Consider the following 142,087-nt stretch of genomic DNA (forward strand, 5'->3'; position numbering starts at 1 on the left):
AACTGCTTATTAAGTTGCGTACTAATTGCAAGGATCTTTCTTCTATTTGATTCTTATTAATATTTATTTAAGGTGGCTTACTACAGTTTTTGTACTGTGCAATTCTTTGATATGCGCGCGCGCTGCCCGAAGCACGCGAAAGCATCACGCATGAGGAAAATCACGCGAGCTTGCTGAGGAAATCGCGTGAGCACAAAAACAAAATAACGGCTCTCGGAAAAATTTCCTGGTATTACCGGTCGGTTTCAGAGGTGTGTTTACAGTAGCTAGATCGTGTTTGGGCTTGATAACTGAAAAAACGTGTTGTGTAATGGTTGCCGTTCCTTAACAGCCTTAAAGCCTTTGCAGAGTTGTGATTTTGCGCCAAATGTTTGAACACGACGGCAGCATGCACTCATCAGTTGGAGCGCAGGCGCACGCTGGTCAACCCGGGTTTTTCCAGAGCAAGCATGCGCAATGGTCTTCTCACCGTAGGTCGCAATAATTATTTTTTCTCGCTTAATTCTCCAAATCTAGCCGTACAACCTATGTTCAAATTTTTGCTGTTGACAGAAAACACTAAAACGGAAACGTGAACATTTTTTAAAGAAAATCTGTCAGAATTTTTTTTAGGAATTTTCAAATAAGGCAAAGTTTCCCAATTTTGTCATTTGCCAAATTTCTCCCGGACAAAATTTTGTGTTCTTTCCTGTGAATACTCATTTTTGTGCACTTTCCAAATCCTGAAATTTTCAAGTGGGGTCCTAAGGCTAGATTTAAAGCCAGACAACTCTAAAAGGTGTAGTTTCCAGGCCACCACTGAGACTTATTCTTTTGTATTTAACACTTTTTGAGCATTCGAAATTTAATTTCTAACTCAAAATTATCTCTATTGTATTTATTGTACTAGAAAAAATGTCCAAGGAAGTTCCTCTTGGCGTTTTTCTTAAGTTCGATTTAAGGCCTTCTTTCACTCCAGAAAACTGTAGTAAGCCACCTTAACTACTTACAAGTATAAGGGACAAATGATCAGTGAGACAATCTGGCATGATGGACAATGAAACAAGCTGTACTTAATACCTTAATAGGCATCTTCATCAGCATCTCTTCAGCTCCTCTTGTGAGAACTTTCCAAGGTGCATGGATCTTGATGTAAGCTGTTTTTCCATTACTGGAATTCTGAGTTTTCATGTACAACAAAATTCACTTGTAAGCAATTGTAACTATTAATAATAATTATTATTAATGTTAATATTAATTCACTTTAACATGATCCTTCCTTTTCATGTACAGCGTGTATGATTACATGATTATATTTTACAAGTTCAATACTGTACCTCAATTCCCTCAGCTTCCAGCTCAAGTTTAGCTTTTTCCAGATTAGCTTCAAACTCTCTCCGTTTTTCTTCTCTTTTCTGTTGCCAATCCTGGTCTTTATTGGCGTCAACTTCATAGGCAAGAATGTAATCTAGCAACAAATGAAATTCATTTTAAAATTAATTAAAGCTTCACAACATAATTGTAAAACCCAGTTAATGGAGCATGACGCTCTTGAGCTCAGTTGTTACTGTGTCAACAGTTAGCATTACGTAATGCAAATTGGTCACGGATGTACTTTTACTCTCCTTGTACAATACCTATTCTTCTAGCATGTTGCAATACCGTCTGTTACATTTATATCCTTTGTTTTGTATGGCTAAAAGGTATAAATACCTCTATTCATGTCTCGTTCAGCGCTTCGTGAATCTCTTGTATTCGATAGTACTTTACTTGCCATTGGCATAGTCCTAGACATATGTCTAACTATAAAAGGTCTAGTAAAAGTCCGAGTATCACTCGCTTGCTGTATTACCTACTGTAAGGTCTACCTTTAGTGTCTCTATTTTGTAATTCCCACCCTTCCCTCCTTTTGGAGGTTTGGTTGTTGTTTTTTCCAATAAATCTGGGTTCACTTCTCAGATTCGCGTTCGGTTAAGTCTCGCAGCAACTTCCCCAAGCTTTGTGTTTTTAGGCTATTTTTAGCTCTATAACCCTGAAGCTCATTATGCTTTTATCCAGCGCATGCCGGCGGAGTCGGCTCGTAGCACTGCGGAATATTAGGCTTGAGCTGGTTTTAAAAAATGCCAATACTCTTTGCACTATGCTGGCCGGAGGTTTCAGTTCGTAGTGCCATGGAGAGTTAGGCTATTAGATTGTTTTAGTTTTGGACCTGCCTACAACTTGTCCGATCCAGTGCTGGTCATTAATACAGTTTGATAGCGCTGGGGAGATAAGTAAGGCTTTATGGTCATGCTATGGGAGTCGTCTGTCACGCCAATCACGGAGCGGTGTTCCCCCTTTACGCCAAACATCACGTTGTTATTATTTGCCTGTCGAGATCTCTAGTTAACTTTATGGTAATAGGAACTGTGACATTAAATTTTATTTTGAGAAATTATAAATTACAATTATTCAACACTTGGGGAGTGGGACCTCCCATATGAAAACGACATGAGTGATGAATTATCATAACTTACATGACTGTATGGTATAGAGAAAAATTAATTTGTGGATTTGTACCACTTGGGGGTGATTAGAGTTATGGTAATTTAACTTTTAGGGAATTAAGCTTCAGGAAAAGCCTATGCAGCAAGACTGCAAGGTGATACAGGTAATTTATTTATAACTTTACCAAACTCAGCAATCCACTACAGCATATAAATCAAAGAGGCACACTAAATTCTGGTACTTTCTTGCATCCTATGGTACCACCAATTGTGAAATTACAAGATTTGCAGATGCCCATACTACCTTTCGTTCTTATCGCGTAAGCTTGTGGCTTCAACATCGAACATCATCAATAAATAACAGCTGCATGTATACAGAAATGCTGAGGGTAACAATACAATAGCCTTGAACAAGTGCATGTCGTATTACTAGGGATGCTTTCCATTTGGCCAAAAAATTCCAGAAATTCTGGGTGAGAAATCAACAGACAGAAATTGCTGCTTTTTGCTGGAAACTAACCCTATGCGTCCCATTGCCAATGGTCCTATAACTAGCAAATGAATATAATGCTTAATAAAGGTTAGTAGACAAAAAAGTACACTTACCAATTCGCCTTTTCCCATCTCGAAAGAAAAGAGTATTAGAATGATTTTTATTCTGTAAAAATAAAATGAAATATAACATTTTATTGAGCTTAACTTTTTTAACCTTTTCAACAGTTACTGGCAGAAGCGATGACAATGGTGGCAAAGGCAATCATGATGATGATGATGATGATGATGATGCAACTTTATTTGATATGCGTCTGTCATGTGCTTATAAATGCATGCCAAATAAAGGTTATAATTATAGTTGTGTTTCTTAAACTTGTGATCTATGGACCAAATGACCGTTTTTATACTAGAGGATGCATTATCCATCTGGACAAACTTGGGCAAACATTTGTTGTTCATCTGGTTATTCGTTTCTAGTATAAAGATGGGCACAAGATGCATTATCCATCTGGGTGAACTATTTTCTGTTGTTCATCATTTAAGACAAAACAATGGAGGATAGTTTGTCCAGATGCATAATGCGTCTTGTGCCCTGGCATCTTTATACTACAGGCAAAGAACCAGATGAACAGCAAATGTTTGTCCAAGTTCATCCAGACAGATAATGCGTCCTCTAGTACAAAAACAGCCAATGTTGTACAAATATTCATTAAATAAGAGCCAGCAATCTTCACTTTCTTTTGGTGTTTCTTGCTTTCCATTTTTTCCCTATATTGTTGACATCTACTCAGAGTGCAACTGAGAGTCAGCCAAGAACCAAAGAGCAACCTAGTAGCTTGCATGAACACATTTTTAAAGGGGCATTGTTACATATATTTTATTGTATTTGTTCAAAAATGCTCATTACAAATGTTTGACAATTCAAAGAACCTTTTCTCCAAAACAAATTTGTTCTTAGAGCACTACCTAGGAGGAAAATTAAGTGACTTTGAATTCTACAAGGAAGAACAAACTATAAACAGTTAAATTTAGTGATTTCTTCAAAATATACAGAGAGAAAGTTCTTTAAAAAATTTGTTGTTCAGTAATCCATTTCCACCCCGGTCATCAACAGCCACAGATGATAAATATTAGCTTTACGCACTAGTAGTGTTATTGTTAACAAAACACAACCATTATATTAACAAATTTTCCATTGATACAAATACATTTAAATTTTTAGATGTTCAAAGTGATGCTAAAAATAGGTGATGCTGTGCACCCTTTTTAAAGGAACAGTTTAACATTTGGATTGGTCTCAAATGCATTCACCAAGAGACTGAATTTACCAGAGATTTATAGTAACTAAATACTATAATTTCGCTTTTACATGTATGTGACCACTTATTTGATGAAGTCCTTCATAAATAAATATAATACGTTTCAATAATTTTTGCTTTCAAAAAAAGTACTTGTATGCTCATTGCAGTTGATTTCTTTAAAGTTGTTTAAATACATTAAGACGAAAGGAAAAGAAAATTAAAATTTTATATATTTCACTTGAAAAAATGCGTATTTCATTTAATCCTTTAAAAAAGTTTAAAATTCCCATAAAGTTCTGGCCATTGCAGCTTAACTTCCCACTTGCTAGCAACCCCGTTTTTGTTTTTCCTTAATATGATTTACATGTAGCACCAAGCTATAATTTGTCGTCATGATTCAACGGAGAAGAGAATTTTTTAAACAAGAAATGAAGCTGCTTTGTTAATGTGAACACACTAATTGTTATAGACTACATTTTGTAACTTTGACAAGTCAAGTTGAGCTTAAAAATTATTCATTTTTGGCTGCTCCCAGTAGAATCATAACCATGAATCAGGTTTTAAACCCAGGGACTTTGAAAACAACAAAAACAGCTGGAATTAAATTGCCCTTCCAGAATATGGCCAAAACATGACTTAAGAAGAAGCTTACAATACAAAAAAAAGTACCTAGTTATTAAATGTTTCAATTTATATTATTTTTTTGTTTCAGTCTTACAAATCTTGGAAGATTGTACTTCTTGCTTTTCCCCATCCGTTGACAGTGTTGCATATTAATTTCAGTCAAATTTCTTATTGTTAGGCTTCTATCCAGCCAAACAGATCAATAATTGGTTGTTGCTTTGTAGGTGGTAAGTATTTTATGCATATGTATGTAGTGACCGCAAATACTTATTAGTAATCTAAACTTTAAAATGCCTGCCAGTAGTTTTACAACAAAAAAGCCGATCTCCTGTCGCGTAGGTAACAATAAATTAAAACTTTTACACAAAATTCAACCAATTAGAACCCCTCTAAATGTTAAACAAGACGGGAATGGAGATTTGACAGGATGGTCACTTCGTGCCATTAAAAGACAAGTAAAATTAAAAGTTCTAAGGTTTTTAAAATCCTACTTGCCAAATTCATCCTTACTTCATGCTACATATTTGAAGGATAAGCGAACTGACCAAAGATTAAATAAATTCATCATATTAACAAGTAATACTAAACAAAGAAAATACACCAAATTTTGCTTCAGAAAATATGGCTTCAAGAAGACCCAATATTTCTGTAAAGATGACTGGATCCACTACATGTAACTAGTACTCTCAATACTTCTGTCACTGACTCTATCTTTGCATATTTAATATACCTTTATATTTACACAGTTAAGAGAACAGAAGTGCTACTATTAATAGTATTCTAATGTGCTTCATAAGCAAAAGTCTTCTATCATTCAGAGCAAAATAAGTTATAAGTTAAATGAAAAAAAGATACTACAAGTAAGTGAAAAGCCCAAAATGATCACATACACATGTAACTTGTAATAGATGTGCATACTCTTTCAAACAAAATAAAAATTAATTATACACCACAACTAAAAAACTACCAAGCAGCTGTTTTCTAGAACTTGGGAAATGGAGATTTCATGCATCAGAGCAATTTAATTTCAGTTTTAATTTTGTAGACTTTAAATGACAGCTTAATAATAGCTCCAATTCAAGGAACACAAGGCGTGCACACACAAAATGTTTTCACTTTTAATGCAAATTTTCTAAGAAGAACAGGTGACACTGGAGCAGATAATCTAACTGACATTTAGTGTTCTTTTCTAAAACCAGTTCTGCATAGATCAATCCACCCACAGAAATTTATTTAAAATAAACATTATTTAGAAAATAAATGTTGATCAAAGCCAAGTTCTCACAAATTCATAAAAATTTAGAAGTGTCTAAAAAAAATTAAAAAATAATATATTTACTACAAAAAATTTTAAAGTTCCACCACAAGCCTTTGGAAGTGGCCCACACGGCCAGAGCTTAACCTAGTTTCTGTAGTGCAAAACAACTACATATTGGAATATTGCTACTCCCTATAGAAAAGATGCTAGTCCATCACAAGGTAACCCCTAGCAACTGGTATCTTGCTGGTACCCAAATATACACCTGTGTGAAGATAGACGACGTAGAGCAAAGTTTCTGGTCTGAGAAAACAACACAGTAATGAAGAGACTAACCTAGCCTCGAACCACCGACCCTGTGATTTTCTGATTGAAAGTGTGATGTGCTGACCACTATGCCACCTCTCCTCTACCAGTTTTCCATAACTCTAGATCTACCCACCCACATTAATTTGCTTAAAATAAACATTAATCAGAAAATTCAACTGCACTGTACATGATAAAAGTCACTTTACATTTACGAAAACCAAGTTAAAAGTGTCAAAAAAATTTTTTTTTTCATGTAAGCTGGTGAGGACATTGCTTTGTGAATCTGGTCCCAGAACTGCAAATAACTACAAACTAAACTTCTAATTAATGAGGGCAAAGCCCGAATCAACTATCATGCATAGAAATTGAGAGCGAATTGAGAACAGCAGAAGAAGAGCAGAATGGGCAATTGTCGTTCTGAATCTGGAGCTGAACATTGGAGCGATTCTGAATAGCTACTGGCTGGTGTGATGGCTCTTCTCCGGAGACGAATCCACTCAAAATGTTTGACATGTTCTCCTTCTGGTGGAAGGATTCCCTTGCATTGTACGATTCAATCAATCTGATTTGTGGCCTGTCACTGCCTTGATATGTTTTGCCTCGCTATCTGATAACACGGTTACTGCTGTAGCTCTCATACAGCGGTTGGTGAGATGTGGAGTAATTCAATACCACACAGTTGAATCATTCTCAGTAATGAATTTTCCTGACTGTTCCCTCGGTCGCTGGAACAGGCAGTCCAATTTGGGATTGAGATGCTTGAGGAAATTCTCAATTGTTTTCACTGGGCAGGGATTGGAATTGATTACTTCAAACATCTTTCCATCGGATTCATCTGTTGAATCTTTGAGTCTGCCTTGGTGGTTTTCAGTGGACATCAGAGCACCCCTTTGGAACTCATCATACCATCTTCCTTAGGGAGTAGTCTCCAGAACCAGCATCTCTTTGGTAAGTTTTCTTTGATTTTCTAGTCCTCTTGTTCCAAAGTTAAGGGTCAAGTAGAAGTCCAAGCCATTCAGAGTAGTTGCCAGGATCGTTTCCGTTAGTGTCGTCAAGCTAACCGCTTGTGAACAATTCTTGCATTTATTCACTGGTTATCGGGAAACAGTGAGTTCTGTTTCCCCTCAACCCTCCATGTTCACCGAAGCGAAGCCAAGAGGAACATTGAGGTTCTCAGGGAAACAAAACTCACTGATATCATGGAGCCAGTCCTTAAGTGTTTTGCTATACCTCCCAACTCAAAATAGAACAAATTATATACAGGTACATTGTACGTTACAAATCCTAACTGCAAATAAAAAAAAAATCTAAGTATCATAAATGTTAAAACTTTGAGTGAAAATCAGGAATACACCTTTTTTTAAATTAGTTTTACTTATAAGTTAAATTCATAGTAACTTGACAATTGCACCAGAGGTAAAAGACACGCCATCATTTCTAAGGGTAGTTTGATGTGCAAAAAAGGCATTTTGTACATTTGTACCAAGTTTTCAAGGTGCATGACCTGATCACGTGTGAGTCGAAATTTCAAGTTGTAGTTTCCCTAGGGAGTTAGTGAGTTTTGACCCATGGCACGTGACACGTTCTCCCCCAATCGGAAAACATATTTGAGTTGGGAGGTATGACAATAATATTTTGACACCAATAATTGGTTGTTAGTAATTATTTCTTAGCTATATATAAGCTTAATATTATTTTTTGTAATGGGGGACTACTTTGTAAAAGCCCGTAAGGGTTTCTTTTGTCCCTCTACCTTATATCATGGGAAATAAACAATGAGAAATCAACAATGAGAAATGAGACCGAATTGGCTGAGACTTAGTTTAGCCATTAGAAAGTAAGTTAGATAAGCGCAGAAACGAAGAAATCAACTTATTTTTAATTTGTTAGGTACCGCGGGCATTTGGACACGATACACTTAACTATAAAATTGAGCGAAAAAACTGAACGACGTTTCGGCGTCATCCTGCTACCATTATCAAGTAAAGAATGCAACAGAAAAGACTCCATTCGCGCGAAACTATTTGTCTAACGGACATAACTCTCATTTTATGACACCTTCTGAATACACCGAAACGTCATTCCGTTTTTTCGCTCATTTTTATCGTTAACTGTCTCTCTAAATTTAATCTTATTACGAGATCATGATACACTTTGATTGAATTTCCTAGTATAGCGTGCTCTTCGATCGACTAAGTGCTCAAAAAGTTCATTAAATTTGCACCGCTTTTCGATAAAGACCATTTTTCAAAGAGAACACTTAATACGAAACCATAAAAACAAAACAAAACAAAACAAAACAATGCAACCTACAAACCTTTGTCGGGTTGACTTGAAGTCGATGAGATGAATCGCTCTGAGAAATTTGATCGTAAGGAGTTATTGGCGGCACAGGACTCTCTCTATCGTCTAGTTTAACACCCGATGTCGTAGCTGTATCTTGGTCTTTTTGGCTGGCAATCGGTTCAAAACCCACAGGAGGAAGATTATCGCCATTTTGATCTCCGTGGTGATGGTATGAAGGAGCCGTCGGTTGGGCTGGTGGGCCAGCGAAGGTGTTGTAGTCATTCGTCGTGCTAGGGTGATAAATGTCTCGTGATGGCGGAGGAGGATATCCAGGCCTGTTATCATGAGGTGGATAAGGTGGTTGATGCATTTCAAAGCCTATGGGCTGAACACTGGGCTGAAAACCCACATATGGGCCTGGCGGTGGCCCGTAGCCCGCCATCTTGTTTATAAACTGATTTCAATTTCGGTGAAATCCGGGAATTTCCGGAAACCGATCGGCTGAAGTACGGTGACAGTCGGAAACAGTCAACTCACAAAATGTTTGAACGGTGTAGGAATATAACGCAGCATTTCAACACCACGAAAAAATTGTACACGTTATAAAAATCAACACGTATTTCTGCGTGGTATAATGTCTACATGCATTTGATGCAATTTTATGCGTAATAATTTCTATAGCAACTAGCCTGCGAGCAAGCTCTATACTATACTATAGCAACATGCTCTGTTCACAACTGACAAAACAACCAAGTCCAACAACAGAAGGCCGAGCAGTCTAACTGTACTAGTCATACCAATTACAAAAGTATTTAAATAGTGACTGTTTAATGAATGGATCCAGGGATGGAAGGCTTTCCGTCCTGGCCCTTTCGACCGACCCTGAGAGAGAGATAGATGACTTGTGACTCAGCAGTTGCTAGAAATCATAAACGTGTCTTAAAATAACGATGCTGTAAAATAGTGTAATTTTACTTAACAATGACGTAATTTGAGGTGCATAAAATTAACGCGAATATTTTTTTAACTCTGCGTTTTAAATAACATGCATCGCTAATTTTCTGTAATGAAGAAGTTGTTCAAGTCCGCTGTGTAGGGGTAGACAGGGATCGGAGGGGGACAGGGTGGGGTGGTGGGTTCCTATACAAAAGTGACAAGACATAAAGATCGTCTAAGCTATTTCATGTAAGATGTAGCCTGTGAATAGTCTTCGTAGTAGGAATAGGGTTACATTGGAAGAAAAATCGGCGAATGGAGCAACTGTGAACCCTGTCCCTTCTCTTCTGCTCCTGAGTCTCTCTACGCGTTGGCGAATGGACTTTTCGTGCAGAACAAACCTCAATTGTGCGGCAACCTGCCGTTTAGGGTGTTCGGAAACCTAAAAAATTACTGACTCCCTCTTTTATCAGGAGTTCGCCTCGAGCTATATTTCAATATATTGTTAAGCAAAGTCAAAATTCTAAAATCTACCTCGGAACGCCTACTGCAACCCCAACCCCCCGCCGCCCCTACCCCGCTCCGGCAAGTCAATTTTCTTGAGTTCAGTTAACTCAGCCACCTCTTTTACGGTGCGTCTCAAAAATCTTGAATAAGACACCTACAGATTTTAAAGCATCTTCAAAAAACTTTGAGTCATGGGCAGTTATCAATTAACCAATTATGTATCCATCGTTATGCAGTTATTAACCATTTATAGAAGAACGTTCATTTTGCTGTAACAAACGCCTTGATGAAGGGTTTTTAGCCTTAATTTAAGAAGTCCGTGACGGTTTTCTAAAGTCTCTGACCGTCACATGCTTTACCAACAACCGCGTTTTCTTTTTTGTCTTTCTAAATGTCAAGCTGTTTAATTCCCTTGTGCATTGGAAACCATTTTAAAAATGAATATTCACATATCCACATAATCTTCATTTCTGAACGGGCATGTAGGCACGGACCGTGTGGTTTTGTTATTCGGCTGAGGCACCGTCATTAAAACAGCTCATACCCGTCAATGTTTTGTGGCAATGAGCCGATATGTTAAACTCAATAGTTTCGGAAACGTAAACAGTCAATTAGAAATACAATACAAACTGCTTTTCATTAAAACTAGTATTCAGCTAAGCACCAAACAATATAATATAGCAGAACTCAGTAAAGGAAAACACAACAGCTCTCTATAATACTCTCGATTTAATTCAAGTAAAATTAATTATACGAACCTTACATCGGAAGCTCTCGCCATTTTCCGCCTCTCTGTGGTGATCGTACGCGGATGTTTCGAACGGTGTGGCTGGTGCCGCGAAGGTGCTGTAGTCATTCTTTGTAGGGTGATAAATGTCTCGAAGAGGAGGCAGAGGGTACCCAGGTCTGTTATCATGAGGTGGATAAGCTGGTTGATGCATTTCAAAGCCTATGGGCTGAACACGGGTCTGAAAACCCGTGTAAGGGCCTGGCGGTGACCCGTAATTACCCGCCATCTTGCATCTAGTGTGCAAAAGTTCGTTTCCGCAGGCTCCCTAGGGACATATTAAAGAGTAAAATAGGGAAAGAAGGGAAAGAAGAGAGTTCAGTGAGTGGGCACGGGGGAGGACTTTTCTCAAACCATGTACAGTGGAACCCCGCTCTACGGACACCCGCTTAATACGGACACCCGGATATTACGGACAGTTTCGTTTGTCCTAACAAAAAGCTCATAAAGTTTCTCTAAAATTGTACCGGCTTAATGCGGACACCGGTTAATACGGGCAACCGCCGGACACTTTCTCTGTGTCCCGAGTGACAAACTCTCATACATCGTCAACCCCGCTTTGCGGAAACTGGTTATCTGCGCACTGTCTATCTCATTGTCACAATTATGTGTAGTCCTTACTCACTATGTGCCGTATGTGTCAGTTTACTTCCTTGACATTTTGCCGCAATAAATTGCTTGCAGTCTTGTCCTCTTTGACGCCCTTTGCTTGCCCCTATCATCATCAGCCTCCGCTGGGAGGCTAATGCTAAAAGTCTCTGTTTTAGTCTTTGTATCGATGAAACATGTGTCCGTTACGTTTTTCCATGTTTTTCTGAGAGCCCGGTTAATACGGACACCCGGATAAGACGGACACTTTGCCGTGTCCCCTTGGTGTCCGTATTAACCGGGTTTCACTGTAATAGACTAGCGCAGATCCCACGTAACAGCGCCTCCATCGATCTTTTCTTTTTCCCTAAACTTATAGCCGGATACTCATGATTGTTTCCATAATAGGCAAGGCACTTAATTTCTATGACTTAACAGTCTATAAAACTGATAACAAAAAAAGGTGTCAGTTCTTGCACAGGGAGCATTACCTTCCTTCTTCGTGGCCGCTATAACCATAATTAACTGCTGCCACAAAATTCTTAAAGAAAAGGGTGTGAAGGATACTTTTCATCCCAGTTCGTGGCAAGGACGCGCTTAGCCTGTGGACAGACTCGACCCAAGTAGGCTATAGGGCCGGCGAAGAGTTAAACAAGCAAGCCGTTGTTCTTCGCCCTATACTCGACTTGAGAGCCTGTTCACAAGGCTAGGCCACACGACAACAAGCTACTTTTAAAAAAAAGTCATTACCCTGCGTAGCGGATGAAATCAGGTAGGGGAGAAGCGAGAAAAAGTGAGAAAAGGAGGCACTGGGGAGAGACGAAAGAAAAGAGGGTGCGCAGGTAGGTAAGTGGGTCTTGCAATTTTGCTAGTTTGCTTTTTCGCGATAAATTTTTTGCAGTGAAAGTCAGAGGTTAATCTAAATCTTTCAATTCCCTAACCTACGAACAAGTTCTTCCTTTCAGTAGAAATGCTATTTCAAATACAAAAATGGGATTGAACAGCAAAGGTTAATCTTCCTCTGCTAAATAGAGGGTAGTATTCATCCTCGGAAACAAACTGAGGGTACATCATCGAGACAAAGTAACGGTGAAACCAAAAATCATCCTTCCTTACCTATGGTTTGCGACAATGAGTATGTGCAGCTCAAACACATAATTAACGGCAAACTCTGAACTAGAGTGGTATGGGCGCTATAAGAAAAGGCCGGGGAAAGGGACGAATCGAACAAATCAGAAGCTTTTAGACACGAACAGTACGTATTGACATTTTTCCGGCTATTTTTTCCTGTTACTTTTGGGCCGTTTGTCAGCTTTGTCTCGATTTCAAATCATTGTAGTCAACCTGTATCGCTCACGTTCCGCCTTAAGCTGAAGATTTACTCTTGTTAAATTTTGGCCGCGGCTTTATATCACGACAAAAAACACCAAAATTAGCACCACGCATTGATGCTGATGCATTGCAGAGCCATTGCGCTTAAGAAAACCAATAAAAGAGCTACTTGCTTTATAAAAATACGCACCCCGGTATATTTTGTCAAGAAGTCGATTCTCCTGTTGAAAAGTAGCAACTTTATTTGTACTGAACACGAAAACAGTCAGTACAACATAAAAAAAACAAAACAGTTTCCAGTTTACAAGAAGGTCGTGCATACACAATCCTTGAAATACTCTAAACACGAATGTAGAGTGTCTCGATAATTATAAATGGTCTGAAAGACAAACAGCCTTAACATGACAACATTTAGGTAAATAGTTCAGTGATAAATCTCCAATGGCAGAACTGAACCACTATTAAGCTAAGTAAAATCGTTTGTTTACAGCTGAATCGCGTAGTTGGGATACAATTTAACTTATAATTAGGGTTAGATTTAAACAAGGATCTCGGACGTTATATACAAACATTTTAATGTTATTGATGGATACATACACTATTCTATGACTTAATTTATTTCTGCATTTTATTGCACAAACGTACCGGTACTTTTTTTATAATTACTTCTTAAGCACTTTTTGTAACTTACGTATACTTTATTGACACTATTCTATAAGTAATTTATTTATTTTATCGCGCATTAGTTTATATCTATATAGATGCTTGCGCGTTACAAATTTTTACATTATTTTGTATTATCTTTACTATCGTTACAAATACTAACATGGTGCCTTTTGCAAAAGCACTTTGGTGCAGTTGTTAGCGCGAATCCCTCGAAGGCTGGTCTCTGTTTGCTGTCGTGTTCTTTTCCTAGACAAGAAATTTTTACTCACACTGCCTCAACAGCCTTTCTATCCACCAAGGTAACTGGGTACCGGGTAACCGCTAGAGAAAGCTGCCAAAATGCTGGGGTAAATCTGCGATGGACTAGCACCCCATCAAGGGAGAGTACAGTAGTAACGCTCTTAGTCGCTTCATGCAACAGAAAGCGAACCACGACGCTGGTCGTGAACAGCAATCAGCCTTGTTCACTCCCTTACTTAAACACCTAACATTACAATAACAGTAACTCAGATTAGCCTTGTGAGGCGAGAAACTTAAAGATTAGTAAAACCCTGTAAAGAGCGCATTGACACGGATGGGTTCATTAAGGTAAACAGCCCATTGACCATCACCATAGTTACGGGCCACGCCCTGTGTTACTTTGTATTCCTCGTAACTGTGATTGGTTAATTCTAGTCTAATGAGGTCACGCAAGTCATAACGTCCTTGGACCGGTGTTACGTCACTTCTCCGGGACAGCGTGATGTGCGCAGTGTCTCCCTTGCCAATGGTTGGCATGATTGCCAAATCGTTGTATGACACAGGAATGAAGCTAGTTTCTGACCCCTGAGACAGACATCTCAAGGCTTCCTGGAAAATAAGATACATGAATATACCTTTTAAATAATGGGAAAATCAAAAATCAGGTTAGAGCACTTTGATTTGACCCTCAATACTAATGCTTTTCAGGGAAAATGAAACTATCAGGAGAGAAACAACTCCAGCTGCAATCAGGCAGATTGGGACTTGAACACAGGACCTTCTTCTGTTTGTATAGAAAAACCGGTGACAATTTTCCGCCAATAGAACGGTTTAATTCTCGAACCTTTCCATTTGTATGGAAAAAAACAGTTGTTCCGTTTGGGAAATCAAATGGAACAGTTCTTTCCAAGGGTAATTTTGGGAACTAAACCGCGTATTTCTCATCAAGGGGCATGGTACGTGAGTGTGATGAAACAAATGGTTCAGTGATATTCTGGTCATTTCGCCGATAAAAACCAGAAAAGAGGAAAACGTCTGAAGTTATTCCTTTTTTTTCCGAAAATTTCCAGTGGGAAGGACTGTTCCATTTACTGTCCCACCGGAACGGCCGTTTTTTCCATTCAAATGAAAGTGCTCCAGAATTCAAACTTGTCCGATGCCATGACTACACGTTCACACTGCCTGCTATGCTCCAAATTTATGTATAAGTTCTATCACGTGAAAACTCTTGTGTTCAGGAGTGACTAGTGGTTGGACATGATCAGTGTTCCGTTAGTCTCTATATTAAGTTGGAGGGTACATTTACAGGTCCTTGTATACAGCTGTTTCGACAAAGGTTGCCCAAAAAGAGCTTGAAAGCGTACGCGACAATGCCGAAAGGTAGTCTGGGAAATACCCAATAAATTTCAATAAAAGCTCAGAATCCATATTTCCCGCCATATCAAGTGTTCACTGTACGGTCGAGGCATTTTAGATTCTGAGCTTTATTGAAATTTATTGGGTATTTCCCAGACTACCTTTCGGCATTGTTGCGTACGCTTTTGCGCTTTTTTTGGACAACCTTTGTCAAAACAGCTGTATATCAGAGATATTCACTTACAAGGTGAAGTATTGTATTGACATCGCAACTCCCTTCTTCTAAATCCAACGAATCAAGATTATTCCAAAGTGTAATCTGTTGTGAATTAAGTTTGACTCTGGCTGTGACAGTTCTAGGTGTGATTGTCCAGGCAATTATCACCAGGGTGGTCACTGACCCTAGGGCATCTTGAACAGCAGGTGATGCGACATAGTTATTCGCTCTGCTTTGCTGGGCTTTCCCTCTTTTGTTGAAGAATGCAGTCATGTGGAGATGGTCGTGTGGACGTTCCAGGCAAGACAGTGATGACAACATTGTTTCACTGGAAGTTTGCAAGGAGACTGAGCATCCTAAAAAAGACAACAACATTGTGTTTGTAAGGTTTGATCCTCTATTGAACAATTAAGCAACACCAACACTTAATTCAGACACGTGAATTTATGCATCAAAACTGACAGTGTAATAATTCTAGGGACCGTTCATTTTTATGAGATGGTGGGAGGGGGGGTGGGATTTGGGGAAGCGTCATTTGGAAATTGTATGACCGGTCCCTTACAGTTTTCTCTGCCAGGTGCTACAGACACTGAGTTTTCAACATGATTTGCCAGTCACTGTGTGCTAGATTTACTCATCGTGGTTCCTGTCAAAGCAACTAAAAAAGCATTGCAACAAGCCCAGCCTGCCATCATTGGGAGCTGCCATGACCTCATGCAACTTACAGAAGTGTAGTTATAAATTTGCAGGGTTCTGACCTTGAAGCTGTGGCCTGGAAGGGTATTGTTTTCAGAGTTTTTGTCTTGATCATGTTATCAATTTCACCACTTTTTGTGTCAAACACCCAATCTTTTTGGAATTGGTTTGAGTTTATCACAAGACCACGAATGTCTTAAATTGACAAAACTTTAGGACACTTTCCAAACCAATCTGCCAACATCTATCCTGGCAGATGAAACACTCAAACACCATGCACTTCTGACTAGTCTAAAAAATAAATCATTAAAAGTAAACTTGCCATGCTCATCTTGCACACTGTTGTTACCATGAACATCTTTGAATGAAGGGATTTTTGTACAGCACTCATTCAAAACTCCAAACAATCCGTCTTTCAAAGCCTTAGAACTGTTTTCTGAGAGAAACCATCCATAATAAACAGCAATTATTTGTTCAAACTCGGCCAACAGCTCCCCCAGAACTTCCTCTGAGACTTTATGATGGTTCCTCAAGGCCAAATCAGAAATATTATATTTCCAGCTGGTCTTTGGTTCCACTAATACCACATAGTAGCCAGCACTGCGAGCTATATCAACATAATCATACAGCAACGTCTTCTTGATATTCATGTTATCTGTGAAAAAAAAAACACCAACTTTTTAATCATATAATGATAGTCTTTCTTTCCAAACTTGGATTCTGGATGTGCTAAAGGGTGTATAATCAGTCTCTCATTTACAAGAAAACTATGTGTTAATTAATGACACAAAAAGTTTCTCCACAAATATGCCCCATCCTTCCTTAGGATACGGTCAAATGTTTTTGTTGTTGTTTTGTTTTTTTGTTTTCATCTACACTGTATTTATTGCAGTATTTTTTATTTTCCCAATTCAGAGCTCTCTATCTACCTGTACTTATCCAATTACCTATCTACAGGTCTACTTAGGGCGCTTTCCATTTTTCAGAACTGGCCGGCGAGTGCGATCCCCGGGGTGGGGGGGGGGGGGGGGCTACTCCCATAATTTTTAGCCGGGGGTGTGCCGCTGGAACTCTGAGAACCTTAACCTATACTAGACAATGTTAATCTTTATTTTGCAACCCTATTCTAGACTAAACGCCGAAAATCCCTACCCAGCTATCCCAGACCTATTTCCGATTTTTAAATGTCATTTTAATATCGGGAAACTCTCTGACTAAATTCTTCAAGCAACTGATTAGTTTCACAGAAAATGATACCCTATTCTAGACCACAACTCTCTGATTTCTATACCCTATTCGAGAGTAAACTCGCTGAAAACCATACCCTTCACAGCGGCACATACCTATATAGCTCATATATGGGAGTACCCCCCCCGCCCCCGTTCGATCATTTTGCAAACGGAATACACCAATTTAAAAAGGCAGTTATGTTTTATACTGTATGCCCCTCACCTGTTTTGATTGCTTCAAAATGTTGCACACTACTCTCAGAATGTGCCATTTTGAAGAATTTGAAGAATCAGTCCCTCAAATTGGTGCACCCCATTTACGGACTTACCAGTCTGGCCCCAGTTGTTCAAAGGCCGGATAACTTTATCCGCTGGATAAGGCACTCTTCAGCGTCTAAAATATACTTCACGTTAAATGTTGTCCAAGGTTTTTGTACACCCCCCAACTGAGCTCTGGTTAGAGTGTGCATATTCGCTTGTGCACGAGGAAATACTGAAATCTTTGCACAGATTGAAACTGTCGGATAGTGACTTATCCACTGGATAAAGTTATCCGGCTTTTGAACAACTGGGGCCTGGATGGCCAGTTCTGACAGATGGAAAGCACCTACCTGACTGCCTGTCTGCTTGATAGTTTGTGTGACCCTGCCTGTCTGTCTGTCTGTCTGCCATTCTAGGTATCAAACTATGGCACAATGGTGGGAATCAAGTGTTCTCACCACTGTGCCATCTCTTTTCCCAACTCAATTTGATACAGTACCTATAATAACAACAGGTGTTCCATTTTGGCAGGCCTGCTTTGCTTTTTCTTGGCACATCATGTGCTGTCTTGTTTCACACTCCTCCACATCTCGGAAATCATCTACTGAACACTTCACAGCCAGGTCACCATAAACTTGTTTTATTTGCTGAGCAACTACTGATTTTCCACTTCCTGGCAATCCTCGCATTATAAACACGACTTTAGAGTTCATGATGAACTTGATGCAGTGATCCTCTGTCAAAAATGGGAAGTTCTGAGTTTCTAAATTATCCCCTTCATCCTCATTCTGAAAGAAATTTTAGAAAATCTATATTAAGTTTGGTGCATCTTAAATTGCTACTGTGTCCAGGAGGCAAAGGGGTGATATATTCATCCTGGTTAAGGGGTGTAAATTTCCCAGTTAAACACCCCAGGTATTCTATACTGTACTCACTGGTTCCAAATCTGTTTAGTTCTGGACTAGGGTATAGTTTTGGACCATTTTGGTCTGCAACATTACCTGAAATAGGATACAGATATTTTTCTTAAATTTCTCTGACACAGGTGTGTTAATTTGGTATTACAGTGCTAAGCTCAATTTCTGCCACTCTGCTGGGTCTGGAACTTCCTCCCCTTTCAGGGCCAAAGTGCGTGTTCGTTTCCCCAAACAGCAGCTGGCTATTATTATGCATTTTTATGTTCTTTTGGCTGGGAAAATAAGGCCTCAGTGGCTTAATATTTTAACATTCTCATTACATTTTCAGTGTGCCTGTTCATAAATGGTTATGGAAAACTCTTCAGAAAACAAGCACATTTAATTGGCCAAACGCACCCCTAACACAGTAACACAGTTAACACTAAACTTGCATGAAAATCCCCAAAAATGTGACTCTGAAAAACTACTCACTCACATGATAATCTTTCGCATAACTATGCACACAACACTTCAAATTCAAAATGTCTCTGAGCGAGTGCAGGCGCGCTCTATTCATGCATCACACCATGGGTGGATGCCATTGAAAATAGAGGCCTAAAGTGTGACATCACAAATATTTGAATTTTCAACATTATTGGTCAGGATTTATTAACTAATGATGTTTGAAAAGAGCACGCCTCCATACAAATTCGTCTAATTTTGCCTCAGTTCCAAACATTCAAAACTGCACGACTAGGCAAAATTAGAAGGCTTTGTCTGGAAACATCATAGCATAAAAGTGCCAATTTTTCACCCACAAATTACAAAAAGATTCTGATTTTTGGCAAGTAGGCATTTTTTCATCACTCTCTTTCAGAATATCTCAGCAAATCTCATAATTTCATAAATTTAGTTTTAGTGACATCAATCATCACTTTAGGTCTCAATAACATGGAGGGGGTGGGGGTGGGGGGTAAATTATATTAAGCATGGAGAAGTGGACAAAACCGCAGGGGAAAGCCTTATATTCCCAGATATTACATGTTACTGGGATATTATTAGGTGGGGAATCCAGTGGCCAAGAAACAAACAACAAGTTCAAGTTTACTTTTTCCCACTATAAATGAAAATATTAAATGATAAAATAAAGGTGGGAAGGAAGCCCATGAAAAACCATAAGGCTTTTAAACAATGGGCTCCCTCTATTACGTATTATTCACAGTTTAATGTACAGTAGAATAATGACAAAATCAATGGTAAAGTAAAAATAGAACAGAGCTAAGACGTTACTTAAAATTACCTATATGTTTAAAGCATGATAAGGCTAAAAAGAAGTGAAAATCGAAAAAGTGAAAAAAAAATTATAGGTTTACATTAAGAGGAACCCTTTCAGTTTCGAAGTAAAAGAGACAATACTTGTTGCACTTTGAATTTCAGAGCTATAATAAATTTTTTGCCCTAAATTCTTCTAAGAAAATTAAAGAATTTAGCAAAAGGGCAACAAATTTTAAAATTGTATCTTTTGGGTAGCCAGAACCAGACTCGGGTGACCATGGCGCTGGGTTTTGATTCTTGATTGCTGATGATTTGTTTTGTGATTTTGACTTCCAACGTCGACAACAATTTTCATTTCTCTGAACCCTGACAACCCACCCTAATTTTGATATAAGCTTCAGCGAATGCCGTACCCGGAAGAGAAGCGGAAATGAAAGTGAGAACCTTATGAAATGTTTTAGAGTTATCCACCTGATTTAGAAACCACAGATTTAAAACTTTGTTCACTACTGCTCACATCGGTGGAAAAATCAAGATTAGCTGGACCATAATTTAAGCCCTGAGCTTAAACTGTCACTGTATATTAGCATCTTTGATATTTCTCTCCCCAATCAAAAACAATGATAAATATAGCTACACAACATACCTTTTTTCGGCGATACTTTCTGGTTGTAAGCACATAGATTGCTACAGATGCAAAAGAAACAGTAAGGCCGATACCTAAACCAACTGCAAAACGTCGGGAATTCATAGTTTTACCGACAATTCTGCAGAACATTCACCCGTCATTGTTTGTTGGTTGGCAGAGCAGGGCCAGCCTCGTTCCCAGGGTCCCATCTCTTCCGGTTCCTCACCAAGAGCCGAAGGACTATGGGTACGCGATTGGTTCCTGGTCACGTGACTGCAGACGATAAACTTCTCCCCAGTGGGATCGGCGTACACTCGCTCTCGTTTTTTTTTTTTATTTATTAATTTGTTCCTAAGATCCGAACAGAGATTTTCAAGCGGGCACGAAAACAAGAGAAATGCGAGAGATCATTCAGCGGTGTGCAAAAATCATATATATTAAAGTATTAAAGAGTTTCACGACTGTGTAAAACATTTATTAATGCAGTCTAGCCTTTCGTAAACGTACACCCTTGGGGCCAGAAAAAGGGCCCACTTAAGAGAGGTGTCCGGTTCAATGTAGGAGATTAAAAATGCAGTGTTTGTATGTAGCTGAGAACATGGCCAAGTGTCCGCTTACGAGAGGTGTCCGCCTACGGGAGGTGTCCGTTAGCAGAGGTTCGACTGTGCCAAACGTTATGAGGAGCCATAATCAGGGATGGAGACCGTAACGAAATGCCATTTTGACGTGTGGGCTTGTACCCACGTGTTGTACCAAAAAATCTATTTTTAGAAAAAATTGCGCCATACACGCGTGCGCGCACGCGTTTTTATGGCCAAGATCCCGCCTGGAGAAATTGAAATTTTTTTCTACCCGTTCAAAATGGTGTACAAATTTTAAAATTCTGCCAGGGAATTTCTCCTCAGTACCCACATTTAAGGAATTAGACTCTCACAACGAAAAGGTAATAAGAAGCAGTAAGCTTTTCGGCAAAAAGAAGTAATCGAGAAATTCACTAATTCTGACCGATGTTGAAAAATTTGGCACTGATCTGTGAACAAAATCTGCTCAATTCGACAGCTTTTAGCTTAAGCTACGTAATTTCTGCCAATAAACTGAATTCTTTTTAACCTTTCGCTCGGTAATCCCTAACTTGTTTAACCATTACCTGTTTACCAGGCACTCAGCATTAATGTAGTAAGCCTATGTCATGAGTGATTGCCTTTCTCACTGTCTTGTTGCCGAATGCCCAATCACAATTGTATGACAAAAGGCATGAAACAACGAAATCGGATTCGGACAAGTGAACTGTGCAACGTGCTAATTATTGTTAGTTGGTTGAGCAAAACATGCCAGTTTGTATGGTAGATTGCATTATGAATTTTTATCCTGGGAGTGACGTCTTACGTGATGGTACCCCATGCAGGAATAGGAATGTTTGAATAAAGGTTGGATAAGTGTGTGCCTTTCTCACTGTCTTGTTACGGAATGTCCAATCACAAGTACACGACAAGAGGCATGAAACAACGGAAGCGGATTCGGACAAGTGAACTGTGCAACGTGCTAATTATTGTTCATTGGTTGAGCAAATCGGTTTCTATTGTAGATTGCATAATGAATTTTTATCACCGTGAGTGCGTGCCTGCCCAATCACAAGACAAAAGGTATGAAACAACGCAATCGGATTCGGACAAGTGAACTATGTAACGTGCTAATTACTATTCTTTGGTTGAGCAAAATAGTTGGTATTGTAGATTGCTTTTATCACAGTATAAAGGAAAGTGAGCCACACGGTACACGAATGCGTTTGATGTTGTTCACTGTCTAATGAAAGAGCCGGCTAAGTTCAAGTCCATGGCTTCATGACATATGTGCACCACTTCAGAGATAAGGAGTCTTGCAGGTTCGTTCCTCTTTAATTTGGATTCTTACTTCTCCTAAGTTTGAGTTTTACGCTGGCAATTGACCCACGTGGCTGGAGTTGTCGCTCCACACGACAAACTGATCGCTGGATATTTAGTCGCAGTAATATTCTTTGCAGTAGACGAATGTCGCACGGTTAAGTCAAACTTGCTTCTGTTTGATGCCTTTCGTTCATGATCTGTGGATTTGTAAATAATTTCTAAATTTCGTCGAGGCCTTACACAAATATCGCTTGCCTGGTTTCGTTGTTCCGTCTTCTATGACTCTTTAACAGTTTATTACACATATTTTTATTTTGGAAATGAGCACTGCGTGAAGTGCTTTGGAATATTTTTGCAGTTTTAGCGCTATATAAATTTGATTTATTATTTTTTGTTGTAACTGAGATGATGTTAAATGTCTAAAAAAAAGTTAAGATCACCGTTGTGCGACATTTCACATCGACATCATAGTTTAAACTATTATCTTTCTTGCTTTCTAACCAGTTTGAAGGTAACAGAGAAAAGAGTCTTACCTGATAGATGGAACCTGTAGACGCAACGTTTGGTGGAATGTTTTCTATTCTAGGAGGTAAGGTAGTCTGTTCTGGTCATGTTTTTGGACAAAATTGCACGTTTGTTTTTTGCATGATACATTTACTCAAATCTGATTCAACCATATATCCTTATCTCTGTACCGCTTTCGTGAGCATACTGCGTGAAAACTGAGTATTACAAGCACTCGAAATTCAGTTAAAAGAGTGGCTAAATCACTCCTCGATTTACTGGCTCTGTGATAAATCCGATTCCCTCCTCATTTTGAGTGCCACTGTTGCGATTACATGTATCATTATCATAACTAAATACTTCTTGCAAGTGTTGGAAATTAAGTTTATGGAATGGCTTAATCCATTCTCTATTTTTAATCTGTAATAATTCTGTTTGGTTAAGAAATCATTGAATTTGTGTATATGTTTTTGTTCAGGTCATTAACTAGGAGAAGTTTGAAAGACACAAGCCAAATGAAGAACGGAAAGCACAAGAATGTTCAAGCTCTGTGACACCTCCGTCGGCTAGTTCAGATAAGTACAAACGCCTTTTTCATTCAGTATGAAGTACACCGTACTTAGCCGGAGTTAGGCCAAATTATAAGTTGCAGGAACAAAGCTACCTCAAATTAAAGTTGCGGATGCATGCCCCTTGTACGCGGTTACTAGCTTGCGTTTGAGTCTGGGTTAGGCTTTTGTTTATACTGAATTTAATTAAAGTTTTGATTGTGCCTCGGTTAAGACCAATAAAATTAAAAACTTGGCTGCCGGGGCTACCATATATTACATTTTTGTAGGTATGTAACTTAAATGTTCGCATATTTTGTCGGAGGTCGGTACGATTTCTCCAGGAATTTTTTGAAAGCAGAAAAAAAACAAAACAAAAACAGGGAGAATAATTTATTATAATAAACTGCTAATGCAGAATAATCAGATTTCAATAGGCTAATTGTGCTTTTCTGTAGCTCCAAATTTACGGAACTGAGCTTTTAATTTCAAATAAATTTAAAGCCGGTTATCGGAATAAAAGAGTGAAACTTGTTAATACAATGTCTGCATCATTGTATTGTCATTTTTTTTATAGTTTTTGTTTAATTTGTGGTTTTCTGATAGATTATCTCCAAAATCAGATTCTGTCATGTGGTTAAAATAGTTCTAATTATATATAACGGAATCTGTTTCCTTTCGAGGTTTTTTTTCGCACACAAATGTTCACTTTTGATGCTTAGCATGAACTTTTTATCTCTCGTAATTTTTCTTTTACAAACCATATTAAATTGAGAATGTAAATTCTTTCCAAGTAAAATAGATTTAACTTGGTATCTGTATTTGGCCGTACTTTGTACCAGTAACCTGCATGTCAAACTGCTTAGTTTTTCCGTTATTATATTCGCTTAGTCGGTCGAATTGTTAGTCATGATTTTTCATACCCTAGTGTTTATACAGAGAAAAGTAACTGTTTATAATATCAAACAGTTGAATGCAGCGTATATTATCTTCTAAGGGTAGTTTGGCTTGATCAGAGAGTTTTTCTTTTCTATAATTATGTCACGGTATAACCACATAATGAAGATTTCCTAGAAGATGTTGCCACCATTTTTAACAAAGCAAATTGTAAATAAGCAAAAAAGGACATTTCCCTGTATAGGTTGATTGCATTGCCGCCATGTTGGTGCCCAAACAAAAGAAAATTTGCTCACATAGTTTGCTTAAAATGGAAGTTAACTCTCGGAGGAGAAAAGTCTTATTGTTCCTAACCACCAACATGGACGCCATTACGTAGCGTGTAATCAACCTATAGATTTCCTAGTTTGTGGATATAATAGTTAGGGCTATTGAAAGAGTGCTTTGGCACAGATAATTGAGATAAACGTTCGTTGCAAATTGTTAGAATTCCAGGAAAAAGCGTCACTTTTAAATGATGTTAATTAGAAACCTTTGTCCCACGCTAAAATTTGTCGAGTTTAGGTATTTTATAAGAGAGACTTAAACAATTATTTGGCGCCAAAAATTACTGCAACGCCTAATCATAGAATGCCTTCAGAGCGCCGCTTTAAGGATGTTGTATAAATACTAAAACTTTCTCGCAGAAAAGCTAAAATGCAATCAAACTGTACATCTAAGAAATGTTAAGACCTGCGTGAAGCCCTTAAGCTGTTTATTGAAATTCCAAAGCATTCTACAATGTTCTAAAATGTACGTTACCTACTCTATTCCCTATATTCCCTACATTTACTGAATGAATGGCTTTGCTTTTTAAGGTGCATGGCCCCTTTCTTATATGTTTTTAAACTTTCTAAACAGTCGTATCTGAACATGTTTTTTTCTATAACAAAATTAAACGGGGTCACCGGGCCCGTGTTTGAGTTGTAACCACTTACAATTAAAACATTGGGTTGGTTCGACTGTTACTATGTTAACCTATATTATTTCGAGAAAATGACCATAACTTGCTCAGCAATGTCAATGCATTTGTTTGAGGTGTGCATTGTTGTATCATGCATTTGAAAAAGAGTGGTATTAATGATCCGTCAAACTATAAGTACTGGAAAGTGATGGAAACTGGTGCCAGCCACCTTAAAGAATGTTTTGGATTCAAAGCAAACTTTAAACAAAAATCATCGGGCCAATAAAAAGAAACACGAGTCTAATGAAGACTGTTTAGTTAGGAAAAATATAGGAATGGTACGATGAAGTGGACGTACAGAATAAAGTTTTTAATCCGAGCTGTGTTATTGTTAGTGTTCTAATTTCATATCGCAGCAAAGACGTAAGTGTTGAAGTCGTAAACAGTCGTTTGTAAATGTTAGTAAGTTCTATATGTTTGTAAGAGAACAAGGACAGAGTGTACCTTAAAATTTAAATGGCTGTTATATACGATGGACTTCTGTTTATATCTATCGTACAAGAAGGGTATCAGAAAAGCTTTCTTCGTTTGGTATATAAATTGTCTTGGGATTGTAAACTGATAAGCGAAGAATTGAATTAATCAGGTTTGTTTTGGGCAATCCCATCGACATCCTGGACTTAACGCTGTGTAAATGTTTATGACAGAGGTAAATATTTAACAATTATCCTGACCATTCGCAGAGTATATTTGTAATATTTTAAGCGCTCATTTGAATATTTTGGGCGACAATTAATCATTATGTTTACTGTATCCTCCTTTTGTTACCGTTTAAAGACTAGTATTATTTCTGTAGAAGAAATACTCCCAGAGTTATGAACTGTTCTGAACATTTTGTTTTGGACTGGTGTAATTCATTCGCCATTCGCAACGAATATATTTAAATCATTGCAAACACGGAGGAATGAATTTCAAATATTTTTATCCGAGCGGCCAAATTGTACGCGCGATCCTTATCGTACGCATTTCAAGCTTTTAACACAGATATATTAAAAGTTTCCACAGTACAAATATTTTCAGAGAGCTTAATTTTTTCATCCACAAGTATTTTATGCTCTCGAACGTCATCGGAATTCAGCACTGTGATCTTGCACGATCAACAAGAACTAGCTGGTTCAAAACATTTTCGGCTGCCGAAAAATTAGCAAAAACTAGGTCTCCTGAGACGTATTTAAGTCATGCCTCCCCCTTAGCGCAAGGGTTACTTTTTTCAATAGTTTTTACCTCTATTTGATTATGGGGATATAATCTGGGGTCATAGGGAGGTAATGCCTCTTTGATGTCTGAGCTACAAGTGTTGGAAAATAAGGCTGCTCGCCTTATATTAGATCTTCCTGCCCATTCATCTGCATCTGAAGCGCTAAAGACACTTGGATGGAAGCCCTTAGTAAGCCACACGGTTCCAATCTTATTTAATGGCGATTTTCACGGTTATGATAGCACGTCTATAAAAAATATCTGCAAATCGACTGCCAATAGAAAATGGGGCCACTGGTCATCAATTAAGTTTAGTTCAGAAATCTGGAACAGATTAGATCCCGCGATAAGGGAAGCAGAGTCGCTGACTGCTTTTAAACGTGGACTGTCAAAAGCCATTTTATAATCCATTTATAGTTCTACTTTTAACTCTGGTATATATATTTTTTCATTACCTGTTTCTTGTTTCTATAATTTAGGTTTTTATTTCTTCTTGTAATTTTTTAAAGCACCCTCACAAAACCACTTGTGAAAGTGCACCCTGTTTATAAAGATTACTATTATTGTTATTAAGAACAGAGGCAAACAATGGAAAGAGTTACCGTGTAGCATGAAAATTTTGCGGGTTCTAATTTTTGCGGATTTTGCGGATTGACCCCGATCCGCAAAAATTAGTTCCCGCAGAAATAAACACCGGCAAAATAAAACGCCGCAAAAATTAACTCCCTCTAGTCAAATTAAAAACTCCACTTTTAATAGATCTGCGCCACTGGGGCGATATACATTGGACTTATAAACAGACCAACCATGCTCTATTGGCGCTTCTGCGGCGGCCTGCACAGAAGTTATTTCAACACTTGAAACTAACTGAACAAGAGTGTTTATATCATCGGCTGAGTCTGCCTCATTGTGTTACTGTAGGGCAAAGTTTTGCATTTTAGCAGACCTCTCCCAGTTAGGTCTCAAAGTTGTATACTTGCTACATCTTTCACTCGAAAGCCCCTCTGTATGCCTAGAAAGGTTTCAGCTACGGTAATTCAAACATTCATACGGTTGTGCATCTTAGGCCAGATAGGCTTTTTGTTTTGTTTTGATGTTGTTCAGTCCCTTTACGCAGTAAGGTACTCCAGTGATATGTCTCTAATATGTAAGTAGAGTGAACTGTGACTCAACATACCGTACAATAAAAGTTAAAAATATTAAGGTTTCTTCCACTTAAATGCTCTGCTATTTGAACAGAGCATCGCAAAAATTAGTTCCCAGCAAAACTTTTAGTCATCGCGAACCGCAAATATTTGTTCCCGCAGACCACAAAAACTCGCCGGTCCGCAAAATAAAACTCCCGCAAAATTTTCTTTCTACACGGTAGTGAGCATTTCGACCTATTGAAACCTTAACTATATTAACTAGCTAATTTAGTTTTCAACCCTGTTAACGCATCTCTTTTCGATGGCCATTGAATTTTTTTACGTTAAACTTCTTTTTCCTTCTGGTCAATTATTGTTTTAATTTTCATTTTTTCCTAGTTGATTGTATCCGTTTTTGTTTTTAACTCGTTCATTGTACATGCGCAATGAATGAGTTTTAGCATTTGGGGGCTCGGTGATCGATTTAATCGGAATTTACTCAAATCATAAATCATTCATTGGTCTACGTATTATATACGTTATTACATGGAATTTTCGCGACACCTTAATTTCGCGATTTTACGAAAATTCAGTTGCGTTTTGACTAACTTTAGTTTCGCGTTTTTATCAATGTTTTTTATCATGTCCCTAAATTTAAGGCATCTACAAAGACCGTTGAAGCAATTAAAAGGTTAAGCAACTAGTGGAACAGCACTACAAGGAGCCAGTAAATGGACAGTTTGAGGATTGTACAAAAGAAGTGCTACCTGGAGTGGAGACGGAAAGCAATAGTGATGAAGAGGACCAGAACATTACCACAGAATAGTTCAAAATGATTGTTATGAACGTATGTATAATGGTAATAAAGTCGCTTTTTTAATTATTGACATAATGTGCGTCACTTGATTTTCGCGTCATGTTATTTTCGCGACATTTAATTTTCGCGTCAATTAAATTTCAAAACTTGCGAAATTAAAGTGTCGCGAAAATTTCATGTAATAAGGTATACATTATAAGTCGCCAACAATACAAAAGAGCAAGGACCAAATATGAATGCAACGAATAAATTATTGTAGAAAGAAAACAGTGTGTGTTGTCTGCTAAATGCTTTCATTTTATACACTGCTAATACACAACTACTAATTCTTTTTCAGGACAGGTATTTCATTCGACATGCGGAGCTGTGCATTTATCAAAGTTTAAACATGTCAGGGGCTTACTGTATTTTGTAAAGCAAAACGAAACGAATTGATGAATAAACCTGTAAAATTGAAGATAAAAGCACCAGAACAGTCAAATTTGTTCGTGTGTGATGAGGTAAAAGAGGAATAAAACACCAAAAGTGCAGAGTTTCTAAATAAGAAGATCTGTACTTTGCAAAACGAACCTGTTTTGTTTAGACATTCGATTGCTGAACAAAACATGGTTAGCCAGGAAGTCCGAAGTGCTCCTTTTCGAAAATTACATACCTGCATTTTGCGAAATGAGCTCAGCGTTGACCGCAACGGTATTTAACATGTTCGTTTACATTTGTTTACACATGTGAGGGGCTGTGTACTGTATTTTGTGAAGCGAAATGAAACGAAATAATGAATAAACCTGTCAGTAAAATTGAAGATAAAAGCACCAGCAGTCAAATTTCTTTGTGTGTGATGACGGAGGTAAGAGAGGAATAAAACGCCAGAAGTGCAGAGTTTCTAAATAACATCTGTGCTTTGCAAAACGAACCTGTTTTGTTTAGACATTCGATTGCTGAACAAAACATGGTCAGCTAGGAAGTCCGAAGTGCTCCTTTCGAAAATTACATACCTGCATTTTGCGAAATGAGCTCAGCGTTGACCATACCAGTATTTCATGTTCGTTTACATTTGTAAACGCTTTTGTTCAACATTCTTCGCTGCAATGATGACTTTTGAACGAAAAATAGGGAGCCTAGAGGTCCGAAGTGCCGCGTTTCGCAAACTACAGATCTGTACTTTACGAAACTAGTACTTGGTAAAACCCCACAATAATTAACTTTTTGTTTACATTCGTAAACGCTTTTCGTATTCCAGGAAGTCTTGGAGGTACGAAGTGCTCCATCTCGCAAATTACAGATCTGTATTTTGCAAAACGAGCTCTTGGTAGACCGTAACGATTTTTAACGTTTTGTTAACATTCGTAAACCCTTTTCGTAAATATTCCTCGTCGCAATGATGTTTTCTGAACAAAAAGTAGTGAGCCAAGGGACCGAAGTAAGCTCCGTTCCGCAAATTTTCGAAAAGAGCTCTGCCAAGACCGTGACGGTGTTTAAGCTGTTTGTTTACATCAGTAAACGTCTCTTTTCTTAAGTATTCTTCGCCGCAATGGTGATTTCTTAACAAAAATCCGTAATGCTCCCTTTCGCAAATTAAAAATCTCTATCTTGCGAAACGAGTTCCCTTGGTAGAAACTTGTTTACTCGCATTCGTAAACGCTTTTCTTAAATATTCCAACGATAATTTCTGAACAAAAGATGATGAGTCAAAGGGTCGGAAGAAATTAACAAAAATAGCCTAAATAACACTCGACCGCCGAAAAAGAGGATAGTGGGCATTTTGAGAATCTCAATTCGATTAACTGCACAAGCTCTCGAAAGATTTAAACCGAAGAGCGAAAATCACTCATGGATTTTTAAACACTGGAATGGAGAACGGAAGATTAAGGGTAATGTTATTCTCAGTATGGTATACAATGCGGCAAAATAATACCTCTCAGACTCGAAAAGAACAGAATAAAATAACACAAGTTACCCCTCCGGGAAAAAAAAACCTATTCAACATTGTCCAACAAAAAGGAAACCCAACCCGTTAAACGGACGGCTCGAGCGATTTTTCTATACTTCATTCACGAACAACAGCTACACACACTAAAAAAAAGTCGCAGAACATAATCTCTTGGGACAAAATCCAAAATCTCTTTTTATTCACATGCCTATTATAAATAAAAATCAAAACATCTGGCACAGTGCTAAGATTTTACCTGTTTTATAAACCAGATTTATGACTACGCCGAACAATTGTTAAAGGTAACTCTTAAATAGTACATGGGCCACTTATACAAACAGCAGAAAAGTGTAACGGGATCTTTCTGTAGACCCTAAAGAAAGTAGGTGTAGTCTAAACGAAATATTGGGCAATAATATTATTTTAGTTGTCCGGTCAGCCTTGAATTTCAATATTAATAAACGTAAGCAAAAGATATATAATAAAAAATAAACAAACAGAAGCCACAAGATCTTCATTCAAGAAAACACAGGTATGTGAGACTGGGGGGTTGAGTGTACCAAGTGTGTAGACTGGGGGGTTGAGTGTACCAAGTGTGTAGACTGGGAGGTTGAGTGTACCAAGTGTGTAGACTGGTCTCCCGGGTCGTCGGGGGCAGGGTGGGGTTCCCCCACCCAGCCCCCTCCGCGCTGGCCGCGGGACGGTGGGTCGTCGACTCATCACGACATAAACATGATAGAGACCAATCCGAGAATTATCAAAATGTAGCAACTGTGAACCGTGAACAGCTGTTTTGAGGTAGTTGGCTCTTGTCAGCACGGTGTAGCACGGCAAAAAGTAGAACACCAACGCGAGTGGAGTGTTGTACCAAATACAGCCACCCAACGTAACCGCGCTGGCTGGGTGGCAGAGGGAGGTTGGGGGCAGGGTGGCCAAGGTGCTCATACAGCCGCCAGGTTTATTAGAAATACGTCTTCTAAGAGAAATCTTTATTATCATTTAGCATTGTTTTATTACATTTAGGGTCTGGTTTACAGTTTCAAATTTTTTATCGATCAAATCATGTTTTGATCAATGGCAATGTCTTAGACTTCTGATTTCGTATTTCTTGTTTACGCCAACAATCCCGCACAAGCATCCTTAGAAGTTCGATGTAATCACAGTGCAAAATCTGCATCCTTTGCTTTCATTCTGGTTTCATACAAACCTCGTGACTCCCAAAAACACTGAGAAACAAGGAAACAAAACACAAAAGATTTTGATGGAGAAACTCGAAAAAAAAATTCCGAGTTCTTCTGACAGAAGGCGAACGTATGACGATTCCTATTGGGAAAACTAAGATTTTCTTTTCCTGAGTACGCCTGTGTTACTGAATGAAAGAAAAAACCTCTATGATTTATTTACCAGGCTAAAAATTTAACATCACATTTCTTTCAAGAAAGATTTTGTAGATGGCTGTAGACCAATCGGGCTAACAATTAGCCAGTTAGCTTGAACGTTTAGTTGTTGACACGAGTGTAACAAAGTAACACAAGATCTGTTATACAAGTGGCGTAGAGAGGTGCAGTTCCCGTCAAAAAACTCTTATTTGTGTTTCACGTTTGCGTTGCTTTTGCTTACTACGCTCTGTAATTGGTAAGTAAAAATCGCGCCACTTACTTGATCAATCTATCTATCAATCAATCAATCAATCAATCAATCAATCAATCAATCAATCAATCCAATCGTGACTTGTTCGCAAGCCTTTTTGCGCGCTTGGCACCTGTTTTATGTATTTGCTTTCAATCCTGATTGGATCATTGCCCTCTTTACATCTTTACATCTGTTGCGATTGTTAGAATTAATACTTTGGCTTTGGTTTTATGTCATTCAATTGAAAACCGTTATTTGACGGTAGCTTTATACTTACACAGCTGAAATGAACATATTAATGTGATCAAATGCGCATAACAAATAAAATTAGAAAGTTCACATAAAGCCACCAAAGCTATAGTTAAAACTATATAATTTAACAACAACAGCGAACAATCGACAACATAGAAAAATGACTGACCCTTTTTGCAGGCACTCTAGGCCTTCTTTACACGGTCCACAGTCTGGTTTCTCTCCTACCCAAATCTTGCGATACAAAATGGCGGCACACTGGTGGTACTCGTCCAGCATTGGTTTGCAGATTGGTAAGTGAGTGTTGATGGTTGGTTCCAACACACAGCATGCGTCTTTACAATCAGTATCTTTCTCGCAAAATGTGCCTAAAATCAGGGAAAATTGCAACATTATTTTTTTTAAATAACTTAAATAGATCAGTCAAAACATTAATTCACGTCACGGAAAATATTGATATGAGGTTATTTTTCATCGCTTTTGGCTCACATGATGAAAGTGTATTGTTGGTTGTACCATAATGTGATCAATTTTATGTTGATGGGGACGATTTCAGTGAAGCATGGATGCTACGAGTACAAGATACTACGATATCAAGTAACATCACAATGCACCACTGGCTCAGCAGAGGACCTGTGAGGAAACAGTTTCTAGTCTTTTTTAATGAAAATGGTAATCCACCAATCACATGATACGTTGCGTGAGATATAGCAACGCATAAAAGTCAGCATCATTACCAGACACCGCGATGTTTCAGCTGTTTACATCAAACAATTTTACCTGGAAATCAAACGGTTCAGAAATAGTGCTCTACCTCTGGAGGGCTTTTTATGTTCGTGTTGGAAACGCGGAAATTTATGTTCTCCTATCAGAGAGAGTCGCGCAAAATTGCAAACGATACAGCGACGATAAGCCTCGTTCCTTCCAGCTTGTATAATGAATTTGGAACAATCCGTAGCATTACGGCTTTCCTTTAAATGATTAGCAGCTGAGCCAAAAAGCATACGGGCGCAGAATTAAGGTCGCGCTATGCTTGTGTCAATTACTGTCAACGTAACTACATCGTGAGGAAAACAATAAGGTAGCTTTATCAGTTTAGGATTATTCAGCAGTGTTACCTGGGTCTCCTTTGGCCGACTTTTTCTCGCATCTTCCAAAAGTGCAAACGAATTCTTTACAGCACTGGTCGTTATTATTGCAGGCTACGTTGAGTTTATGACATTTCTCACAGTAAAGTACATTGCAGTACGTTCCCTCTTTACACGGCTTCTTTTCAGAACACTCGGCCTGGTAATATCCTGGGGCTATCATCTGTGAATAAATGAAACACAGTTGAAATTCTTTGGGATGACAACCACTCGTAGGTAAAACAGTGGCGGATCCAGACCTTCTGGTAAGGTGGAGACCCGCTCCGGGGGGCTCCCATACAAAAGTGACGGGGGTGATCGTCGGAAATTTTGAAAAGAATCCCTACAAGGCATCATAATTTTGTTTTGCTTTGTGGGCGTGGTACTGATACGAACAATTTTTTACTCCTAATAGGCATCAAATCAGTTGACTGACATTTACTTCATCTCATATTTTTCAGCTCAATACCCAAAAAGGTACCAGAAAACCTCGGACGGAACCTATTTTTCAGCACCCTAGGGGTTACGTACCATGCAAACCACGAATTTCAACCCCTAAAAGGTACGATCACCCCCGTCACATTTATATGGGAGTTCCCCCGGGATGGGGGCCCGCTCTTGAACACGACTAACTTCTCTTCGGAAAACGAAATATCTTGGGGCCTCGACCCTAAGGGGCTCGGTTTTGGTTTGGACCCCAGGCCCCTTCCCTAAATTCGCCTCTGGTAATTGCCTCTCTCTTATGAATAAATATGAATGACATTGATTGTATAGAATGAACAGATCGCCTTTGAACCTTGAAAGTGAGCTGATGCATGTCTTGGACTTTAACCAGATTGAGTAGTCCTTTCTCTGTCTATACACAATCCTTTTATAGATTGGGCAAGGCCTTAAGTTATACTGTATTTACTATGACTAACACTTCATTACAAGAGACGCCGCATGTGTATAAGGAATGCCCTGACTTTCACGTTTAACTCCACTGCACTACTCATTAGAAACCACAATGAGGAGGTAATGCCCCAGTTTCGCCGTGAAAGAAATGAAACGACGCCTGGGTAGGTCGGGAGGCAGCTTTTCTGGGTCACCATTTCAAGCTATACGGCGAGTCCTTGGGTTCCTCCCTTTTCTGTCAGGCCAAGAAGCGCTAGCGCAAGAAAATCTCCCCCCACTTAGTTTACAGACTTACTTGTCTCTTTCGAAGCTCTTGTTTTAACCTCGTGTTCTGAAATCCTGTTTGTATAATTTTACTCTTGGATAGTTTCTTTATCAACCTTTTGCTAGCTCCAGTGAGTTTGTAATGTGTTTGGTCGCCTGAGTTGGCAGCGTGTTTGGTCATCCCAGCGTTGATTACATGCCTTTCTTTATTGTTCACCGTCCCTAACTCGGGTAATTTTCCGACACCGGAGTCTTTCTTTGAACTTGCCACATTTGAGACGGAATTGGATTCACCACAGTATAAAACATGGAGCTGAAATAAACATCTAAACAATAACAAGTAAAACTTCAGTTTTCTCCTCAACATGACTACGTCCTCGCACCCATTAACCACATGTACACAAGCAGAGAGCACTCATCATTTTCAGTCCCTTTGTAATCTCTTTGTCGAACTATATAACTTATAACTTCTTCATTCAAATTTCAAAAGTAAGTTGCTTTGATTTCAAGCATCTTCAACCAAAATATTTTTGCGTGAAGTGTTTTTTAAGCTATTAATAATTAAAGGTCCGACTGGTTTGTTATTCACCAGAACGGCGTGAAAAACATCGTTGCTACACACCGTTCATTTGCGACTACCAGACCACCAGCTGATGTATTCATTACTGCCACTACTGTGTGAATCTAAAGCCGTGAAGAGGTTTGTGAAACTTGTAAAGAGAAAACAGAATACTACTTGTGAAGCTCTCAATGGAAACTTTCAGACTTCGATTTCATCGCCATTTTTTTTTTACAAATCGTAGATGTTTTTCAACCAAGTCTTGGTTTTTGTATTTAAATAATTGTCCATTCAGTCTGCCAGTGTTATAGGTAACCAAATAAATGTTTCCCTTGAGTAATGAAATAACTGCACACGTTGTTCAAAAGCGAATACTAAGTTAGTTGCTTAAACAATAAACAACAACAGTTACTAATAAGATTTTGCTGTCTGTTGTCATATATTGTTTTGTCCTCGCTTGGCAGCCGTCGTTGATGTCGTCGTCGTGGAGAAAATAAAAATTCAAAATATAGGAGAGATAAGTGGGGATAACAAATAATTTCAAGTAAATTTTAGCTTAATGGATCCAAGATTGACTCAACTTCTATCTAACCACATGACACAAACACAAGGGGAAAACCTGATTGGGCTGTGAACAAGCCCCTTCGTCATATATGGCGCGCGAAAATAGGCGAACGAAGCAAGCCGGGTGTGAACTGGTAGAATTTGACAGTTTGAACGAATCCGAGCTAGCTATGCGGAGTTTAATAGATTAGTAACCAGTTTCCCAACAATTTAGCGACGGGCCACCCGGTGTGGATAAAGAGAGTCAACTGGTAGAAGCAGGTGGGTGGTTAAGTTTTTTTTTTAATTTTCTTTTCCGTTTTTCCAGCATGTTTTGTAGTATTGTAATTTTTATTTTCCATTATGTTCTCGTGCTCGTCTTGTCTTGCCTCGACTAGTTTTGTGGCTATTTGCGGGACAAGCAACTTATATCTGAAGTTGTAAAATAAGTTGTTGTTTTTGTTATACAGTATACCTCTTAGTAACCAAGTTCAACAGTACGGACCGAGAAAACGAAGTCACTAAGATATTTAATATTATATCTCTGAGGTTAATCGGGCGCGCGGAAACAAACTCTTTTCGAATTTAGCGGGCCGTACAGTGGAAGGTGTATATTAATGGATCGGAGGGTTCGTGACTTGTCAGTCGACCTAGCGGTTTATAGAACTAAATGAAGGTAAGGTGTGCAAGCCCCGGGGCGGAAGAGGGGGGGGGGGGGGGTAGGGGGGTTGAGGGAAAGGGCCTCCCCAGAATGCATTGCGGCCGAACTGGCCAGGATTTCACTACTCTTCTATCCGTTCAATGTCAATCGATTAACGGGTAAATGGATTGCAACTTGAAACTGAAAATTAGGCCAATATTTTTAAGTTGAACATTTGAGACATGAAAAAATCGCTTAAAACCCTATCTTCTCATTGTTCTGGTAAACGCACTTTTGTACGAATCAAGGCACTTGGTTTTAATTTCGCACAGATTTGACGCATCTCCATCAATTCCCCACAATCCTTTTCGATGCTTAAACTGCAGCATCTGTAATGTTGGCATGTTATCATTTTGAAGACTTTGCACGCACACCATGTTAGACTTTCTAAGTTTATTCAGTTGATGGACAGCCACTTGTCTCAGGTTTGTCACTCGCCAAAAGTAAATCACGGGGTTCATAAACGAGTTTATGTAGACAACACATTCTGCAACGATTAAAATTGAAGATATGGCATGTTTGGGAATCGCAACCTCGGCAGAAAACTGCAGCAAGCTCAGAAAACGTGCCAGCGGTAAATAGCATAGAACGAACGCTCCCGCAAATGTAGGACTCAGTTTTCAGAGATTTCATGTATCGCGACATTTGCCAAGCCTAGGAGTTCTATCCCGGCAAGGAACCGGTTCTTGTACATGGTGAAATTCCCTGGCTTGGTCATTAATTTGAACATGATGTTGTCGAACGACTCGCGTGATCTTGTAATCTGAGAACCACGCATTGATTCCGATTAAAAAAAAAAGGAAGATCGGAAGAACGGAAAGCACAGTTCTGACTTTAATGCTCCGAATGTAAGCCAAATTAAACGGCGCTAAGATTGCGCACAAAATCCAGAAAACAGCCACAGCACAAACAACACGCCGCGGTGACGATTTCTTTGTGGCGAAGGAGAGCCTGAATACAACGCGATGGGAGCCGATCGATGGGCTCCTGTTTGTGCGGGCCATATTTTAAAAAGTGAGTCGGTTGTAGTTTTAGTTTCGGTGTTGTTAACCCTCTCTGAGAACTAAAGTGAATTTCTCATACAAAGACTATACATCGACATCACATTCATGTTATCAATTAATGGGCTTGGGGTCTGTGAAAAATGACAAAAATGGACCAATACTTCAGTGATACTTGTCAGCAAACTTTTAATTTATTTAAAAAAAGGTCCATTTTGGTAAAAACGGACTTGAGATGGGCTGACGAGACATTTTATTACCCTGCTAGCAGAGATTTCTCGTATCGTTTCTGTTTTTTGTTATATTTCCGTCAATTGTGCCTTTCTTCCGCGGTGAAAGGAACAGACATGCAATTTTATGTTTCTGTGACGAAGGTCCGGTTCCCGTGTATCTTGCACTAGGAAGAGAGAGGTCTGGTAACCAAAGTACGTGTGCAACGAGAAGAAAACAATAATCAGTTTCGTGGCTGGTGAATTTACCTTGAAATATTTCGGTATTCTTTGTATAAACGTCTCTCATCAATCGCTCAGCCTGCACCTACTGAGAGAAGAGAAATGGCTGGCGAAAATTCGTCTCAAGAGATGAACAACTTTGTGGATGACAGAGAGAGTCTTATTCGGCATGATGACGATGGAGAGGTAAATATTTAGCGGCGGCCATGTTGAATGTACCACAATGAACTCTGCATCTCGTTAAAGCGGATACCCTCCGTACAGCTCTGCCTGTTTAGTTTAGAGAGTTTTCCGCCATAAAGAGAGTTTAGTTACAAAGAAACAAGTAAATTAGGCCGGTACCAGCCATCCTATTGAGTCTGTTGAAGAAGTTGCATTCGTGTCGGCCAGCTTCCGTATCTTTTAGCTCGACTTTGGCTATGATCTTTTATTGTAAGCTTACTATTATACCTCCCAACTTTTTCTGAGTCAAATGCGTGAGATTTTTGTCTCGTCATGACCAGGATTTCCGAAAACGTCCGAGCCACTTCCGAAGATTTCCGACGATTTTCCGAACGTTACCGAAAATGTCAGAAGATATTCCGACGACCTTTGAACACTGGTGATTCGGGACAGATTGTAGACTTTTGAAAGCTTTTGGAATTGCTATAAAGAGCGAAGAGATAATATAGCAAATCTGAAAGGAAATTAAGTTTTTTAAGAACAACTCGTCCGGATTTGAGTCAGGCGTGAGAAATTGTCCTCGATGCGTGAGATCGATGTCTTTAGTCTGCAGGCGTGAGACTCACGCATTATGCGTGAGAGTTGGCAGGTATATACTATTTATTCTTGGCTTGTCAGAACTATGGCTCAATAAGTCTTTTTCCGAGTATGGCTGGGTCACTGACAATAAATGCATCGATCTATAATTTTATTCAGGCTTAAAACATCACATTTCTTTCACTTAAGCTTGATATACAATGTTGAAGCAATATATCTTGCTTAGTTTAAAATATACCTAACAGTGTGCAGGATGTTTGTCACATGAACCTAGTCATACAAACTGTCTGCAACATGTAAGTGCCCGTTTTCAACTGTACATGTAGCTTAATTATACGTGCTTCAAATCTTTGATTACCGACGTGCACGTGTATAGTAAGCCTAACACAATCCAGCCAAAACAAAATCTGCTACATGTACAACAACGACTAAAACACCTTTTTTATGTGTAGCTTCAAATCTTTAATTTACTTAAGTAGTATACATGTATAGTAAGCCCAGGGGGGGGGGGGGAGGGTAAGTTGTAACAAGTTGTGTGGGGGGCTAGGGGGGTGTGCTGCTGGGACTCTGAAACCCTGGTTACCCTAAACCAGACCTACTAGTTCAGCTGCATTTTGCAGCCGTAAACTAGACTAAAGACCAAATGTCCCTACCCTATCCCAGTCAAAACAAAATCTGCTACATGTACAACAACAACTAAAACACCTTTTTTAAGTGTAGCTTCAAATCTTTGATTTACGTGGTACACATGTATAGTAAACCCGGGTTGAGGAGGGGGGTGGGGGAGTTCAAGTTGTAACAATTTGTAGATAGGTGTGTGCTGCTGGGACTCTGAAATCCTTACCCCTTACGACCCCACAAGCTTTCAGCTTTTATATACATCGTGTAGACATAAAGGCAACCTACCTACCTACCTACCTACCTACCTACCTACCCCTAAACCAGACCAAGTTCAGCTACATTTTGCAAGCCTATACTGCACTAAAGACCACAAATCGCTACCCTATTCGAGACTCGCTATTTTCCAGAAACTCGTTCACTATCACGGTCCAGCCAAAACAAAATCTGCTACATGTACAACAAGAACTGATAAGATCTACATGTAATGATGGCTTAAATCTTACAACTTAGTTTTGAGAGGGAGTTGTTTTTGAGAGATTCCAAGTATAATGATTAAGCTGGAAAGCCTGTAAAGCACAAGACTTAGTAATAAACTGTCTTTGATTACTACAGTTGATTAGCTATGTTCTTATGATTATAAACATAATCCAATTTAAGATTTTCTTCCTTTAAATTTCTTGGTAGTTTCTAGAAACACTTTAAATAAGTGTAAAATAGAAATCAGAACAGGTTTTAGAACATGTCAAAACATTAATTTTTGGTAACAAGTAACATTTATTGTGCATCATAAGTGCTAACTAAAAATAATTTTTAATTGCTTTTTTACAGATTCTCTCATCAGTAGGTAGGCATCACAATTTGGGGAGAAAGCACAAGCGATCTCGTGAGATCCGTATGATCATACTGGCCTGTCTGATTTTTGGCATTGCTATAACAACTGCTCTTGTCATTGATATCTTCACTGGAAGTCATCACACAGGTATGGAATAAGGCCTTTCCCTGGTGGTGAAATTTAAGATGGGCCTTTTGCATGGTTTTGAAAACAAAGTGGTGTTTTATTTGGCATTGAAAAAATTCAAAGACTTCAGAATAAAAAGTAGCAAGATTAAAACATGACGTTTTGGCGATGACTTCTTTTAAATCTTCTAAATCTTTCATTATCAAAAAATTCAAATCAATGAAATTCTTTTGTAAATGTGATTCTATGTTGGTGGACTACCAGTTCTGCTTGCTCATTTTGGCAAAGAAAAACATACATTTAGGCTAAATTTACAGCCTGGTTTGTGAACTTTATGTAGCCTTCAATGTTATGCAAATTTCAGAATTTTGAATGTATTAAACCTTGATTTATTTAAAATTTTGAAGCGTAAAGTTTTGTGTTTAGCTGACAAGTAACCCCTAATTATTTATCTTTTTAAAGTGAGGGCTCTCTTGTTTGTCTTTTACTAAATAACTAGTGCATAACGAGTGCTCTTTTGTTCACATTGAACAATTGGGGAGCTAAAATGAATTCCATTATGCTTCCACAACTCTTGACATTAATTTTTGTAGGGCTGGGCAAACAAGCAACATGTTATTCATTTATAAAAAAAACAAAACCAAAAAAAAAAAAAAAGGAAGAAAAGAAAAGAAAAAAACAACTACAAAAAAAACAAAAACAAAAAAAAAAAACAGGGAAACTGAAGGCACAAAGGCAAGCTGTTCCAAGTAGCACCTAAAACAAGATACGAGTCAAATGCCCTGGGAATAACCTTGTGGTAGAAATGCTAATTAATGTTAATTTTGATTTGTTGATTTATGACTGTTTAGCTGCTAAAAAAAAAAAAAACCACACTTGTTGTTAATAATATTATTTGTTGAAATATTGGCCATGAGGCTTGAAGTGTGAATACTTACCTGATGTGTGGTTTTCAACTGTATTATATTGGGTTTCTAAACTCACCCACCTGATCAGAATGGATTGTTTTGGTTGGCTAGTTACAACATAATTAAAATCATTATTAACAATTCATTTTGTGAAGTAGAGTTCAGGACCTTTAGAACTAGTTTTCATTTCCCAATAATTATTGAAAATTTGCTTGGTTGACACATATTAAGAATTAACATGAGGCTAAATCCATTGCTTCTGTCACGTGAGAATGTTTTTTATTTCTATCACTAAAAATTTCCAACTTACTTTCTGGCTTTGCACACGGTTGTAATAACTGTGAAAAATTTAGTTACTAAAATCTTCAGGGAATGGTTGAGCACTGACTAACATCAATGTTACTGTATTTGGTGCTATAATCCTAGATTATTACCCTGAACATGTTACCCTGCTCTGAATCATTAGGTTACAGTTTGCAGCATTTCCAGATAACGTTCCAGGTCAGGGAGTCAATGAGAATTTTGACCCATGGGCCAGTATAGCTCTAGCCTGCCACGCAGACGTTCTTAGGGGTTCGTCACGCGTTCCTGCCCCACGAATGTCTGCTGAAACGAACAGCCACTTCCGTTCGTCGACTGCGGACCAATCAGGAACCATTTCCCAACTTTGGGTAAACTCGTGTTTGATATTAAAAATATTACCCGAGACAGGATGGCGGACTTAAATGTGGTTTTTGGCCCGGGGTTTTTGGTCATGTGTGCCAAGCGTTTGGTATAAGGGAGTTGAATGCGTATCAAAGAGTCAAGTCATAGTGCAATTTGCGCAGAAGAAAACTGATGTGTTCGTAAACCTTCCAACTTGTTATGGAAAGTCACTTATTTATCAAGCTCTATCGTTTGTTTACAATTCAATTCTTGAAGCTGTTGGTCACTGAATGTTGTTGTTGTTTCGCTGCTTGTGAATTTTATGAAAGACCAGGTAGACAAACTGGCAAATCTTGGAATTCATGCCGCTTCTCTCAGTGAAATCACTGAAGAAAATGCAGGGTGTTGTGGAAGGAAAAATTTCAATCGTATATGCACGTCCGGAAGTGAAAATATCTCCATGGGTGATGATTTCCGTTGTTTCGCAGTATGTGATTGGCTTTACTTGTCATAATGAGTCAATACTGATTGGTCTGTTCAGACAAAGGCAGTTTGCCGACGAACGGAAGTGGCTGTTCGTTTGAGCAGACGTTCGTGGGGCAGGAACGCGTGACGAACCCCTAAGAACGTCTGCGTGGGAGGCTAATATAGCTCTGGTTCTCTCTAAATCTTCTTCAATTTAGCATTCAATTTGTTGGGTCAAGAAGCCAGCTTTGTCGTTTTTTTTTTACCTGAGATCCCTCTATTATCTGGAACACTGAGTTTAAATGCATACATGTATACTAAGTAAGAGTTGTAATTTTAACAGGCCATGCAGCAGTGGTATCAGATGTAAAAGAGTGTGCTGAGGTGGGACTGGATCTGATCAAGAAAGGAGGCTCAGCTGTTGATGCTGCTATCGGGAGTATGTTGTGTGTTGGAGTCATGAATCCAGAGAGCTCAGGATTGGGAGGGTATGTTTATGATGTAGCTTAGTTTTATAATCTTAACCCTTTCCGTTTCAAGTTTTTTGGCCCATTTTTCTAAAACGGTAAAGAAAAACCCAGCTTGCTAATGTACATGTAATATACTGTTCAGACGGTCTTAATTGATTCATGAGTGTACAGTAATTCATTTCTGAAAATTATCAAGATAACTGAAGGAAGTCAGGTCTTTGATAGAAATGGTTTTACATGTAAAAAGGACAAAATTAAAAACTAAAAGGTTTCACTGATTGACTCATGTGATAGCTATTACATGTACATGTACTGTACCTCAAAAGTGTAGCTTATTTTGAAGCTTTTTATTCATAGAACACTCAGAGATTTGTCAGACTCTGTAAATGAATTAAATGAAAATTTTCAACAAATCGTAGGGGTGGTAATTACCACATCATAGATACCACAGGGTACATTATTTTTTCCTTTCAAATCCAAACTAAGATCTTTCCAAGACCAATTTGCTGACATCTTTCACACTTTCACTGTAAGTGAGCAAATAGTATAAAAGCTCACCAAGTTATGAGTTGAGGATCCACTATAATGGTGCATCCTAATACAGCGATACATTTTATTTTTGCACAGGTTGTGACTATTTGTGCAAAGCAGATCTTAGCAAGGGATAATTTGGAATCCAAAAAGAAAATTTAAGGTTGTGGTTAACCAAGTATTTTTCAGGGATAATTTATTAAGCAACAATAATTTCTAAAAAAGCTGTAGAATATGTATGGCATTCTTGTCCAAAATGGAAATGCATGGTTTAACCCCCAATTTACAATAAAAAATTAATATCAAGGCGTTGGTGAGCCAAAAGCATGTAGGGTGCACATTAGGATAAGTTTTCTTTTTAAATGGGTAAAATAATTTTATGATCTACATTTTTAATCATTGACATCTAAAATAATATTGTTGTTTCTTTTTGTTTGTTCAGGGGTGGGTTTATGCTGTCAGTAGTTCCTCAAAAAGAAGGAGAAGTAGCAGAAGTGATTGATTTCAGGGAAGTTGCACCGTTAGCAGCCACTAAAGACATGTTTAATAAAAATGGCTCACTGGCAAGCTGGGTGAGGAAACTTTTATTAGTTTATTTACTTTAATTATTAACAACTTGCATTTGTATGTGATACTGTAAATGTCACATGGATACTGTCATTAGTTGTACAATTTTTGTTTATTTTTTGGCATACAGTGTAATATACATGTTGTACCACATACATGTTCGTATTCTCAGTATTGCTAGCTGGATCTAGCTTGCAATGGAGGCTCTTGTGAGGGAATATATCAATTAAAAATATTTACATGTACATATGAAAATATTACCCCGCTTAAGGCTTGTGGGCAAGCTACAATCTTGGACAAAGTTAGTTGAGAAAAATGTGAATTTTGCGCATATACTGATGAAAACACCGTCTGGAGAGTATTAAATCTTTATCTCCCCTCCCCCTTGCTCAATGTTTCTTATTTTGTCATGTAGAGAATGGCTATCATGTACATGTAAGAAACTGAGTACTGTTTTTAGCTTTTTGAGTAAAAAGCTTAGCAAACAAGAATTTAGCTTTAGTTATCGAAGACCATTTGCCACACCTTATAGGTGTTTTGAGTACATGCATTTTTATTTCAGGGTGGTTTATCAGTGGCTGTCCCAGGAGAAATCAGAGGATATGAGGCAGCTCACAAAAAATATGGAAAGTGAGTATGTTACATGTATGTTGTTTGAGCTGCCAAACTAGAGAACTGTAGAACTTTAGAACCTTAGAGAAAGAGAAGCTCCTGCTTATGAACCAGTGCTATTCTGATAGGAAAACAAGATAGCCATTCTCATTTTAATATGAGTTTTTTGTTAGAACATCATAGTGGCAAAAACAAGTACTCTAAACTTACTGGGTGATTTTGTCTTTTTTGAATCATGAAAGGGGTTTGCTATCATTCAATTTACAGAAACAACTTCATCAAGTTTGTTGCCCACAAAGAGTAAAACAAAGCTTCTGAGGAATAGATCTCTTCTCAGCGTTTTGGTCAAAACTTGAAACCAAATATTGTATTCGTAGTCGTACTCGTAGTAGAGACTAAAGGTCTCCATTTAGAACGATTTAACTTTCAATCAGGTCGTAATAATCATAATTACGTTCCATGTGCACAGTAGAACTAAAAATTTTAATTTATAGGCTGAAGTGGTCAGAAGTGATTGCACCTGCTATCAAGCTGGCAAAGGAAGGATTCAGTGTTACTGAGCACACAGGTAGGGCTGACAAAAAAAAAATAGGCATTCAAACATTTACATGTATTTACAATAACTTTATTTTTGCAATGCTGGAAATTCTTTCTCTTGCTTTCATGTATAGTAGGACATGTGTCATTCCAGATCTTTCATTCAGTTATATACAACTGTAGATTGCACAATAGGTCACACACTTGCTATACATACAGCTGTAATTATGGGATTTTTTCATGACACTATCTGTTGGTATATGTGATGTGTTAAAGTGGTTTTGTAATCCATTTTGAGGTGACTACAAATCACACAGTTGTTATGTATTCGCCTGACAGGATTTGTACTTGTGCTCGCGTTGGGTAGTTATATTATTAAGCACTAACTCAAACTCTGTGACTTGACTTTGCAGGACGAGCTCTGAAATATTTCAGAAAGGATGTGATCGCGACTGAACTGGGAAAACTGGTTGCACCCAACGGAGTTTTTCTGAAGGTATTGTTTGTATTGGCTTGTAAACATGTAAGTTACACTGTCGACTCTCGAAAGTGATTACCAATAATTTAAAATGTTTTAACATCAAGATTACATTAAATTACTTCTCTACAAAGCAATCAAGATAGGCCTTAAAGTTTCTCAGGGAATTATTCATCTTCAGGGCATCCAGCTTTTTTCTGAAAACAAATTGGTCAAATTACAAAAAAACAACAAATGAACAACCTACATTGTAACAATGAAGTAAACAAAAGCAACAAAACGTGCCAGTTTCTCCAACTCTAGTTGATGCACATCTTCCTTTTCACTGTAATTTGTAGGAGGGTGAGAAAATGAGCAATCCTGCTTTGGCAGACACCTTGAAGCAGATAGCAGACAAGGGTGCAGATGCATTCTATAATGGACCAATAGCAGACAGCATAGTTGCTGCAGTAAGTTACAAAAACTTAAAGTAATGCATTTCTGACATAATGAATCCTTACCATTTTTGCTAAGTTTTCAATCTTACAGTAAACTGTAATGTATTATAATATTATATGATGGATCAGAGAATTAACTCTGTAGGACATGTTAAAGTGCTAAGTGAACCCATGAAATCAATTCCCAGGGAGGGTTACTACTAATACAGAGGTACTTTTGTGCAGATTATGACTATGCGGTAAAAGCAGATCTTAGTATGGGCTATTGGAATCCAGAAAGAAAACTGGGGGTAACCACGCATTTTTCACAGATAATTAAGCAACAACAATTCATAAAACCAGTAAAATACAAAGCTATGTATGGCGTTTTTTTACATGTTGAAGCTTTATTATCTCTGAAAAATGCATGGTTACCCCAAATTTTCTTTTCTTTCTTTTTTCCAAGAACACTTGCTAAGTTGTACTTTCTCCGCATAGTTTTAAACCGCGCAAAAATTTCCCTGTATTAGTAGACACCACCCATAAGAAACTCAAGTATCTCAAGATGCGCAGAACGTATGCGCAGTAACAAAAGTAGGCACCGTCCTTAAATTACACTACAGAGTTAATTCTCTGATCCGTCCTTTGTGTCCTTAGTACTAGCGGCACAACATTCATTTGAATCCTTCACATCCACATTGCCCCAATGACCACCATAATCACCCACGAGTTGCTCCCATCTGGCCTTGTAGCTCAGTTGGTAGAGCAACAGACGATCAAATCTGGAGTTTGTGGGTTTGATTCCTGCCGAGGTAAAAGGCTTTTTCCTTGTCTCTTACGGCTTTACATTTAAATAATTAAAAGTAGTTTTCTTATTTTTAATTTAACAGGTTCAGTCAGCAAATGGAATCATAACAAAAGCTGATTTATCTGGGTACAAGCCATTACTGAAGGATGCCATTAATGCTACATATATGGGTAATTGATGAACAGCAGTACAGCAGTATGGATTGAATTACCATTAATATTACCTTAAAGAAGTGGATAGGCTGTTTTTTGAGTGGTATTCAAATATCCCGTGCTAAGATTGTCTTTCCTAAGGGGGAGCAGGGATGGCGCAGTGGTGAGAGCAGTCCGCCTCCCACCAATGTGGTCCGGGTTTGATTCCCGGACACGGCGTCATATGTGGGTTGAGTTTGTTGTTTGTTCTAGTCCTTGCTTAGAGAGGTTTTCCTCCAGGTACTCCGGTTTTCCCCTCGATTCAAAAACCAACATTTGAACTAAATTCCAATTCGATCTGGATTATTGTCAAACACTTTATCATGAGCACTCCCCGTGTAATTGCCATTAAATTTGATCATTTATTTAGTATTTATTTTCCTGCGTAGTCATAAACCGGGCAATAATACCTTTGAGTTCGTATTTCATAGGCATCTTCCTTAAGAAATAAGAGGTTCTTGGACCGTCCCAAGATGCGCAGAACGTATGCGCAGTAGCAAAAGGAGGCAGCGTTCTTAATGTTTGTGTCTTCTGTAGGTTACCAGGTGATCACAACTCCCTTGCCATCAGGTGGCCCAGTTCTGGTGTCCATGCTGAATATTTTGGATGGATTCAATTTTACCGAGAAGGACCAGGACAAAAGTGTTACTTATCACTATATTGTAGAGGTAAGGAGTCAAGCACTGCTACTGTTTCTTTGCCTGTTATATGAACTGTGGTCTGATTGGGTGAATACGTTATGTAAAGGTAGTTTAAAAAGAAAGAATGACCCACAACTCCACACAAAAAGAGTGTGGGACTCCCTCTCCTCCCCTGCAGCACAGTTGACAGCGCAGAACTTTGAAGGCTCTAAACGAAATCGTGTTTAAGTTTTTTCAACTTTGATCACGGGGAAAGCTTGGCCTTCTTCCGTCCAGTTTCTCGCGGTTGCAGCTTCATGACGTTTGTGACACATATTGACGGGTCCACATCCATTTGGACTTAACGTTTTGACCAGCTGTAAAAAGTTTTTCCCTAGACTTGCTTACAAGTAGAAAGTCTAGTTTTTCCCTTCAATAGAAAGAAAGAAAAACCTGTTTAAAAACCTAAATAGCCTAGAATTTCTGAGTAGACGCCAAATATAAACAACCTTATCAGGACAGTTTGAAAGAAAGTTTGTTTTGCTGTGGTACAAGATTCAATATGGTATATTAGCTTCTCAAGCGAGACCTTCATGCCTAACTCAAAGGCTCCTGTTTGAGTCAATACACTTTACGTACACACACGTAGTTGCCTCAAACCCAAAAGATTTCTTCTTACTTGAGATAATTACTGTTTACGTACCCAGGCGATGAAGTTTGCATTTGCTCAGAGATCATTGCTTGAGGACAGCAAGGAACTCACTAATATCTCAAGGCAGATGTTGAGGTGAGAGCAGCGGTCAGCCACTATGAATTAGTGACAAGCAACGAATATGGTATCCTAAGCAACTTCATTTCGTATTTCCTCGCCTCACTCCGGCTGTATTTTGGTAGATAAAGTGGTCAATTGTTGTGGAAACTCAGCGTAATATGAGGAGGGGATTGGGGATGGGGGCGAAACAGTGACTTGTGAAGCACCCAGACTATCAGAATGGAGATTAAAGGCTTGAATGAATTAAGGACTGGAATGTGCAGTGGCCGGGGATCACTATTTTGTCTGTTGCAAAATGTTGAAGGGAACTCAGAGGATAACAGTTGTATGTCGAATTTTAGGCCGATTTTCTCAAAAGTGTCTGACGTTTTGCCGAAACGTGGCCTTCAATTCAGTCAAAGAACATCACTCTGGGTTGTTTTCGCTGGTTCGCGCTTTGTTTTCGAGAAAAATGAGGCTAAAATATCGACGTGAGACGTTCATACGCTCAGTCCTTCGTTTTAATGGTGTGCTAAAGTATGGCGTGGTTACTTGTGCTGTTTCGTTAGCCAAAAAAATTACCACCCTGCCTTCATTTAAAACTAATCTTCCCTTTGATTCTATTTTCAGCAAAAAGTATGCGGACTCTCTTAGAGCTAAAATCTCTCCAAATAAAACGTTCCCTCCGTCTTACTATGGGCCATTCTTGGACCAAACAGTGTCACATGGTACAACGCATGTTTCCGTTATAGGACCTGATGGCGATCTTGCAAGCGTTACTAGGTGAGAATCAAGTGTCCTTATGAATAGAACGGTTTTTAATTTAGTGTCGAAAGTAAAAGCTTTACTATATGCTCTGTGATTGGTTGATAAAGCTCGCGCCACTTTTTCAACCAATGAGAAGTGAAAGCAAAACCACTCGTGACCTGCTCGCAAGCGTTTTCCCGCGCTTGGTGCCGGTTACTTGTATTTGCTTTGAATTCTGATTGGTTTATTGCGTTCTGTTGTGATTGGTCCAAGTAATTACTTTGGTTTTGGTTTTACGACACTCGATTGAAAACCGCTCTATACCGCATATCCTTGCTTGACCGACCAGTGATCTTTGCAAAAACGTCGAGGAGCAAACCTTAGCTGACTAAGGCCCCATACTCATGGATGCTTCACTGTCTGTTTACATGTCTCGTTCACAGAAATCTCCATAGAAAACACATCTGTTTGAAAACGCCTCCGTGTGGACGTCGCAAAGTCAAAGCGCAAATTTTTGAATACCACTGGTCGTGATTTGTTCTAGTTATGAGTGTATTTGCATCGTTTTTCCTTGTGGACAGGCCAAAAAATCTTTGGAAACGCGTCCGTGTGAACGGGGTCGCTTGGTGGTGCTAGTTCCTATGCCTCTCTCTATCTTTTACCTCGGTCAATCCGTTTCGGGTCCGTTCGCCTAGGTTACGTCACTGAAACGAATTGATCCTGAGGGCCTGGGAGAAAGCCGCACAGGAACGAGGCAAAGGTGGTGCTACACTTAGCAACGGCTCCTGTAACAAACATTGCTTAGTTTTTTTTTTTTTTTTTTTTTTTTTTTTTTTATTGTTTGCAAAATCACATTACTTACATTACTTACAGTACGGGCTAAATATATCACTAGACAATACAGTATTCTACCTACAATACATGCTTACTGGTTACTTACGCTACTGAACAAAACAGGACTCTACTTACAATTTAATACAGATAGCCTCAAACATAACAGTAACTAGATTACTTACAAACTGCGGGTTACACGGTACTAAAAAAAAAAAAAAACAGGAAAGCAGTAAGAAAAGGATGAAATTTTGTCACTGGAAGAAAAAAAAAAAAATTGTGCGTTTTCGTTAATTTAAATTAATTTTAAATTTCCCATTTTTCAACTTTCCATTGTAAGATTAGCGCTGACTTCAATTCTAGAATATTTGGAGGTTTTTCTAACATTTTACATGAGTAGTAATATTTCTGAGTTTGTACAGTAAGGATCTGGAATTTCCGCATTAATTTTGAGTTAGTACTCGGGGGTGGATCATAGTCTTTAAATAGGTACTGTTGTTTAGATGGAGTAAAATTTACTTTGTGCTTATTATTAAACCATGTTAAGGCTTCTTGAAAGAGTTTTTGGCCTGCAGGGCACTCCAGAAATGCATGTTCCAAGGAGTCAGCTGAATTACAGAAAAAACACTCCTCATTATCTGCTATTTCAAATCGTTTGAGCTCTTTTTTGGTCACTAAAATACGGTGTAACATTTTAAAGGAGAATTGTCTCAGTTTGTTGTTAGTAGAGAGGCGAGGTATATTTTGGAATAATTTTTGCCATTTACATTCTATATCGGGGTATTGTCTGGCCCAAGTTTTTATGGCTGTTGGTGTAACTTCTGCTTTTTCTTGAAAGAGATGATAATAGTCTTTACATTTCATTTTTGAAAGTTTAATCGATTTGTCCCTAGATAAGTCAAATGTATCACAATCATCGAGAATAAAGTTCATAGGTCTGGGTGTAGAAGCTGCCTTTGATTTGAGGTTTGCTGGAATTGATGCCAGGATTTGAAAATAGTTTAGAAAATTTATTTTTATTTTGTACTTGCGATTAAATTCTTCATAAGTTAGGAATTTTCCATTTTCATTCAGAATGTCTTGAATGTAGTAAATTCCATTTTCGGTCCAACTTTTCCAGAACAGCGATTTACCTTCAATAGTTATGTCTTGATTGTTCCATAAAACAAGGTCACTTTTGTATTTATCTTGGCGATTTAAACGCAATTCCTTAAAGTACTCTAGCATTTCGAAGTAGAAAGACGGTAAATTTTTGTCTAGTTTCTTTATATGATAATTACACTTGAGCAGGAAGTTAAGACCTCCATATTTTTCAAAAAAAGCATTTGGAATAGCTGTCCATGCATCGGTAGTTGGACTGTTAAGCAGTCTACCAATCCAACTCAAGCGGAGTGCTTTAACTGTCGTTGCAAAATTTGGAAAGTTCAGGCCACCTTTACTTGTTTCTTGAAAAAGAACTTCTCTTTTTATTTTATCTTTTTTGTTTTTCCATAAACAATTAAAGAGCTTGGTTTGGACTCTTTTAATAACTTCTTGAGGAACAGTCAACATTGAGGCTGCATACACCAATTTAGAGACTCCTAGTGTTTTAGCAAGCAGGGTTCTTCCCATAAGTGTAAGGTCGCGAGACAACCAGATATTTAATTTAGTTTCCATCTTTTGAATTTTTAGATAAAAATTCAAATTGTTATTTTTGTCTCTATCGTTTGAAAGATAGGTTCCTAAGGTCTTAATTGGGTCCGCTGGAACATCTATCTCTAAGGGTTTGGTTTTGTTGTTTTTCAAAGAGCCTATCCACATAGCCTTTGTCTTTTTGCTGTTTAGCTTTAAACCTGAAATTTCACCAAAACTCCCCAAAACTGACATACTTCCACGTAATGACATCGTGTCCTTACATATTAATGTAGTGTCGTCAGCGAACTGGCTTAGCTTAGCTTCAATGGAATTAGGTAGTTCAATACCTGTTATTTCCGGATTTTGTCGTATTTTTTGTCGTATTTTTTTCTACACATAGAACGAATAATAGAGGGCTCAGCGGGCATCCTTGCCTTACGCCCCTTGATACTCGAAAATAATTAGTCATGTATCCGCCGTTTATAGCTCCGCTTTCAACATCGCTATAGAGTACTGAAATCCATTTTTGAATGTTCGGGCCAAAATTGAAGAATCTTAAAGTGTGATGAATAAAAGGCCATTCTAATGTATCAAAGGCTTTTTCGAAGTCTATAAAGAGTAGTATTCCTGGGACTTTGTTTAATTCGGTAAATTCCATAAGGTCATTTAAAAGCCTCACATTTTGACCGATGTATCGTCCTTTTACGAACCCTGTTTGGTCCGAATGAATCAGTTTGGGCATCTTCGTCTCTATTCTTTTTGCAATAGCTCTAGCCAATATTTTATAGTCGACATTAAGCAATGTTATTGGACGCCAGTTGCTTAAAACCATAAGATTGTTTTCATCTTTTGGTATTAGCGAAATAATTCCTCTTCTCTGAGATATAGACAGTTTGCCTGTTTGAAAGGCTTCGTTGAAAGAGTCGAGGAGGTTCCTCCATAGCAATTCGAAGAAGATTTCATAAAATTCTTTCGTGAAACCGTCATCACCTGGAGTTTTGTCAGGTTGGAAACCTTTTAAGGCATTCAGTAGTTCATCTTTTGTCAGTTCTTGCTCAAGTTCGCTTGCTTCGTCTTGAGCTAGTTTTGGATTTTGTAAATCAGAGGAGAAGCGGGCAAAGTTGTCGTCGAAATTATTGTTCTCGTCTTGTGGGATTCTAGCAGTCAGGAAGTTTTTGTAATAGTTTTCTATTTCTTCATTTATCATGCTTAAATCCGTGATTATTTCTCCGTCTATTGTTTTAAGCTGGGTTATAATCTTTTTCTCATAATTCCGTTTTTCCAAGTTAAAAAAGTATTTCGTTGGTTTTTCACCATTCTCAATCCATCTTATTTTTGATCTGTTTAATAACGTACTTCCTGAAGGGGCATTCCTCGTATGTTTAATCTTTGCAAAAACTGTACCCTTTGCTCAACATAGTCCTCGCTAAGCTCCATGTATATGGCAATGACAGCAGTGATAGGATGTATGTAACGTTTTAAAAGTTAGTATTTTAGGTGCCTGTAGTCAACTAGTTTAATTTTAGATTTAGGAAACCTTTTAATGTTTAGGTGTCCACATTTTTATAGTAGAGAGGACTTCTCCCCTCAGCGACACAACACTGACACATTATTCATTCATTCATTTGTTCGTCCGTCCGTCCGTCCGTCTGTTTGTTCATTGGACAGGGAGGTCGTACTACACAAATACGACGCTCTTTTGAGAGAAGTCTGAGTTCAAACCATACTGTTCTCAATGTCCTTCGAGTCTCTTAGGTTGGCACGAGGGACTGTATATGACACCAGCCAGTTTTTCTTAACCTTCTTCTGACGCGCTCTTTTCTTTCCAGCACAATCAATGGTCATTTTGGTTCTGGAATCATGACTCAGACGGGAATCATTCTAAACAACGAAATGAGTGATTTTTCCATTCCCGGTGTCCAAAATATTGCAGGGGCTGGCCCACCCAAGGTAAGCAATAGGCGTCAACTGGGTATATTTATTTTGATATTCACAGGGAGGAGTTCTTGGAACATCCAAGCCGATTCATTTGGTGATAATTTCCTTTATTCTCATGGCTTTATGTTTGATAATGCACTGTTTTTGCAAGGAGAAATGAGTTGTTCATCACTATTCGGGACACAAAATGCCATAGGATTGAGTTTTTGACAATCTTCTATTCTATTCTATTCTTCTTATTAACAAAACCCGAGTAAACGTCGGCACAGCGCCAATGAAAATCGTTTCTATAACTGTTCATATCGACTGGAAGTGGAGTATTTACCAATTTCTTTTGACTGAATTGATGCAACTTGCGTTTCCGTGGTCGATTTAAACACAGTTCGCTGTTTAAGGACTGGCCAAACGGGCTTGCAGGTCATGACAAGTTTATGAACAATATTAATCATCGATAGCTTTCACTCGCAAGCGGAAAAGACCTCACTGAGGCGGGGGTGTTTGCACATGTTTACATATTCCCTTGTCGCCTATGTGACACATAAGACCGAAGGTACCAACTGTCAAAGGAATATTTACAATGTGTATCCGCCTTCAGTACACAGCTGGGTTGCGGTGGGTAGCCAAACGGTGCCAAAGTAGACACAAGTTTCAGAAGAACCACATCAATGTGCATGTAGTGTTACGCGCGCGCCCATACCAAAGAAAGCGATACTGATACTGAGCACAACTTACTCCATCTTGGGTTTGGTGGTTAAATGGTGAAACCGTAACTTCGAATTTAAGCTGGATGAAAATGCGACTGAGTGCATTCTATCGCAAATGCACGCAGGTCCCGACGAAAACTGGCGATAACTATTGTCTCCGTTTGACCAGGGCTTAAGTTCTGAATACCTTGCCATGATTATTTTCCAGGCCAATTTTGTGGCACCAGGCAAGCGTCCGCTTTCGTCCACGGTTCCTACTGCGGTGTTGCATAAAGAGGTGAGTGGTAATTCCGCGATTATTGTATGCAGTAAATAGAAACTCTCAGGTGATGCGCATGCGTGTTTGTTTCAGGATACCTGACCGGAAAGTTTCCAGAGCATTGACAACTGAAAGTAGTTGTGAACTCCCGTACCCTAAAGTGGCGAGAAAAAAAAATGAATGGTTGATTAAAAATTAACCCCCCTCCTACCATGGAGTTACGCGAAAATTGTATTTTTCCTGTTAAGTCCCTAAAGTAACGAGCGCAAACAATAGTCGACTAGCTGCTAAACCGTTCTCAATATTTGTTGCAAGTTTAAAAACCAGGAAATTCCGGTATAAAGGGGGCCTGGCCTGGCCATTCTGAACCTTCATTTGTCAATCAACAATCAGCGCTTAAACAACTGACAAACAACATGCGTCTTTTTCTACGAGCGTTACTGATAAAACTGATGCATATGTCTTATATTGCTGTGGTGATATTATGAAATTTTGAGGCATAAATTTTCAGAGGATGCTTGAGTCAACAACTTGCCAGGACTGAACGGCGCCTAAATTTTTATCTCACTTCCACAAAGGCGTGAAATGAAGGAGGGGCTTGTCTTTTAATAGCACGACCTCTTTTTTAAAGGACTTGGTGTATGCAGCAGGGCTACTGGGAATGGATGGGGTGGGGTCGTAACATTAAATTAAGAAGAATGCCAAGAACGAACCCTCCAAACATTTGTCTAATGATTTAAAACTCTCAATCACAGTGTTTCTTCCTAATCCCTGATGTGCATATTTTTTCTGTTCCTTCAGAAGCGATGTTGGTTCCGTATGTCACTGGGCGGCGCTGGTGCATTCCGCATCACACCGGCTGTAGCCGAAGTTTTAGTCAATAATCTCGCGTTAAATTACTCTTTGAGTGAAGCTATAGAAAGTGCCAGAGTATATTACAATTTTAAAACCGGCCTTACGGAAATTGAAGGTACGTTGGTGCTGTTTAGGTTTGGATTTTATTTGGCTGCTCCGTGAGAATTGCGATTAGTTACTGGCCTTGACTTCTTATGTCTTGGCTAACGAATGCTGAATTTTCTTTGATTTAATAAACCTTTCCGTCATCGAAACATATCATGAACCTTACCGTGTTCTTGGCTTGTATTGGTTTATGTTTTTCGATGTCTTGTCCACGTATTCATATTTGGAGCGTTTTATCGACTAAAATTCCAGTTTCAATTTACAAAACCTTCCGGAGGAAACAGTTTCACTGATTCAAAAATCAAAATTACTCACTTCCCGTCTTGTACTAATGGAACTTTTCAGTCGTTCTGAATTTCGGATGAAGAGGACAAGTTCATGAGCTATACGGTAAATTTCAAAAAGTTCTTACCGGACATTTAAGCCCCAGTTGGTTTCACTCCCGAAATACACCTTTCCCTTTACCAATGCCTTCAACAGTACATTCAGCAAAAAATAGCAGAAGGGTTTTGTTGTTGCTGTTATTTTTGTCGTCGTCGTCGTTGTCATCAACAGTATTTGTATGCCGTATAGGAAGCGCTTCATGAAAGGAGAAAGTATAATGTATTGTCCCAGTTGCACTCCATCATTCGTGCAGCATTCTCTTTTTTAACACTGCAACTTCTCTCTTTCCAGCGGATAAGTTTCCAGACAAGAAAAAGGCCAGTAAATTTGCCCAGGATTTGCGCGACATGGGACATAACGTGACCGAAGATGTTGGCGTAGCGGAGGTGAACGCACTGTCTTACTACCAAGAGAAGATTGCTGCTCACGCGGATAGCAGAAGAGGGGGTGCACAAGGGGGTGCTCAGTACTAATCCTTAACCTTGGTCTGCTGGTCTGGGAACGGGTGTAGCGCTAATGTATTTCATTTCTCCTGTTGCAAATATGAGTTAAGTTATAGTTTAAGCTTGACGTAGAGAAAGGTCAAAGCTGGACGCTATTCGTGAACTAGTGGCTAAATCGTGGTGTTTTGCAGGGGTCCTGTTCTGTAGTTTTGGTTAAAGGATGAACAAAGACTGTTAAATAAGTTATTCAACGGAAAATGGAATAGGTAGCATACGTATACGGCTTTGCGCTGAATTTTTTTTGTCTCAAACTAGAGCACGGTAAGGGGACTGAGACAAGTCTAGTGCCATTCTCCCTCATACGCGCACGTCACTATGCTCGACTCGAAAATGCAATGTCGTGTAATAATGTGTTGTTTTTTCTCCATGAATATCGTTGACCTGGAGCCAGTTTCTCGAACGTCCTGTGCGCAGATTGGACAATTTTGCATGTTAAAAGTCACCAAAGTTATCGGGACCTTGGAGAAACTGGCCCCTGGTGTCGTCGATGTTTTTAATTCCAATTTCTTCAGTTGTAAAAGAAATTTTTTTTTCAGAAAGAGGGATTTTTCATTAAACTACAATAGCTGCCCATGTCGGGCGTATGTAAAATTTGTCGTGTAAATATGTTTTAAGTTACCAAATCTCGCTGGGTGAGAGGAATATTTATGCCCGTACGTTCCAGAAATCTGTAGGTACACTCTTCAAATTTTACGAGGAATCTCTAAAAGGAACAACATATGATGCTTCTTTTTTGCTGTCACTTAAGGCCGCGGTGGATACGTTGACCATGAATATATTCATTAGGCAAAATATTGGCAGGGGTACCACTTTTAAAATCCTAAAATCACGAGCAGTTCAAAGCCGATTTCGCCAAAACTTAGCAGACGTATTGGAGAATGATCAAAGTGCACTATGATCGTTTTATAATGTGTAGATGGCGTCTTAGGGCAATACAGAAAGTAACTTAAATTAAATTTGTTAAAAACGTGATTTTGTGTCCAGGTTTTCTACTCCACGAAGACGCAGAGAAATTTGATTTTACCACTGAGTGATCTATTACAACATCTATTGTGTCATATCATAGCCGGATTTTTTAACTTCAAGCTTCTTAAGAAATATTTGCCCTTAAAGGCGCAAAATCTATCATGCTCAAATTCAAAGGCTTCAATCTTACCTTCTAAGGCTTATTTTAAAATTCGGCCCATGATATGACAATCTACAATATGCCTAGTTTATCATCTTGCCGTGTCAACTCGTGAAATTGTCTGTCCGCGCTATATTCTTGGACACAAAAGTGCTTGTTTTTACGCTTCCGAAGGCTTTCCGAGCAAACACGAGGGAGCTGATTAATTCAAACCTGGATTATGGTAATTTTGGTAAAATCTTACTGCACGGGCCATAGATAAGTGCACGCAGAAATCAACAATACTTTGAAATTCACTGCATATATATTAAAACGCACGGCCTTGCGGCGTTTTGCAAGTAGTAGCTGGCGACATGCAGTAAGGATTTTTTGATCAGCTCAATTTTATTACTACCAGTGGTAATTACAAAAACTCATTTTTGTGTCAAATAATGGCAACCTATCGTACGTGCATGTCAAAAGTGCTCGCCGACATGCACATGTACAGGTAGTTACATAGTTTTTGTTATTGATTGTTAATTGGTCTTCGTCCATCGAAAATTTCACAATTATTTCAATTTACAAACCTGTAAAAAAGTAACTTAATCAGTAAGATTTTAAACGTTATACAATAATTAGTTATATTTTGCAAGCATTGTTCTTTTTTCGCACTAGATAAAGAAACTTGAAAAAAAACGAGAAACACAAATCTCTGTTAGAAAAACTCTTATATTACACGGTGATCATCGCCGGACATAATACAAATCTAAACGAAGATAGAAACAATACATAATACTACAGTCAAGCCCAGATCTTTGCCCTCTTGTTGTTTGCGGTACCACCGTTGTCTCTAGCTTTTCTTTTCCTTGCTTCTGTCGTCACGGTGCTAGGCTCTCTAATTGGTAAGCCCTGCGGGTGTCGGGGTGATGCCGTCTCGGGAAGCAGGCAATTAAAATAGAACCACTTGAGATTTGGGAACATCTTTCTCTCCCAAAATGCTGCATCATATTCGATTCGTTCCACATAAAGTCCAGATGGTGTCCAGACTACATAATCACACCATTTGTAGCCTGTAATGTGCAATTGTCCCTGAACTTGGTAAAAATGATTGTGATTCTTCTTGAGCGCCAATTGCCCATTCGGCTTTACTTCCAGGGGGAAATTCTTAATCTTCTTTGCTGTCTCCATTGGAGTGTATGCTTTGCCTGTCTTACGTGTAGCTGAATACGGACATTTAACTTCCACAAGGCCTTTGCGGGAGGGGCTCCCCTTCAATACAACAATTCCGTCGGGAGAAGCAGCAAGGTATCCATGCTCACTACAAATAAATAACCCGGCTTGTTGAACCGAATTCCCAGATTCTTTGCAATACTCTTCTAAGGCTATTTTTTCGTTTTCTGTTCCCCATCGTAAAGATTGGCCGAGGATAAAGTATTTCCACCACCAGCCTTGCGCACGGTGTTGATTTCCTCCGTTTACAGATTTCTCCAAATCTTGATGCGGTTAGACGCTGTTTCCGTAGTTGGTGCCACAGTGGACAATTACTTTGACCCCTCGTTTGAAGCTCCATTCTTATTATTTCCTCCGGGGACAAGTTCGCTCGTTTTGAGTTCTCTTCGCACAGTTTATGAAGTTCGTTGGGATCAATATCCTCATGTGACGCGTTGAGTCCATAATCATTTGAAGGGCCCGTAGTTGACTGTGTTACTTTCGATTTCCTACGAATTTCCTTGTAATGTTCAGAGGCCTGTCGTTTTTGATCTTTTGCTCTTGTCTTTTCGACGCTGTCGCAATATGCCTCCAACACCGGACCTGCTTTCTGGCAGTTGCTCCGCTCCCATACCTCGGAATGCCAACCGGCTCCGTGCTGATAACAAAGGCCCGCTCCGTAACATCTGTGCAAATACGAAAACGCTTAATGTTAGGCTAACTCTGCAAACAGAAAATAGCTTGCGATACTGGACACAAGAAAGTATTCTGATATGTATTTTCTCGGGAATACGTACTTTAAGGCAGAGATTCACACATTCACGATATTGCAAGGCTCTTTTAAAATTCACCCAAACTCCGTAAACTTTTTAAATATATAGTAGATAACCGAAATATACTCACAAAAGAGCTACACGAACAATCAGAGGACGCGTTATGTCACAAAACGGAAAATATACTTACCGTTAAAAATATGCCTGGTATACTACATATCTTGATTTTTGATTAGTTAACAGGGTATGGTATCTGGCTAATGTACTACGGACGACAAGTATGGTAGGCTCACGCGTCGTTTTTTGCATTGTATGTAGCAGATGTTATTAAGATATTTAACTTAATAGTATATGCTCTGCTATAAATTAGAAAATAAAAACTTAAAAAAATACTTTAGTACCTGTTCTCAAATGATCCTCGTTGTATCCGATTGACTTGTTTCCCACCGTCTAATTTTGCGTTTATAGACATGTATGTCTCAGCCATGTTGGTTGTTTTGTTTGTCACAAGTTGTGCTGCGAGACTGACTATACGATCTCCTTTCTTCAGAACTTCATTCATAAGCCCCGTAGGTAGCTTGTCGATAAGATACTGACCACCCAGACGTGCATTTTCTTCATCCTCTTCGTTGATGTCATCGTTGGCCAATCCATCAATCTGATCAGCGATTTCATACAATGTAGGCAGATCGTCGTTTCTCCCCTCCTGTCCCGTCATTCCGTCAAAACGTTGACCTGAAATAGCACTGGTGACGTCGGTTTCTTGTTGTTCGCTGGCAATTCTTGTTGAAAGTACGTCACAGTCCCCAGCAACTGAAGCCTGCTTGACTTTACAAAATGCAACGCTGCAGTTTCTGTGATCACCAAACACATGGTATGGCCCGTTTCTTAGATCTCGCCGTAAGGCATCCGCATTTCCGGTAGCTGAATGCATCCGTATAGCGGCTCTTGCACCAGCGGCAATTTTCTTAATTTTCATTTTTGACAGGCCATTTCTTCCTTTCCACTCAGAATGTGACTCAACTAAGTCGTGCAAAGACTTTCGGAAACATCTTACAGCGTGATTCGCACACTCGATCTTTTTAACACGCCTGCCATATATCGGGACACTATCGATAATGGACCTATGTACACTGCTATCTCCGTCAGCGATGAGCCCAGTGTAGCGTAGACCATGCATGTTTTCACTTTGTTTGAATCCCTCTACGATGATATCCTTTTCCATAGACGAAGATGAATGTTCCCAGTTTTTGTAACATTTGTGAGGTTGCGGTTGCGATTTCTTGTTGTCTGCAATGGCACAAATGCTACAATATTTGTTCCGTACCCCCAGATATAGTAACTTCTTTGTACGCTCTCCTATAACTGCCACGCCCGAATTGGCAGAGTAGCGATGCTGGTGACTTCTCATCGACCACCCTCCATCGGCGATGACGTTGATGGCTGGTACTCCTTCATCCATGTTACCTGCCTCCATTGCCAGCCGTTTTTCTTCTTTTCCAGATTCGATCAGGTCGGCAGTTATCGCTTGTTTCCATAAGCTTCCGATTTGCTCTTCTATCTTCAGAAAGGTTTTCTTATCTGGTGACGGAATGTCCAGAACAGACAGGATCTCGTTCATATTAACATGTCCACCACCAGTTGCCATAAACCCCCACACGGCGGCAACGTTTATGCTGTGTCGCATCTGTCCACCTGGCCCTTTTGACTTGGGTTGCGCTTCCACTGCGAGCGACATTCCACATCCACTGCATTTGAATTGGATTACACAAGCTAAGCCTTTCCGTTCAATTTCCTGCTCCAAACGAGGAGTACCCTTACAAGGACAAACTGAGGCATGATCAATTACCCCTTGAAGCGATCTTCCAAAGTGGCCAATATTAACTATTCGGTTGCCTTTAAATTTAGCGCTGGAATTGATTTCTTCTTCTTTGAACTGGACTTGCCAGTTTCACTAGTCGATCCTTCACGTTGCGCAAGTAATTTGTCTTGCACTCGTCTCAGCGCCAGTGCTGTGGACGTTTTCTTCGCACCCTGTTTACGCAGTCTACCACTCTTTCGATATTGCCTCCCTCTCGCCGACCTCACCATTTTCGAACGAAAGACACGTGCATGAATATTGCTGGAATTACATTTCGTCGCAAATTTCTCTGGTTCGCATAATTGATACATTTTTATCGTGTCCTGTCATGATGTACACAATCTCCCGAAGCGGACAGAGAGGAGAAGAAATTAATTTTTTTGAAACTCTAACATGTTTATTTTTTGTCACCGTACAGCTTACATTTTGAATCAGTATATCTATATAGTTGTTTTTTAGCCTTTAAGGTTTGCTGTTGTTTATAAAAACCAAATGCAGAATTCTGACAAAGAAACTTGCTGCGCTCAAACGGCCTATTTTAGTAATGCACAAAAAGTTCGTGCTACGCGAAATAAATCACGTGCGATTATTGAGGCAGAACAGAATATTTTTAGAGACATTTTCACGAATATTTCGCTTTTTGTCGGTTTTAGTCGTTTGACTTCGTGCATATTATTTAAATAAATACATTCTGATAAGAATCCTGTCCACCGCGGCCTTAAGAAAAATACGTTAATCGACGTATAGTCAGAAACTTGCAAAATGGATCGAAATCTAATCACAACCATCCTGTATCCCATTAATTTTTAGCGTAAATATCCCCGTAACTTTAAGTTCGATACAGCGGTTTTCATGCGAGTGTTGTAGAAAGGAACCCACACTAGTAGTTAATCTAACCAATCATACGTAAACGGCGCAATGAACCAATTAGAGCTCAAATGAAATACGTGTAACCGGTGCCAGGCGCGGAAAAACGTTTGCGATCAAGGCACGATTGGTTTTGCTTTAGCCTCTAATTCGCTGAGAAAGTGGCGCGAGTTTTGCTAACCAATCACAGAGCGTAGAAAAGCAAAACCAAAACAAACGGTTATTGCTTTCGACACTCAGATGAAAGCCACTCAATGTCCTCTGATGGGACCTCCTAGTTTCTCCAAGCCATTTACTGCAGCTTAAAACACAACCGAAGGTTGAGTTTGAACTTTACAGTTTGCGTTTAAGTTGAAGGGGCAATGATGTAAGAACCATTGAATTAAACCTGTGCAAATAGTTCCACTTTGAATTTGACTCCTTTGTTGTGGTTTTTTTTAAGGTGTAACGTCCACGCGTCTTCCTTTGTTGAAGTGTTGTGAATTCTGATTACTTTTTACGCGGGATGCCCTAAGGGCAGACCATGTCTAAAAAATGGGCTCGCTATCTTTTTACGCGGGATGCCCTGAGGGGCAGCCCGTATCCAGGTTTCGGTCTGCTATTTTTTTTCTTCATGGTAGCTTCAAATCTGCACATAATTTTTTTCATTAAACTCTGCCCTCTCCTAGTAGAGATGTATTGTTCTGATTGTCTTCAATAAAAGCGGCCCAATCAAAATCTATTTTCAGTGCGTATATCACGAGGGAGGGGAACCCCTCATCCCCACCTGTGTGACGTCGTCAATCATCATTTGATTTATTCATTAAACCTGGATTAAATTCTGCTCTCTCCTAGAAGGGACGTTTTTGTCACTATTGTGGCGGCCATATTTTTTACATGTTTTAGACCCAACTGTGCCGTTTTCAAAAAGAAAATTAACCATTTTGAAGCGGTAAATCGAAAGAATAACTTCTAAGAAGCACTCTACAGCTAAAACGGTGAAATTGGAGAGTTCCTGGTGAAGGAATCATGCTTTGTTTGACAGTTGTAGAACCACGATGAGACTGAGAAGAGGTCATTGATAGGCTAAAACACACATCACATCACTCTGTCGAATTGATGCTTAAACGTTACTGGAAATCCACTCCACAAAAAGATCAACGGTTTGATTGTCAAATTTTACTAAAAGTTTCATTTAGGAAAGCTTTTTGCCTGTTTTCTTTGTTTTGTTGGTGAAACGAGAACAATTTGTAATCATGCACTTTTATTGAAATTACATAACCAGAGTAGAAAACGTGAGTCAGGCCACGTTATCGTAATGGAATTTCCGGTACAACGATAAGTAGCGTAACACAAGGGAAACAACATAACGCTATCTTTGTGACTCAAACTATTCCATTAGCTAGGATAGTTTTATAAATCGGCGAAGCATACAAGGGGAATAAATGAGCCAACATTAAGAATCCCGCGAAAATGCCATTAGGGGCATCTTGTTTGAATATTCGTCTTCTTGACGGAACACTCCTGAAGGAGGGGCGCTGCGCTCGAATGCGACGACTACTACATGATTTGGAACGAAATGCTTCCAACAGTCCGATACTGTCTCCAATTTTCCAATACAATTTCCGATACTGTCTCCGATTTTCCAATACAATTTCCGATACTGTCTCCAATTTTCCAATACAATTTCCGATACTGTCTCCAATTTTCCAATACAATTTCCGATACTGTCTCCGATTTTCCGATACAACCTCCGATAGTGGATTTTGCTTGCACAAAACGTTGCTAACCCTCTACAGAACGAGCAGTTCGATATGAAGAATTAGAGGACTGGGGATTACTCGTGTATTGCCAGTGATTTTACATGTTATCCAGACAATTGTCCCACAAGAGTAAATGATGACGTCATGCCTCTATCGCTTTAAAGGAAGCAAAAGAAACAAACAAACAAACAGTACAAGAAAAAGAAAAAAACTTGCAAGTTTATAGCCTGCGTAGCTGGCGGTTTTTATGGGTGGCTCACCAGAAAGCCGGGCACGAGAGTGAAAACGAGTAGCGAAGCCGCGGGGAAATGGGGCGAGGGCAACGAGGTTCCTCGCGGCGAAGCCGCTCGTTGACGCGGCTTCGCCGCGACTGTCGCTGTTCTCTCCCCATTTCACCCGCAGCTCCACCACTGTATAGCCTGGCTTTCCCGCCCACCAAAACCGCCAGCTACGCAGGCTAGCAAGTTTAGTACATCTCTTTTCACATTACAACACAAAAAGTTTCGGCCATATTTATTGATTTCTTCCAGCAAGGACTAACATTACCCTAGAGTTCGTACCACCGACCCACATACAAAAACCGTCAACACCTTGTTTACTTTTTCTTCAGTAAAGAAGTTTAACCTTGTCCAAATGGGCACTGAAAATCCAAAAACAGTATACTTGTTTTAATCGACCTATATATTTTCTGTCATTTCATTGGTCAAAATGGTCACGTGTGTTATTAGGTCACGTGCGGTGCTGTACCACTACAGGAAGAAATGGTAAGGAAAGAAGCCGGCCATAAAGAAAGGGAACCAGGCCTCCCATTGTACTGTTCCAGCTGTCATTAGCAGGTTATCTTCAATGTAGTTGCCGGCCATACACGTCAGCTGCGGCTAATAATGGCACATTTGTTCCAGTCATTTTGCACGTGCTCTAAACCAATGAAAATCAAGAATTTTTTGCCTCCATCCAATCAGTGAACAGAAGTTTGCTTCGTTCATTGGAAAGTATTAGTTACGATACGTGGAGAAACCTCGTTAGCAAATGATGCAAAAAGCTTTTGAAGATTCTAACAGCAACAGATAACTCCGAACTGAGTCAAAATTGTTGTACCGGGGGTAGCTGTTCACAAAATGTGAATACAACAGCTCGAGAAAATCCTCTCTTTTTTCAGAATCCTTTTTTTAACACTTTCATTTTACACTTGTTTTTAACCTGGGACATGTAGTGCTTGCTTAAACACTGTCTAGGAGCCAATTCAATAAAACTTTAGCACTTGTAGCTAACAAACTGTGCTCTTCTACTCTAATGACCTCAACAAACATGAAGTCGTTAATGAAGAATATTGAACTCGTTCCTGAGCTTTTTGTTTTGTTCTTTCTTCAGATTTCGTACTCTTCAGTTTGGGCTTTTAAAATTGCATGACTTCCTGTGACCTTTTCCAAGGTTTCCATGACAAAGTGTTCGCATTTGACAGTCTCAAAATGCGCAGTGTTTATTTATGCTGAGTGAAAATCTGTTTCTTGGTTCAAGGATAAGTTTGTAAATTACAACATAACAAGTGTAATAGATTTATTAAATTGGCCCCGGTATTGGTATGTATAAAATTACTGTTTTCTAAACAGTTCTGGAAGGCCTATATCTAATTCTAGGCGATTCTTGCAGGGAATCTCGTTATATTATCGGGAAAAAAACTGAAATACACTTTCTTGCCATAAAAATTGGAATGACAATTACAGAATTTGTAGATCACTTTGTCTTAGACCATCTAGTAAACCATTTTTTTTTTCATTATGCTACCTAACGCTGGAATATATATTTAAATTTTAAAATTAAGCTACGACATACAACAATATGTGCATCCAAATAAATTAATAAATATCCTCCAAAGGCGAGGATTTAGCCTCGAACTTTGACTTTGTCTTGGCGTTCTGATAAGGCGAAGGAAAACTTCACGTCATCCAAGCAAAAAATAACCTACCTGAGCACAATTTAAAACAAAAACTATATTATACGGCGAATACTAAGTACACTATATTAGTGGACCCTTTCTTTCCCGAGCATACTGCAAAAACTCACCCTACTTTATACGTAAAAATAATGAAAAATAACTAGCTTCTTGGAAAAAGTACTTCTAAAACTCATTGTTAACTCATGAAGAGAAAACAAAGAAAATCACTACTGTGACCGTGGTTTGGATGTGTGTTCCTAATTACCATAAAATTTTGCCAACTTTAGCCTTGAATTTCTCCAAAAATTATTGATTATTTGAGAAACCATATATCAAACACTCGAAAGTGTGTTTCATCAGATATTTAAACACCTCGAAGTCGTTTAAAAAAACTCGGCTGTGCCTCGTTTTTTCAACCTACTTCTCAGTGTATATCTCGCTGTCTTTCATTTCCGCGAACACACTTTTGACTTCATTCAGACTCGGAAGCTGGAACAACCAGAAGGGCATAAAAAACGAACCGGAGCAGGGCGTACTGTACAATAGCTTTCCATTTGAAAGCTCACACTGAAAAAAAAAAAAAAAAAGACAACAACAACAACAACAAACAAACAAACAAAATGAACACCTAAGATTTGACTCCGAGAATGAAAGGGTAAAAGACAATTAGTATTTTAAAACTGTAGCCGTTCATCTCTGAGACACGGGATTGAAAATCATGTCCGTTGTACGGAAATTCAACTGAGATTTTTCATATCGTCTCATCTTCAATTAAACTTAACTTTCGTTTCACTAAATTCGTTCTTGTCAGCACCCATCATGTATTGCACGTATTCAGAACAGTCACGTGCCACTCCATTCTCGTACCAGTCTTCTACCAGGAAAAGCGTTCCGTCAAATGAGTTCACTGTCAGGGTAGAACCTGCATCTCCTTAGCTGTCCGGACTACCGGTCATGTTTGATCGATGAAAATGTATGTTGACCCAGTTCCCTGACTTCTTGTGCCAAATCCGCGTTTCTTCTGATTGCCTTGTTAATGGTACACCAGTACTGTAAAACGAACAGAGCAAAAGTCATTAGTCATTAGTTTCTAAGGACTATTTAATGAGCACTAAGTGATAGAGAGTATGACCAGCATATATGCACTTACAAAGTTGGGTACTATTCAATGAAACGAACATTGACAGCCTGACTAGCCAGAAAAGCCTGCTTGAACCCAGTTACCAAGCTTTCCTGGTAAGCCTGGTTTGAATTCAGCTAAAAACCATATAAGGTCAGCCAACTAGACCAAGCAAGCAAAAAGCTTGAGAGAAATCAAATAGTACTGAAAATAAAATTAAATAAAAAGCCTTACCGATAAATAAGTTAGCGTACAGAAATTAAAAGACACAACGGAGAAATGATGCACTAGTCAAATAATAGCATTTACCTGCAGTCGCTTGCGCACTGACAAAAAAATGGGTGCTCTAATATGAAATATACCAATGAATAAATGTAAGGGTGCAAGTGTTCGTGATCTGATAAAAGACTATACGACAAGTGTCAGTGTCAGGGTCTATTCTAAGTAGTTTGCAATGGATGTTTTGAGTTTGATCGATAGTGTCTGCAGGAAGGGAGATCCAATCTTTGATTGTTTTTAATTTTGCGCCTTACGTTCCACTCGCTTACCGCACATAGGCGCTTTCCTTTTATTACACTGCGCCGCAATGTGTCCTTGTGGGATATAAGTTCACGTACTCACATTAAAAACAGAGGAAAGATCAATCCGTCAGACAAAGAAACAGTCTTTTGGAATTCTTGTAACAAATCAAAGTTAAAGTAGCGGTGAATATAAGTATCCACAAGTAATTAGAAATCTTCACAAGTATAGTGGCCTATTTTTTATAGATTATTTTCGAACATAACTATTACCAAAGATTGATTGATTGATTGATTGATTGATTGGTAAAAATTCTAGTTGACAATACACAGGCATACATCACCCGCATAAAGCAAAGCCTTTCAGAAAATTTCTTGAACCGAAATTATTTCTGATCAAGGGAATATACAATCGTCTTCTGTGACTCTCCAGCGAGAAACAACTAAATTCTCATTTGTTTGTGGACGTCTCCTTTTTCAGTTGTTTTCTTTAACGTTCCCTTTCCAAACGTGGCTATCAGATCAGTATTCCTGACAATGGTGAGCAACTGAGGGATCTTAGTGCCCTCGAAATGCTACCTAACAACCCTTTTACTAGGACGCAAGCTCTAAAGTGTGGGGAAACATTCAAACAATGTGAGTCAAACAACACCAAGGGTTTTCACTTAACTTCTTACCCGACAAGAGGCGAGAGTTACACTTTAGGCTTTTTACCACAGAAGTGAAACAGTTAAACTTAAAAATTAAAAGATTTGTCCTCGACGGAGTTCAAGCTACATATCATACATATTACTTTACTATACCTGCTGATAAATTGTTGAAGTCGAACATAGCAGATGCACGCAGCCTCGTCTCCCAACATGTGGACGTGAGGAGACAAAATCGTCGTGTTGATTGGTGTAGCTCTTTTGCTATGAACTGTAAACAAACGATCAACTGTGTTAAAACATCTTTACGTACGCACAGTGTTAACACTATTCAGACCGGGCTGGGGAAGCTTTGGTGGCCCGTCCCAACTTTGAAGATGTTCAACCACGAAATTTGATGACTTTACTCAAAATGTAACTCGAAACATTTTGGAGAATGTCTCGTGTTCAATAACTTTGACGTTTCGATAGCAACCGGTTTTCTTTTTTGACAACTACGTAATACAAATGACGTGAAGTGTATGAACATTCATATTGACAAAAGCGTGAAATGTATGAACATTCATATTGACATAAGCACTGCGGATAAAAGGTTTAAAAATTAATGAAGGACCAGCCCAATTACTTAATTTGCACGCAACTTCCGCACTTGCGTTCATAACTGCTATGGTCCTTCGGCTATTTAACCCTATTCGACTGGAGCGGGGGGTACAAACTACCCCCCGCTGGCTTTGAATCTTTTTAATCTTTTCAACATGACAGCAAACAACATTAAACTATGCCACTTTTCCTAAAATTTATCTTATCTTACTTAACTGACAAATCCGGCGTTTTATATCGTCAAACTCCACACATGTAACTCCCAAACTGTTTGTTGACTCACTCATTAAGCAGACGATACAAAAAAAAAAAAACAACAACAACAACAACAAAAAAAAAAATAGATGCAACTTACCATTGTCAAAATAAAACTTCTGGAACTCCAAGCCTTCCACCAAGTTACCTCTGGCCTCTGGTTCAAACGCTGTTAAATGCGGGTCCACTAGTTTGCTGCAAACGATAAAAATGAAATGGCGCCGTTTATTGTATCATTTAATACATGCCATAAATAACAAAAAACTAACATAAAATGCCGTAGACAGTACACAGTCTTGTTCTTCCAATCACAGTGCTGCAGCAAATAAAAAGAGGCTTATGACCCGCCAATGACCTCGCACTAAAATAGCTCCAATGGCTGGACTTGCGAAAACATAAGATGGATCTGAAGTAGCCTGCGGGGACAATCAAAGCTTTAAGGCTACATCTGAACTTCCTCAACACAAAATCAGGGGACCGTATTGTGTAGTTAATATTGGCGAGATATCCAAGACATTTCGCTCCCTTTTGGCCACCTCGCCGGCTACAGATTTTATGGGTTCCTGGCGAAGATAGCACTTGTATATACCTTCCTTACTCGTACTCTAATAAAAAAAAAACAACAACAACAACTTGGTCGGGATGTTTGAAATCCGGTGAACGCTTGTTTCCATTGTTGAAAAGCGCTTTTACCGCCCATTTTTAGTTGCAGTTAAAAATCAGTCGAACTCAAAATGTAGGAAAAAACAATTTGCAGTAAACCACATTGTAAGCTACAAACCATAATTCAAACTTTATTCTAGCCCTGGGTTAGCTTAAGACTAGGGACAAAAGACAAGGGAACAAGACAAAAGCTTCTTCTGAGAGTAAGAATTATCAATACCAGTAAGTTTCGAAGTCTCCAGTGGTGATGCTTGTTATCAGCTTCTGAGTCAGCTGGATTATTTGTTGTTCTCGAGCTAACGAAAAAAGAACAACAATTGCAGTTAGTCCGTAGGCTTGTTCGTCCGACCGTCGGGTGGTTGGTCCATCCGCCTGCCGGCTCGTCCGTGCAGACAAAATGATAGACTAGTCCTCTACTTTTCGCAACGTTGAGAGATACATTGCAGCATGTAACATGTTTTCCGCAACTTGCGACGCAATGCTCTTGTCAGGATTGCGTTGCAAGTTACAGAAAGATTGCCTCGTGTAGGAGCGCCTTTATAAACAATTCCTGACACTAACCTTTATTCGGCCCCGCGTCAACTTCGTGCTCATCCTCAGAATGAGCCATAAGTTCTTCATCTGATCCCTGAAACACAGATGACGACTTAGTACGTCCACGAGTTTCAAGAACCTACGCGAAGTGGAGCGCTTCAGCATGCATTTCTGATGAAACCTAATATACTTGTTTAACAGCGCTCCAGTTTTATCAGACTATCGATGAAAACTAACTTACCTTTTTCTTGCTAACAAAAGGTCGAACTGCAAACAATAAACAGAATGATGCATGGTTAGAAAGGGTCGAGACTTTCATTTATGAACGCTCTGCTAGACTGAGGCTAGGCGAAGCTTCACACAGAATCTTGGAACCACTTCTTAAGGTTTGCTTCTCATAAAGTGTACCTTCGGTTGGAGAAGAAGGGGAGGGTGGAGCGGGATAAGAAGTTTGGACTTCAACATATCACCATGCTGACTTTCTACGACTACCCTAATTCACTGTGGGTTCAAAACTCCAAGCCTACGTCATAAGACCACAAGGTGATACACTAGGCTTTTTCATGAGCAAACGTATGAAACTCAGCAACGCGAAGGAAACCAGTTCACGTTCAATGATTGATTGAACTTGAAATAAAAACAGTTCAAAACATCAAGCTAATAACTTTAACACAGCTTATCCAAACAGCTCATGCTCCTTGTATTCGGGAGGGGTTCTTAGCAGGGAGATGTTAGCTCGGAGCTCTGGGACCTTTTTTTTTTTGTTGGGGCGGGGGGTATATTGGGAATTTCACGGTTGTCGTCAGATAATTCTTTTCATGAAATTAAAATGATTTGATAAGGTAATTGAAGACCAACAATCAGCAAAAACCTACGACATTTGCAGTTAAAGGACCAGTGTGTTAGTGAAACAATAAGTGGCGGTGATTATTACATTAGCGATATGACCTCCGTTGTCGGAGACTAGCGCGTAAAGCAAGCGCTCGTGAGAGGTGTGCGAGAGCCCTTCCAACAATCTCGATCGCCGAGGCCGCGTCCGTTTTGGTCAGCAACAGGTCAGCCCTAAAGAACCAAACGCGTTCGGTCTCCGCTGGCCTGAAACGAGCGCGAGCTCCGGGGACGAGATTGTTTAAAGGCGACAGACTTGGTAAAAAGACATGACAGACATGAAGATTGTGAGTTAAAGGCTCGTATGAACTGATTTATGGATTAATCGGTCTTTAAAAACTTTCTGTAATGTTAAGTGCATTTCAGTTTTATAAAGGACCATTGAGAACTTTAACATTGTATTACTTTTAACGGAATTGCAACATTCATCTTTTCACTTCTATCCCGAAAAGTCACAAGATAAGCTAGTTTTTCTTATATGTACACAAAACTTTTTTCATTTCTTATCACAAAAAAAAATGCGTTTATGGTTATAATTCAAGCAAGTTATAAAAGTGCTTTACGGTAAATGAAGTTCACATATGGTATGGGCACGAAGGCCGCGTTTATGACACACGCCACTAATAAAATCTACTCGCATGATCATTCGATTCTGTTGCCCAAAAAGGCGACAACGCCAACAGCGCAAGCCTCTGACGCTCGCGTAAAAAAATTGGGTTGATGAAAGAAATTGGTTCTATCATACTAACAAGAAGTTTCTGTTCCTCTACGGGGAAACGTTCTTCGTTGCTCAATTGGAGACTTGGAAATCAGGACTGGAATTACACATAATAACTCTCACTGCAAATGTGCTATCAGCTGAACTGAACTTACGACTGTCTTATAGAAAGCAAACGAAAATTTGACGTCTCTTCTTATGACTGTCTAAAAATGCAAACCAAAGTTTTCAAATCTAGCCAATCGAAACGCGATTGTGAGACCTTCACATCGCCGGGAGCCAAGCGCGGGAAAATTAAAGTCGCCACGAATGGAAAGGAAAACGATTCGTTGATCCTTTATTACTGAAAAGTTATTTCTTGAAAATAAGATTTTAAGTTCACCAGAAGACAACTATTTTATGTTTGGTGCAGATGCAAACCATTAAATCAAACAATATTTGGTCATTATGAATTGTTAAACACGAGAAATTCGAACTTTTACGGATTATTAACCCATCTATTTATTTTTAACTACAGTGACTTTCAACCATTTCTTTGGCTTGGATTTATTAGAACATTTTAAATGTTATTGACAACTGATATTGAAATCTGCTCGGGATTCACTTCTACTAACTAGATTTTATACTCAAGAGCAACTTTTCTGCCGCCTGAATTGAGTCCTTTTAAACTGATTTTTAAGTCTTTTTCTTTAGTTTTAAGTGTTATGAGATTTGCTGGTTACCTGAGTTAGCAGAAAACCTACGAGCCACAATGGTGGTTAAGATGGCACCCTGCAATGATAACAACATCGTGACATCAATGGAATACCATGTAAGAATATTAATTATACCTGCAGACAGATTAAAATTACTTGTTGCCAGGATTGTTGTAAGAATTGCACCCTAAAGAAACACCAAACAAACCTTAGTCACACAAAAGAACATTCCTTGAAGGAGATAATAACTAAGAACAAGCATTTCTGAACGCTTTTCCAGTGACTTTCGAAAAGACGAAAACAACCATGCCTTGGCTTTCTTTGGTTTTGGGTTTTTTAAGGCTGACAATAATTTATCAGTTTCTGAAACTCATGCACAGCGCTCTGACCAATCACAGTTAATTTGCTGATCTTTTAACCAATCAGGAGAAAAAAACAAAGCCAAGGGCGGTTTGTCTTCGCTCATTTTCCCGCCGGCTTGCCACCCGTTAGACGAATCCCCGCCCTTGCCACCAGCCACAAGTCAGTTTCCCGCCCTTCGCGCTGATTACATTTTTGTGTTCTAATTGGTTTGTTTCCAACGGTCGGTTACTCCGAGATAGACCGGTTTGTGTGGGGAGTAACTTTGGTCAGCCATTTGTTTTTAGCTAAACTTCGTTTTAAGAAATCTTCGTTTACGAAAGCCCTCTTTTTGGCAAGCTTCCATGACATTATCTTCCTGACGGTTGATCCAATCAAAATATGCCACCTTTAATCAACTTTTATCATCTCTAACGTTCAGAATCAGTATTTTACTATAACAATTCAAGAGCAGGAACGCAACAAGTTTGATTGGCAACAATAAAGAAAATCATTGAAAGAACATACGGTGTAGCCCTAAACTTCATAAAATTGCATTCTCCAATCCTCCCACTCTCCATAGCGTTTTTGGAAAAAGTTGTCCCCAGACTTTCAAATTGTAGGAAATGGGCAAAACAACCGTGCAGAAGAAGAGGCAATCTTATAAAACCCCAAAACAAAACAAACAAGACTGACAAGACAACTCTGGTGCTCCATACTTGTTCATGATCAAGTACTAGTATGTATCTTATTGCAGAAACGTTTTGGCGACATGACTTCTTCGCGTCTGTTTTTATGAGTTACGATAAAAGTGCATCATTTCCAAAAGAAAGGTTCAACATACAATCCAATCTCAAAAAAATTAAATATCCTTTATCAGTAAATATATCCCTTTAATTTGCGACACATATTGATTGGAAACAAAACCACTCTCATAAAATGCACCAATTTGCTTAATTCGTAACCAAGGTAACTGTCCACCCAAACCGTTACATATAAAAACCCAGACCGGTACCTTGACTGGGGAACAATTCTTATCTAACCAAGTGCTACAAAATAGACTTAACTCAAGGCCACAGTATACAACACCTTTCCTTCATATAGTTGAAGATGACTTTCGTTCAGGTCTGACGAAAAGACGGTCGCAGACCACAATAATGACTCCCTATTCCCAATTTTTTTCTTATCAAATAAAAACGCATACCTTGAGCTTTCTTCTTGCATTGAACTTCTTCAGTCCGTCAAGAGTCTCCTGTCTGTGTACTTTAGAAGCAACGCGTTCACGATTCTGAGAATCGAGTACAGAAACCACGTTAATTCGCCCCACAACCCTGATTACTGTCAACTCTCGCCTTGAGGTCACCTCGCTATTACGGGCACCCCGATACTAAGGACAGCAGCTAAATCCCCAGCAAAAATAATTTACAGACGTTTGACTGAAATAAATTCCTGCTATTACGGACTCTAGCTATTAAGGATACTAACTCCCGGTCACGAGGGTGTCCGCAATAAAAGGAGTTTACTGTACTAACGATCGCCATGACATAGCTTTTAAGCTATTTTTTCGAGCTACAACTGTAGAATTAAAATCCAGGTTGTGCTCTTTTGGGTTCGCCCGAAAAAAACAAAACAAAAAACAAAAAAAACAAAAACAAAAACAGAAGCAGGGCTGTCAACCTCCCACGTCTTCAAATATGGAGAATATGACTTCCTAGCCAGCAACGACAAAGCGCCTTACAGGGGCGTGGCATCAAGGCTTCGTAAACGGCTTCACTGGGGGGAGGGGGGGAGGGGGAACAAAACTCTGTTGAGTCTATGAAACAGTACCTCAAACAACGCTCAACATTTGAGATTTTATTGTCGGAAAGTCGAGTCTACCACAAATAGCAAACTTCGGCAATTATCCAGGAGATTACAGACATAAATCTGGAGACCGGGAGATACGGTTCAAAATCTGGACTCTCCCGGATTACCCGGGAGAGTTGACAGCCCTGCAGAAGGCTGAAACGTGTAACCTTTGGCTGCACCTTACCCCCCTTGGAGACAGGTGGGGAAAAATATCCTTTCCAGGGTGGGTACTCCCCATCCCACCTGATCTGTACTCCCCCAGGAGAGCCACCTCCTGGTTCCTTTAGGTCCCAGTGACTATGGAATATGGGTCTCACCCTATTGTTTGCAGATTGGGACCTCTGTTCATTGTGACTACCCCCGGTACCACCTGACCTTGTCTCCCCGGGGGGGGGGGGGGGAGGGCCCTCCGGGTCCCCTGCATCTCTAGACTAGAGGTGCTCCCCTGTCACCCAAATTTTGCCAATTGCATGTTTGTGTTATTTTGTCGCAATGTAGCAATATTGTTTCTAAGTTCAAACATTCCACTCCAAAGAGAGTTCATTAAACGCTGTTTCTCAAACACGCCGAATTGTCTTGTCTGGTCAGTATGAACGCTGTGACAAAGCGTTTCCCTCACCAAACCAACCCCACAACGTGAAAACAAGACTAAGAGCAACGTTAACGTACCACGATCCATGGATGCTTCAAGGCCTTTGATGCTGTGATCCTCGAGGACTGGTCCACAGAAAGCAGCGTGTTTATAAGTTCCTGCGGACAAGGAAAGTGGAAAAACCGGACAAAAAGAATGAAGAATGAGTTTGCAACAAAAAGACGTAGCCTGTTATGAGGGTATCAGTGGGCTGAAATATCAACCACTAAACTGCTTAGATTTTGAGTGTCAAACGATATATGAGAATTTTTTTGGCCAGTTTACTCTCTTCAACAACAAAAGCAACAACAATAAAGAAGGCCTTCTATTAAGAGCGCCACAACGGCAATGGAAATGAAGAAAAACAAAGTGAAATCAAATATAACAAAACGAAACGGAGTGAAAACAACTTTATGAAACGAAAATGGACTGAATCGACGAGATGCAAATGAGTGAAAAGCAACGGGGTGGAACTCAATGGAACGAGAAGAAACAGGTCCGTTCCAAAGAACATGACATGTATATAATTGTGAACAATAGTAAATGCTGTGAGGCTGCTTGCGCACAAGAAGGTTTTCCTTGACAATTTTAACTTGTTCGTGTGTAAACAGTGAACATGTTTTCCGTGAACTTGGTCAAAAACTGCTACATTACAGTAACACGAACTATCTCGTCACAGCCTCGGTTTTGGTGTAAACGAATAACAGGGGGGGGGGGGGGGAGGGTGGATCCGCCACTGTGCTACTTTGTGACCAAATAGCACAACTTGTCAAGGAAAAACTTGGCAAATATTGTAGTACACTTGAGATTACAAAACTTGTGTAATGTAGATTTCTCCAGGAAGACTTTAATTTGCTCTAGTACGACCAGCCTAACTGGGTAAATAGGCTCTTTGGGTTTTAAAAAGTACCCTTATTCCTTTTATTTGCGAAAATTGTTGAAAATTGGCCGGAGAATTATGCGAAAAAATTACTGCTTTTAATTCAATTCGTTATGTATAAAAACTGAAAAAGAAAAGTACAGAGCCTTCAGTCTAAATAAAACTGTATAATTAGTTATTTATTTATTCATTTATTTTAAATTCGGAGGTTAAGAGAATATCGAAAATAAAAATCACGCAGAAAAAGATGCCCATAGACTGCTTCGCGCTTCTTGTTAGGGGTTCATGGGTAATCAGGGCAAACATGGTGGGTCAAACAAAATTTGCATCAGAATTTTAACTTGAAACATCCATTTACTGAAAATACTGATTTTGAAATTCGAGACAGTTGTGCTAAGGTATGTATGTATATACCAGTTTTACGACCAATGTTGATGCCTTTGAAAGCCCATAACCATATTCCTTTTCTCCAACTGTTTTCTTTATCATTAATTGCATGCAACAAAAAATGAACCAGCTGAATCAGATCTCAGCTAGAGTCACTGAGTAAGTACAGTAGCTTAGAGTTTGATTATTTAATGGTTAACCTTTGCTTCGTCTGTGACTGTGTCCCATTCTGGTGAAGGGTACTACACATATAAAGGAACAAGAAAATGGCTTTATTAAGAGTCTGTTATTAGTATAAAATTAATCATCGTTAAAAATAACCTTTCAGTATTTACACCTCTTTCAGATTTTTCCTCTGACTTGTAGAAACTGAAAGTAACAACTGAAAGAACTGAAAACTTAAAATTTTAGCCTGTACAAACTGTTCGTTTTCAATTTTTCGGTCTTTAATTCTCACCACACATAGTAGGGGAGGGGGAGGGGCGATACTCCACAGAACTTTTGGTGGGGCTGTGCGACTCGGTTCTCCAAACCCTGATCCTGTTTCAGACTAAAATATGTGACTCTTCGGTACCCATCTTCAGACCTCGTTTCTAGAGTCCATACCCATTTTCAGGCTTTCAGACCAAATAATGGTTAAAATCTATCAGATTTGTGCCGTCTTTCAAACCAAAACAGCTCAAAAGGCGTACCCTTTGGCACTGCACATACAGTCGAACCTCCGCTAACGGACATCTCCCGTAGGCAGACACCTCTTGTAAGCAGACACTTGGTCATGTTCTTAGCTGCAAACAAACACTACATTTTTAACCTCCTATAAGCAGACACTTTTTCTGGCCCCAAGGGTGTCCGTTATACGGGAGGCTTGACTGTACCTATATAGCTTACATAGCAGAGTAACCCTCCCCTTGGGCTTTCAACATTACTGATGCTAGCAAAATGAAAGACACAATTTGCACATAGTACTTACAAGACCATTAGTAGGTCTTAGTAACCAATATTTGGTTTTATCAACAAGGTACATGTAATTTGGCCACCGTAAAGAGATTCAAGAGCTGACGTTTTAAGCGATACTCAAATGTGGGGCTAACACTCGCAAGACCCGCTCTTGAATCTTAACAGTGGCCAAATTATAAAAAGAAATATTTGTTAGATTATATTCCCACGGACCCATCACCACAGTTTCTTCAAAAACTTATCCCCTTTTCCTTATCCTCAAGCTCACCACAAGTCTCCTAGAAGCTCAGAGCATTCACCCACTTTGCATTTAAGCTCATGATTTTGACACCTAGCGACTCAGAATTTTCTCCTTGAGTTTCAAGTTACAATCTTCAGAACTGAACTTCAAACTTAAGACCTTTAATTATCAATGTATTTTAAAAAGGAGTTAAATTTAGCATCTTCTCTCATATAAGATACTCACATCATAAGCACCAGCCTTGATCTGAGCATACAGCTTGTGCTGATCCTCATCCCAAAACGGGGGATAACCCACAAGTAAGATGTACAAGATAACACCTATACACACAAAAACAAAAATTTGAACTCTATTATTGATCATTTTGTTATGAAAAAATTAATATTGAAATAGAGGATATTACATGACCGCACGGAGATTAGAAATTTCTCTTCAAGTGTTGAAAAATATTTCATGAGTGAGCGCAGCGAACATTAGTGAAATATTTTTCAACACGAGAAGGGAAATTTTGTATCACAAGCGGCAATGTAACATTCTGTTCATTATATAAACAACAATGAATCATTGCAAAAGGCGCGATTCCTATTATGTAACCATAGCCATAACCACGTGGTGATCTTTTTCATGTGTGAACATATCATGTTTTCATGCGAAAGCTCACCTGGTATTTCATTGGTGTTTATATAATAATAAGATGTAATTCACTTGTCTTATGAGAACATAGTTATAGGTTTGTACTTATCACAAGAAACATATTAATACTATATATATGTGATATTAACCAAAAATAATATTCTTACCACAGGCCCATAAATCGACAGGCCTGCCATATGGCTCCTTCTTTAGCACCTCAGGTGAAAGATACCCTGGGGTACCAGCAAACCCTAGAAAAAGAAATTGAACAAATGTCAGAGATTATAATTTTTGCCCAAAAAAAAAAGAAAGAAAAAATTCAGTTCATGCATGTTATAAATATAGTTACATGATCCAGGGCCTGCTGGTTGTTTCAAATTAGCCAATTAAGGTTTTCATCTTGAGTGCTATTGTAGTTGAAAATGATTTCCCAGCTAACTTTATGGTAATGGAAAAGATATAAATCAAAGTCAAAACTCAGGGGCAAAAATCTTTTGAGAAAATTGTTATTGATTGCACACTAGTATCACACTTAGTACGATTGAAAGTGCATACTAGTGCCAGCTTTAGCTTGACTGTGCTTTGAACAACTGGTTCCATACAGGTCTGTAATGTGTTTACATAATAGTTCACATACCATACCATCCATGCTTGTCACCATCTACTTCAATAGCTAATCCAAAGTCAGCAAGTTTGACGGCAGCACCTTTCTCTTTACTTGCAAGAAGTAAGTTTTCTGGCTAAGAATTGTGATTTTAAAGTACATGTAAGTACATCAATCACACATGTTAACGTGAAAAAAACCTAAAGGAAATCCTCTCTACATGTACAGTAGTGTTAATCCCCTTAAAATACAACTCTAAAAATCATTAACAAAAAATTAACTGACTGTGAATTACCTTTAAATCCCGATGAACAACATTATTTTGGTGGCAGTGATGAACACTTTCCAATATTTGCTGAATGCAGTGGCTTAAAGAATAAAGGAACAAATGAAGAGATTTAGTTGTCTGGCCTACTTTACCACAACTATAAATTATTGGGCCTATTATCTTTGAGACTTACGATGTCCTTGGGGTGAGAGGGGAGAGGGCAGACCTGTATTGTCCATCAGTTGATAAGGGCTCCTTTTTTTAAATACAAATATTTTCCTTTGGGTGTTGGGTTGGGGCCCGGGGGGGGGGGGGGTGGTAGGTGAATCAAATATTTGACACACAAGATACACATACTTAAGACCCTCTTAGAGAAACATTTTTTTTAGGGATGACCACTTTATTTCAAACATATATCCAGTTTGTATTCAAAAATATATTAGGTGATTTGGGTCATGAAAAACCATGCGTTTACATCCCTCTTGCACCAGCCTGAATCCCCCCTTCCCCATCCTCCACACAAATATTTTACATGTGTCAACTTTACATTTCCCTTGCACTGGCCTGAAGTCCCCCTTCCCCCACCTCCAAACCCACCCCCACCCATAAAGGAATGAATACACTGACTATACAGCATACAAATATTTCACATCAACCTCATTCCATATGAAGCCTACCTAGCATCTGCTTCACTGTAGTACTCCCTCGCAACAATGTCTTCAAACAGTTCACCTCCTGTTACTCTGCAATGAAGGGAAAATCTCCATATTAATTAATTCAGATATGAAATTCACATAATTTTATACTTCAAGTCATGAAGAATAAAGAATTTGATGCTCAGAGGATGTGTTTCATGTAAATAAAGGTATGAAGGTCTTTGTCCCTTGGATACATTAGGTTTCTTAGCAGAGCTGCTTTAGTAGGATGAAACAACCTTGGGAGACTGTACAGTACTCCCCTGATATGTGACAGAGAACACAGTACGCACACACACACACACACATTACTGTCCATCACAGTTACTCCAGCTGAGCAATTTGTTACGATTCAATAATAAAATTGACAACATCTTATCCCCTGTAAGTGAAAAACAGGCAATTTCTACATTTTGAACTGCAGATGAAAGCATTCTTTTTGTGACTGCTTATAAATACAATTTGTAAGTTGCATAGTTGCTGCGATGGTCATTCACTTATTCATCCAACTTCTCATTACAACATCTCAGGTCATGAGAAAAAAGGTAGACAAAGATAATGGAGTCGTTGTTCAGAGCACTTCCATAATTCCTAGCTGGCTGGGAGGTCATGACCAGGAATTAGCATCAAAATTAACTCCAGCAAACCAGCCAACAACCCAATGCAACGATGAAAATTCTTGAAAAAAAATTTTCCGAGCCCCCAGCAGGAATCGAACCCACAACCTTCCAGTTACTAGATGTGAAGTATGGATGCTCTTAACCACTGAGCTATGGGTGGCTCATGTGGTGAGCAGGTCGCAGGCTTGGGGTTATAAGTCACAGGACTTTGCATCTCGCGAGTACATTAACCACTAAATTACTTGCATCACACAAGCACTGTCATAAAATATTAAGAGTTGTGTACACTTAGAAATTTAGCAAACCAGCCAACCACCCAACTAGACTAGTGACTGGAAGGTGGCGGATTCGATTCCTGCTAGGGACTTGGAAAGAAAAATTTTTCTGAGAATTTCCATCGTTGCATTGGGTGGTTGGCTGGTTCGCAAAATTTCTAAGTGTACACAACACTTTTTTAAAATTAACTCCTTCTGTGCTTGATAGGAAGTAATTAAAAATATTTTTTATTCAAACAATTGGTTGCTAATATTCAACAATATAATTTCATTATTGCATGAGTTTCATATGACTGTATAATTTATTATGTTCAAATGTGCATATTAACAAAACTTAGTGATAACGGTGATACTACAATAGTGAAGATAATTTTATTATTAACAGGCCAGATAGCGCTTAAATTAAAACATTTTACTTACAAATCAAACACAAGATAGTGGTATCCCTCTTCAGCAATGCTTGCATGTAGTCTGACTGCATGAAGGAAGCACAAAATAAATCCAGTTGAACATGAATATTAAGACAACAGCTACTGCATCGTCAATTTTCCTAAGTTAATTATAGTAATTAATATGCCCTCCTTTGACTGTTTGACACCCTCACCCCCATTTGTAAAAAAATAAAATAAAATTGGCCCTTGCTGACAATTTGAAACACTCACAAATGTGAATACCAGAAATGCACAGAAAATACAATTTCTGGCTGTTAAATAGTGACACGTGACTTAAATCTTTGCAGGAACATTAATTGTTTTCATGTAAGTTCTCAAATAAAAGTGTAACCTGGCATGAGGAAACTTGTTCCTAGTGCTGGGTTGTTGTCACTATGAGTACAGAGATGTCATTATCTCTTATGTCCATTATCTGATAGTCTCCTGGATATGAAACAAATCTCTCTGTCTCCCGTCTAGGTCACTATTAATCTCTGGGATAAAGCAACTGTTGTTCTTCCTCATCATCCAGCTAGGCTTTAACCCCAAATTTCCCCAAAACTTATGTACAATTTTTTTTTTAATTCATGTTGTGTGCATTTTAAACTAAAATCTTGAAAAAGGTTGAAATTGGGTTGTCAATCAGGGAGGGGGAGGGTTGATTTGGGCAATTTGAGGTAGGGAGTGGGTTGATGATGGGGTTGGGGGGGGGGGGGGGTTTGGAGCACATTAAACATAAAATCTTGGACAGATTTCTTTATTCACTCTTACTATTAGATGCTTATAACACAAGTTGATATATTCAACTTCATGTAACCTCCAGATGGCTATAGACATTGGGAAATTACCGCTTAATTTAACACCCAGATAAATGTATATTAATAATGGTGTTAACAAATGGATCAGTAAGCCTGGACAAACTTCTGAAATTTAGACAAATCAAGATGCAAAATTCCCAGTCAAAAAAATTTATTAAATACATTTAGAAAATGTAGTGACGGCACTGACCATCCAAAACACAGCCATCGCAATATGGCCTTTGGATGAATTTCACAGTATTATTTTCCCCAGTACGGCTGGTATGGGTACTATCACTGTATTGCATTGCACATTATAACTGTCCCAACCTTTAAATAATTAATTAGAAAAATGATGAGATAATATCACTCAAGCTAAACATTACTAACATTCCTTCAACAGCAATATGACTTAAATATCTGGATTAATACACCCACAAAAACAAAAAGGGCAACCCAACAGGAAGCCTTCTTGACAAAACAAACCGAAAGGTGACTACAACTGACCTCCTTAAAACAACATAGAGCTCAGCTAATGAAGGATACTCAAAACACCAATTAGGAATTTGTAGTTATTTTGGTTGGTCATTGATAATGACACTTCAAACAGACACACTTCACATTTCTCTTGACAACTTGCTTTGGTTGAAAGATTACAAAAACAAATCAGATACAATTGTTAGATATCACTCCTTCCAAAAAACATGTGTAATGAGTTTATGCCAGTGGAAATTGACTCATAAAGTTGGCAGAGATATTAAAAACTTCACTTCTTAAGCTAGATTTCAATCTTGTATTTTTCTGGAATACACATGCGAGTTTTCTTTACTTTACAGCAAACACTGAAGAAGTAAAACCGAAAAATAACATTAACCAGGGCAGGTCACATGATAATTAAGAACAAATTTAAGAAAACCACAGAGAGAGCTGGGGTATTAAACATACAATAGAGGTCATTTGATTTGTGTATTAATTCACACCTTTATACAATAACAACAGAACAGGAAAAGCAGAATACTTAATTAACAATGATCCACATCTACCTGTTAAGAAGAAGCTTTTAAATTAATTAAGACTCACACAGCCCATTAACCTTACAATGCAATAGGGAATTCGAAAGGATTAAGGCCTCAAAAATATATTACCCAATAAAAAGAATTTCCTTTTGGAAAATGAAATATTAAAGCTTTGCATATTCAAAACTATTGTCCTCTTGTGCAAGTGCTGGAGAGAACCTAGCCAGAAATTGTGAAAATTGGACTAGTTTTGGTTCCTTAATTAACGCGTTTCGATTTGGTACGCAAGTGTTAATATTCAGTTGGTCTACGCCTCGTAATTGCCGGCTTAGGCTGTTCATTATCATATTCAACGAATTTTACTGCGGTATTTGTTCCTGAATCAGTCTTGTAAAATTTCCCCTTTTTTCTACTATTTGCGCATCAGTTATTGGCAATAGAGCACAAAAAAAACAAGTCAAAAAATATAAATCAGATGGTCCTTCCTGACTGAGTATTTACTAATTCCCAAAAATATAATTATGCAAATTGCACAGCAAGACCTATCCTCTTTTATGGTTTGTGGGAATACACGTAATTTAGCCTGAAAACGCAGTAGCCGACCAACTGATTTTGAATTCTAAATCACACAAAACAATGATCAATTGCTTGGGGTCGCGAAGCCGTTTCAGCGCCTTTGAACACATTACATCGCGTGTCATGTCCTCGCGGACTTTTCCCGCGAAATCGACCAAATTTTCCTTCTTTGCGCCAAATATTTCACCCCCCAAAAAATAAATACAAAATTTAAAAGCCTGAAAATCTTTAAGGAAAAACGCGAATCAATTCCTGACCCGGTAATACAGCTACATGTACTGACAGCAAAACGAATTTGTTTTCGTGCGACAGGTATCGATTACAAGATGGGACTAAACATTCACATCTTCGATAATTTAGTAATCTACAGATGGGATTAAATGTAAAGGTTTTCGCTCTTGGCTTGCTGCGGAATCGAAAGCAATTATTCCTGCCACCTCCGCAAACCAAATGTGGAGTCTTATCGCGCGCAGAAATCCGGACGTGAATTGCTAAGCTAATAGCAGACGATCGATGGCTACTAGTGTGTACACTCGCGCACATTCGATTTCAGTGATTTGAGTGGGAGCACTTCGCAGTGTGTGACAAACGACATAAAGCAATGAAGGCCACATTCTCACGCCTACACGCAGCATAAAGCCCGAGGTTATTAACTTTTAACTATTACATCAGACTTCCAACTTTACACTCGAGCAAAGTCGCATCAAAGTCAAGCGCGCGATCATGCCTTTTACAGAAGCGCCAATTATGGGTCATTTGCGCCGGCTTAACGACGACAGCTCATCATTCCATTTATTAGGGAGCATAGCTCGCCAACCCACGCTCCATTAAATGCATTTCTCGTTGTGTTTGCACAGTCGTTGAGCAAGTCACCGCTTTCAAAATAACAAAACCATCGTTTCTTTTCTTCGACATAAAATGTACTTATTATTTTCACGGGCTTAATTTTGGAATACCACACTCCGAAACCCGAAAAACCATACGATTTTCCGGTAACATTTGTCCACAGGAAATTATAAATTACAAAGAATAAACCCAAAGGTTTTTCAAGCCTTCCCACTTCATCGCGTGATACGTTTTCATTTTGAAAAATAAATTCACTTTTATATACCAACCTATATTTGGGTGTTTTAGAAGACGGCATATCCTGGCTTCTCTTTCGAGCTTTTGAAGATCTAAATAACCAAGGGGGAAATAGGTTAGATAAATTTATCCGGGCATATATCAGAAAGTAAGATCTGCACAGGTGCATAATAAGTGACTCACCCACTGTGAGCTGATGTTTGCGTTCTTGGCGTTGAAATATTAAATTCACTCTGGTCAAACTTTCGATCGCTAGCGACATCTGTTTTGAATTTGGATATATTTTTTTCACTGTTTATTAAAATCTTAAACCTAATAGATTTTATATGAAAGAATTCTTCTTTTCAGTTACAGTAAAAATAATATAAACAATTTCCTCTTTTGCTTTCGCCTTCATTTGCGATATTTTCTTTAACATCCTTGAAAAGACGCCGCGCTTGTTGTCTGCGAAAGAATAACCTTGCATTGCCGTCGAAATACAAAAGTATCGTCGAAATAGTGGTTCGACGTTCAATTCAATGTAACAATTTTATCTCTGTGCTTCTGAAAACCTCTGTAAGCTCTAGTCTTAGATTGATTTTCTAATATGGAACTGCTGTGGCTTCCAATCAGTTGTAGTTTTTCTAACTAAAGTTGAAAATCACATGCATAATTTTTATAAATTTATAGATCTAGCCTTTGAAAACAAGCCAAAAAATAAAAGCATTAATTCGGCATAATCCTGAACGACTTAAATCCGGATTCCTACCTCTGGATGATAATTTCCTGGTGTTGATAATTTTCGCAGCATACTCCACTCTCGTCTCCTTGTGTACACACCGTCGCACAATACTGAATGCACCTCTGTGAGATATAAACGTTGATCAAAATTACAGCAGGCAACTTTGCCAAGTTCAAATCGACCTTAAGGAATACCCACTTTCCCAGTTCCTCTTTCAAGTCGTAAGTCTCGTGGAAAGCTTGTTTCGAGACCTGCGAAGAACTACCCGCCATGTTTGAAGTTCACTCTACTTTGTTATTCTCTTCAATGATTGATCGATTGTTAATCTACATCACGTGACGCAACATTCTCATCAAGTTGGAGCTCCCGCAGATTTCTGTTTTCCCTCAAAAGTAAATCAGTTTACTCGAGGACTCGCATACAAGGTAAAATGAAAGCAACACAATAGCAAGAGAATTCGTTAAAATACTAAAATAACAACAAAACATAGTTTTGGATCGTGAGGGGACTAAGGCTGTGTTAGACACCTGTTTTGAGCCCGCATAGCACCGTGGGTCCTCTTCTTTTTCCCTCCTTTCAAAATGGCGGCCGCCGTTGTGACTGGAATACTCATTGCGTTCGCAGCTGTGATGTTCAACTTCTCCGTTCACAAAATAGATGAAGGTGAGGACGGTTGTTTAGAGGCTTTATCAGATATAGCGTCAGTTTTCGATTTGTCTTGAGCTTGTGATGTTTCTGTATTTTTGAGATTAATAATGAAAGCCCTTCCGTGCTACCTCGTGCAGCACGAGCTTAACGCAGAATTACGACCATGTATTGTTGAATTCAAACGCTTTTACGTTTTTCTTTAGCTTATTTTTGTCAGGATATTTCTCCTCGTTTTTCTTCAGTTCTTGTTGGCTTAATGAAGTGACTTGCACGTTGGAAATGTTAATTTTAACAAATGAATAATAAATTGTGTTCAGAAACGCAATGGACGCGATATGTCAATTATATTATATACCTCACAAGTTTATTGAAATTAATTTACAGTGAATAAAAAAATTGAGTGGCTGAGAGCATAAGGGGCCTATGTCGACATTTAAGTTGAGGTTTTGTTTTATCAAAACTACAACCAAACTCGGAGATAATTGAATGGGTTGGGTTTCTCAATGTGACAAAATGAGAGCAATTCGGAGCAAAATGGAAAAAAAAAAAGAACTAGAATTATTTTTTTGTTTTCTTCAGATTGGCCAGATCTTTGGTATATGGCTTACCTATTACGGATTTGAGAAACCTAGCCCCATATCCCTAGAGTTTGGTCAGTTTTTACAAAAACCACAAATTAGCCTAACATTTGACATGTAGGCACTTAATGCCCCCAGCCCTTCATTTACATGTTTATTTATTTTTCCATGGAATATTGTTGCTTGCAAGAAATATCAGGGACAAAAAAAGAAAATGGAATTTCATGTGGAATTAAAAAGGTTAACTCTAACAATATGCATTTAAGTTACTGTAAAGCAGTCTTAATTGTTTGCTGGGTGTTAAAATTCAAACTGATCGAACACACAGTCATGATGGTTATTTAAACAGGTGGATTTTCCCAATATTTTGTAAACAATATTTAGCTTTAATTGGCATGAAAGGCTTGTAAAGAAAACTGTATCCTTTCGTTTATTTTTTCTCCATGACCATGTATTTGACATCAAATAAACCCTTTGAATCCCTTGGATACTATCCTATAGAAATAAATTTAATTGCTACTGCAGTTGTGTATGTATATGTCGTTGTTCAAATTTATCCTTGGTTTAAATTTTATTTTCCATTTTTCTTGGGTATGGTTAATGTATGACAACAAGTTTGAAACAATGGAAAATAAAATTTAAACTAAGAATAAAATTGAACCACAACATATACACTCAATTGAAGAAATGCTGTCCCATGCAAAGTGTGAATTTCAAAAAAAAAAATTAAAAAGGTGTGAATTGTAAATGATACTACTTGATGGAATTATAGGGTGATCTCATTAGCATGCATATTTTCATCTTTTTTCCCTCTTTTTCTACGAGAAAAATGTAAATTCTATTCTTAACCAGAAGATTGCAAATTAGCTCAAAGGGCAAGTGCTTTCCAGAAAGCTGATGAGTTCTATCACTGATGGTTTTATCTGACAACCTTTTTTTCAATCGAGTGCATGTTGCATATGTACATGCAGCTTAAGTCTCACCATTCTTTGGGTGCATTCTCTTTAATAGGTCAATTTTGGCTATTCTTCACAGAATGTCAGTTTCTAAAACAACACAATTCTGCCTAACTCAAAACCCTTCCTGAAATAATACTGTTCCTGATATTCTGGGTAAACTGTGTATTCCATTGATCAACAGCAGGATGAATGGAAAACTATTCTGTTCCAAAAACAGAACACAGTATATTCTGTGCATCATTTTCCAATTAATCTTAAAGAATGTACCCTTTCTTAACCAACTCAAACTCTGTTTTTTTGTCTATTACTTGTAGGGCATGTAGGAGTTTATTATCGGGTAAGCAAAAAAAATTATAATAATAATAATAATAAAATAAAATAAATGAATAAATAATCATATTTACTATTAAATGTGTGATAAAACATTTGAAAACATATTTCATTGTGTTGTTCTAGACAATTGTTATCCATACCTCTCCCAATAATTTGTGTTCCCATGTATCAGCAATCAGAACAACTGGAGGTATTGTTACAGTACTTCCCCCTGGATGAGATGCTAGTCTATCACAGGGTTTACCCCAGCAGTATGTTGCTGGTACCCACATATACCTGGGTGAAGGGAGACATTGTGGAGCAAAGTTTCTTGTCCAACGAAAGAACACAGTAATGTGACCAACCAAGGTAGTCTAGAACAGACTCGTATCCAGTCGCTATTTACATGTTTTGTGGGGTAAGAAGATTGGATACGAGGATGGATTGAGGCGCGGGGTGTCATAGGAAGAGGCGAAGGAAAAATAGCGACTGGCAGATTGCGATCCAATATGGCGTTCGTCCAAAGAGTGATTTCTTTTTTGTTGGCTTGTAATGCCGTGCTGCCGTAATGGCTTCTTCGCGTGAATATTTGCGGGAAGATGAAATATGACTGTGATACTAACCTTCGATCCACAATTTACTGAAAGAACTGTCCAAATCACCCACATCGTCTTTCCACGAATGTTCCCGCAAAGAAGCCATTACAGCAGCAGGACATTTATTTACAAGCCAACAAAAAAGAAATCACTCATCGGACTAATGCTTTAGCTTGTTAAATACCAAACTATGAACCCGCAGTAAATTTTGACTGCAAGAAATGTCTAAAATTACTCTGTTTTCTTGAAAAAGAGCACTGCACGGTTCCACGCACAATTGCACGGATCTGTCAAACGAAATCTGCAAGTCGCTATTTTTCCTTTTCCTCAGGCTCTTCCCATGACACCCTGCGCGTCTAAATCCATCCTCTTATCCAATCTTCTCACCCCACAAAACATGGAAATAACAACTGGGTATGAGTCTGAGTCTAGAACCACCAACCCTCCGATCTTCTGACCATCCGATGGAAAGTATTATATTTTGTTTTTCTAGGGTGGTGCACTTCTTTCTACAACCAGTGGACCTGGTTACCACATCATGGTTCCATTCTTGACATCGTACCGTTCAGTTCAAACCACTTTACAAACTGATGAAGTAAAAAATGTTCCTTGTGGAACAAGGTACCTATGTTTTGCAACTTAACTGGCAAGTATTTTTAGTCAATAATCAAACTTTGATTAGTTAATAAGGTTCATATTTTTTTAAATTAATTTTGTTAAGTGTAAAGAGGTGCATACAAGTGCACTGATGCTTGCCTTTTGAGAAACAGCCCTTGTCAGCAATATTGCATATAACATATATGTACACATTAATGTTAACCTATATGGGTATTACTTAAAGAGAAGTAACAAAATAAAACAGTAAAGAAAATGAACTTAAGAGACAAATTATTACAAAAACAAAGAAAATACAAATTATTTGACATTGGGAAAAATTACTTTACACATGCATGTCTAGTAAATAGTAATTATTTTAATCTTCAATTTTGCTTTTTTTTTTTCAGCGGTGGAGTTGTTATTTACTTTGATCGCATTGAAGTTGTTAATATCCTTGAAGCTTCATCAGGTATTTTATTATTTAGTAGATAGTGTTTTGATGTTTTAATGGCTGGATTTAAGTCAACACATTTCTTTCTCTTTTTCTTTTTGTGAAGTCTTATTTTCTCTTTTTTCATCTGGCTTTTGCAGTATTTGACATAGTGAGAAATTACACAGCAGACTATGACAAAGCCCTGATTTTCAACAAAATACACCATGAATTGAACCAGGTGAGTTTTGAGTTTTTGTGGTACATTTTGAAATCAAGTCCTCAGTGGCAAGCACATTCTAGTTCTTGACGTGAAACACCAGTAAACCAGTTCTTTTGAAGCAAAGGAACATGGTAGTGCACTCAGAAAAATATCAGGACCCAGTTGTTCAAAGGAATAATAAGTGAAGGGTCACTTTTGAATTTTGGATCATGTCATGCCACTTCTAATTGAGCAACATTGGTTGCTGATTGAAGAATGCCATGGCACAACCTTACATCTAAACAGCGGCAAGTTGTTACTTACGTGTAGGAAACTATCTTTAACAGCCTGAAGTGAAAATTATTGGTGGAAATGCTCTTAATACAAACGAAATAAAACCACTCGTTTACATTTTATTTAATTTTATCAACCTTCCTCCAATTGGGTCTATGGTGCTCTGCCGTTTTGGGCCTGGTATTGAACTTTGCTGACAGTCTTGTGAGATTTTGTTATCTCTACATGTACAGTTTCCTTTTTTTGTAGTTTTGTAGTTCCCATCCTCTCCAAGAAGTTTACATAGATCTCTTTGGTGAGTACTTTTTATCTGTTAATTTATTAATAATCATGGTAATAGGACAGAATGGATTCCAAGTTTATCTTTATCATAAGAGCAAGATTGGAAAACCACATAGTGGTCATTAGTAGAATGCAATATGATTGCAGACTAAATAGGGCGATACAGATCCCTTTTCCCAATAGGCCATTTTCACAATGGCGCCATTTACTACAACTATTAGAATCTCACTTGGGAATGCATTCAAATCCCATGAACCTTTGGCCTTAGCTCCCACGAGTCTCCTGTAGCTCAGTGGTCGAGTATGCCTGTGTCACTCACTGAATAGTAAATCACTCTCAAAATTAAATAAGAAAGGAAAAAAGAAGAGGATTCTGGTACATGTAGTTGTAGTACATGTAAAATAATGTCATTATAAAAATCACCCATTAATTGTATTAATTGTAAATTTAAGTACCATGGCAAAACAAACGTAGACAAGCATATGGAGAACAGTAGTGATGGACCAGAAGAACATCTTGTGAGAAACAAAATGGTCTAGATAATATTTTTGACTTAAGTGTGTTTTATGATTTGGCCTTTAAATCCAAATCCACCCAAATTTGTTTTCCTAAAATATCCAGTCTGTTGTATTATTTCTTAGATCAAATTGATGAAAACCTACGTACAGCTTTACAAAGAGATTTGCTGGCTATGGCACCTGGCTTGAGAGTTCAGGTAACTTGGTATTATAAATTCCATTCACATTCTGTTGAAAACTCAGTTCTTAAATCTACATGCATCTGTACATGAGTTAGCTAGGGTATTGAGATGAAACTTGGATGAAATATGGGCTTGTTTCAAAATTTCCAGGGCGCTGTAAGAAGTAATTAATCTTGACTTTTGTAACAGACCTTGATTATCTGTCAGTTTTAGAACTTTTACTCAAGGATGGACGAGTTGCCTGTCTTTCTTGTTGCCTAAGCCATCCCCTTTTTGTTCTCTATTTACTGTCATGAATGCAATTTTGAAATTTAGGGTCAGTCAGCCAGAGTAAAATAAAAACAAAATAGTTGAAAAAAATAAAAGAAAGAAAAAGGAGGTGGGGCTGGGGGGGGGGGGGGGGTGGAAAGAGAGAGGGAGTCACAGTTATGCAATAAATTATTAAAACCAACATGATTGTTATCATTGTCCAAGCTTATATGTAAGTAAGCTTGTGACAAGAATGTTCATATTGGTTCCTGAAAGAAGAACCACCAAAAGAAGATTCACTTGCATCTTTGCATTGCTTTATAATTTGCATATCGGAAGGAATAGTGCAAGTTAATAAAGGAGTCAGTCAAGCATCAAGCTCATTATTTTCTCCAACTTGCAAGACTTGATACTCAGCTTGAATCTCGATGGTTAAGCCTTGATCCTTGATACTTGATTCTTTGGAGTTTAAACTATCAAGGATGAGTTGAGGATCGATACTCAGAAGAGACTGCCAACTTGCTTTTAACTAGTGCTGTTGTAGCTAATGCTTTCTTTGCTTTCTTTTTAAATTGCCAAAATCTGGCTCAGTCAGGCAATGGTAAATGGCGAAAAAAGGGGGATGACCCAAACACATACTAAAACTCCAGGCCCAGTTGTTCAAAGCCCAATTAAGCTAATCCTGGATTAACGTGAACTTTGATTTCAGTTTGATTACTAATCAATAAAGATTCTTCCGAAAGATTTTTGTCTTTCAGTATTGACTTAGACTTTTCTTTACCTTTAGCTTGACATCAGCCTTTAACACCATTTTTAACGAGCGCGATGAAAACCTGAATTAACTTTTAATCTTGGATTAGCGTTAATCGGCCTTCGAGCAACCCGGCCCTTTTTACTTCTTTGTCCTTGTAGGCTGTGAGGGTCACCAAGCCCAAGATACCGGAGAGCATTAGACGCAACTATGAAGCAATGTAAGTGGAAGGCGTTACTTTGAGTACATATGAATCAATTTGAGGTCGTAGGTCAGATCCAGTAAGGCAGAGTTTTGGTGAAGTACTTTAACCTTTTTAATAGTGTGTATATGCACTCCACCATCTATGTCAGAAAACAACTCTAATAAATTAAAGCTGCCAGGGAAGTTTCTATCTCACATGGGGAAACTGCTCAACAATCACAAAGCAAAAAATGTGAGCAAAGGAGGGTGAAAAAAGAACTTGAAAGGAGAAAAGAATACAGTAGAAGGCCCATACATGTATGCTTCCAGGGAAGACAGAGGTAGGCAAAGAAGCTTTTCATTCACAGCGTATAGTAGTCTGCAAACAGAAGAACAGTATTGCAAGTAGCAAAACAGCCAATGCTTATTTTTTTACTAGGAGTGATGATTAGTGAATAATCTCAATCTGGATCTTCTGTTATGATCATTGGTAAAAGAGATTTTTGACACAAAGTGATTCCCTATTCTGGAGAAGGTAGCATGGCCAGGTTAAAAGTAACACAATAATGATCAAGGGGCTTGTTCAGGCTAAAGGATTCTGTGGATGAGACTGACGACAAATCAGTGAAGAGACTGCCATAGAACCTACCAAGGAAGCATCAGAGACAGACAGGATAGTGAAGCAGTCAGACCATAATAAACACTTTTTTGAGACGTGTATACATGTACAATGTATGTGTTTTGCTGTTGTATTTCATAGCACCTTTCGTTTGACACCATGTACTTGTGTACTTGTTTGGGCCCAGTGGAGAGGGATTTCAGTAGTGCTTCTATGGTAAAATAATGTTAAAAATGTTTTGTTTTCTTGACCATCAGGGAGGGTGAGAAGACAAAACTGTTGATTGCCCAACAGAAACAAAAAGTGGTTGAGAAGGAGGCAGAGACAGAACGGAAGAAGGCTGTAATTGGTGAGAAATGCTGAGTATCTAGCCACTTGTAATGAATAAAACTGTATTTATATTTTCACTTTTACTATATAATTTTAGGAAGTTAGGTAATAGCCAAGAGGTAAACTTAACCTGGTAACTTCTTTGTTTTTAGCCAGCTAAACCATTTTTTGGTTTACTCTTTCTCTTTGTGAGACTCATATTACTCACTTTTCATCAACAAAATCTATTCAGCTCCTCAATACCTGTGCTCCATCTCCTTTGCTTTAATGTTTCAGATGATGAATAACAATATTTTGTAGTTCTGAATTAAGGAGGCTCAAAAGGGTTTTTAGCCGTGTGTACGCACATAACCCACACATGCCATAACTACAGCAAGATGTATGCATCAGCGGAGTAAATCAAAATGTCTATCAAAAGTCGTACGTGCAAAACACCGGAAGTGGAAGTGCAGCATAAAATCGCGTACACCAGAAATAATTTAAGCTACAAGAAACATTTGTTTTTACCTTGAAATTTTGCGCAGTGACCTATTTTGGTTTTTTTGGATCCATGCAACATTCAGTATGCCACTTCAAATGGAAACATATGGGAGAAAGTTATCGAGTAGAATTTTTGGTAGGTTAAAAAATGCCTTTTTTGAAATAAAGCAAGATCCGCTGGATAACTTTTTGTCATATTGTCAGAGGAGTTAAAGAATGTATGCTTTCCAGCAAAGCAATAAAAACAGTAGGTCACTGAATTAGTTTTTGAGGTAATTGCAAAAACTTAAATTTAGAGGTCCTTTTTGCAGGGCTGACCTGTTGCCATGGTAACCGCGATGACGTCAGAACTATCCTAAAAGCATTGCCCAACAATTGACTTACAAAGCTGTTTATAGTTTGTCCACATGATCAGATACAAATTTTTGTAATTTAACTCTCATCATTTCACAAACACTACAACAAGGAAAAACACTTACGAGCCTCCCTAAGATCTGAACTCTTTTAATTGTGATGTTTCCTCTTTTGTTCCTGTTTTTCAGAGGCTGAGAAGGCAGCTCAGGTGTCAAAGATTCAATTTGATCAGAAAATTATGGAGAAAGAAAGTATGAAGAAAATGTCTGAGATTGAAGGTGGGTGGCATTCTGTTTAAACAAAAAAATTAGCATGACTTATCAGATGTCAGCATCAAAAGTGATTGGGCCCAGCCAGGGGATATTCAGTGTGGAAGTGATAAGGACTGAGGTGTGAAGAATTTTTGGAGGGATTACAAATTTGAGAAGTAATATATTAAACACAGGGAAGAATGTTTCATTTGATTTCCAAACATCAAGAAGTGGGTTGGAAAAAATAATGAGACACAGCGAAGTTTTTTTAAACCAATTTTAAACTTTGTTTTGCAGTTTGATAGACATGTAGCTTCTCAAACCATTAATAATTCTTGGAGAAATTCAGAGTAAACGTTCACCAGATTTTAGTAATTTCCTTTGTTTTCTCTTTCGTGAAAATTATTAAATAAATGAGTTTGAGAAGTTAGTTTTGACCTGGCTCACCTTGTTTTTACAACATGACACATCCAAGTGATTTAGTCCTACACCCTTGTCATTTTTTTTAAAATAAATAAATGCTTTTTTGAGGGCCACAAGTTCATCAATAATTTTAGTTACTGTTACGTGTTACCCTCTTAAAATGAAGTCTTACATATACCTTACCTTACTATCATATTCATGTCATGGCTTTTAAGCATACACTATAATCAAGCATACAGTACCAACCAGTTAGCTTTTTACTTCAAATTTATGGGTTTTTTTTAATGTGTACAGATTCTGCTCATTTGGCACGTATGAAGGCCAGAGCTGATGCAGAATATTACACTGCTGTGAAACTTGCAGAGGCCAATAAGGTATACTGTAGCAGAATAGGCAAGAATGTAAGGTAGAACAAGGCAATCTTCCTTTTTAATTAAGGCTAAGGAATTATTGGAAGCATTACTTATTTTAACAAACAAATTCTTTATCATCATTGATCATTAACAGAATTACAATAATTTTATCTGTAAAGTGCAAAGGCAATAGAGCACCTTGTAACCTTTTCTAATTTTTTCTGTTTTCACACTGCAGTGAAAAGCCTTTGAAACTAGTGAAAACAAGGTCCTAAGATAAACCACGCTTGTAAATGAGGTTGTTATATTTTGCCTAGAGACAAAACAATTTTTTTGCCAGCGTTGTTATGGTGCAACACGGAACAACTTCATTCATGCACAGTTGGGTCTAAAGTTAAAGGGTGACACATCCCAACAAAATTTCAAGGGGTACCCCCAGCACCTTCCCCCTCCTCCCCCCACCCTCCACAGTAAAGGCCAATTGAGATAGGGACCTCTTTATAAGTCCGACACCATAGAGTCCTAAAGTGGTGATGTCACGTTGTATAGAGTCATCGGAGCATAACATTGCTAATAATTATCTCCCTCCAAATTGCAATAAGATACTGATTCTTGGTCAGTAGGCATTTTTTATTATACTTTTCCTGAACATCTTAATAAATCCCATAATTTCAAAATTCAAATATTTGTCACGTCACACTTTAGTACTCTATAACCACTAGGCCCATGCAATCACCTATAAACCCCAGCATCTAGCCTCCATGAAATGACTATTAATCTGTGCTGTCTTGTTTCAGCTAAAACTGACACCAGAGTACCTGGAACAGGTTAAATTCAATTCCATTGCCTCAAACACGAAGATATTCTTTGGCCCCAGCATTCCAAGTGTATTTTTGGACAGCACAATGTTTACTGCTAAAACTTCACGTGTAGAATCAGTTGACAAAGAACAACAGAGCGAGGTAGGCTGTGACGTATTGTGGCCATGTGTTTTTAAGAACGGACAAATCTAACAAACTTCCCAGGCACGGAAATTGAGAAGAGCCACAGGGCATGTGCTACTTGATGGTAACTGCCTGAAGGTGTAAGTTGCTGGAATCACTCTGTTCATTAGGCCTGCTTGCCGTTGTTGGAGAAACGAGCCCACTTTCTTCCCCCAGATGGACAGCCATCTCTTCTTGGGGAGGAACACCGGACCCAAGAAGGTGGCGGACAAGCCCACCTGTTCATAAGGAACAGCGCTTATAGTAATGATGATAGTTTTCGTCTGAGTAATGATGGTAATGATCAGACGTCAGCTTGTATGTGCGCCGATGGCTGCTGCTATATCAGTCCATTTATAATTAACAATTAGATTATGAGTTCGAGATTTCTATCGCGTGATAGTTGATGAGGGCGAAGCCCGAATTAACTATTACGCATAGAAATCGAGAACGAATAATCTAATTGTTTTAGTATAAATCTACTAATCGTTCAAAACTAAACAAGTATATTATCTATTTCCTTATCGCAGACACTTCGAAAACGCGAAGAAGCGGGCGCCATTTTGTTGAAAATCGCTACTCACTATCTATCACAGAATAGATAGCGAGTAAAGTAGCCAATCAGAGAACGGCATTCGTGATAGAACACCAGTAGATTTGTACTAACTACATTTATAACTACCACATTAACTGGTGCCGAGGGTAGTTTTTAATTTCGTTTGTTTTCCTGCTGTTTTTTGTTTTGTTTTGTTTTTTGTTTGTTTGTTTTGTCTTGTTTGTTCTGTTTTGTTTTAGTGGTGTGAAACATTTAACCAATTTACTTTTTAGCAGCACATTTAGCTGACTTCTTATCTTCAGGATAGACATATGTTTGTGACTGATTAGAAATCACTTCTTTGGAGATTAAAATTGGAATGAAAACTTTCGAGATCAATCTTGATCTCCGAGGAGCTGATTTCTAATAAAAAAAAGTAACTCTCTGGTTTGATTTTTCTTTCACAGCAAGAATAAAAAGAGGAGAATGAATGAAGAGATATCTTATCTCAGGAATATAGTCAAAGAATGTTGAAACTGAAGACAATCGATGGGCCAAGGAGTTCTAATGAGTGAAGAAAATCATGATCGTAGAAGTACGCAAGCTCAAGGCACGTTTAAACGGTTTCAACACTTATTTCAGCATGCGTTCAACACAGTTGTTGAACCAAATGTCGGGGGCGTTTGAACAGGTCGTTCAACATTGTTGAAAGCGTTAAAAAATATTGAAAGCTTGTTGAAAGTGTGTTGAATCAAATTTAAATTGGTTTAAACTTTCATTCAACATCGATTCAACATTTCCTTTGTTCTTGAAAATGTTAAATGGCTTTGAAACCGTTTGATCACTCCGTTCATCCAACATTTGCCTAACATCCGTTCAAATTTTGTTGAACGAGTGTTGGGAAAAACGGGCCTTTAAGTCTTAGATGTACCATCAGCACTAATATTCTTCAAGTAATGGATCAAACACGAGGAAGAGTGTTTCCTCCGATTTCCAAACACCAAGAAGTAGGTTGGAAAAACGAGGCACCGCCGAGTTTTTTTTAACCAACTTCGAGGTGTTTGGAAATAGGAGGAAACACTCTTTCGAGTGTTTGATATAGCTTCTCAAACTATTGATAATTCTTGGAGAAATTCGAAGCAAAAGTTCACCAAATTTTATGATAATTAAGATCGCATTTCCAAACTTCCTTCACGGTAGTGATTTCCTTTGTTTTCTCTTCATGAATTATTAATGTATTTGAGAAGACGCTTTCTATACATTTTGTATCATTTTCTGAGAGAAAGTGATTTTACACCGAGATCTTTCCCCAGGGGTGATCAGGTTTTCTAATCTCCTGACTCCTCCTGGCTAATTTGCTGTGGCATTGTGCAGAGAATTTAGAAGCTGATCATTCCTGGGGACCAAAGGTCTAACGTAATTTATTGATAGCAATACTCAGTAGTTAGGTAAAATGCTTCATTTAGGTTAACTCTACAATTACCTTTTCTAAGCTTTTTGACAAGAAAATGAATGCAAAAAAACCTATGTAACCTAAAAACACAACCTATGTTAACAGTGATTTATAGATAAGTACTTTAGGGACTGTCGCCGGTTTTCGCTTCCATGGAAAATCGTGGTGCTAGATTTACTAGGATACTCGCCGGTTTTAGACGAGTGGTCTTATGTGCTTCTCAGGGGATAGTCTGGGGATACAAGTAACAAGCTAAACTCGCGAGCGCGCGCGAAACTCTCGTGTTAAATTCGCGATGACTACCTCTTACTTCCTCTAAGAAAAATAATAGACTGCTTGTGGTTTATCGCCAGTAACGTACATGCCCGATATACAGCTATGTCAGGTAGATGTTTCATATACCAATTTCGAATTACAGCAACTCCCTTACTGTCCCTAATAGCGGGAATTTATTTCAGTCAAACGTCTCAGTAATTTAATTTTGCCGGGGATTTAGCTGCTGTCCGTATTATCGGGGTGCCCGTAACAGCGAGGTGTCCGCAAGGTTAGAGTTGACTGTGCCTTTTAAAGAATACAATAGAATGACAACAAAATAGACTTTTTAAGTAGGTAAGTTATGATCATCCGGGTGAGTGTAGTCTTGAGAAGGACTGTTTGTGGTGATAGTGGACTACATAAGCGTAAGTAGATGTAGATGGTATTTTAAAAAGTGTTTGAATATTGACCTGATTGGACAGTGAAGTCACGATGTTGTTAGTCGTCTGTCGGTTGATCCTTGGTGCTATTGGCTGTGAAACCTGTAAGACAAAATAGACTTCACAATAGATCAGCCCGACAGATTTGTGTATTGGGTAGATCCCTCAGTGCATTGTCTTGATAATCGCGTGCAGTGAGCTCAGCAGTGCACATATTGAAACAACTGTAGTCTGTGGTCATGTTTTCTTATAGAAAGTGAGTCGAAGATTAACTTTCCGTCATCTTCACAGTTGAGAACAGTTATTTAATTATTGCCTACAAATTTTAATTTGAGACTTTTAATCTTGAATAATTGGTAAAATTGTAACGAAATATTTCAACACAAGCGGATTACCGGTGCTAGAATCTTGACCATCATTACTCGCAACTCATATGATAGATATGCGTTACAATTGTGTCCGTGAAGTTGTCCAAAAACAAAGGCAACTTTGAATTACTTTTTCTATAACCTCAGGCTAGCTCGTTTAGTGCCTCATTTGAGAGGTCAGCTATTATTAAACACGAGTTAAAGTAATAGATAAGTATTAATTATAAAGTGACTTTAAAGGACGTTCGCGCACAACTCGATTTGTTGTGAAACTTTTGTTACATAATAGATTATCGATGTCAAAAATTCAAAGAAATTTAAGGACGACCGACTTCTTTTCGGAGATAAAGCGCGCGAACATGGCGTCGGATTTTATTCACGGTAGCATGGGTAGCTGTAAGTCTTTTGTAATTTGGCTGTTATTTCACGGTTGTCAGGCGCCATAGGATGGGTAATAACACGATAATTATTTACCTCAGCGATATATTTTCTGTATGGGTGAGCCATAGCCGAGTTTAGTAAATTTATTAGTAAAGTACCAATACAACGCAGCGGTCTTGTCGCGCTGTGGGAAGACCTGCACCGTTTGCAACGAAAGAACGAACAACGGAGCAATGCTCCTAGACATAAAAACAATGCAGCTGCAGGTTATAAGGGTCCAGTGAAAAAAAGAGCTTTTGAAAGGTGCAGGTCAACTGAACGTCAGTGGAGGCTTTCGGACAACGTTAATTGAAATAGCTGTACTATGAAACAATGAGCGCGAACGTCCTTTAATAGTTTCAGTCGCTTGGCATATTAATCTATTTGAGTCGTTATTCTTTCTGTCTATATCATTATTTCACAGATTGCAGCCTAGCTGCTGTAACCAGTAAATACGTGTTTGTTTTACTTTAGTCTGCCTTGATGTTCGCTTATTATTATGAATGCATTACAGCCAGTGGGAATAAACCTTATTCCAAAATGGCTACCATTTTAATATTCTTTTGTTTCATTCAAATTGCCCTTCTTGCCTCGTTCAAGATAAAATATTCTTTTGATTTTTGAGCTTAAGAACGAGATAAGGAGGGCTAATTTGAATACCAACAATAGAATATTAGAATGGTAGCCATTTTGGAATAAGGTGTATGGTATACTGGGCATTAAAGAAAGCAGTTTCGCATTGTCTTCCACCATAACGATTAAAGTGCACCTAACCCCAAAATTTTTTTTTCGCTTAAATATATCTTTGCACGTATTCGAAACGCATTGAGCCTTTTTGCGCCTTTTTTCAACCAAATCTTGACTTTTTATAGGCTGTTAAAGTTACGAAATCTAGCCATCGTCTGTCCTATGACCGAGCTAGTAAGGGGCATGGGTCTATTCCTTGCATGACGTCACAAATTGCTTTGCATGCATTTTCACAAAGACTTAATACAATGCAAATCAGTTTGTGACATCAAGTAAAGAATAGACCTATGCCCCTTACTAGCTCGGTCATGGGACAGATGATGGCCAGATTTCGTAACTTTTACAACCTTTAAAAAGTCAAGATTTGGTTGAAAAAGGTGCCAAATAGCGCAATATGTTTCGAACAGGTGCAAAGATTTATTTAAGAGAAAAAAAATTGGAGGTTAGGTGCACTTTAATAGCAACCATTTTAATAGAACAACAGGAGAAAGTGATGAACTAAACTTCGCCAAAACCAAACTGGAAATACTTACAACTTATGCCTTAAACTAGGTTGTAAACAAGTAGCATTCTCTAAGGATCATCCAAGATTTAAATTCACAAAGTAAAATCGCTGAATTTCTATGTAAGAAAAAAATGGCGCATTTCGCATTGGCTTCCACCATAACGATTAATAGCAGCCATTTTAATAAAACAACGAGAGAAAGTGATGAAACTTCGCCAAAATCAAACTGGAAATACTTACAACTTATGCCTTAAACTAGGTTGTAAACAAGTAGCATTCTCTAAGGATAAACCAAGATTTAGATTCACAAAGTGAAATCAGCGAATTTCTATGTAAGAGAAAATGGGGCATTTCGCATTCGCTATGCACAAAGCATTGTGGGATACTAGGATCCTTCATTAACTCTTATAACTATAAAATTGGTTTGTAACATGACTACTGGAAATTTAAATAAATCAATTACAACTTCCGCACTGCTTCTCACAACCAATTAAGATGCTAAGTAGAGACGTTCATTACTTTACAGTCAGTCTGATTTACTGGCGAGGAACAAGTTATAACATATTTTAGTCACTCATATAAATCCTTCGAATGCCTTGTACATGTTTTCAAATACAAGTTTCTTCGATGGTTTTGAAAGATGTAACCTGCAGTTCGTCTTTGTAAATGTTTCCTACCGTTGCCATGGAACTCCCTCGAGCGATGTCGAAATGTAAAGTGCCTAAACACGTCGGAAACAAAGGCTTCAGAATGTCCTTAAATCCTCGTCGGAACTCTTGGCTGAAGATAACGTAGATGCAGCAGTTTATGGCACTGTTGGCATGTCCGAAGAGAAAGCCAGTGGTCTGTAGTTCCACTGGTATGCCACAAGGGAAAACGTCGCTGAATTCCTGAAAGAACAGGTTGAGATGCATCAGAAACCAACAGAAAGCAAAGACGAGAACCACAGTTATCAACATCTTTAATACATTTTTCTTGGACTTGTTCAAGAGTCGAACGTTAGCGGGCGTGGTGTTGCCCGGAATGTGTCTTCCCCATACTTTTGCGATGATTATTGAGTAGAGAACAGAAATCACGAGGAGCGGTAATGCATACAGTAACACAAACGACACAATAGTGTAGATCGCTGGTGCTCTTTCAGGGTGAAACGCCGGCGCCCAATTCTCGATACAGTAGGGAACATCATCGAAGAGTTGCACCTTCGCGGCATAGAGAATCGGCGATGTGGAAGCAAACGAGGCTATCCAGATAACAGCAACCAGCCATCTAGTTCCTCTAATGGTAACGTTTTTCCAGAGCGGAAAAACGACGGCAAAGAACCGCTCAAAAGCCAAAGCTGTGAGAGTGATGATCGAGCAGGCCATTGAAGTTCCTTGGGAGAAGAGGACCAGCTTGCAGGTCACCTGTCCAAAGGGACCGTCATTCACCCAGGAGTGACTGCCACGGAGCATGCTAATGGCGTTGGGTATCATGCTGAAGATGGCCATGAAAAGATCTCCCACCTGAAAAGGATACAGCAACAGAATGCAGGGTTCCTTTACGTTAGTAGCTTCGAAGGAGATAAGCAGTATAAAAATGCGACATGTCAACTAGCGTGCATGGCTAATAAACATTAAAAACTGGATCATTGTATAATGCAATTCCAGGAATTTGATTGGCTTATCGGCCATGGTATATGCGCCATTGTACCATGCCCGAGAAATAGCCACCATTAAATTTGCTTCTGGTCAGGGTTCTTGCAAAGCGAAATCAACGAAATCTAGCGATACTTCTTGATTGTTTTTAATAAAACAATTATTCCACTCACGCTTGCTGGAAATGCGATGATTATATTAGCCAACTCGATGCTACGCGCCTAGTTGGCTATCTATCATCTCATATCCAACGCACGCTCGTGGAATAATTGTAAATTAATTAGATAACTGAATCGCTGATGACGTCATCCAATATGGCGGACCAGAATAATTTCGACAATTTTTTCCTCAAATTAAAGGAACGTTGTTTTTTTTCCTACGGTTTTTGGGAAGAGGCTGTAACTGCTTCTTAAGGATGGCACGTCATACGCACTGAATATTTTCATAAGCGATAAAGATTGGCGAAACAAGGATTTTGACAAGACTCGCAATGTTAGGTTATGTTAATCGTATCTATCCACGTTAGCATGATGACGACCTAATTCCCTTTAACGCGAGCTTCCCGCTAACTCGGATCAAACGTAGCACTTGTATTAAACAGTGAAAATTTTAGTCAGCGCATATGCAAGAATTTCCAGCAGCCTCATATATAATATGTATAAAAGTTTTCAAAAGCTTTGTTTCTACCAACAGCCATTTTTTTCCCGCAGTAATTCAACACCTGTTATCTTGAATGTTCGTAAACTCAAAACGGTTTTCTCCAAATGGTTCCGCGACATATTGAGAGAGAATCTCTGTAAGTTCCCTGTTGATATAAAAATTTATCATCCCTATAAGAAAGGATCTACTTTTGCAACATAATCCTCGCTATAAAGTTCAGCTTACCGCCATGTTGACAATGAGGTAGTTGGTTGGTGTTTGCATGCGCCTGTACCTGTATATGATACACATGATAAGAGCATTTCCAAATATTGCCAGGAACAAGATAACCAGGTAAACCACGTTCTTCAACCATTCCAGTGCGGGAGACTCGACAAACTGGCACTCCGGTGGGGAGCCTTGGGTCGAGGCATTGTGTATCTCACTGCTGTTGTTCATCATGTTAGTTCATCAACTTAGCCTGAGCGTCCAGTGTTCAACACCTACAAAGTTCACAGTTGACCGTTACTGCATGGTTATGATACAGGATTCTTTTTAGCGAAGCATGTTTAGTAACATTACTGACTTTTAGAGTCCAAAAGACAAAGAGCGCGCGCGAGTGAACTGGCTTCATTTTGGCGGGAATGCGAGATAGCCGGCGTTATTTTACCACGAGTTTTTGTGAGAACTTCGAAATGGCGTAAACATGTCTTCGAAATGTAGGTGATCTCGTCTTTATGGAATCACGAAAGGGCTCAGCTGCTACAACCAGTTGCAAAAATACTTAAGACACTATACCTCATTTCCGCTTCAAGGAAGTGTCTGTGATGTGCTAACAATCTCCCCTCCCCCTTTATCAAGACCATGCTCAAAACTTAGAGGAATAACTGTGAATGGAGGGGAGATAGGGGTGGACTGTCATATCTCACAGGTGTATGATCGGCAGCGATTTTAAGTAAAAAGGCCGATTTTCCGGTATAGTGTCTCAAGCATTTTTGTAACTGGTTGTAGCATCATTCAAAACAGCTGCGCCAACTTCGTCGCTCACAATGGTAAAATGAATCCTCCTGGGATGTATATATCTCTTCTTAGTATTTCGCTAAAAAAATAAACTTGAAGTCAAATCTCGTATTCAATGTCGTACTAGAATCTAAACAAGTGGATTTATAAACTCCAGGTTGAAATTCGTCATTTTTGACACCTGTTATATTAGAACCTTACAATAAATATATGAAGACTTCTTAAGATTGACCTTGAACCTGATATGCTTGGTAGTCTGACCTTTAATGAAACACTCCTAACGATGCTTTCTGATAACTGTGAAATCAGCTTTTTGTTTTGTGGACTTGGCCCTAACAGAAATATAATGATAGCTGAGTTTAATCGTTTGTCTCACGATTGAGTCACATAGATGTGGATCGCGAAGTTTCGACCGCCACACTGGATGGTCTTCATCAGGCGATGGTGTCGACTGATTGCGTAACAGTATAAAAAGCACCTTGGGTGGTGTTGATTGGTGCGTTTCGACCCTCTCTTAGGCTGTTGTTGATTGGAAGATTTCAATCCTTGTCGTTCAGATTAGAAATTGTTCCCTCGGCGGTCCGCCTTGGTACCGATTGGCTGCTGTGTTGTTTGATCGTGGGCATCCACGCTTTCTGGAATTTCAATTCCATTATCCCTGTTGATGTTGTCAGGGTGAAGTCTTATGTGAATAGCCTCTTTAACCCTACGGGTATACCAATGTGGGTCTCGGTCAATAAACTTAACCTCATCCCAGAGCGGATAGTGGCCCGTCGCATTGCTGCGTTCTGAAACGGCAGGGGATTGGGTTCGAGCAAGCCGTATGTCTCTATCGTGTTCAGTTTAATCCGTTCCGTGAATAGATCTTCCCGTGTCTCCAATATAGACCTTGCCACACTCGCAGGGAATCTTGTAGACTACTCCGTCTTGTTTTGCTGGATCGACAATCCCTTCGGTCGCCCTAGGTGTGATCTAAGTATTGTGTCAGATCTGAAAACTGTCCGTATACCCTGCTGCTGTAGGCAACGGTGAAGAGCCTCTGATAACCCTTTATATAGAGACTTAATACTTTATATCAGATGACGTTCAGCAACCGCTGAGATAAAATTAATCAAAACGGCTTTCGGAAGCTCAGGGGTACGATAAAAACACAAGAAAACACACCCGATAAACGTAATCAGACATACCAAGAACCACCAACACAATCAGTTAAAAAAGGAAACTGAACAAAGCTTTCAAAATGCCGGATTCATTCATTTGCCTGCCCCTTTTCGGTAGACGATGAGAAGTCCAAAGACTACTGCAAAGCTGACACAACGTAATATATTTTAAAACAATATTTCGGCTGGCCAAACCAGCCTTCTTCAGGTTTAGATGTTACTAAATTTTATAAATGAAATTACAATATATATCATGGAGGATGTTGCAATACATGGGAGCAGCGGAAATGACGTTTACAAGGTGGTACCAAAGGATGAGGAAATAAGTAAAATAAAATAAAATAAAAAAATTACAATTCATCACGTCGGTGCAGGTGTTTCCAAGTTCACATAAGAAGTAAAAAAAAAGTAAAAAACCTTTATTTGACTTCGAATTGCAGATAGCAAACAATTATGCTAATATCTTCGAAGATGTAAAAGATAAAAATAAGACTAACCGATTATGTACAAAAATAAGATATAAAAATTTTTCCTTACAGAAAGAACAACAATAACGATTAAATTCGATTTGGTTCGCTGCTAGTTTAAAAGCATTGGTCGTAGGAGCAGTTCTGAGTGAGTTTAGTAACGAGATCCAAAATTTACAAGCTGAGTAACGGAAAGAGTGTAAGCCATAATTTGTAGTATGAACCCTGGGGACATGGAGAAGATGTTGGCCACGTAGGTTTTGGGAAGTGTCTCTTTCATTAAGTAGATTCTTAATTTTCACAGGGGTGTTACCATTAAGTGCTCGGTAAGTAAGAGTCATAATTTGTCGTAAGTGTTGTGAAAGTCCTTGAAGACAAAACGGAGACACCTCTCGTTTATTAACTCCAGTTTATCAGCATTCTTTTTGCCACAATGATTCCATTCCATGATATGCTTGGTAGTCTGACATCTAAATTAACTCTCCTAACGACGTTTTCTACTCGGTTTGCAAAAGATTATGTATTAGACTGCTTGGAAAAGTGTGCAAAGAAAATTAAGGAACATGCAAATCAACTGGCTAGATATAGCCCTCTTTTTGCCAAATTTCTTTGCTGAATCAGGTTAATTGTGCCATAGTTAATAACAAATTTCTTTGTTATATGTTTTTGTAAGCATTTTTGGCTTTGGCAGTGCACAGAGGACAATAGATTTTGAAATGTGTTGGAGCAACTGACCAGTAGAAACGTCCGTGTTAAAATATTCAACTGTAGTGTGAACATTCAATCTAAGGATTGTGCACTGTCGTGGCCCTTCCAGCATATATTGCAGCACAATTGTTTTCATGGCAAAGTTTCATAACCGGTCCTTCAATTAACTATGGTTTTGCTAAAACGATGACGGGGTTCCTTCTCGATTTTTATCGACTTTGAACTTGCCGGCTAATTGACGTTTGACCAACTAATTGACGTTCACCAACCGCTGAGAAAAATATAATCAAAATGGCGTTCGGAAGCTCAGAGGTGCAATAGAAATACAAGAAAAAAAAAAACACGTTTGATGAACTTAATCATCCTTACTGAGAACCAAAGACATAATCAGTTTAAAAAAAACTGAACAAAGTTTTTAGAATGCCGGATTCAAGTTGCCTTTTCTCTCTTTGCAGGTGCCTCCAAGTTCACCTGATATGCTTTGAAAACATCCTCAAACTCGAGTCTGATCTGACTTCTAAATAAACACTCATAACGCTATTTCCTGCTCGATTTGCAAACGAGCAGTACAGGGAACTGGTCGATGGAAGTGTTAATGAAGGCTCGCTTGCAGTTGTTCATTTAGAAATCTGTCAATATTCTTTTCTTGGCTTTTCTTTTCCCTTCTCTCCTTTATTTTAAATGGTGCAATGGAGTCACCTTCCCGAGAGAGAGAATGTGCTGGAAAATAATCAAGCGTAATTAAGAGTATAGCCTTGTTATTATTAAATGTTTTAGAAGGAACACTTGATTATTTTTCCATCAAATTTCAGCTCCGTAAACTGGCTTAGTGCGCTTTTGTTGCCCGTGGTTTTCCAACAATGTTTGATCTATTTCAGTCTCTTCCTACCTTAAAATTGTCTGGCCCTTTCGGCTTTCACACAGGATGTATATGTTATTCTAGCTATTTAACAGTTTGGTACCAAAAACAATTTATTGAAGTATAGTTCATAGTTCCCTGTGTATACATGGTATTACCTCCCAGATTCCTGAATCTTTTTCTCTTATAATTTAAAACAAGAGAGTGACTCTTGTTTAAAATTTAAGATAGTATTACTCACCTAACCCGGATGGAAGACAACTTTTATCGATCGATTGCGCGGGATTTAAAACACCGCGAACAAATATTTCGGTTATACCCCTTACAGCTCCAGCAGACCAAATGATTTCGAACTCGATCTCTTAACTCTCGATCACCTCGTTTCCATGTTTCCCGCCTTCTCGTGACACTCTCTCGTGACACTCTCCATAGTTGACGTCCATATATGGTGTTAATTGTCCATTGGAGAATCTTACGAGCTTCGAACGATCGTCCAGTTTGTGTTCCCATCAGAGTTTTCTTTTTATCCCCCCTGAGGCGTCGGCGCTAAGCGTTTGGCTTGGTTACCAAGACTTGATGAATGCCAGTGCAATTTCTTAATTTTAAGCTTTGTCCACGAAATATTGGAAGTGAAGTTGGATGAGAAATTGAAGAAAAGGCAAACGGCTATTTCATCGTGGGCAATATAACTTCAGTTGGGCAAAATTAAACCTTATTAAACGGAAATGTATTTTTCCTATAGCCCCTGGCTTAAGTATAAAATGCAATGGTGTATCATCTATGCGTATTTTCATTCCAATAGTACAGAAACGTCTTTTACATTAGACGTATGTTTACTAAATTTCTTATTTAACAGTTCTGTATTGTAATGAGCACGCCCCCCTTTCGAATCCTGCCCCGTGGCTCAACGAAATTATCGCGGATAAATATAAAAATATAATGCAAAACGTCAATCAATAATTTTTTTAACTCGACAGATTTATGGTAGCGAGAAGAAAATACGCGCAAAAAAAGAAAATCTGAAAAGCACTTTTTACTTGGCACTCGCAGGATCGACTAAAAAAAATGTGAAAATGAATTTCAAACCATGTCTGCGAGGTAAAGGTAGAGTTCGAATTCTTCGGCGTTCTCACCGATTCTGTTGTCGCACTCCGAAACAATCTAAAATCGAAGTGGATATGGAATCAGAGACTGAAAGCATAATAGTTGCCGTTTTCCAAAAGAAAGTATTAATATTGAAGGAGGAAGAAACCAAGAGAAATTAGGTTTCGCCCCAACAACTTCAGAGCGTTTTTTGGGCGAAAACTGAAACTATCAATTCACTCTGACAGATCGACTTTTGTGGCTTGTGAATATTTTGTTGTTATGGCCAAAATGAAAATTTGTTAGCGGTAAATTGTGTTTTCATTTGTTTCTATAGAGAAGAGACCTTAGCTATAAACTAGGATTAACATTGCGAAATCGATTCGGTTATAGGATCGACAGGCTATGGCCGGATGGTTCGGAACGGTACCTTGACATAGAGAATTCTTTTATCTTTGGAATAATAAAAATCTCACAGGTTTTGGCTCTTTGGCCAAGCCTCGATGTTTTACAATACAATACAATACAATACAATGCAACACAGTACAATACAATGCAATACAATACAATACAATACAATACAATACAATATTTACCTACGCTACATCTAGGAGTGAAAAAAACTCGTTTAAACATATGCGTGAAACGAAAAGCATCAAAAAGAAAAGAAATAATTTCAAAATTACTTAAATTACTTAAATTACTTAAATCTTAAATCTATCTAAAAACCTGCTTCTTCAAAAGACATTTAAAAGTAGAAATATCCTTGGCATTTCTAACGTACGTTGGTAACGAATTCCAAAGTTTTGCGGCTAGAAATGAGAATGACTTAAATGAGAAATGAGAATGACCCGCTGCCTTGCACTTCGTTTTGTGACAAAATAAAAATCTTGAATTTTTACTGCAAAGGAACCTCAAAAAAGTGAAAAGGTCTTAGCTTGAGGCAACATTTCGTAAGGGAACTGAGGGCCACATACAACAAAAAAACACTAAAAACAACTCTAGCTCGGTTATGCCCCAAGCGTTCAATTTACATTGTAGTCTCCATCTCGCCCGTGAAACCTTTTATCAATTGAAAATATAAATTGATGAGTAGTCTAGAAGACTCCAATGCTTCCAAAACAAATACCACAGTAATCAACTGATGTATCCTTATATTTCAAATTTTCTTCAATGTGTATTTACAGCTGCCTGAATAAAAGCACATGACTTATTTTTTTTCAAGGTTGCCAGCAAAAGTAATTCAATTAAATCCTAGCAAATAATAGTCTGGAAGAAGACGAGTATGATTGCAAGTTTAAAAAGTATCGTATTTTGATACAGATGAAAAGAATAGTAGTTGAAACGTTTCAGCTTTTATCGCCACATCTACTTCTGGTTACATGACGCTTAAAGTGCCCCTAACCCTTCAATTTGTTTTCTTTTGGTAGATTTCCATTTCTGTGAAGAACTCATTTTCGAAATTTTTTTTCAGAAATATTGAATCCTTTTTTTTTTACGAGCGCTTAAAGTTACTGAAATTTTTGAATTTTTGCGCCCTTTAAGCCCCGCTGGACAAATTTTTGTCTCGTGGGCTCATTAGGAACGAGCCAATGGGAAGCGACACTTTCTTCGCTGTGACGTAAGAAAAGGCCTCGGATCGTTATCAGAAGGAATCTTATGCATGCTGATTCCTTTCTCTACATTTCGAGAGTTGTTCCATCCAAAAACCACACATTTTCCAACCATTTTCTCTGTTTACAATTGAAGCATTACCACGAATCTTCGGATATTTTGCACGATGTCCTTTTCTTACGTCACACTCCATATTTGGCCGAGTGGGGGACTAATGCGAACGATAGGTGAAAATATCGACAAGACTGCCTTCACTTCTAGCGCTTGTAAAAACAAAAGGATTCAATATTTCTCAAAAATTTTTTTCGAAAATGAGTTCTTGAAAGATATGGAAATCTACCAAAAGAAAACAAATTGAAGGGTTAGGGGCACTTTAAGGTATATTTACGTTCGCTCCAACCACTCGGCTGTGTGTAGATTTAAACGGCCTATCGATATCGTTACCGCAAACCGCATATTTGGCCCTTCAAGAGGTGTCATACTCCTTCGGCCTAATAAATCCTTTTTACCGGAAAAAAGTACGGAAACGGCGCCTCGAGAACGTACGTACTAACATTGACGTTTTTTTAAAAATTGTTATCTCAATACAAACATGGCGCAGATATATTCGTTTCTCTTAGGCGTCTGTCGGTCCAATTTATTCATCTTTCCGCAGCAAATACTGTCGAAAAATATCAACAAATCTGTAGCTACAGTTTGCTTCTTGTACACTAATATATTTGCCTGTTTGCCTTGTTTTAATCAAATTTTTAAATGAAATATCGAACGCTCAATTCAATGGTTTAATAACAGAAAATCAAATTTCCCATAACATGATTTAAAAATCCGAAACAAATGAAATTAAGTTAGGATGGTTCCTAGTGAACCCAGTAGTTCTGTCCAAAATAAGATGATTTTGAGTTTTCATTGGCTTTGTGATCTACGTTTTTGACAGCCTATCATCTTTTCCCTTTGTTAAATTTAAAGACTGTTATTTATCCATTCCAGTTTAGGGGGACATTTCTTGTAGGACGTAATGTAATTTCAATGAACCTAGCATTAAAACGGTCGATGAAGAGGCATTATTTAGCATGAACTGCCACAAAATAAAAGAAATAGACTATAATGGGACAGCGTTTCTTATATTAAATGACGCTGTAAAACGGAATCTTAAATCCTTTAAGAAAAGTTAATTAAAAACGTTCACTGTTCCAGCTAGTTTGGCTTCATGATTCCTAAACTTTTGTTTTTTGAGAGCGCTTTCTTCACAAAGTGGCGGGATTATCTAGGCTTCACACAAACCTGATTCGCAAAATAAGTTTTCAATTATCGTATATTTACCTTTGAGTGAAGATTTACTAGGAGTTTTGAACGGCCGTCTTGACTGATTTCCATACAACTTCGACGAATAATCCCTCTGAATTCGAAAATGCCTCTGGCGTTAGTACTGAATCACGAGTATATCTCCTCGCGTGAATATTTGGGTGATTCCTAATCTTAGATACAAATAGGAAGCAAAAATAATAAACTTACATTCGGTAACTCTTCATAAACCAAACAGCATTAAGATGACACACGATACATTGGAAACGCCAACTGTTTGAGCGAGCTTGTCAACACTGCCTTTCTTCTGCGTTAGCTGCCAATCTTGTTTGACGACTGAAATTTATTAAGCTCGTCAAAGGTGACGTATCTGTCCCGCTAGGTTGGGTCTACGTTGTCGTTTTATCGTTCCGGCTCCACCCTACGAAAACGCAGAACCCAGAAGACGATGAAGTGTTTGCTAAAGTATTATTTCTCGAGGTGCCGCTGGGCGCCTTTTTAACTTCGTCGTCTGCTTATTTACCGAACATTCATCAAATACTTGCCTAATTTTCCACAGTGCAGCTGGCCTAGGTAAATAATTGCTATCTGATGCGGGAAGCGAGCAAAGTCTAGTCCCGTATTCCGAAAAGATTGGATTGATTTGGGTTGGTGAAATTGTTTCCCGCGGTCACTGTTTGATCTGATGTATAAATGAGCTTAAATGCATGTTTATATCCACTGAGGTTGACACAAATGATTAAAGCTACTTTGCTCGTGGGTGTCATTAGTGATCAAGTTAACCCAATTTGTTTTCGGATTGCCGCTCTTACGTCAGTGCTTGTTTTTGTTGATTCACGTGTTTTTTCCCTGACTGCACTGTGATAAGAAGAGAAAAACAGCAATTTTCGGGATCAAAATTGAACTGAATCAGGAGAATCTAACGCACCACGTTTGCGGCAAACGGCAGAAATAACCACGTGACCATGTTTATCCTTTATTTGCCGCTCGCTGTTTTCAGTTTCTCAAAAAAAAAAAAATTGAGTAGTTTTGCGTTAGAATTAAAGGACAGAATTATCTTGTACTATTTTCATCTACGTACTCACATTTTCAAGAAAACATAAACGCGAATCTCACGTTTGCCGTTTGCCGTAACTCTCTAATATCCGCGGCCGCAAAAAAAGACAACCCCTTAACTAATATTTCCATTTTATATGCAATCGTCTTCGGTGCAAGGAAAACATTAGTAAGAGTGATCATGAATATAATTGAAGAAAATTTGGAATAATATTTTCTAATCTCGTTTTTATGACCTTTTTTCTCCGCTCAAAAAGATCACTTTAGGCATATTTTTATGTGTTGGGTCTATAAGGAATAGAAGGGATATAAAACGTTTTTTTTCCAAGCAAATTTTCCATTGATCCAGATGAAATTTCTCACTCAAGTAGATAACTTTCACTACTCCCCGAATAAAAAAGAAAAAATTTATCGCCATTTAAATATGCAATTTTATTCTTTAACCCCAAATTCTAGGTAGTCCGAAAACAAAAATTTTATTTATTGAGAAAAGAAAATCTTTTTTGGATATATTATCAAGAAACACCAGTAACCAAAATTAATTTCCACGATAAGGGAACATTTTTTTATGAGTCGTGCCAATCCGATTTTGACAACCTCGTTCCCAAGGACTCTCCTCCTGGGAGCGAGGTTGCGTTGTTGACCTTCCTCTTACGCTCCGCGGTTTTTCTAGCCGCGCTTGAGCTCTACCCTCGTCTGTTCCACGAGGTTCTCATTCGCTGTTTGTTATGATAAACGTTCGCGTTTTACAAGCGCGGCTTTTTCTCCTCTATTGGCGTGGTGGCAGCGGCTTACCCACCCCTCGAAGACACTTACACAATCTACCGCGAGATATGGCATGCATCTCATGATGTTTTGGATCGTGCGGAGGGGTTCACTCAGTTCGTTTTTCAGTACTATAAACTAGCTGTTTTAAATGCATGCATAAGGCTTACAATGGAGGGCTGCCTATCACCCTAAGCACCTGTATACCCGGCATAGTAAATCGAACCCAATCGAACAAACTTTCAATCGAACTCAATCCGTAGATTGAGTTCGATTGAGTTCGGCAATCGAACAAAATCGAACTCACCGAAAAGAAAAAAATCAATCGAACCAAATCGAACGTTCGATTTTCGAATTCGTGATTTGTGTAACACAGGAAAACATTGAAAATCTCTAACCATCTTGGAAGCTCGATTTACTTCAGTCTGGAATATAGCGCACGAGTTTTTCGTAAACGAAGAAATTACGCAGAAATGGCTTCAGATGCGCTATGGAGCAGCTTCAAATGCGTAGTAAAAAGGCTACCAGGAATGCCGCTTTGACGCTAAGGATGGCGAAGTTTTTTAGTAGTTTGCTTGTATTTTTGCATAAAAGTAACCCTTCGATTTGTCATTCAGCAATTGTAAGTTAGCGAAAAAAGGAAAGGGTACGACAATTTCGGAATACGCCCGCGGGAATAATGATAGGTTTGTTCTGTTCTGTTCTGTTCGGTTTTCTTAACTGCCGTGGACAGTTTATAAATGGGGTTTCTGTTATTGAATAAATTGTAACGAAGCACAAGAAAAACCTGATTTGATGGGCTTGCTTTGGGCTTACTTTGTATAGGTTTACCAGAGCCAATCAAACTCAATCAATTAAATTGTGTTCGATTGAGTTCGGCTTCCGAACTCAATCGAACACAATCAGATGGATTTAGTTCGATTGAGTTCGATTTGTTCGATTGAATTCGATTTGTTCGGAAATCGAACTCACTGAAAGTCTGGTGTTCGATTTCGTTCGATTGCCGAACTCAATCGAACTCAATCCACGTTTTCGAACGTTCGATTTACTATCCCGGGTGTATAGCAAAGAATTGTAATCTTTCATACTCAAAATTCACTACTGGTGCCACGTTTTAATATACGTTTTATGAAAGACTCTGTCGCATACAGAGGCTCTGTTCCTTTGGAACATGCTGACTTCCAAATATACTGATCTTGTTAACAAAAGCCATTATAATCTTGACAAAAAGCTCAAAACTTCGGAACCTTTTAAGGCCGTTAAATTCAACGTATTATCAGCCTCGAATGCTAGCTTTGAACTTGAAGATTTTGTATATGTTTGAATGTAAGTCGCACTCATAGCATTTTAATATGCTTTTACACTGCATTTAATTGTATTTAATATTTAGTCCTACTTGTATTTAATTTTTTAGTAATGTATTGTGCGCGACCCCTCAAGCTTTCAGCTTTTATACACATCGTGTATAAATAAAGGCAACCTACCTACCTACAAGCGTAGTCTCCCCGGCTAATCTAGATGCTGCGCCGGACAGTTACACTGAAACAAAGTAAGAAAGCCGTCAGCGAATATGTAACTTTTCAACGTGGCCGCTTCTCCTCAAGCCCCCAAGCAGTTGGAATTGACTATTATCAAGACCATCACGTCTTAAGAAAAGTGGCGACAGAATTTCATGTACACCCTGTCCCTAGACAAGAATTTTGTGTCCTTTTTGGAAGCGACTTGGCAAAAACAAGCCACCGCCAACCCACATAAAGGCCTTCCCAACGACGGCTCTTCCGTTGCCGCGGCGAGGCGAGGCTAGGTAGTTCAAAAAGAGCGAACATATGTGGCTTGATGTCAGCTCAAATAAGGGAAGTGGTCAAAACTATTATACTCTTACAAGACCCACCTAACCACAAAATAGATGGTAATCTCTGCCTGCAGCCCCCTTCCTCAAAAGACGGTGTCTTTATTGCCTAGCCACCCCGGGTCTATCCAGCAGTAAAAATTGACAATGAGATCGAAACCTCACTTTTCTTGCTTTTCTAGCCGATACTGACTCTTGCTAGCTGAATATTTCTGTGTCAACTCATATTTTTCAAACAACAATAATACGAGACAAAAAAGTAGAGGGTCATAGATTATAAAAAAGCTTCTTAGCGAGAGATCAGCAAATAGCAGGAAATTTTGTCTAACAGCTGTCATGTCTCATTAATGGCCCATGAAAAATTTTGTGACAATTAATCATTTCTGTGTAGCTTACCACTCTAACAAAATTACAGTTACATTTGGCTGAAACTGAGTAACATAATAATGGCCCAATTTCACTCACGTTCAAGCATACATCTAACTGACAGACAGTGGAGTTCTTAAATCGAAGATCTGTGAACGTATCAACACTCGGCATGAATTTTTGAATGAACGGTTACCTTCATCTATTTATACAACACAGAAAAGTTCTGTGAATTTCCCATCACAAATTGGTTTGTAATTTATACGCACCGTGTGAGATCAAGACCATAAAACCCAAGAGATGTAAAAACCAGTAAATTAGAAGTATGCCAGACCTAAGCTTAAAGTCTCCCTTCTGATTTCCCTTGTTTGTTATGAGAGTTGAGCACTTGAGCATTTGGCAATACGCCAAGACAAATAATCTTTTATTCACTTGACGTTTTTTTTTTATCTCTTTGTTTATTTTCAATAAGGAGAAATTGTGTGGCAATCGCACTTTAAAGCAATTAAATTAACAGAGGAATACATATACCTATTACGTCCGCAGAATGGGTGATATTTTCATTGCCACGGATGCTTTTTATAGCAAAAACAATGAATTATGTTCGCAGCAAAAACGCTAATTGCTTTTTGATTTTGTATGTGAGAAACACGCATCTGCGGCCTTTGTCCCAAAAGTGACAAGTTATTCATCCACTTTGTCTATACAAACAACTATTGTACAACAAACGGGAGGGCGTCCTCGCGAAAATGAAAAATAACAGCGGGAAATGTAGAAACAATCACCGTCTAACTTAAACAAAACAACTCAGTCTTGAGGCATGTCTATGATATATCTTGGCGGATCATCCATCATTTGAAATAACCTCCGTGGGGGTCTTCAGAGTCATATCCTTTTTAAGATTGACGATCGCATTTGGAGTTTAAACACAGAAAAGTTCAGTAAATCAAGAGGCGAGGTATAAACAGAAGCATTGGGTTGTTTTTTAAGGTGAGAAATTTTAATTTAATTTATCTTAATGTTCCTTAGTTAATTTTACTGACAAATGTACCATAGAATTATGATTTTGGAGGAACCAAAATGATCTTCCATTTCCAAGAAATTGATTGCCTTGAACGCTTGGGCTTTGTATTTTAGATCCTTTTTCCTCTTATCGAAGTAATCACGAACGTCTTAAATATCATTCTGATGAGACATTTAGCAAATCCTCTCGGAAATAACCACCTTATTTATCACTTTTTGCCTAGACTACAGTTTTGGCTTGCAACACGGCATGAGGCGAAGAGGACACTTATGTCACAAGAGTAAACTTTATTAAGCAAACGTTTCAGTTTTGAATCGCTCTTTGGCAAAATCACTGAAAATTAATAGCAAAATGTAAAACCTACTATTAAAATAACATGTTCATAAGTTACTGTGGTTAAAAATGTTTGTTAACAGTAAATTGTAATGTGTTGGTATATTATACCTGAGTTTACGACCAAAAGGAGGAAATAATTACTAGGTAAATCGTGTGCTTTGCTTTTTGTTGTGTCAAATATAGTGTTTGAAGAAGTTTTGATTTTTTTGCATAATTTTCAAGATGAATTCAAACATTTTGTTTCATTTACCGTGTACAAAAATTCTCACAGACAATTAATTTAAAAAAATTAAACGGACGTTCCTGTATTTCCGTGTAAACAGTGCATAGGCGTTTTTCAAGGAAGAAAAGCTTGGAAAGAAAGCTGGCCCCGAAGGTGTTTGTACAGCAATAAAAACAGTATGCCGACTCTGTTGTTAACATATAGAAGTTAAATTGAGTCCATATTTTGAATAACAGTTTTTCGATAAACGAAATTGAAATATTATTCCACCCGGACACACCTCAATAGAGTTAACGAGGGAGCTATTTTTATCCGGCAAGTATTTGCTGATGAATTTTTTATAACAGCGGAAATGTTTTCCTTCTTGTATGATATTCAATTTTATTTTCTGATATTTCGCTTTTAGCTCTCTATTCGTTAGATATTTAAAAAGGTGACAAAGATTGAATAAACACATTATATATGTTATAGTTAGCGTCTGACATACATTTGAAATCACATGACAGCTACAGTACGGTAATTTACGGTAGGGGTGAGACAAAAACAATGTTTTTGTTGAGTTGCCTTCCCCGAGATGGGCTAAAAGATGTTTAAGGTGTGACCATGCACTTGCATGCTTCTGAAAATTGTGTTGCTTATATTACAGGGTAAAAATTGTATACCAAAGTTCTTTCAGGGCAACCTAGATTTTTTAAGTTTGCGCTACTTTGGAATTTCAGTCGGCGATCGTTGTTAAAGTAAAGCTTGAGATTCAGTTTCGACTAACATGTTTGCTACAAACGAAATTCGTACGCGTTATTTTCTTGATCGTTTCGTCAATAGTTCAATAATTTATAGAAAAATCTTGTCCATGCCTTTCAAAATAGCGATTTTTCCAGGTATAACTCTCATTTTTGATCTATCAGAGTTTCCTCGCTATACAAATCATAGCCGAAACGTCAGTAAATTTTCATCACTGTTTTCTTTGAATTCGATCATGAACAAAAAATCAGTTGTTACTCGAAACTGCAGCAATTTTCACGCGCCCTTTAATAAAAATGTGACTAACCTTCAGTGCATAGCCGAGATTTAGCGTTCTTTATCCAAGATCTCATCTTACTGTTGAGGATTGTTTCTGTTGTAAACCAATGGAAAAAATCATTAATTTTGTAAAAGACACAAATAGAGAGGCTCTTTTGTGTGACAACTAGCTAGGTGACGACTAGCCATTATACATAAATTAAAAACCTGGTTTGTAGCCTTTGATTTGTATTTTGATGTCCAGCTTATTCTTGACAGTATAAAAATAATGAACGACCCTCTAACACCATCCATAACTTACAAATTGGATCCGAACGGCGGGGAAGGAAAATATTTGACGTTTACTTCAGCGGCTCATCAACTGCTGAGAAAATTGATCTGTAGAAGCATGATAATCAAAAACATGTGAATCACACAAATGTAGAAATGATGATGAGGGGCCGGGATGGAGGTTGAACTGAGGAAAAACTACTTGCTTGGCCAAACTCAATGCCAGTTGTTACGTGGCAGAGATTCAGGCTTTATGTAGTATGGATTCAGGATTTGTATACGTAATGTTTATTCCAGAAGTTTGGAGTGTTTACAGCATAAAACTCAATCCATTCATGTTAGCCTAAGTAAGTCTTCAGTTCTCATTTTACTTTCCCCAAATTTTGATACACAAAAATATTTTCTTTTGAGAAAGTTAATTAAATCTCATATAATGCAACAACGCAGTTTAAAAAGTTCATCAGCTTTTTTTTACGGTTTGATTTTTAGACTCTCCATGCAGTCTGTTACTAATTGCCAGTATCAATATCCTTTAGCATCAATATTAAAAAACGGCCTGAGTGACTGTAATCGATTGCGAGTTCATCTCAAAGTCTTTTTTTCTTTCAAACATCTTCTTCAAGTCGCGGAAGAAAAACGTTGATGGAAATAGACAAGTAAGCTCTTTAGGCAAAATCAATGGAAAAATTTTGGTTTATAATATTTTTTTAATGTTTTCTTTTGCGGTTAAGGGAATTTCTAAAAATACAAAAACGTTAAAAAGGAAGGTTCCTAAAATTTATCCATCGGATGATTTGATTTGAAGTTCACAAAAGGAGTAGAAGTATCACGATAAACATTACGCATAGACAATGACTATCTTTGAAAAACTTTTTGAATTTTATAGTTTTCCATCGAAATATAAAATTTACGAGACTTGTAATATCTCTAAATTCTTAAATGTTTGTTCTTTCTTTATCAATTTTCACTCAACCGTGTCGATTTGCAAAACACTTGAAATGGGGATGTCTCCTGTTTTCCCAGATCCCGTTTCATAGTCTTTTTAAAGACATACTTGTGTAAGCTAATACAATTTGATCTGTTCGGATGCTTTAGCTAAAAATTTACGTTGCAGAAAGTTTTAGTAAACGGAATCTTATATTCAGAATTTAGGAGCTGTTACTGGTTTTATGAAAATGCTATCTGATCTTTACTTTGCATTTTCGACAACATATTTGCCCCTCCGATAACAAAAGGAATAGGCCATTTCCGAGTTGCTTTGAGCCTCATTGTAAAAGCGAGGCTAAGTGCAAAGTTTTATTATGAAAATAAGTTTTCATTCATATGCAAACAAAAGTAATTTTCATATGAAAAGTTTTAGACTCAGCCTCACTTTCATAATGAGGTTCAGAGCAACTCGGAAATGGCTTATTAGTTTTCCAGTGTTACGAAAATTTTTAGCCGTCATTTTGCCGATGAAAACTTTAGATTTTCTTTGCAGATAAATCAAAACGTCTTAGGCGATTGAGGCCTTCCGAACAAATATCCACTGAAATGAACTGTTGGGTGGCCCTGAAAACACAACAATGTTTTATCATCCAAACAGTCTTTGTTTTCAGGGACGTTTTTACAAACCCGTTCAGTATAGAGTGTTTTCAAATGACGTCACGGCGGCCATGTTGGTGTCCCAAAACAAAGAAATGGCGGCCATGTTGGAGTTCCAAACTAAACCTCTGGGAAATGAACTCTATTTTTATGCAAATACTTTCTTTTGTTGGTAGTCACGTGAATAAAAACGCTCTATAGTGTCGATCCCTTCAAATTCAACATGTTTAAACCTCATTAACGCACTCTCTTCGATATTGTATTTCAGTCAGTCTAATTAAGCTTTGAAAGAGGAAAGTTTTTTGTTTTTACTTTTTGTACCCGGTAAGCTATCAAATTTTTTACCGAGCGTCAAATCTAAAAAGGCACTTTGACACGAATCTCAAACTTGCCTTAACAATTTGGCATATTACATTCATGCAAGAGGTTGCATGAAAGGACGAAATGGTTATTTTTAGTAACACAAAAGCTAGTAAACTTACTAATTGCAATGCGATCTTTCTTTATCCTGTTTGTATTTTTTGCTACACTCACTATATCACATATACAATAGGACGTGATATTATTTAATCAGCTGCTTCCGAAAGTTTGCCCTTTTCCCGCAATGAAACTCGGCTCATTCAGTTTCACAATATTTACGAACTCGAGCTCTAAAACTTCACTCTGAGTTGTCGCCAGAAAGGATAATTGTCTACACTCTGATCGCTTGGAAATTTTGTAGGATACTGTTCCGATTTGGTCAAGAAGTTTTGAAACTGGCGAGTTTTAATTGTTCATGGATACAATTATACAAATTGTGCAAGATTTACAGGAAGGTAAATTGTAATCGTTCAGTAAACTCAAATTAATTACTAACTATAATTTCTTCTGAGGCATAGAAATCAGTTTGCGTTATGAGCGCTTTTTAGATTTTACACAAACAGTTTTTTTAGGTTGATAAAACTGTTTTGGCAGTTATTTTGTGCCTTCCATGACTAGTTTGCAAACACAGCAAATTAGATTAAAGCTCTGCGAAAGTCCCGGATGTTGTAACAAAAATTATGACAGCTTGAATATGTTCTTGTGGTCTTCGTCTAAATGGTCCGTTTCCTAATGAGTTTCGCAGACCTAAACCAAGAACTACAGAGATTACACTGGCTCGGAGAATGTAAATCCGAAAATCAGGCTTACCAAGCAGAACTGAAAGCAAAAACACGTAACCGCCGGAAAGCAAATTGGCGAAGGAAGATTCGTGTGAGTAAAAATGGCCATCCGCTTTGATTAACCGAATAGACCTCTTGTTTTCTATTTTGAAAAACCAGTGATAGCATACTCAAATGGATAGGGGGGCTAGGTTTTAATGTTTGGTTTTATCAAATGAGTTGATAAGTAATTTGGCCACCGTAAAGACATTCGTCGAGTGCTGACGTTTCGAGCGTTAGTCCTTCGACAGAGCGAATCAAGGAATTGCAGGAGCATGGTAGCATGGAAAACAAAAATCGGTAAAAAAATAAATAGGTCGAATGAAAAGCGTCCGTTGAATCCCAACTGTATCCTTGGATTACAAGTTTGTTAATGTAATCTTTTAAAGTATTGATTTCTTGTTCTCTTCTTAACTCTTCGTTGCTTTGAAATATTCTAAAAGACACATTCATGCTTTACACAATCTAAAAAGGTAAAAACCAATATGTTGAAAAGTATCATGTTTATGAAAAGAATTAAAAATGTCGTTATTGTTACTGAGTAAAAGCTACATCCTATTACATATATCACCTTCCTCGGCAATAACTAAATGTGAAATGGCGCCTAGATGTAAATGAGTTGTCTTTAAAAACGCGGGCACCTTACTGGGGATTTCACCGTTTAATTACATCTGAACGCCGTTTGACATGTATTCAGTTCAGTATTTGTTGAAGAAAGTTAGTATTTTTTAACCGAAACGTCCTATTTTAAAGGTTTTAGTCACTGCTGAACGAAAACGTTCTAGTTAGTTGTAACCATTTTGCTCATTATGCAATATGGATTTCATGTATGCAGCACCTCACAGGGCTCTTACAGAGGTGTCATTCACTGACAGCGAAAATAGATTTTGCTTCTAGCGTACTTCAGCTCTTCCTCCAGTGCACTAATTAACGTTGTGGAGTTCGCTCTTATCTGTTGCAGAGAACAGTATTTAATGAACGATTGATTGACAACCGAAGACTTCGGCAAAAGCTTGCATTGCCAAATGATGGACAGTTAACTTCCGCCGGTTGGAGAGGATGGAAAACAACACAACGAGTGCGAATGCTACAGTGGCTTCATCCGCTAGATCGGGTGGTAACTGTCCTGTCCATCTCTTCACCGAAACCGAAAAATGGATTCAGGTGTCCTCGTTCCTGATTATTGTCGTTGTATCGATTTTTGGTAATGCAGTGGTCATTTGTATCATAAAGAAAAACCGACGGCTTCACAGTCCTACCAACTACTTCATCGTCAATCTTTGCTTTGCAAACCTGATGATCATGTTCCTGAATACGTCACCAGACATTCTGGGAAAAATAGCACCTCATCTCGGGTTTGTGGTCAGTGGTAAGTGGAAGCCGATGTTCTGCTTGCTATTTCACTTTTCATTTATCATATTGCCACTTACCTCAGTCTATTCACCGAATGCCCTGGTCTGATCTTGAATTCAAGTGAAGTCCGTTGAGAAGGAGACACAGGCTGATTTCAAGATAGAAAATTAAAATGATCCAAATTTAGACCGATTCAAAACGTTTAAATGCGTATGTGAGTGACCTCCGCATGGTACCGGTGCTATTCCTTTTGTACATTGTTTAAAGGGGCAATGCCACCAAATAATGCCACACACCAAGAAAACATGTTTGTATCAATGGAAACCTGATAATGGTCCTGCTCTGCTCACAGTTACTCTTTTAGTGCACAAAATCTATAGCGCTGATATCTTTGAATTGGCTGCGGATGACCAGGATGAAAATGAATTTCGACTTGAGAAAATTGGCCAACTTTTTTGCAATTCTTTCCCGATTGGATAAATCACTAAATATTGATTATGCGGTTTGTTCTTCATCCAAGAAATCACTTAATATCTTCTTCTTTGTGTTCTTGACCAAGAAAACTTTCACACGTAAGCAATGGCTCCTTGACATAAAACTGTTAGTGCAATTTTGACCGAAACGTAGCAAACTCCTTGCGACATTGCCTCTTGAGGCATCGTCGTTACAATTATATTCAGGATTAGGAGAAGAAGCGTTTATATTCGTAAAATCATCGCGCTAAGAAGCAAATTGCGATATTACTACAAAGGATATTAAAAATAATTTAAAATGGTTGCAGGGTTTATCTATGGGCCTGAGCATTACAATTTCAATAATTAAAAATAAAGATGACATTTACATGCATGTTTAATTTCAAAACTAATATTACGATATTCGTAAAAAATGATAAGAAAGAAACTCTTTATGGAGCGTTCCATCTTACACTCAAAGAGATTTAATGGAATAATGGCCTTCTTGTTCTTGTTGTCATAATCATAATTATCATAATCATCATCATCATTCCATTCCTCCTCCTTCGCCTTGATTTCTTGGTGAACAACGTATCCCTAATTGCTTGTTTTACAGGTTTAGCTGGTACGATCCTGTGTAAACTTCAAGGATTCCTGGCAACCTGTACGGTCAATGCCGCTATTTTGACACTTGCAATCATCGCAGCCGATCGATTCATCGCCATATTTTTTCCCCTAAGAAGAACCATCAATTCTCGTAAAGCAATTTGGCTAATTGCTGCATCATGGGTAGTTCCAGCATTGCCAAGTTCTATATTCCTTTATGTGTACCACCTCTTTGAATTTGGAGGTGCGGTATATTGTGTTGAGATATGGGCGCCAACAATTCCACTTTACATAAACACAATTCTCTCCACTGCCGACCTAATCGTGTTTTACGCATTACCCCTGTTGGAAATCATCCTTCTTTACAGCGCCATCATATACAAAATATGGATGAGAAAGATTCCAGGGCAGGTAACTACAGCCAATCAACAAGTCGAGCTCAAAGCCAAAAAGAACGTTCTTAAGATGCTCATCATAGCAGTCCTTACCTTCGCGTTGTTCTGGCTTCCCATGAAAGTCGTCACGGTGGTCGTGTTGTTCGGCAACTCGTTCTGCCGAACTCCAACACTTTCATTCCTGACGCTGTTTCTTGCCTGCATGAACTGCGCTATAAACCCATTTATCTACATAGTATTCAGTCGGGATTACAGAAACGGCTTCAAGGAGGTTATTCGATGGTCTGCTTGCCTTGATGGAGATTTGTCCCATCTACACAGTCAGTCCGTGGATATGACCGAAAAAACAAACGTCACTACCGGACGACAAAGTGATCCTAAACTGAAGAGCTTCAAAATGGTAGAAACTACCTAGTCACAGATGTCGATTCCGCAAACTATGGCTATTCCCCGGGGGGGTACTCCCTTATATGGGCTATATAGGTATCTGCAGCGCCAAAGGGTATGGTTTTTCGGCCACTTTGGTATAAATAGGTTATCGATTTTTTCACTCTAGTCTTGAATTCGTTTTTTTTTTTTTGAAGAAGCTACTTCTTCATCATGATGTTTACAGCAACTGTGTACATACCACAACGGCTTGTCGCGCGCTGGGCTCCAGGGGTTTTTGGACTGAAGTTGACCAGACACTATCAGGTCATAAATAGGGTATCAAATTTTTGGTCAGGTCATAAATGGGGAAGGGAAAATCACAGATTTTGGTCATAAATAGGGTAAGGGTTTTTGGATGCGGGCCACACACCCCTATCCAATTTTTTTGGGAGTACCCCCCCCCCCCCGGGGGGCTAGTCCTTGTCAGTTGGCATATGTCACAAATAGGAGATTTCGTTTCCCATTGGTTGTTTTTACCGAGCCATAAACGAAACATGAAAGACTATTAGCATAAAATGTTTCTTGATTTATTGCGTTCGACGTAGAAAGAACGGACCTAATTCACATTGGAGTCGAGATTCCATGGGACAACGTTGATTGAATGAATGGATCTTGGGACGCTGCGTATCTGTCACCCCCTACAGATTTTGTAGGGGTGGATGACATCATTATCACCTTGGCAAAGGAGAGAGAGCCTGGTGACATCGAACGCACTCTCTAATCTTTGATTATTACTGGTTGTACAGTATTGCACCGCCAAAAATTGAAAGCTACGCAAGGTTAAGTTAGAAACCAATTTCATCTTGGGTGCTATTAAAATTTTCTGTAATATTATCAAACAAAAAGGCAGCTTTTTATACTAGAGACGCCTAATCCATTTGGGTCGAACTAGAGCGAAATGTTGTAGTGCGTGTGGTTATGCGTCTCGTAGATCTTCTGCTCTCAGTAAAGAAGGGTACAGCACGGATGATGCGGCGTTCAAGATGTTCAAGTCATACTAGATTAAAGCCAATGATTCGTCTACACATATTAACCGTCTTATGCACGTCTTTACACTAGTTGAACTATGAGCCGAAAACCAGGTACACTTAAACGTTTCCGTGAAGTTCGTCCCAGCGGATTACGCATCTCTGGTATAAAAACCGCCGATCGACTCTTCGAGTAGACTGCGATGGCGGTCACATGGATAGTTGTGAAGCGGACGAAAGTGGTCGAGCAAGTGTTATATATTCCTCCGTATAAGATAATACATTGCTAAGAGGTTAGGTTCCTAGAACTGAATGACCGTTTAAGGTCCATGGCTTTTACAAAATCAGCTGGCTGGGTTTGCAACGAGGCAATCAAATAATCACACAGCTCCAATGTGGCTCAGTAACAAGAGCTGACCGGAGTGAGGAAGGTCCGTGATGATCGAGCCTGGCTCTCATTGTGAACTGATTTTTTCTTAGCCAACTCTCATGACAAACTGTTATTACCGTTACTTTCTTACGAAAATCGTACGTTCTACTCTGCCGGGTACACTAATTTGAAGATGACAGTAGAGCTTGAGTATCAACTGAAGCGTTTTCATCGCCTTCACAGTTAAAATGAAAAAGTATCTGTTTCTCTGCTCTAAATTTCTTTTGAAAAGATTCAACAACACAGCTCGGTCCTCGGGCCATATAAAGGGGTACCCCCTTGACGACTTCCTCATAATTCTATGAAGAGGATTTTTTCAGTGCCTGTTTTACAATTTTCTGGAATTGTTTATTTACCCTTTACACACATTTTGGCTACGTTTTTCAGTGAGAATCGGTTGTTAGATTACGAGAAATGACTCATAGGTAGTATGCGGTCAAGCCATTTTGAGTAAAACTGTGCGTTTTAAACTCTTTTCGTTGAAAGAAAAATATATTAAACGCTAACAAAAAGCGAGAAAAGTGCCAATTAACCCAAATCATATTCTATGTGGCAAATTTGGAAGCTCCCATGAGTCTCCTGTAGTTCATTGGTCGAGCATCCGAACTAGTAATCGGAAGGTCTTAGGTTCGACTCCTGATAGGAGCACTCAGATTTCCTTTTTCCGAGTTTGTCTGTGTCACTCACCGAATAATACATCATTCCAAATTTAAGTACATCTACTATGGCGGCCATTTCGATCCCCTTTTTTTGAGCATTCAGCCTCGCAAATGTAGTAATCCTGAAAATTTCATCTGAGTGTTTTTTGTCACGCCTAAAAGCCAAAAAAAAAATTGCCATTAAAAAATGTCTCCATTCGCGCTGAAAAATCTGGGAAGAAGTATATAGCACGCCGGACAGAAACGTTCACATCAGTGCTAAAAGCAGAACGGCTTTTGTGGGGTTGCTGTGAAAAAAGTTTACACTCAGCGCCATAACAAAAACCAAGAACAGACAATGTAGACATGAAAGTGCATACTGTAGCTATATAGCCAACTACGCATATATTATCAATTATTCCACAAGTACGTGCTGGATATGAGATGATAGCCGATAGCAAACGAGACGCTTGGCGCCGAGTTGGCTATCTATCATCTAAGAAATATTGCTAAATCTTACTGATTTCATTTTCCAAGAACGTCGACCAGAAGAAGATTCAATGGACGCCATTTCACGTGTATCATTGAATATTACAATCCCAGAGTTCTGATTGGTTTATACTGGTTAGTGGCCATGACAGGAATATCAGCTATTAGACCATGCACGAGAAAATAGCGGCCATTAAATCGTCTTCTGCCCTTTCTAACAAGCTGAAATCTGCAAGATATAGAAATGTTTCTCGGTATTTTAGCATAAAAATTATTCCACTCACGCTTGATGGATATTGCTCATTGACTATAGCCAACTCTGGGCTATCTGGCGTCTTGTTGGCTATCTACCGATCTCATATCCAGCGCTAGCTCTTGGAATAATTATTAAATATCCCATGGCAACTAAGCCAGCCAAAACTCTGAGTTGCATCATCCACTGACCCGGTTTTTAAGAAATGTGTTTATAAAGGACTAAGACATAACAAATTATACACTTAAAATTGAACGGCCAAAAACATCCAAATGGACATTATAACTTTCTGGTTTCTCAAATATTCTCTAAAACATGCATTGTAAAATTGAAATTTTATTTTGGCGTTCACAAAGTTCCCTCGATTGTACACTGATCTTACCAGTTAGTGCATATAATTAGCAGTGCAGTATCCTGTTCAACATAGGACTGTACTTCGTAAATATACCAGTTTTACTCGTTATTGAGACAATGAGAAACACAAATTTGGTCTTTACGTACCATTTGGAAATTTTGCTTGGAAATCAAAAGGATCACTAAAGATTCTATCCGGAACTTTTGGAGCACCTCCAGAGGTACTCTTCTTTTCCCGTTCGGAAGGGAACGTTAGTAAAGTCCGTACAATTTGCCATTTCTTCTCTTTCCAGTCTTGGTGAGTTGTGCGGCATTCTTAGTGAAAATTTGGTTTATGTGCTGTTTTCCCGGCTTAGCCATATTGAATGGGTTTCCTAACCTGTTCTTTATTTTCTTGTCAACCGGGAAACACCCCAAAAAACGTTTACTTGATTGGACAAATAATTCAGACATGATATTTTCCCGCGCATAATTACAGTGGGATAAAGCGGAAAAAATAAAACATGTTCAGAAAAGCAATACTTTTCCATCATTACTTAATGTTCGACACCGTAGTCGCATTGTCTGCTTGGGTGGCGGTAGATAACTTTGTGTTAGCCTTTTAATTTGTCAATATCATATCCCTAATCACAGATAAACGTTTTTACGTGTTAGAATATTTTGAAATGGACTTGTATACTAACCAAGTGGATACTTAGAAGATACTGAATCAAGAAGTTGCTCAGCGGTTAGAAATTTGTTTTCGATATATAAATTATTTCCTCTAAGAACCCGCGTCTTGGTTCTAACTCTAGCCTTCAAGGGAAGTGAGGAAGATCAACTTAAAAAAAACACAGTAAAATGAAGAAAAATGAAATTATCCAACTAATTGTAAGTTTTACCTTTAAAGTTAAACCTAAATATTCATCAGTGTGGCAGATGACTGATACTATCGTCTCGGCTGAGCGGAATTTTGCAAATGCTAATCTTTAGAGATTCTAACAGTTGTATTTGTAGGTATATTTTCTAACAGGAGTTCACGATTTTATATGCCGAAAACAATTTTTAACCAGAAAAACGTTTTCATTTACGCATAATACATTTTACACAATTTTTATTTGGTAATGATTCCTACGATAAGTAGTTGTAAAATTAATATATAATCGTTGCTTGTACGTAGAAGTAGACTAAAATCAGACCATTTTGTGAATAAAAACATTTTTTGTCTTAACATGCCAGATGTTTCTATTTATTCAGAGAGGGTTCTGCTCCCAAAATTATCTGCGACTTGGAAATTCAGCTCAAGAATTCCTAAACAGATCAAACTATAGAAAGGCCGAAAACGAGCTTGGAAAACACAAAAAGACATTTTCGCTTTGGTCAAGCTTGTTAGACCAGTGCTAAACGATAAGTCAATTAAATTTTTAACTTAAGTCTTCTCAAACTCATTAAAAATTCATCAAGAGAAAACAAAGAAAATCACTACCGTGACCTTGGTTTGGATGTGTTCCTAATTACCATAACATTTTGCCAACTTTAGCCTTGACTCCACGAATTGAATTATTGATCATTTGAGAAGTCATATCAAACACTCGAAAGTGCGTTTCATTAGATATCCAAACATCTCGAAGTCGTTTAAAAAACTCGGCTGCGCCTCGTTTTTTCAACCTACTTTTCAGTGTTTGGATATCTGTTGAAACACACCTTCTGGTGCTTGATATATTACATAAAAAGATAATTTTAATGGTGCAAAAACTAATACATATGCAAACTGTATAGAGATAAAACGAGGCCACGACACATAACACTTGTATACGGAGAGCAACTGAGAGTTGGTCAGGAGCTGAACCACTAAGCGGCTCAATCGGCACAAGTCAGCAAAAGAAGGAACGATTAAACCAAGGGAAAGGTAAGGGCTTTTATGATTCAAATACCTATCAAGTATCTGTCGGCTAAGGCTTGATTTTATGTGTGTTTACATCCCTAATCAAAAGTGTTCAACTTCCTAAGTTATCGCGTGTGTTCTCCAGGTTATCGCGCGTGTAGAGTACAAAGCGTTGCTTCACATGTTATTAGCGAGTTTACGCAACAGGACGGCTGATGTGGTGGGACGGCAAATTGTGCTTGTGTGACCAACGTGACGGCCAAGTATTCATGACTCTAGATTGTGACATTCCTACCGCTCGTGGTTTTCAGGTTGTCACAGATGAGAGAACACCAGTTTTAGTCGAAAATCGCCTAAAAATGTGAAGGTACTAAGATGTCATGTTGGTCACACAACGGTATTTCACCGTCCTCTTCCCTCAGCCGTCCTGTTGCGTAAGCTCACTATTGCTGGGATAGCTCGCACACCCCGAGGTTTGTTGGTCGCATGCAATTGTGACGAAACCCGCGATTAAACTTAATCAGTCTACAGCGCTGATGTTTTGATGTTTGCTTTTACAAAAAACGCTAAAAACGGATGTTTTTGCGCTTAGCGAAGAAAAACCTGACCTGCATTGTCCCAATTCAACCTTGAAGCAAGATATCTAAGTTTTGGTTGGAATTAAAGCTTCTCCAATGACTGAGAAACATTCTGCGCTTTAAAAGTATGGCCGGTACAAGTCATAAGTAACCTCACGGCATATACACTAAAACATTACACTCTCTTTTTTTATAAGAACCTTTTTTATTAAAGAACGTTGGGGCTGAGATTAAATTAAATTTAAGAACATACTAAGAACGTTTTTATTTTTGACCAAATGCTTTTAAAATGAACGGTATAAGAACGGATAAAATAATACATGTAAAACTTTAGTCCGGCTATACAGTCCAATTAACCAAAATGATAAAGGGGCACATTTTGACATCAACAATGGATTTCTTATTGAAGGCCTGGTTCGTAGTTGAACATCATGTCGTGTCGAACTTAGGCTGTATCTTTTGCTTTCTTACAGGACTATTACAGTGCAAAAATATAAACGTTCTACTAAAAACTTCATGAAGAAAAATTCCAATTCAATTTATTGAACAGTTAAAAACACCTTAAGAACTATTTAAAGCTCAAATTGCCAAAAAGTAAGAACGTTCAGCCTCAGCCTCAAAATTAGACTTGCTGATAAAGAAGGAGTGTACTTAGACTTGTTTCACTGTTATGCTGTTTGAATCTGTGTGCCAGAGAAATCACTGCGTTAGTTGGTAACTTCCCAAGTCACCCCCAGGAGTTTTATTAGAAACTGAAGAACCAAACTTAGTGAGATTTTATACAAGATGTTTAAATTTTAGCTTGTGCAAAAACAGTGTCAGCCCCTGCTAGCAGTTATTTTAAAGAAACGTTATTTTCTGTTGCGAAGAGGGATAATCATTTTAAATTGGCCCTCACTGAATAACTTTCCTAATGACCTCTCTACAGATATGGATTATTTGTTGGCGCAAAACTGACAGTAACTTCCATATAAATTATATCTGGCGGGAAAACATTCCAAACGAACAAAATATCCCAAGCAGTTTACATTACTGATTAGCTCGACTGGATTATGAATAAAGCATGAAGCCACAAGTTTTGTTGAAAACAAAGGTCGTTGCTGCATAATTTGTCAATTGTTGATTCAAAATTAATTAGTGTTCAGAAAGAGTTATGTCCAAGAGAAACATACCCGGTAATAAAAATTAGTCCTTGTCGCAACACGCCATAAACAAGCAAATCAGTTTACAAAGTGTCGACATGTATCTCCTGAAATTGAACCTGTACCCAGTGTGTACGCTTACTGTAATTTCTATAAAAGGTGGCGGCAAGGTTCAACATTATATTACTGTTCAGCCGCGCACGTAAACAGCAAAATTTTAATTTGTGGCCTTTTCTCGCCGTTGTTTAGTGTTATCGGATAAAAGTTAGTGGAAGATTCTTTCCGTACCCTGAAATTCTATATGATTGAATTGAAGCTGCCCTTCCTCTCCCGCGCGCAATTTTTCAACATGCAACCATCTCGCTCGTTTTTTAACACTTTCTCAAGTTATTTGGTAAGTCTGGACTTTTAAACTCCGCTTGGCGATTCAAGTGAGCTAAATAGTGAGGTTACAACAGCTATTGTATTAAAGACTACTTTGGTCAACACCGACCAATATTTGATGATAACACCTTGTACAGTTGTTATTGCAAAACGGTAAAAAAGTTACGAAAACAACACTCATTTTGATAACAACCACTATAACACGCTCTAGTGTGGGATCCTAGAGTGTAAAAGTTGATAGAAGACAAATGTAATTAGTCCGGCATTGTTGCTCAAATTGGTAATTTTAGATCCAAAATATCGCCAGTTTGTAACCCTTTTAAACTGGTTACGTCTTTGTCGCAAACTTAAAATATTGCTAAAATTATATTAAACACAAATGCTAGGCGATGTTCAGCTCTGGCTCAGCTCCTTGAGTTCGCCTCACGAAAGTCCTTGAACAAATTTAAGAGCTCAAAAATGGCTGCAAATTGGGTGAGCTTGTAACATCTAGCAGAAATGTACAGAGCTGCATAGCTATTTAGAGTGAAATTACAAATCATGTTTGGAAATACAATTTCTCCGGCCGCTCAGTAGATTCCATTATATTCAGTAGGTCGAATTATTTCTTGGCGGAAAATTAAACAACCTGACTGTCATAATTACAGTTGGCGCGAAAGTTGTTGGTCATAGTTTACATTTACGATTTGCTCCACATGTCAACATACTAATCAATAAGGCGTGAAGACAGCCAGATGACAGCCAAAATAATTTAAGTGCTACTACGATCAAATTGTTGAATACCGTTTATTAGCGGTTGATTGGTAGTTCATGTCCTAAAGTACATAATTTCCAAGATATATCTCCATACGATGATGGAAAGAACGTTTTTATTTCGCTCAAACTCCACGAATTTTCATCCGCCATTGAACCGCCATGTTCCTGCGGCCTGGTTACCAAAGGCAGTATTCTTTTCATTTTTGATTCCAGTTATTTTCAATCGCCACAGGGCGCTGACCAAGAATAAGGAGACATTGATTATTGATTGACTTTTCTTTTATCGGCACAAAGAAACTCTATTATATAAGAGAAAGGGACCCCCATTCATATAAAATATGATTATTATATAATTAACAATTCTGATAGACGATAAACATGCGAATTCTAGGAAGCAAATCAGTTCACTCCACGAATCGACGGTTATAAAAGGCGGGAAATATATATATTTTTTGTACATACGGGGCATGTAAACAGCACTATATACAGAGTTTTTCTTGACCAGCAAACCAAGGGAAAGTTACAAAAAGAGAACAGAAGCTGTTGATTGGCGGGAAAGATACAAATTTGTCGCAAATTATCATTCATCAAAGATATGCTCCACTGGTTAATCAAAAAGGCATGATTGCATAAAAGAGTGGTCCGTTGCTAAATAGCTGTCACAAGTGCCTTTTATAACAGGTCTTTAGAAGCCAGAAGAGTTTGAATAACAATAACAGGGTTGTCCAATACTGTCGACCTGATTCGACCCGAACAAATAAGGAGTTCAAAATTTGAAGTGCCGAAATTTTAGGGAAAGGAATCACATTTCTTCGAATTTACGAGCTAATATTGGCTTTCCGAAATTGCTGTCTGGTCTTTTTAAGAACTTAGGACGACGTTTTTGCCCCTACAAAAACAAATGGATTAGTGTTCCAACATTTTCAAAGTTTGAGGCCACCTTTTGCTAAAGGATACACTACGTTTTCTTCAAATTTTCCTTTCTTCGATTTTCTGTGGTGCATAGTGTCCCTCCGAACACATATTCTACAAAAAACGAATCAGGCGTTGGTGGGGTGTCCCCGAGTGACCCCAGTGCAAAGCGCACATCATTTCAGTCATGTAATATAAGTCCAGCGTTAATAATTAAGTTTGCGTGCCGGATCCAATTTCAACTGCAATGTTCATCAATATTCACTGGATACAGAACTATCTCTCCAGAATCTTTTGCCTTTCTTCCAGAAATCTTTTTTGTGAAAGGTTGCATTGAAGAAATTACACGTTTTGTGACCGCCGTAAAATAATTTCCCGTGGGAAATAAATTCATCGAACACGACAGCGTTTCACGCACGTTGTACATTTCGTCTCGTCAGAAATAGATTTTCAACCGCAATGGCAGGGGTAAAATAATTTTCCGTGGGAAATAAATTCAGCCAACACGACAGCGCTGCACGCCCGTTGTACATTACGGCGCGTCAGAAATAGATTTTCAACCGCAAACTAGCCTGCATGTGGAACTACGAAAAGACCATGCTCATCGAAAAAAAATCCTATGCCCCTTTTAATATCCTCATTTGATGCTACAATACGAGGAAAGAGGGCTTTCCACCCAGCCCCAGCTACGCGAGGTTTTGCGAGTCACGTATTTCTAGTATATTTTAATGTCCTTTGCAGATTGTTCAAGTGTTGTATTTGCTTCCAAAAACCATGAAGATCGCTTGCCTAATTTTCTTGTTGGCTCTGATGGTTATGTCAGTGAAATCGCGATCGCGTGCGTTTCGAGCACGTGCATACTTTCCAGAACCTCGTAACTATGAAGGTAAGTCTAGGTGGAACAGCGTTCTTCCACCGTTTCTTTTTATTCCACGTTTCGAGTATTCATTCCTCGCGAAGCGAGGGCCGAGCGAGGTTAATAAATTTGTTGGGCCTGGCCGAAGGCCCGAGCGGAGCTAAGCCGCGCGAATTCGAGCGAAAAATATATTCATATATATATATTTGAAGGTGTCCGCAATGTTGCCTGGCAACGGTGAAAAACAAAGTATGAATGACGCCAGACAAAGGGAAGGTTGCTAGGCACCAACAGGCGTAAGACAGACTAGCGTCAAACGTTGGAGCAAAATTTGCATACATCGTGAAAGTTTTTGCGTCCAGTGCTGGATCAAATTTCAACTACATCACTGGATGGAAATATCTCTGCAGAATCTTTTCCCTTTCTTTCCCCTTTCTTCCAGAAATCTTGTGAAGGATTGCATTGAAGAAATTACACGTCTTGTGGCCGCCGTAAAATAATTTGCCGTCCTGCACGCCCCGTTGTACATTTCGTCGTGTCAGAAATAGATTTCAACCGCAAACTCGCCAGTGGAACTACGAAAAGACCATGCTCATCAAAATAGTTGCTATGTTCAGAAATCTTTTAATCTCCTCATTAGATATTCAATACGTGTATTAAAAGAGGGCTTTCCACCCGGCCCTAGCTTCGCGAGGTTTTGCGAGTCACGTATTTCTAGTGTTATGGTTTAAATAAACGTGTACTGAATGGAAGGAGAACACTATATAAATCAGGTCCACATCAAGTCTCAAATAACTGGGCCCAGTTGTTCAAAGCCCGATTAAGCTAATCTCGGGTTAACGTGAACTCTGATTCGAGTATATTTACTAATCCGTAAGGATTCGTCCAAAAGATTTTTGTCCCTCAGTTTTACCTGAGACTTTTCTTTAACATCAGCTAAAAGCGAGCCTTTAAAATCATTTTTAATGAGCGAGATGAAAACGTCGGTTAACTTTTAATCGTGGATTAGCGTTGATCGATTTTAAAAATTACGCCATATGTAACGCACGCGACGTACTTTTTCCATGTTATTGTAAAAAATAAATCGACGGCTGTTTTCTACGGTCTATATTCTTGTGGACCATAAAATAACGCCCAAAATTAAATGTTTAAAAATTGACGGTGAAACCATGTACCTACGGCACGTGTTCCAATTGAAGGTTGAACGTTTTATGACGTCATTTTATGGTCTATAAGAGTGCAGACCATAGAAAACTGTCACATGCAAATGCAGGTTTAAAAAATTCTGGGGGTGGGGGAGGAAAGCTTCAAGCACCCTGCCCCACTCCCAACCACGGATGATTTAGATAGCCGAGGTTTGCTTTCTTTGACTTACAGACGCAAGCTACAGGAAAGGGGGATGGAATATGGGGCATTTGGGAACAAATCACTGAAAAAAAAGAAACTGCGTTTTTAAAAATTTGATCAACGCCAACATGGGCTAAAAAAAGCACGGTTTGTCACCTACTTAGCTCTGTACTTTTTGTTTCAGCTCTAAAGAAAGAATACCCCGCTTTTGAAAAAGAGTACCGCCAGATGTTTCCGCCAGATAACTGTGATGACAACTGCTATCAGGCTTGTCGTAACGAGGGAAAGGGCAGAGAACCTTGTAATGAAAAGTGCAATTGCTGAACGGGGCGAAACCGCACTCTTGCAGAAAATTAACGTCTCACAAGAAAAAGCACTGTAGTAAAAAAGCAGCGTTCCTGTAGCAAAATAAAGCTACCGTAGAAAAATAACGTGAACCAGTACAGATAAGCAACAACTGTGTAGATAATTGTAGCGTCTCTTTAGACAAGAAAACGGATAAAGTACTAAGATAATGGTCCATTAAAATGTGCTTATCTAAAGCTTTAATTTAACGTTGTTTTAGCTAAGTCAGTTGTATGCGCTTTTGCCGCTGGTAAGGCTATGTCTATACTATGCCGTTGTGAATAATACTCCGGCCCCGTGTGAAAAATACTCCGGCCTGGTGTGAAGAGAAGTGGCCCAAAACTGCCGCCATCTATCTACTAGAATCCAATCCTCGCTCCTCGTTACTGACTTCCGTTTCGGTTCGATTCTTTGTTCACACTACTCAAGAATTTCGAAGTGTCACCAAAAACCTATCCGATATGTGACGATTCACTTCCAAGACCGAAGCCGGCGCAGCATCGCTCCGGCGCAAAAATCGATCCGAAATGGGGCGTTTTGTGTGTGAACGCAAGCCCTATCCGATATATTTTTGTTGCCGGCACAAGAGCTATATATCCGGTATAGTGTAGACATGGTGGCCTAAATCAACGAGAACCAATTATTTTTCACTTCACCTGGCTTCAGTGAAATCCTGACATACATCAAAAACAACGTATTTCCTTAAAACATCATTACCACAGTACAATCCATGGCTTGATATCAACCAGAAGACTATTACTAAAGTTTAAATCTTGTTGCCATAGCTATCTCTACTAATGAACTCCATTTTGAAGATAGCGAAACCTATTCAGATGGAAACTAGCAGTTAGGTTACCTGAAAAAAAACGGAACTTTTTCGTTTTTTTTGAAAAGTTCCGCATTGCTTTTTCCTTTAACGACAAGGACATTGATTTTTTTCGCAGTTTCTCCTCCTGGCAGCTTTCATTTCTGCCAGGTTGACTTTTGAGTAAAGAAATTCCACTTTCTCCTTTACATAAATTTATTAAGTTCTTGTGTTCGGGATAGAGTCAGCTATTTTCAAATTTCATCTGATATTATTAGAGAATTACAAGAAGGATGAGGTGAGAATTATAAAGAGGCCTCCACCGTTCCTCCTTTCAGCGATAGTAGCAAATGCTTTTCCGTTTCAGTCGCAAACTTCTTTTTGCGGAGTTGAGTTGTTAGTCTCACGCACAACCTTCAATTGCAACCTGAAGGGCCAGGGTGTTATTTCGTCTGGTTCCCAATCTCATAACCAGAGACCTCAGGTTCTTTGGCCGGTGATTGGTCGCCTGGAGATACTCAGTCTGGGGAAATTGAAAAAATACATAATTTTTTGATTGGCTGTCCTCTTCATCATGCCTTCCACTTGCATTTTCAGGATTTTTACTGCAGGATTACTGCAGTGAAAAAATTCCAATACCCTAGAGTATCGTTAACAGCCGGCCAAAGAACCTGAGGACTCTGGTTACGAAGTTCAGCCTGGCCCCTGACTTCCGCAGACCAATCAGACATGCAGAACCTTCCAGGAGCAATAGACTCCCGCCGGCACCGCTGTAGGGGTCATAATTGCAAAACGGAAAAAAAAAGTTACGAAAACACCATTAACTCGTTTTCATAACAACCGTTTTAATACGCTCTATAGTGTGGGATCCTAGAGTATAAAAATTGGATAGAAGGCAAATGTAATTAATCCGGCATTGTTGCTCAAATTGGCATTTTTACATCCAAAATATCGCCAGTTTGCAACACGCTTAAACTGGTTACGTCTTTATCGAAAACTTAGAATATTGCTAAAATTATATTAAACACAAATGCTAGGCGACGTTCAGCTGTGGCTCAGCTCCTTGAGTTCGTCTGACGAAAGTCCCTGAACAAATTTAAAAGCTCAAAAATGGCTGCAAATTGAGTGAGCTTGTAACATGTAGCAGAAATGTACAGAGCTGCATAACTATTTAGAGTGAAATTACAAATCGTGTTGGAAATACAACTTCTCCGGCCGCTCAGGTAGATTCCATTATATTCAGTAGGTCGAATTATTTCTTGGCGGAAAAACAACGTAACTGTTATAATTACAGTTGGCGCGAAAGTTGTCGGTAATAGTTTACATTTCCGACTTGCTCCACTTGTCACCATATTAATCAATAAGGCGTGAAGATACCCAGATGACAGCCAAACTAATTAAAGAGAACAACTGTTTGATCACAAGAACAGCCGTTGTTTCACAGTTGTTGAGTGTTCATTTCTGATTCAAGTTATTTTCAGTCGCCACAGGGCGCTGACCAAAAATAAGGAGACATTGATTGACTTTTCTTTTTTTGGCAGAAACAAACTATTATCTAAGAGAAAGAGACCCCCATTCATATAAAATATGATTATTATATAATTAACAATTTTGACATACGATAAACATGCGAATTTTAGAAAGCAAATCAGTTCACTCCACGAATCGACGGTTATAAAAGGCGGGAAATATATATATATTTTGTAAGGGACGAACAGCAGCATATACAGAGCTTTGCGTGACAAGCAAACTAAGGGAAAGTTACAAAAAGTGAACAGAAGCTGTTGATAATTTGGCGGGAAAGATACAAATTTGTTGCAAATTATAGTTTGCATCATAGATATGCTCCACCGGTTAATCAAAGAGGCATGAAGACTCCCAGAATAATAACATTCTTAAAACGTTTGCATAAAAGAGTGGTCGTTGCTAAATAGCTGTCACAAGTGCCTTTTATAACAGGTCTTTAGACGCCAGAGGATTTTGAACAAGAATGACAGGGTTGTCCAATACTGTTGACCTGATTCGACCCGAACAAATGGACTAAATAAATTTTGCCGGTGCCGACCACGACTATACACTTTTGGCCTCACACTTTGAGAACGATCCATAGTTCAAATGGATAAAATTAGTCCATCTGTACGGGTCGAAACTGAGATGATTTTTTTTTCTGGTCGTATCAGTTCGACACTGATTGGACAATGCATGTATGCCACCAGGGAGGCCCTCAAGAATGAGACAAATTTAGGCATTCATTAAATTTTATTCAATTCAGAAAAGAGTCTATTCTCTGAGATAAACAGAGCGTCAATAAAGATTCATAGTAGAGTATGCATATTAATTTACTTGTTGATATAAACATGCGAAGCCTTAGAAAGAAAGACAGTTCGTTTTCAGAACTTGAAGTGTCGACAGCTCCTTGAAGGTAAGTCTACCTTCTGTCAGATAGAACCAAGACTTAGGTAGCCTTGTGTTTTGTTCAGTGTTTTCCATCAGTGCAAGGGTCGAGTGCACGTTTAGCTCTTTTCATACCTGTCTTTCCTTCAGAGTTTTTACATCCATTTTGCGGTCGATTACGTCTTGTTTAGAATCAGTGTGCGAGATCCTTCAGTTGCACAAACCAGTGCTTCCGTCCTGCTGAAATTCTTGGACAGACCGTTTTTAAGTATTATATAAGTATTTTTCGCGTACAGAACGTTCCAAACTGCAAGTCATTCACTGTGAAACTACATGAAAACAGTTGGCGCCCAGTTTTGATGTCGTACTTATGTGAAAATTGTTTCAAGAGGGCAAAGTTAGTCAAATTATATTACATTATTTCTAACATTTGTACCAGGTACCAGTTAAAGTCACTTAAGATGATTTTTGTTGCATGCAGTTTAAACACCTTTGGTCAACAGTTTAAAGTAAAATTCCAGTTGGGGCTTAAATATACGAGCTGAACCCCGAAGAACGTTTTCTTGCGCATTTTAGGCGCAAATTGGTAGAAAGAAGGCATCGAAATTTGCAATTAAGGAAAATGCTTGGTTGGCTCTAAAATATGTTGATTTAGTGGTTTAATAGTTACTCTCGGCGTGAAAATGGTTTCAGTTTCATAATTAATGCTGGCGAACTGGCGGGAAACACTTATAACCGAACAAACATATATTTTTGCGCGCAAACAGTTGTACAGTAGTTCTGCTCTAGCGACGTCCTCATAATAGCTTTGTTAAAAAGGTGACTAATTTTACACACGGATGAGCGATGATGTATTGTAAAGACTTTGTCTTCCATAAGAGAAGAATCCATAGGGACTTCTTAAGAAAGCAAAATGACTTTGTTCCTACTCGGAACAAAACTCTATTATTCTAAAAGATACAGAGCGTGAACTAAAATGTTTCATATAAACCGATGCATAACTTCAAGCTGAGCCATTAAACATGCGATTTCTGTCAAGGTAGAGAGTTTGTTACTTGCGTGCGGCTTGTCGACAGCTCCACAAAGGTAAGTTGTCTCGATCAGTGTTCCGTAGGACAAATTGTTAACCCACTTTGGGGTAAAACTAATTCCTTGATCAAAAGAAATCTAAGCTTTTCTACTCGATTACATTTGTCTTTTTACCTCGAAAACTAAGTATTGATTAGATTGCATCGGCGCGCGACAAGTGGACCAAGTGGGAGCGGCCTGCGCAAATATTTCCTGCGCCCACTACAGCTTTGGATTATCTCTGCAAATTTGATTTGAAGTTTCAACAATTCAAGTGGCGCTTTTTCGGCTAAATAGTTTTTATGGCATCTTTTTTAATCATTATCGTTTCTCTGTGATTAACGATTAAATTTTAAACGGTGAAACTTTAGGTATAAGTTTAGAAATCAAAACAAAAGGACGTTGAAAATAAAATTTGTCTTAATCAATTGCTTCAAGATTAAGTAAAAACAAGTATCAACGTTTTATTTGAAGGCGAGTTGTACGAATGACGTTAGAACCTCTGGATTTAAGCATCTTGAACAACATCACAGATTGGAAATTTGAGATTTTAGGCGGGAAAATAATATGTCATTATGATAATTACTTTTAGCGGGTAACATAAATTTCGCTCCATTAGAAAAAAATAATTTAAGCTCGTATGAAAGGTTTCTCCGCTCTTGGTTTGTCTAAAAGAAGTAATCGAAGAATGGAAGGCGGACGTCTCTTAGTCTCGTGTTATTAACACTAACAGTATGTGTAATGGAAGAAATTGTTCCCTGATTCTTGATGATCTTCTGATCTTCATATCCATGTGGGCATTGAAGAGGCCGTGTTATCAGTCTTATCAAGCTTCGGCTTTTTATAAACGAAAAATTCGTGGCGTGGTCTGACATAGGTGAGAAGAAAATTTATGAACTTGGTCTGGTTGTGTATAGTTACGCTGTAAGTTCGACATCTCGAGCCTGGCGTATTCCAGTGTATATTGGTCTATATTCAAATCAAGGATTCATACTGATGCGGTCACGCTAGTGATCGGGGGCGTTTAACAAGAACATTAACATTTCAATTGTTGTTTCTTACATTTCCACATCATTTTATGGCCTTTTAAAAGGTAAGTTTGCGGTGTAAGCTAAAAAAAAAAATTGATGTGTTTGGATTCTTGAGCTGGAAATTTAAAACGCTCAAAATTATAGGGAACAGAATCACATTTCTTCGAATTTACGCGCTACAGCTATTAATATTGGCTTTCCAAGCCTTTTTAAGAACTTTGAACGACGTATTTTCCCCGCCAAAAACAAATGGATTAGTGTTCCAACGTTGCCAAAGTTTGAAGCGACCTTTCTCTAAAGAATTCGCTATTTTTTTTTCAAATTTTCTTGTCTTCGATCGAATTCCTATGGTGCGTAATGTCTCTCCGAATAGATATTCTACAGAAACGAATCAGGCATGCGTTGGGTGTCCCTGAGTGATCTCAGTGCAAAGCACATATCATTTTGTGTGATATTAGTCCAACAATAATGTATTTTGATGTCCCTTGCAGATTGTTCAAGTCTAGTTTTTACTTCCAAAAACCATGAAGATCGCTTGCCTAATTTTCTTGTTGGCTCTGATGATTATGTCAGTGACGTCGCGATCGCGTACGTTTCGAGCACGTGCACACTTTCCAGAACATCGTAACTATGAAGGTAAGTCTAGGTGGAACAGCGTTCTTCCACCGTTTCTTTTTTTTCCACGTTTAGAGTATTTATATTATGGTTGAAATAACGTGTACTGAATGGAACACACTGAAGGAGAACACTACATAATCAGGTCCGTATCAAGTCTCAAACTGAACTGGTGTACGTGGCGAAAACTTAGGCCTAGCCCCACCCGTCGTTATCATTATATCGATACTGAGATTTTCCGACATTAAAATGAATATTGCTAACTAAACAACATAGCCGAATTTCAGGCATCAGTTCTACCTTTGTAAACACACGCCACCATGAGAGGATTACGTATGAAATAGCCAGCTGAACGCAGACGTGTCGTTCTGAAAATGAAAATGACGCCTGATAAAATGTTCAAAAATTGACGGTGAAACCATGTACAGGCCAGTTATTTAAAGAAAGTCTAACTTAGAAGCGGCTTAAGACAATCAATGGGCCTCCAAATCTGTTCATAAGTGTTTTATTTTAAGTAGATAAATAGTTTTCTATAGTCTGGGATGCAAGCCTTTTTGCTACCGTCAGCAGCAGCCAATGTTTAGATATGATTGGTGGCAAAATGGAAAACGGCTCAGAACGTGGTTTTGTTAAACAGCGTCTAAACTATCTTTTAATAACTGACGTTTTTAAAGATTTGATCAACGCCATTAGTTGGTTTTAAACATGGGCTAAAGAAACCACGGTTTGTCACCTACTAAGCTCTGTACTTTTTGTTTCAGCTCTAAAGAAAGAATACCCCGCTTTTGAAAAAGAGTACCGCCAGATGTTTCCGCCAGATGACTGTGATGACAACTGCTATCAGGCTTGTCGTAACGAGGGAAAGGGCAGAGAACCTTGTAATGAAAAGTGCAATTGCTGAACGGGGCGAAACCGCACTCTTGCAGAAAATTAACGTCTCACAAGAAAAAGCACTGTAGTAAAAAAGTAGCGTTCCTGTAGCAAAATAAAGCTACCGTAGAAAAATAACGTGAACCAGTACAGATAAGCAATAACTGTGTAGATGATTATAACGTCTCTTTAGACAATAATGTACTA

General features: G+C 38.5%; 9 protein-coding genes and 3 long non-coding RNA genes across 25 annotated transcripts in view; 5 read left to right on the forward strand and 7 right to left on the reverse strand.

Annotated features, from left to right (window-relative positions):
• LOC146467921 (anoctamin-5-like) overlaps window positions 1-11,202 on the reverse strand; it is a 46,866-nt gene extending 35,664 nt beyond the window's left edge. Inside the window, exons 1-4 of one of the 3 annotated variants that reach the window (XM_085125376.1) lie at window positions 10,940-11,202; window positions 3,072-3,123; window positions 1,317-1,447; window positions 1,060-1,158 (exon numbers count right to left, since the gene is read on the reverse strand). In XM_085125376.1, the coding sequence (XP_084981502.1) occupies window positions 1,060-1,158; window positions 1,317-1,447; window positions 3,072-3,123; window positions 10,940-11,197 (540 nt within the window). In that variant the 5' untranslated portion in view covers window positions 11,198-11,202. Of the gene's footprint in view, window positions 1-1,059; window positions 1,159-1,316; window positions 1,448-3,071; window positions 3,124-8,769; window positions 9,324-10,939 lie in introns of those variants that run through there. The other 2 variants (XM_085125374.1, XM_085125375.1) reach the window with 2 other exon arrangements.
• Window positions 11,203-13,112: 1,910 nt separating this feature from the next.
• LOC146467923 (2',3'-cyclic-nucleotide 3'-phosphodiesterase-like) lies at window positions 13,113-20,571 on the reverse strand. Of its 3 annotated transcripts, none has more exons than XM_085125277.1 (5): window positions 20,371-20,568; window positions 18,053-18,341; window positions 16,413-16,718; window positions 15,395-15,723; window positions 13,113-14,403 (listed from the first exon to the last, which is right to left on the reverse strand). In XM_085125277.1, exons 1-5 carry the CDS (start codon window positions 20,500-20,502, stop codon window positions 14,095-14,097), a joined length of 1,365 nt encoding a protein of 454 aa, XP_084981403.1. In that variant the 5' UTR covers window positions 20,503-20,568; the 3' UTR covers window positions 13,113-14,094. The 3 variants fall into 3 exon arrangements, with proteins under 3 accessions (XP_084981403.1, XP_084981404.1, XP_084981405.1); XM_085125278.1 differs by having other exon boundaries at window positions 13,400-14,399; window positions 15,391-15,723; window positions 20,371-20,571; XM_085125279.1 differs by having other exon boundaries at window positions 13,400-14,403; window positions 15,395-15,714; window positions 16,386-16,718.
• Window positions 20,572-31,225: 10,654 nt separating this feature from the next.
• On the reverse strand, window positions 31,226-34,965 carry LOC146467924 (uncharacterized). The gene is made up of 4 exons (XM_085125352.1): window positions 34,456-34,965; window positions 33,258-33,450; window positions 32,309-32,507; window positions 31,226-31,481 (listed from the first exon to the last, which is right to left on the reverse strand). The coding sequence occupies exons 1-4, from the start codon at window positions 34,789-34,791 to the stop codon at window positions 31,442-31,444; spliced, it is 768 nt and encodes a 255-aa protein (XP_084981478.1). The 5' UTR covers window positions 34,792-34,965; the 3' UTR covers window positions 31,226-31,441.
• Window positions 34,966-37,677: 2,712 nt separating this feature from the next.
• LOC146467925 (glutathione hydrolase 1 proenzyme-like) lies at window positions 37,678-56,928 on the forward strand. Its single transcript, XM_085125280.1, has 16 exons — window positions 37,678-37,865; window positions 39,888-40,038; window positions 42,379-42,523; window positions 43,479-43,608; window positions 44,166-44,233; window positions 44,710-44,783; window positions 45,166-45,248; window positions 45,569-45,679; window positions 46,537-46,624; window positions 47,183-47,313; window positions 47,973-48,052; window positions 48,647-48,799; window positions 53,038-53,158; window positions 54,059-54,127; window positions 54,911-55,079; window positions 55,745-56,928. Exons 1-16 carry the CDS (start codon window positions 37,782-37,784, stop codon window positions 55,924-55,926), a joined length of 1,839 nt encoding a protein of 612 aa, XP_084981406.1. The 5' UTR covers window positions 37,678-37,781; the 3' UTR covers window positions 55,927-56,928.
• Window positions 56,393-60,082, reverse strand: LOC146467926 (uncharacterized). The gene is made up of 2 exons (XM_085125281.1): window positions 59,445-60,082; window positions 56,393-58,956 (listed from the first exon to the last, which is right to left on the reverse strand). Exons 1-2 carry the CDS (start codon window positions 60,020-60,022, stop codon window positions 58,380-58,382), a joined length of 1,155 nt encoding a protein of 384 aa, XP_084981407.1. The 5' UTR covers window positions 60,023-60,082; the 3' UTR covers window positions 56,393-58,379.
• LOC146467927 (uncharacterized) lies at window positions 56,393-62,410 on the reverse strand. Its single transcript, XR_014867635.1, has 2 exons — window positions 61,616-62,410; window positions 56,393-56,698 (listed from the first exon to the last, which is right to left on the reverse strand). It is a non-coding gene; the product is annotated as an uncharacterized LOC146467927 (long non-coding RNA).
• A 1,599-nt stretch (window positions 62,411-64,009) lies between these two features.
• On the reverse strand, window positions 64,010-85,519 carry LOC146467928 (calcium/calmodulin-dependent protein kinase type II delta chain-like). Of its 3 annotated transcripts, XM_085125377.1 has the most exons (20): window positions 85,288-85,519; window positions 85,117-85,211; window positions 84,401-84,460; window positions 80,886-80,940; window positions 79,553-79,618; window positions 78,903-78,975; window positions 78,641-78,743; window positions 78,171-78,254; window positions 77,596-77,690; window positions 76,373-76,414; window positions 74,944-75,024; window positions 73,631-73,714; window positions 72,115-72,163; window positions 71,424-71,489; window positions 70,028-70,053; window positions 69,814-69,880; window positions 69,473-69,548; window positions 68,690-68,784; window positions 67,891-68,005; window positions 64,010-66,499 (listed from the first exon to the last, which is right to left on the reverse strand). In XM_085125377.1, the coding sequence occupies exons 1-20, from the start codon at window positions 85,359-85,361 to the stop codon at window positions 66,382-66,384; spliced, it is 1,524 nt and encodes a 507-aa protein (XP_084981503.1). In that variant the 5' UTR covers window positions 85,362-85,519; the 3' UTR covers window positions 64,010-66,381. The 3 variants fall into 3 exon arrangements, with proteins under 3 accessions (XP_084981503.1, XP_084981505.1, XP_084981504.1); XM_085125379.1 differs by lacking the exon at window positions 71,424-71,489; XM_085125378.1 differs by lacking the exons at window positions 71,424-71,489; window positions 72,115-72,163 and adding an exon at window positions 72,223-72,274.
• Window positions 85,520-85,617: 98 nt separating this feature from the next.
• Window positions 85,618-99,602, forward strand: LOC146467929 (erlin-1-like). Its single transcript, XM_085125386.1, has 13 exons — window positions 85,618-85,752; window positions 87,589-87,611; window positions 88,676-88,803; window positions 89,187-89,248; window positions 89,371-89,450; window positions 89,955-90,000; window positions 90,629-90,702; window positions 91,849-91,907; window positions 92,747-92,838; window positions 93,842-93,931; window positions 94,622-94,701; window positions 95,478-95,642; window positions 96,666-99,602. The coding sequence occupies exons 1-13, from the start codon at window positions 85,671-85,673 to the stop codon at window positions 96,672-96,674; spliced, it is 990 nt and encodes a 329-aa protein (XP_084981512.1). The 5' UTR covers window positions 85,618-85,670; the 3' UTR covers window positions 96,675-99,602.
• LOC146467930 (substance-P receptor-like) lies at window positions 98,562-111,377 on the reverse strand. Of its 5 annotated transcripts, XR_014867648.1 has the most exons (4): window positions 110,891-111,057; window positions 102,906-103,162; window positions 100,347-101,888; window positions 98,562-99,903 (listed from the first exon to the last, which is right to left on the reverse strand). XR_014867648.1 is itself a non-coding variant. In XM_085125384.1 (3 exons), the coding sequence occupies exons 2-3, from the start codon at window positions 103,119-103,121 to the stop codon at window positions 100,995-100,997; spliced, it is 1,110 nt and encodes a 369-aa protein (XP_084981510.1). In that variant the 5' UTR covers window positions 103,122-103,162; window positions 111,083-111,377; the 3' UTR covers window positions 100,307-100,994. The 5 variants fall into 5 exon arrangements, 4 of the variants coding, with proteins under 4 accessions (XP_084981510.1, XP_084981511.1, XP_084981507.1 ...); XM_085125384.1 differs by lacking the exons at window positions 98,562-99,903; window positions 110,891-111,057 and adding an exon at window positions 111,083-111,377 and having other exon boundaries at window positions 100,307-101,888; XM_085125385.1 differs by lacking the exon at window positions 98,562-99,903 and having other exon boundaries at window positions 100,307-101,276; window positions 110,891-111,064.
• A 4,427-nt stretch (window positions 111,378-115,804) lies between these two features.
• On the forward strand, window positions 115,805-123,865 carry LOC146467931 (tachykinin-like peptides receptor 99D). 2 transcript variants are annotated; one of them, XM_085125547.1, is made up of 3 exons: window positions 115,805-115,898; window positions 121,508-121,915; window positions 122,968-123,865. In XM_085125547.1, the coding sequence occupies exons 2-3, from the start codon at window positions 121,606-121,608 to the stop codon at window positions 123,765-123,767; spliced, it is 1,110 nt and encodes a 369-aa protein (XP_084981673.1). In that variant the 5' UTR covers window positions 115,805-115,898; window positions 121,508-121,605; the 3' UTR covers window positions 123,768-123,865. The 2 variants fall into 2 exon arrangements, with proteins under 2 accessions (XP_084981673.1, XP_084981674.1); XM_085125548.1 differs by lacking the exon at window positions 115,805-115,898 and adding an exon at window positions 120,501-120,598.
• A 4,635-nt stretch (window positions 123,866-128,500) lies between these two features.
• On the forward strand, window positions 128,501-135,301 carry LOC146467932 (uncharacterized). The gene is made up of 3 exons (XR_014867677.1): window positions 128,501-128,801; window positions 133,291-133,435; window positions 134,937-135,301. It is a non-coding gene; the product is annotated as an uncharacterized LOC146467932 (long non-coding RNA).
• A 2,924-nt stretch (window positions 135,302-138,225) lies between these two features.
• LOC146467933 (uncharacterized) overlaps window positions 138,226-142,087 on the forward strand; it is a 3,904-nt gene continuing 42 nt past the window's right edge. Inside the window, exons 1-3 of one of the 3 annotated variants that reach the window (XR_014867658.1) lie at window positions 138,226-138,324; window positions 140,887-141,031; window positions 141,772-142,087. The exon at window positions 141,772-142,087 is cut by the window's right edge and continues 42 nt beyond it. This is a non-coding gene — a long non-coding RNA (uncharacterized LOC146467933). Of the gene's footprint in view, window positions 138,325-139,278; window positions 139,383-139,973; window positions 140,458-140,886; window positions 141,032-141,771 lie in introns of those variants that run through there. The other 2 variants (XR_014867659.1, XR_014867660.1) reach the window with 2 other exon arrangements.

The sequence above is a fragment of the Pavona decussata genome, unplaced genomic scaffold, assembly GCF_977016875.1.
Source record: "Pavona decussata unplaced genomic scaffold, jaPavDecu1.1 SCAFFOLD_134, whole genome shotgun sequence".
NCBI lineage: Eukaryota > Metazoa > Cnidaria > Anthozoa > Scleractinia > Agariciidae > Pavona > Pavona decussata.

What these genes read in the sequence shown, in the direction of transcription:
- LOC146467931 (XM_085125547.1), top strand. Translation starts at nt 121,606, where the DNA reads ATGGAAAACAACACAACGAGTGCGAATGCTACAGTGGCTTCATCCGCT. An exon ending in TCTCGGGTTTGTGGTCAGTG is followed by an intron (nt 121,916 to 122,967) that starts GTAAGTGGAAGC and finishes CTTGTTTTACAG; the next exon opens with GTTTAGCTGGTACGATCCTG.
- LOC146467929 (XM_085125386.1), top strand. Translation starts at nt 85,671, where the DNA reads ATGGCGGCCGCCGTTGTGACTGGAATACTCATTGCGTTCGCAGCTGTG. An exon ending in TACACCATGAATTGAACCAG is followed by an intron (nt 89,451 to 89,954) that starts GTGAGTTTTGAG and finishes CTTTTTTTGTAG; the next exon opens with TTTTGTAGTTCCCATCCTCT. An exon ending in ACGGAAGAAGGCTGTAATTG is followed by an intron (nt 92,839 to 93,841) that starts GTGAGAAATGCT and finishes CCTGTTTTTCAG; the next exon opens with AGGCTGAGAAGGCAGCTCAG.
- LOC146467930 (XM_085125384.1), bottom strand. Translation starts at nt 103,121, where the DNA reads ATGATGAACAACAGCAGTGAGATACACAATGCCTCGACCCAAGGCTCC. An exon ending in ACCTCATTGTCAACATGGCG is followed by an intron (nt 101,889 to 102,905) that starts GTAAGCTGAACT and finishes TATCCTTTTCAG; the next exon opens with GTGGGAGATCTTTTCATGGC.
- LOC146467926 (XM_085125281.1), bottom strand. Translation starts at nt 60,022, where the DNA reads ATGAAAATTAAGAAAATTGCCGCTGGTGCAAGAGCCGCTATACGGATG. An exon ending in CGAGGATCATTTGAGAACAG is followed by an intron (nt 58,957 to 59,444) that starts GTACTAAAGTAT and finishes GTATTTGCACAG; the next exon opens with ATGTTACGGAGCGGGCCTTT.
- LOC146467928 (XM_085125377.1), bottom strand. Translation starts at nt 85,361, where the DNA reads ATGGCGGGTAGTTCTTCGCAGGTCTCGAAACAAGCTTTCCACGAGACT. An exon ending in CAGTCACAGACGAAGCAAAG is followed by an intron (nt 75,025 to 76,372) that starts GTTAACCATTAA and finishes CCTTGTCCGCAG; the next exon opens with GAACTTATAAACACGCTGCT. An exon ending in TGACGCGGGGCCGAATAAAG is followed by an intron (nt 69,549 to 69,813) that starts GTTAGTGTCAGG and finishes TTTTTTCGTTAG; the next exon opens with CTCGAGAACAACAAATAATC.
- LOC146467925 (XM_085125280.1), top strand. Translation starts at nt 37,782, where the DNA reads ATGGCTGGCGAAAATTCGTCTCAAGAGATGAACAACTTTGTGGATGAC. An exon ending in GGCATGATGACGATGGAGAG is followed by an intron (nt 37,866 to 39,887) that starts GTAAATATTTAG and finishes GCTTTTTTACAG; the next exon opens with ATTCTCTCATCAGTAGGTAG. An exon ending in GCTCACAAAAAATATGGAAA is followed by an intron (nt 44,234 to 44,709) that starts GTGAGTATGTTA and finishes TTTAATTTATAG; the next exon opens with GCTGAAGTGGTCAGAAGTGA.
- LOC146467923 (XM_085125279.1), bottom strand. Translation starts at nt 20,502, where the DNA reads ATGTTCTGCAGAATTGTCGGTAAAACTATGAATTCCCGACGTTTTGCA. An exon ending in AACACCTGTTGTTATTATAG is followed by an intron (nt 16,719 to 18,052) that starts GTACTGTATCAA and finishes TTTTTTTCACAG; the next exon opens with ATAACATGAATATCAAGAAG. An exon ending in TCAATACAATACTTCACCTT is followed by an intron (nt 14,404 to 15,394) that starts GTAAGTGAATAT and finishes CTTATTTTCCAG; the next exon opens with GAAGCCTTGAGATGTCTGTC.
- LOC146467924 (XM_085125352.1), bottom strand. Translation starts at nt 34,791, where the DNA reads ATGTTGAGGAGAAAACTGAAGTTTTACTTGTTATTGTTTAGATGTTTA. An exon ending in GTCGGCCAAAGGAGACCCAG is followed by an intron (nt 32,508 to 33,257) that starts GTAACACTGCTG and finishes CCCTGATTTTAG; the next exon opens with GCACATTTTGCGAGAAAGAT. An exon ending in CTAGAGTGCCTGCAAAAAGG is followed by an intron (nt 31,482 to 32,308) that starts GTCAGTCATTTT and finishes CTTGTTTCTCAG; the next exon opens with TGTTTTTGGGAGTCACGAGG.